General features: G+C 52.4%; 5 protein-coding genes across 5 annotated transcripts; 1 reads left to right on the top strand and 4 right to left on the bottom strand.

The window, feature by feature from the left end:
- Nucleotides 1-6,419: 6,419 nt before the first annotated feature.
- On the bottom strand, nt 6,420-47,271 carry Ptpn9 (protein tyrosine phosphatase non-receptor type 9). The gene is made up of 13 exons (XM_090321779.1): nt 47,089-47,271; nt 29,661-29,804; nt 27,459-27,548; nt 26,329-26,453; nt 23,338-23,443; nt 21,233-21,343; nt 19,190-19,518; nt 14,380-14,473; nt 12,418-12,484; nt 11,733-11,811; nt 9,844-9,994; nt 8,064-8,271; nt 6,420-7,263 (listed from the first exon to the last, which is right to left on the bottom strand). The coding sequence occupies exons 1-13, from the start codon at nt 47,149-47,151 to the stop codon at nt 7,049-7,051; spliced, it is 1,782 nt and encodes a 593-aa protein (XP_090177905.1). The 5' UTR covers nt 47,152-47,271; the 3' UTR covers nt 6,420-7,048.
- Nucleotides 47,272-51,129: 3,858 nt separating this feature from the next.
- On the bottom strand, nt 51,130-68,455 carry Snupn (snurportin 1). The gene is made up of 9 exons (XM_090321417.1): nt 68,358-68,455; nt 64,291-64,453; nt 62,710-62,857; nt 62,075-62,179; nt 61,794-61,890; nt 58,929-59,026; nt 55,828-55,905; nt 55,407-55,487; nt 51,130-51,700 (listed from the first exon to the last, which is right to left on the bottom strand). The coding sequence occupies exons 2-9, from the start codon at nt 64,446-64,448 to the stop codon at nt 51,377-51,379; spliced, it is 1,089 nt and encodes a 362-aa protein (XP_090177543.1). The 5' UTR covers nt 64,449-64,453; nt 68,358-68,455; the 3' UTR covers nt 51,130-51,376.
- A 4,114-nt stretch (nt 68,456-72,569) lies between these two features.
- Imp3 (IMP U3 small nucleolar ribonucleoprotein 3) lies at nt 72,570-73,867 on the bottom strand. The gene has a single exon (XM_090321571.1). The coding sequence runs from the start codon at nt 73,832-73,834 to the stop codon at nt 73,280-73,282; it is 555 nt and encodes a 184-aa protein (XP_090177697.1). The 5' UTR covers nt 73,835-73,867; the 3' UTR covers nt 72,570-73,279.
- A 5,333-nt stretch (nt 73,868-79,200) lies between these two features.
- On the top strand, nt 79,201-87,884 carry Snx33 (sorting nexin 33). The gene is made up of 2 exons (XM_090321491.1): nt 79,201-81,060; nt 86,871-87,884. Exons 1-2 carry the CDS (start codon nt 79,635-79,637, stop codon nt 87,122-87,124), a joined length of 1,680 nt encoding a protein of 559 aa, XP_090177617.1. The 5' UTR covers nt 79,201-79,634; the 3' UTR covers nt 87,125-87,884.
- A 5,709-nt stretch (nt 87,885-93,593) lies between these two features.
- Cspg4 (chondroitin sulfate proteoglycan 4) lies at nt 93,594-120,943 on the bottom strand. The gene is made up of 10 exons (XM_090321817.1): nt 120,772-120,943; nt 106,496-106,659; nt 102,405-105,959; nt 101,280-101,750; nt 100,156-100,332; nt 99,008-99,206; nt 98,779-98,913; nt 98,229-98,395; nt 97,181-97,364; nt 93,594-96,702 (listed from the first exon to the last, which is right to left on the bottom strand). The coding sequence occupies exons 1-10, from the start codon at nt 120,851-120,853 to the stop codon at nt 94,868-94,870; spliced, it is 6,969 nt and encodes a 2,322-aa protein (XP_090177943.1). The 5' UTR covers nt 120,854-120,943; the 3' UTR covers nt 93,594-94,867.
- Nucleotides 120,944-122,134: the final 1,191 nt, after the last annotated feature.

Genomic DNA, 122,134 nt, shown 5'->3' with positions numbered 1-122,134 from the left:
CTTCCGGGAGGAGGCGGTCGCGCGTGTCCGCAGGGGTCTGGAAGGCGAGCCAGGCGCCTGGAGGTACTCAGGAGGCTCCTAGTTCAACGCCGGCCCAGGAGACCCCTTCACTTCCATGTGAACCAGCAGCAATGCCAGAAGTGGAGCTGTGGCACCAGGGGTAGGGCTGCCTGCCTCCAGTGGGAAAAGCCCAGTAAGATGGCTGAAGACCTGAGTTCGAGCCCCAGTGCTGGGAGAAGAAAACAAGTGTTTCCAACGAAAAGCCAGAGAGGGAAACGTTAAAGGCCTTCAAATTTGCAGAGGGGAAGCTAAGGACTTAACAGATACCTGGAACTGCTTGAACTTGCACCCGAGGTCCCAGCCTGGCCACGGTGTACAGGCCCAGCGGTGTGGAGTGAGTTCTCAACATCCCAGCAAATAGGGAGGCGCTGAGAGTAAGGGAGATGAAGCCACAGAGGAGATGCTTTTGTTTGTTTTAATCAGTGTGGGTTTAGAGACTGTAGATGTACACCTTCATGGAGTAGAAGGTTGGGGAGAACTAAGTTTTGCTTCTTTCTTCCGATCATTCCATCTAGACTTTTCCCCACCTTCTGAGGCTCTCAAAGGGGAAGCTCTGAGTCAGAACCTCACCTGCTATTTATTAGGCAGTCACACAAAAGGCATTTGTGGGTTCAGTCCCTGTGCCCCCCCAACACACACCTGTGTTTGACAGAGCTGAGCCTACAGCCAGGGCCTGTGTGAGGAAGACACATGTTAGTGTGCCAACAGGTGGGGGTACACAGAATAAAGAGAACACCATCCTGAGGACAGTTTTGAACGCTGCTGCCAATCAGGGCACTGTCCCATATAACAAGAACTTGACCAACACCCAGGCAGTAGACAAGACAAGGTCCATGTAAGGGAAAAGGAAAGGAAAGGGTAACCTTACCTAAACAGAAATGTACTTATGGGGCTGGGAATTTGGCCTAGTGGTAAAGTGCTTGCCTAGCATGTACGATTTCTCGGTACCACATACATAGAAAAAGCCAGAAATGGTGCTGTGGCTCAAGTGGTAGAGCTCTATAGCCTTGAGAAAGCCCAAGAACAGTGCACTGGCCCTGAGTTCCAGCCCTAGAACTGGCAAAAAAATTTTTTTTTTAAAGGAAAGAAAAGAAAATGTTATTACCTGACTTCTAAAATGATAATCCCTTCTGAAAAAAAAACTTTAATAATGATAAAAAAAAAAACAGAACCTATGGCACACAGGAGACTAAGGTAGAAGAGTCATGAGTTTGAAGTCAGCCTGCATTACATAGCAAGACCCTATCTTGGAAAAGAGAGAGCCATGTTTGAGACTCAGAAGTAGGTAACTGATAAAGTATGGGCAAACCTTCCGCCATCTGGCTTAAGTTGACTTGGTAAATGGAGTTGTAACTAGGGATAGAAAGTCTATTCTCGGGTAGGGCAGTAGCCCTGAGCCACAGAGTTCAGGGACAGCGCATAGGCTGAGTTCAAGCCCCATGACCCACAAAAAAAAAAAAGTCTAGTTCTGAGCAGGGCTGAGATCTGAGGAGAGAAACGTGAAGCCAGTCTCGGTGGTGAAGTCTGTGAGAGTCTCCAGTAAACTACCTGAGTTCAAACCCCAGGACTGGCACCAACACATAACAAAATCTAGCTCTATGTTTGCGGCTGAGAGGGTGCAGGTAGGCAGAAGACTGGGTTTGGGAAGTCCAGTGGTGATCACACTTGGAGTGTGGGTTGTAGAAAGCAGGTGGGTTCTCTGAGGATGAAAATATTCAGGAATGGCTGTGGAGGGAGGTGAGGATAATGTGTGCCGTGAGAGGCCTTGCGTCACTGGGTTAAAGTTCACCGTTTCTAGTACGAAGACCAAATTTTCCTGAATCAGAACAGATTCGCTGATGTCTTGATCTCTGTCTCAGATCCACAGTCTATTAGCCCAGGGCTAGACCAGATCAGAAGTTAAGTGTGAATGGAGGCAGAGGGATAGGGTAGAAAGAAAGGACACTAGTCTGAAATGCTGGTCCAGCAGTTCCCATTTAACCCTTTATCTGTATGTGGCTCAGCCTCCACTGCCGTGGAAAAGGATAAGGTAACAACCTCAGGCCTGATGAATATTAAATATGATGAAATACCCTCTTGTAGCTGTGTACTGGTGGCTCACACCTATAATCCTAGCTCCTCAGGAGGCTGATATCTGAGGATCGTGGTTCAAAGACAACCTGGGCAGGAAAAGTCCTTGCGAATTTCTCCAGACAACTACTCAGAAAGAGCCAAAAGCTCAGGGACAATGCCCAGAACTTGAGCTCAAGACCTAAGCTTCACATACAAATTAATAACTAAATAAACTAGAAATTGTCTGACCTAGATGGCTCAAACCTGTCATCCCAGCTACTCAGGAGGCTGAGATCTGAAAATCTCGGTTCTAAACCAGCCTTGACAAGAAAGTCTGTGAGATTTGTCTCCAATGAACAATCAGACAACAGAAGCTGTGGTTCATCCAGGTAGGGCACTAGCCTTGAGCCAAAGAGCTCCAGGACAGCAGCACCCAGGCTCTGAATTCAAGCCCCACAACTGATAAAAAAAAATTAAACAAAAGCCACGCTAAACTCTCAAAATCTGTAAGGACCCATTCAAGTTTTGGCGATACCCAGGATTGTGGTGATTGAAAGGTGTTTAGGCTCTGTAGTGGGACAACTGCTATAAAATCCTCAGGACTGTTGGGGGGGAGCTCAGGCCCACCTAGGAGGTGGGGTCACACAGCCCTCCACCCCCAACAGCCTTTTGGGTCAAAGGGGAAACCCCAAGCTCTTAAGATAGAATCCTACTGTAACTATTTCCTAGCTGAATGGTTTTTGCCAATTGTTTATCTTCCCAGATTCTTTGCTTATCTGTAAAATAGCAACATTACCCACTTGAGTGAAGTGTGGCAAAATTTAAAACAAAGTATACCAAGCAATCAAGTCCTCAGACCCATTCTTCTTCCTCAAGGCCATCTGGCTTTATTCTGGGCCATTCAAATGAAGACTCCCCTAACGGACCAATGTGACTACAAGGAGAAACTCACCTTTCTAGCAAACCAGTTCATTTGGGTTGTGTATATTTCATTATTTCAATCTCTGAGCAGTCTTGTAAAGAATTTGTTTTGGCTTAAAGATTGCTGCTAAGCCAGATACCACTGGCTCACGCCTGTTATCCTAGCTACTCAGGAGGTTGAGATCTAAGGATCATGGTTTGAAGCCAGCCAGGGCAGGAAAGTCCATGAGAATCTTATCTGCAGTAAACTACCCAGAGGCCCAGAGACAATGCCTAGGCCCTGAATTCAAGCCCCAGAACTGACCCCCCCCCCCCAAAAAAAAAAAAGACTGCTGCTTTACTACTTCCTGCCATGAAATGCCTTTTTCTTGCTGGATATTAATTCACTCCCCAGGGCCCCTCCCAGTCTAAACTGGGAAAATAGATGTTATAACAGCACAGGCTCTGGTTTACCTTTATGTTTTCAAAGTGTTATCTTTTAGGGGCTGGGAGTTTGGCCTAGTGGTAGAGTGCTTGCCTAGCATGCATGAAGACCCAGGTTCAATTCCTTAGTACCACATACATAGAAAAGCCAGAAGTGGTGCTGTGGCTCAAGTGGTAGAGCACTAGCTTTGAGGAAAGTCCAAGGACAGTGCTCAGGCCCTGAGTTCAAGCTCCAGGACTTTGTGTGTATGCGTACCAGTCCTGAGGCTTGAACCCAGGGCCTGACGCTGTCTCTCAGCTCTTTTGTTCAAGGCTAGAGTTCTACCACTTGAGCTACAGCGTCCCTTCTAGCTCTGTGGTGGTTAACTGGACGTAAGAGTCTCACAGACTTTCCTGCCTGGGCTATCTTCAAACCACGATTCTCAGATCTCAGCCTCCTGAGTAGCTAGGATTTCAGGCATGAGCCACAAAAGCCTGGCTGCTGGGGAGAGAGGGGACCTCAGAGACTTTTCTATCCAGGCTAGCTTAAATTGAGATCCTCTAGATCTCAGCCTCCAGAGTAGATAGGATGCCCATTATGAGTCAGTAGCACCCAGCTGAAGGCTTGTCTTTTCTGTAGTCAATTACACCCCATGGCTGTCCACAAGTCTTGCTGTGATAATAACTATGGGGCAGGAACACTCTTAAATGAGAATATGGTTCCAGATGTGTCATGAGCTTCCACTGCTGACCGTGGTCTATGCAGTGAGCAAGGCCTAACAAATCAAAGACCTAAGTTTATTCTCTTTCTCCTAAGATACCCCTCCCACCTGCCCACAGGGAGCAAAAAGAAAGTGCAAACTTACAGACTGGTCTTAAGAGATTACGGAGAAGCCTTGACCTGCTTTCCTCTCAAACTGGGGACCAAATGAAAGAGCATTGGAGAAATGTAAGGTAGTACCATCTCAGAGACCAGCTGGGTACTTGTAGCTCATGCCTATAATCCCAACTGAGACATGCGAGGAGCTAGTTCAACTAAAGCGAGGGCTTGCTGATGGTTCCTTTGCAAGTTTCGCTCTGTTCCATAAGAATTTGCCTCTTGATCTAGCCTAGTGTTAACAGTGTTTACCTAGCATGTGCGAGGACCTGGAGTTGAATCCTTGGTACCACATACATAGAAAAAGCTGGAAGTGGTGCTGTGGCTCAAGTGCTAGAGCTCCAGCCTTGAGAAAGCCCAAGGATAGCGCTCAGGCCCAGAGTTCAAGACCTAGGACTGGGGGGAGAAAAAGTACACAGAACTGAAGCGAGGGCCGCACTTTCCTGAAGTGCCAAGAGGTTTCAGTGAGTTAATGGGCTCACCTTCACTAAGCTTGGCAGAAAAATAAACATTCAACTGCATTGGTCCTGTAGACACGGTGGACAGCTTCCTGGAAATAAAGGGTCTTAGCCAGGTGCCAGCGGCTCACGTCTGTCCTCCCAGCTACTCAGGAACCTGAGGTCTGAGGATCGAGATTCAAAGACAGCCTGGGGAGGAAAGTCCGTGAGACTTTTTTTTTTGCCAGACCTGGGGCTTGAACTCAGAGCCTGGGCACTGTCCTTGGACACTTTTTGCTCAAGGCTAGCATTCTGCCACTAGAGTCACAGCACCACTTCTGGCTTTTTCTGAGTATGTGGTACTGAGGAATTGAGCCCAGGGCTTCATGCACAGTAGGCAAGCACTTTACCACTAGGCTAGGCTCCCGGCCCCTCTGTGAGACTCTTATCTCCAACGAACCACCAGAAAACCAGAAGTGGCACTGTGGCTCAAAATGCAAACCCTATGAAAAACAAACAAAATAGTCTCAGACACGAAATCCTAAGGGATGTGGACTCTAGTGTTGGAATGCCTGCCTAGCATGACAAATACAGGTCCCCAGGTTCAAAGTCCAGTGCTGCCAGAAATAATAAGAGAGATTAAAGACTCCCCACATATCCCACACCAGCTCCTGGACCCCCTCCTCCTCCTCATCCCAACCCCAAACTGCTGAATTGATGAAGCTAAAAGGATTTGATCATGTCGGTATATTTATAGGTAAATACAAAGCCATATCACTGTAAGAGATTGATATTATAGGAACATTACAATTATTTTTGGAATCTGATTCAGTTCATTGGTGTTAAATACAAAACTGAAATGATTGTAAAAATAAAAATATACACAAAGATCTTATTACAGTATAAAAATTATGGAGGTTTGATCAGGTGCCAACCTCATCTTCAGGCATGGGAGTGGAGAAAGTTTTGGAAGTTTGCACGAATTGGGGTGGGAATGTAGAGTGTTGAGGAATTTGTTTGATTCCAGGTCTGGTTCATCAGGCTGGCTGGGCTGGGAAAACGCAAGGGCAGAAGGGGTGAGTCAAGAAGGACAGGCGATTATAAAATACCACCCCACTCTACAGGGGGCTACGCTTTTCAAACCCACCTGGTCTGAGGTCTTGAGTAAGGCAGGGAGAGATGGCATCTTAGTAGGCCCCTTTGCCTAAGGAAAGGAATCTTTCAGCAGCAAGGGCCAGGGGGTCCGTGCAGGGAGAATTCTTTCTCCCAGCCGCATGTCTCTCACATGCCTAGTACCGTACCGATTCATCTCCACCCAAAGCCCCTGCCCCACCATGGGGCAGCAAAAGGAAAGCTGGGGTGTGCAATCACAGTGCAAGTCGAGTCCCCAAATCAGGAAAAGGAAACAGAAAATCTGTTAGGTAAAGGGCAATCCATGCTAAGTTAAACCAGTGTCACCACAAATGACAAGTCTTGATCCCCACCAGCCAAGTGAGGAGTAAAGGAGGTCATTGATTAAGGAGAAGGAGAAGTGGATGTGTCCTCTTCTGCCATGTCCCCCTGCCCCCCTCTCTGATAACAGGAGCCATGACCCAACCCTGGCTAGTCCAGGGCCAGTCAGGAAGGGGTGCTGAAATACAACACGGAGCCCCAGGAATTTCTACAGAGTATATGTGTGTATATGTATTTATAGAATACGACCATATTATCACATACAATATATATTATATACACACGTACATATAGATCCATACACGGAAGTGTACATACGCGCACACGCACACATACACACAGGAGGACAGGAGAGGTGGGCACACATGCCCTCTGGAGAAACGTGCTTGGCACGCGGGCCAGGTGCTAGCATACATCACGTGGCCGAGCTCTCTGGTTGGGAAGGTGAGTGCTCACCAAGCCTCCTGGTGAAATCCTAGCGGAGGAAGAGAGTGGGAGAGAGGAAACCTCCAGAAGAATGGCACTGGGGAGGGGAGGGGAAGGGAGGGTCCTTCCCCACTTACCTCAGCCCCCTGGCAAAAAATCAATAGCCACAATTTGGTTTTAATAAGGCACAGTTCAATTGCTGGGAGTGACGAACACATCACCGCTGGCCCTTTTCTAGTGACCATTTTCACCACACTTCTCTAGCCAAAGGGCAAGGCTGCCCGGCATGCCCGCATGCGCCAGGAGACGCCAGGCGATTCTGTCCATGGCTTCGGTGGGACTGATGGCACCTCTAGGCTGGGCGGAGAGTCCAGGGTGGTTTAAGGAAGGCTGGCCAGCAGGTAGGAAGCGTGCGGGACAGTTACTGACCCTCCATAGTCAGCAGATTCTGGCCAGAGGGAACCATGCCCTCTTTCTCTGCAAACTCCAGGATGGCCTTGTAGCAGAAGTAATACTGCTCGGGGGTCTGGATGCTGAAGGCCCTCTGCGTGCGCATGCGCGACACTGTCTGGAACACATTTAGGGTGCCGAGTTCCTCCAGCTGGGCCAGGCAGATGTCCAGGGAGCAGAAGGTTCCTGCAGGAAGGAGGGCACCGTCACACCGCTGGCCCAGCTAGCGGCGTGGGTAACAAAGAGGACTTCCTGCTTCAATCCCAGACAGATAGCAACCACCCTGCCTCACTTTGCCCAGAGACATCACATCTTCTGCAGAGGCCTAAGACAAATGGATCCCGGTTTCCAGAATGAAGAACACAGCAGCTGGGCGGGGAGGGGGGGAGGGGAGAGCTGGGGAACAGAAGCCACAAGTGATGGGATGACAAGGTGAGAAAATCCCAGTTGGGGGAACACACAAAGGAACGACCCGCAAAGGGCTGAGTTTGACAAGTGTATACTTTCCTTTTTGTTGTTTGGTCATGGGGCTTGAACTCAGGGCCTGGGCGTTGTCCCTGAGCAATTTTGCTCAAAGCTAGGGCTCTACCACTTTAAACCACAGCACCACTTCTGATTTCTGAGTGGTTCATTGGAGATAAAAGTCTCATGGACTGGGGGGAGAGAAATGGGGACCAAGACATGAGAAAGGATATCAATGTATATGAAATAATGCACCTTCTATCTGGTGAATATAATGTAACCCTTCTATTAATTACAATAAAAAATATATGGGAAAAAAAAGTCTCAAGGACTTTTCTGCCTGGGCTAGCTTTGAACTGCAATTCTCAGATCTCAGCCTGCTGAGTGCTAGGATGACAGGCGTGAGCCTGGCAAAGATGATTCCCACCTGGGAATGAAAGGAGTGCTTTTTGTCCATCACAGATGCCCCGAAGAGCTCTGTGCCATCCTCTCTGGAGGCACCGGAGCTCCAGCAGGCTCATTACCTGTCCTGCCGATGCCCGCGCTGCAGTGGACCACAATGGGCGGCTCTGGGCCCTGGCCCTTGGTGCGTGCTCCCGAGCCGCTCACCGCCAGGCTCTGCTGGCTCCGTACCACACGGAGGAAGTTGATGAGGGAGGCTGCGGAGGACGGCACGCCGTAGTCGGGCCAGCTCAGGAACTGGAAGTGGGTCACTTGGCGTTTCTGCCGCTCCTTAGTGGAAGGAGGGAGGAATGGTCAGGGAGGTCACTGTGCTGGGAACTCAGGACCCCAACATTCCCATCTCCCCAGCTTTTCCCTTGAGTGTGGCCCAGGAGCAGAATTCTTAACATGCCCAAGGCTCAACCTCCAGCACTGAAAAGCATAGTGATCACAGATTCCTGATGCCGAAAGCCTCACTCTTACTATCTGATTGACTCTAAGCTGGACATCCTTATCTTGTTCCTAGAAAACCAGAAGCAACTTACATTACATCCTTCCCAAGACCCCACCTCTTCCTCTCTAGAGGGTTTTCTTTCTTTTTGTTGTTGTTGGTCATGGGGCTTGAACTCTGGGCCTGGGCTTTGTCCTTAAGCTCTTCAGCACTATACCCTTGAGCCACAGCTCCACCTTTGGTTTTTAGGTGGTTCATTGGAGATAAGAATCTCTTTGACTTTGGTGCCTGGAGTGGCTTTGAACTGTGATCCTCAGATCTCAGCTTCCTGGGCAGGTGGGAATACAGGTGTGAGCCACTTGGCTTTAGAGAGTTCTCTTTCTCCTCCTTCTTTCTTCTTACTCCCACCCCCCTCCTCTTGCGTCTTCTTGTCAGTCCTGGGGCTTGAGCTCAGGGCTTGAGCACTGTCCTTGGACTTTCTCAAGGCTAGCACTCTATCACTTGAGCCTCAGCACCACTTCCAGCTTTTTGCTACGTATGTGGGGTACCAAGGACTCGAACCCGGGTCTTCGTGCATGCTAGGCAAGCACTCTACCACTAGGCCAAACTCCCGGCCACTCCCTAAGTTGTTTTGCTAAAGGCTAGTGCTCTCCCATTCTAAGCCACTTCTAGTTTTCTGGTGGTTTATCGGAGATAAAAGTTTCAGAGACATTCCAACCTAGGCAGGCACTGAATCCTGATCCTCAGACCCCAGCCTCAGTAGGTGGCTTAGTATGTGCGAGCCACCACGCCCAGCTTTAACGATTACTCTTGAAGGCTCTTTCCTAGCTTCAAAAAGAAAACAGTCAGGCATAGGTGGTGCACTTTGTAATCCTAGCCACTTGGGAGGGTAAAGTTGGGAAGATGGAGATTCAAGGCCAACCTGGGGAAACAAGTTCAAGAAGTTGGATTTGGGGACTGCTAACTGGTAGAATGCCTGCTAATAAGCAAGCATGGGTAATGGAATTAAAACCCCAGGACCTTCTGGACTAACCGCTGGGCACAGTAGCATACACCTGTCATCTACAGCTATGTAGGAGACTGGTGGCAGAAGGACCACAGTACCAGACTAGCCAAGGCAGAAAAGTATGTGAAACTCCATCTCTACAGAAGAAGCTGAGTATAGTAGCAGGCACACATTCTCCCAACTACAGTAGGAAGCAAAAAACAGGGCATCACAGTCCAGTCACACACCTGGCCATCACCAAGTGAAGCCTTATCTCAACAATACCCACCGCGAGAAAGGGCTGGAAGGCTTAGTGGTACAACACTGTCCCTAGCAAGCATGAGATCCTGAGTTCAAATCCTAGTACTATCTTCCCTACACACTCTACCCCATACCCCAAAAGAAGACAAGAGAAGCCTGCAGTTACCTCTGTGTTGTGAATTTCTAGCGTTGTTTTCTTATAATGGTTCATGTTCTCCACGCCTAAATTAGTCACAGTGAGGAAGCCAAATCGGATCCGAGATTCCTTTTCTAAAGGCCAGTACTGGCCACATTTCCGCCGGCCACCTTCCTCAAAGCTGAATACAAACAGCAAATTTAGTCCTCATCGGTCTTCTACCAACGTGGGCCCTCTCTATGATCCCCCCACAATCTCCACGATCCCCCTACAATCTGCCCTGCCCCGGAGCGAGGGAAAGTGCCATCTGTACTATTTTTTTAATTTTTTTCTTTGTGTCAGTCCTGGGGCTTGAACTCAGGGCCTAGACACTGTCTGTGGGGCTTTCTCAAGACTAGCACTCTACTATTTGGGCCACAGCACCACTTCTAGCTTTTTCTGGAAGTGTATATGTATGCCATATTGAGGGATTGAACCCAGGATTTCATGTATGTTAGGCAAGCACTTTACCAATAGGTCATGCTCCCAGCCCCATCTGTACTATTTCATGGGACTTGAACTCTGGGCCTGGGGATTGTTCCTGAGCTCTTTAACTCAAGGCGACTGCCCTATTCCTTGAGATACAGCCCCACTTCTGGTTTTCTAGTGGTTAACTGTAGGTAAGAGTCTCAGGGACTTTAGTGCCCAGGCTGGCTTTGAACCTTGATCCTCAGATCTCAGCCTCCTGAGTAGCTAGGATGACAGGGGTGAGTCACTGCGCCTGGTTCATCTGTACTATTTCTAACTTGCACCCCCGACTCTTGGCAGAAAAGGAACGGAAGCCCCTCATGTACACGTGTCTAAGGCAGGCTTTAACAGGGCTCTCTCTCTGTCCTCATCCCACATGGTAGTTCTCACATACTGGGGCAAATAATGGCAAGAAAGAGAAAATACTATGGGCCAAGGCAGGGAGCCTTTGCTTTCCCCACCGCTTCTCCCGGAAGGCGCTGGGCTCCTGGAAGCTGGCAGGAGGTATGGAAAGACTGAGGTCCCTCTCAGCACTTTCTAGTGCCACGTACCCCAAAACCCAGGTGGCTCCAACTATGCCCGAGAGAGGGAACGGAGCTGACAAGCCTTCTGTTTTATCTGTCTGAAATAAGTTCTCATACTGATGAAATAGGGAAATCCTTCAATTTGGTAGATTTGAAGGCCAAGATTTCAAAAACAGTCCTCTATTTATTCAATCAGTCCGGTTTCCTGCCCGACTCCAATTACATTACATCTTTCTTTCTTTCTTTTTCTTTCCTTCTGTACTCCTTCAGGTGGACATATGAATAAGGAGGAAACAGCAAAAGTAGCTGAAAGTGGGGCACAAAGGGAAGCTGGTCACAGCCTCCCCCACACAGAGGATGGATTCATTTTTCCATATACACCACAGGACAGGAGCTCCAGATAGGCACTGAGCTGGCCCAATTACCAGACCCCCCCCCCCCCCAACGACAAAAAAAAAAAAAAAAAGACGAAAGAAATTCCTTCTGGAATCAGCCGTGCTTCAAGTCTGGATAGGGATGGGGGCCAGACAACCAAAGAGAATGAACTCATTGCAGATTAGTGCTGTGTACTCGTCTAACACACACTAGGTACCAGCTTCAACTGCCACACTGCAAAAAGGAAAAAGAGCTGGGTACAGTGGCTCATGCCTATAATTCTAGCTACTCAGGAGGCTGAGATCTGAGGATTGTGGTTCAAAGCCAGCCAAGGCATGATAGACCATGAGAATCTTATCTCTAATGAACCATCAGAAAACCGAAAGTGGCACTGTGGCTCAAGTGGTAGAGCATTGGCCTTGATCTGAAGAGCTCAGGGACAGCGCCCAGACCCAGAGTTCAAGCCCTACAACAGACCAAAAAAAAAAAAAAGAAATGACTACATCAACTCACCGTGTGGTCATGACAATCACCAAGACTTTTTGTTCCCATACCATGAGCCAGAAATCTCGGTAAGTGTTCTCCAAGGGGCCTGGAATAAAGAAGAGCCAGAAGTAATGCCTTCCTTCCTGAGCCTTTTCTGCCACTCTCTAAATACTAGCTCTAAACCACACACAGGAACTTTCTGAGCTTTGCCTTTTTTTGGGGGGGGAAGGAGGGTACACTTCTGGAGTTTGAACTCGGGGCTTAGGCACTGTCCTTGAGCTTATTTTTCTCAAGACTAGCACACTACCACTTGAGCCACAGCACCACTTTTGGCTCTTTCTGTGGTACCAAGGGATTCATGTATGCTAGGCAAGCACTCTACCACCAGGCCACACTCCAGGTCCTATTTTAATTTTTTTTTTTTTAATTATGCCACTTAGCTGGAAGTAGCTCCATAGAAGCAGTAGAATTCTTGCCTAGAATGTACAAAACTCTAGGTTCAATCATTAGTAATCAGGGGAGGCAAATATATCAACAAAATATTCCATCATACAAAGAATCATAGGTAGAGAGTATAAAATCAAGAGGATCTTTCTTTTTCCCCCTCTTTTTTAAAGGTCCAAAACTGGGACTCAAACTTGGTACCTGACGCTTTTGCTCACCGACTAACACTATCCACTGAGCCATGTCTCCAACTCTCAGGGAATCTTACCTTGTGTACCGATGTAAGCATTCTTCTGCTTATAGCCGTCCATGAAACTGGCATTGATGTAATCTGTCTAATGATAAAAAGGAGACATCATTATAGGTGCAAGAAGATACTATTTGGGTCAAAACATGATGTGCTGGTTTAGTACAACCCAAGGGAGAAATATTCATGTGAGATAGAAAATGAGGAGCAAATGTGCCAATTTCTGACATCCTTTCAACAATGGTGGTGGGACAAATGTTTCTTCCAGTATAATAAAACTCAAGCTGACCGCTTCTTCATACGATGCCTAACAATCATCTCAAAAGGAGTTTGAGCATGATTGACACATGTCCAACTGTAATCTCAGCATTATTATACACAATTGAACACCAGCCTGAGTTTGTCCCAAAAAAAAGCCAACTTAAAAATGGATCACAGACCCAATGGAAAGTCTTGAAACTCTTAAAATTCTGAGAAAAAAAGATAATGCCAAATCTATAAGACTTTAAATTATGCAAAGATGTTTAGATTTTTATTTTTGCCAGTACAGGGGCTTGAACTCAGGGTCTGGGCACAGTCCTTGAGCTTTCTCAAGACTAGAACTGTAGAACTGTACCACTTAGACCATACCACCACTTCTGGCTTTTTCTGTATATGTGGTACCCAGGAATTGAACACAGGGCTTCATGCATGCTAGGCAAGCACTCTACCACTAGGCTCCTGGCTCAAGACTGTTTAGATTTAACTTAAAAGGGAACAACAACACAAAACAACCAGATTATATAAATATTTAAAGCTTGTATGCTTCAAAGGACACCATCAAAACAGTTAAAATTTTCTGGGTACCGAGGATTTGAGCCTGTAATCCTAAGCTTTCAGGTGGCTAAGTTCTGAGAATCATAGTTGGAAGCCAGGATGAGCAGAAAAATAAGAGTGCTAGCCTTGAGCAGAAGGGCTCAGAGACAACACCCAGGCTATGTTCAAGCCCCACAATCAACAACAAAACAAAAAATAAAAGGGCTGGGAGTTTAGCCTACTGGTAGAGTGCTTGCCTAGCATGCATGAAGACCCAAGTTTGATTCCTCGGTACCACATACATACAAGAAAAAAGCCAGAAGTGATGCTGTGGCTCAAGTGGTAATACAGCCCTAGCCTTGAGAAAATCCAAGGACAGTGCTCAGGCCCTGAGTTCAAGCTCCAGGACTGGCAAAAAAAAAAAAACAAAACACAATCACAGCATTATTCATAAAACTAAAACCTGTACAATTAACTCAATGTCCTTCAAGTAATGAATGAATAAAATGTGGTATGTCTACACAATGGAATATTACTTGGCAAGAACAAGTAATGAGGGGTTGATGTTACAACATAAATGAACCATGAAAACATTCCTTGTGAAGTCAAAGAAGCCAGATACAAAAGGCTGCAAACTGTGTCAGTCCATTTATGAAATATGTAGCGTAGGGAGACTCACAAATAGAAATCGTGCTTCCAGAGGTTTAGCGCGCTGGAGCTGGTAGCTCACCCCTGTAGTCCTAGCTAATTGGGAGGCTGAGATCTGGGGATGTGGTTTGGAGCCAGTAGGAGGGCAGGAAAGTCCAGGAGACTCTTCCCTCTAATTGATCACCAAAATGCTGGAAGTGGAGAAGTAGCTCAAGTAGTAGAGCCCTTGGCCTTGAGTATAAAAAGCACCAGTGCCCAGACCTGAGGTTAAGCCCAATAACTGACAAGAAGGGAGGAGGATGGAAGGAAGGAAGGAATTAGGGTAGAGGAAGACAGGGAATGATTGTCAGGGGATGATTTCCTTCCTACTTCGTTCTTGAGTTGGGCTCTGAGGGTCTGGCCTGCAGTTGCAGACTGCTCTCTGTGGCACAGGATGGAGCCTAACCATCTCTCTTGGGCTGGTTGTGCAGATCGGGCTATGAAGACGACTAGTGTTGAGTTTTGCTCTGAAGGTTTAAGGAACTGCCACTGGCTGACTACCTGAGTGAGGCCACTTCGTTTGGTCAGCTTCACCCTGGTCTGGTCCAGGCAGGGGACGTCCCCGTATCGGTTCTTCTCTAGGTTCCCTGGAGACCTAGGGATTTAAGTGAGAATAGAGAAAATGGAAGGACAGAATACACATACAGGATACAAAGTCTAAGATTGCAAAACTTCATGTCCCACGCGCGGGAGTGGCCTTGGTTGTTTTTCACTCTCTACTCTACACAAGTCCACAATATTTCCCTTTTTCCCCTTAACTTGTCTGCAGGGACTGAGTCCAGGGCCCTAGGATGCTAAGCACAACTCTCCCACTGTGCTAACCTCTCGTCCCTCATTTAACATTTTCCATTATATTAATTATAGAAAGAAGGCATTCTCCTTCAAAAGAAAGCCGAAATCGAAAGGCATTAAGACAGAAGCATTACCGTTAAATAGTAAGGGGCTATACAAGTCAGGTACAGTGGCTCCTGTCTGTGATTCTAGCTCCTCAGGAGGCTGAGATCGGAGGATCTCCATTTGAATCCAGCTGGGGCAGACAAATCCTGGAGATTCTGATTTCCAATTAACCAGCAAAAAGCTGGAAGTGGAGCTGTGGCCCAAGTGATGAAGTACTAAGCACAAAAACCTCAGGGACAGCACCCAGACCCAGAGTTCAAGCCCCTCAGCACTGGCACAAAAGTAATAAAATGAAAAAAACAAACAAACAAACCCAAAAACGTACAAAGGTGGAAGCATCCTTCATTATAATGGAAAAAAGCTAGACAGCTTTGGAGAATATATTATAAAAAGTTGTAATTGAATGCCCAGTGCAGTGGCTCACGCCTGTCATCCTAGCTACTCAGGAGGCTGAGATCTGAGGACTGCCATTCAAAGCCAGCCCGGGCACTAAAGACCCTAAAGACCGAGAGACTCTTATCTCCAATTAATCACTAGGAATTGGGCGGTGGTGCTGTGGCTTAAGGGGTAGGGCAGTAGTAGCTTTGAGCTGAAGAGTAGTTCAGAGACAGCACCCAGGCCCAGAGTTCAAGTCTCATGACTGACAAAAAAAAAAGTTGCAATTGTTAGGAATAAATGGTCTAAAGAGGGCTCAAAGAGTTTTGGAGATTTAATCTTCTAGAAAATGTCTAAGGGGTTGTGATCAGCATGGTAAAAATATGGCCAGCAACAGCCATCCTGACCAGGCCCCAGACAGAAGAGACAGGCATGTAAGGCAATGAGGCAGCGGGAGTTAAAGGGACGACAGCACCAAATACACAGCAAATACAAGACCCACAGAGCATGCCTTTCTGAAAAACACTACTCAAAATAAATCTCCTAAGTTGCAACCCCACTGAAACAAGATAAAGGAGCTAACTAGTCAGTACGAAGTCCAAAAGCAACAGGGGAGAAATCAGGGAATCTATTTTGGTAGAAAAAGCAGATGGAAGGATTTTGATTGATTTGGCCAAAGTCAAAAGGCATGAAAACAGAAAGGAGTCTACAGAGAGCGAGGCAGCCTCCCGAGCCAGGAGCCTGCAAGCCTACCGTCTGGCGAGACCAAGAATCTGGAGGATCACTGTCCGTCCAGCCTGAGCAGAAAGGTTTGCTAAACTCCATTGTTTGTTTTTTTTCAGACCTGGTGCCTGAATATTGAGCTCAGGGCCTGAGCACTGTCGGTGGGCTTTCTCAAGGCTAGAGCTCTACCACTTGAGTCACAGCACCACTTCCAGTTTTTTTCTATGTATGTGGTACCGAAGAATTGAACCTGGGTCATTGTGCATGCCAGGCAAGTACTCTACCACTAGGTCAAACTCCCAGCCCTTAGAGTAGTCTTAACAAGCTAGCTATTTGATCATTTTAATTTGAAGCTCATCTGTGCAAACAGAATTTTGAAGCATTTTTTAAGACCCCATTCCTCAGTGCAAAATAAGAACCAAAGACTTCAAGATAATTAAGAAATGCCCCCCAAAACAAAAGGTACTAATTCAAATACACACACACACACACACACACACACACACACACACACACACACACACACACACGAAAGCCAAGAAAAGAAAATGACTTAAAAAAAAATCTTGTAGATGTTTTGAAAGACACAATTAGGGCTGGGAATGTGGCAAAGAAAGGAAGAAAGAAAGAAAGAAAGAGAAAGAGAGAGAGAGAGAGAGAGAGAGAGAGAGGAGGGAGGGAAGGAAAGAGAAAGGAAGGAAGGAAAGAAGGGAGGGAGAGAAAGAGAAACAGAGAAAGAAAACCTTTTGAAAATTATAAAATATACCCAAGACTTGGGATGTACTTTAATGGTACATTCTAGCATGCTGAGATGGAGGGTTCGAACCCAAGTAGGTGGAGGTAGAAGACACAAGAACAAGAATGGAAAGATTAAATAAATTTCCAAGAATATAAAACAAAACACAAAGTGTGAGAAAAAACTAAGAAGTAAGAAATTTATTCTACAGCAGGGGTCCAGTGACTCATGCCTGTAATCCTAGCTACTCAGGAAGCTAAGGTTTTAAAGAGATCATAGTTCAAAGCCAGCCTGGGCAGGAAAGTCTGTGAGACTCTTATCTCCACTTAACCACCCTAAAAAGCAGAAGTGAAGCTGTGGATCAAGTGGTAGAACCCTAGCCTTGAGCATAAAAGCTCAGGGAAAGCCGAGCGCAAGCCCTAGGAATGGAACAAACAAGCAGACAAAAGAACAGATTTAAGATCCTCATGTAATACCTAAAATTTGCAATTATTACAGCAAAGAATAAAGGAAACAGTAAGACACAATGGCATAGACAGAAACTCCATCAACTCAGCAAATTAGAGCAAGGGTTAACAAATGTGATTGTATGGAACTAAAAATAAAACACTTTCACACAACAAAGGAAACAGTCACTGGACTGAAAAGATAGGCAACAGAATGTGAGAAGATCTGAAACTACTACGGGAAAGAACAGGAAAAACACTAGATCTTTTTGGCATAGGCAGTAACTTTCTGACTGGCACAAAAAGAGCACAGCACAAAAGCAAGTGGATCCCATGGAGCTGAGTTCTACACAGCAAAGGGAAACAGTCACAAAGTTGAGAAGCCTCGAATGAGACAATGGGAGAAAAATCTTTGACAAAGAATATTCAGATGCTGGATGGGAATGTGGCCTAGTGGTAGAGTGCTTGCCCAGCATGCATGAAGCCCTGGGATCCATTCCTTACTACTACATACACAGAAAAAGCCAGAAGTGGTGCTGTGGCTCAAGTGGTAGAGTGTTAACTTTGAACAAAAGATGCTCGGGGAAAGTGGCTAGGCCTGCTGGGTGGAGGGGAGAGGGGAGGGGGCAATATCCAGATGCTATATGGAGGACGAAAATTTTAAAAATTAAAGGAAGCAAGGGATGACATTGTCCAAAAGAGAAATGTACTCATTACCTGAATGCTGAAATGGTAACCTCTCCATACCACACCAAAATAATAAAAATAAAATCATATTAAAAACAAAACAAGACAGGTGCTGGTAGCTCATGGCTGTCACCCTAGCTACTCAGAAAGCAGAGATCTGAGGACTACCTTGCGAAGCAGGAAAGTCTGTGAGACTTTTTTTTTTTTGGCCAGTCCTGGGGCTTGAACTCCAATTAACTACCCAAAAAGCTGAAAGTGGAACTGGGGCTCAAGTGGTGGGGCATTAGCTTTGAGCAAAAAGAAATGTCAGGGAGGGTGCCCAAGCTCTGAGTTCAACCCCCAAAACCAATATAAACAAAACATCAACAAAGGAACAGATACTCTCCTCAAACAAGAAAACTTTTTTTTTTTGGTGGGTCATGGGGCTTGAACTCTGGGCCTGGGCGCTGTCCCTGAGCTCTTCAGCTCAAGGCTATCACCCTATCCCTAGAGCCACACAGCCCCACTTCTAATTTTCTAGGGATTAATTGGATAAGAATCTCACGTCCTTCAGTGCTCTGGCTGGCTTTGAATGGCAAACCTCAGATATCAGCCACCACAGTAGCTAGGATTCCAGGTGTGAGCCACCAAGCCTGGCTGAAAACATTAAAAAAAAAAAAAATGGTTGTGGGGCTTAAACTCAGGACCTGGGTGCTATTCCTGAGCTCTATCGCTCAGGCTAGTGCTCTATCATTTTTTTTTAATTTATTTTTCCAGTCGTGGGGCTTGAACTCAGGGCCTGAACACTATCCTTGGGCGTTCTCGAGGCTAGTGCTCTTCCACTAAAGCCACAGTACCACTTTCGGCTTTTTTTTAATGTACGTAGTACAGAGGAATGGAACTTGGGTCTTCGTGCAAGCTAAGCAAGCACTCTACCACTAGACCAAACTTCTGGCCCTAGTGCTCTATCGTTCTGAGCTTCAGATCCTCTTCCAGTTTTCTGATGGTTCACTGGAGATAAAGAGTCTCAGGAACTTCCCTGCTGGGCTGGCTTTGAACCTCTCAGCCTCCTGAGAGGCTAGGGTGACAGATGACTCGTGATCCACCAGTCCCCAGCTAAGAAAACATTCTGAGAGAAACAGAGCAAGGTGGTAAGATAACTGACTTATGCTTTTGCCAACCACAGTTGTCATGAGCCAGATATAAACTAGCGGAGGGTGTGGGGGTAGGGTTTAGAAGGAAAACCCCCAAAGGGAAAGTTCTGACAAGGCACACTCATTTTACAATCCTGCCCCTGGATTCTTCCCGCCTCTCATGATGTTGCATTTCCCCTCCACTGTAAGCTTGAACCTAGGCCCTTGGGTCCGAGGAACTCGTGCACTGCGGTCCAGAGCATGCACGTCCCAGGGCGCCAGCCAGCCGTTCTGGGAGCTGCCGCGTGGAGGCCACACCCAGCTCCCCAACTTACATGGAACAGTGGAAGGTTCCCACGGGGTGCTCGCGCCGGATGTCCTCGTACTCCTCGTATATGCCGCGCTTCTGCCGGGTGTTGACGTACTGCACCAGCTCCTGGATGGTCATAGCGTGGGGGCCGGGCACATGCACGGAGTCCAGGTCGCAGGAGGGAGGTTGGGAGAACAGGATGATCTCGTCCAGGGGGTCAGGGTGGCCGTTCACCTGGGGCAGGAACTGGAAATTCCAATTGGCCAGGTCAATCTTGACGTATCCCCCCAGATTTTCTGGAAGACATTCCCTGGGCAGGTGCTGGGTCACCTCAGATGTCTTCAGTATCTGAATCTGGAAGGCAGAAAGACTCCAGTGAGATGTGGAGGAAGGGGGGAGTTGACCAACAGCACACAGCTCCCAATCTCTAGGTTTACATTTGCTCAAGATCCTGCTAGATTTGCAAAACTATTAAACTATTAGCTGGCCCTCCATTTGTCCAGGATGCCAGGACTGGGGATTTCTCCAAGTTTGAATTCAGCTAGAAGCTTGGTGGCTCACTCCCATCATCCCAACTAATAAGGAGGCTGAGATCTGAGGATCGCGGTTCCAAGCCAGCCTGGGGAAGGAAAGTCCCCGAGATTCTGATCTCCAATGAACCCCAGAAAACCGGAAATGGTGCTGTGGCTCAAAGTGGTAGAGCACTAACGTTGAGTGAAAGAGCTCAGGGACAGCACCCAGGCTCCGAGTTCAAACCTCACAACTGACCAAAAAGCAAAAAAAAAACAAGGGGTTGAATGCTCAGAATATCTTTTACATCCACTCCTTGGGGTTCCCTCTGAAAGGACAGTCACAGTGCCCCAAGGCTTGGTACCATGTAAGTAACCCAGGACCATGCATGACAGTATTCTTGACTACTAAGAGTGGCAAAGTTGGTAGTGGTTATTGTGGTTAACCCCACAAAAGCCTGTGAGCTTATATTTCACTCTCAGCTTGTACACAAGGATCAAGCTAGTCTAGCTGGCTCTTCTTCCAATCAGTGTGGACTAGACAGAAATGGTGCTCTTCCGAAAAGCTTGTCTGCCTTGCTCATGCCTCTTCTTGGAAGGTCCTCCTCTCCCCCTGTGCCTCATCTGTCCTCTGAAGCCCTTTCTGAGCACCTGGGGCAGAATTTTCCTCAGTTTCCCTGTGTGTTCTCTCAGGACCCTGTGTTCCTGAGGCGGGTGCAGGGTTCACTGGGAGTTGAATTCTCACTGCTTTTGAGCTATGCATGTGTGTTTGATTCCTCTGATTTAAATGTAAGTACATGTCTGGGGTTGTGCTGCATACCTATAACAGAACTGGCAGTAACAATAATTATTCTTTGAAGAAGCATCTTTCTGGCTGGGATGTAGCTTAGTGGCAAAGTGTCTACCTTAGGAAATGCAAGCTCCTGGGTTCAATCCCCAGTACCAAAAAAGAAAAGACGAAAGAACTAAACAAATCACAAGTTAAAAGAATCATCATCACTCCCACTCTGTCTCACTAGGCAATTAAGAAGCTTCCACAGCACAGATATGTTGACTTTAGCTTCCTTGATCCATGGCCTAAGTTACTTCATTATTCATCCCATTTTATAATTCATTTTCAATATTTATCTTATTTTATAATTCACAATTTAAATTGCTGACATAAAAAAAAAACCTTGAATTTAGCTATATTTACATTGTTCACGAGGATTTTTTAGTCATGGGGCTTGAACTCAGGTGCTGTCCCTGAGCTCCTCTGATCAAAGGTAGGGCTCTACCACTTTAAGCCACAGTGCCATGTTGGGTTTTCTGATGGTTCACTGGAGATCAGTCACACAGACTTTCCTGCCAGGGCTAGCTTTGAACCGTGATCTTCAGTTCTCGTCTCCTGAGTAGCTGGGATGACAGGCGTGAGCCACCAGCACCCAACTTAAAAAAAAATTTTTTTTAAGGTAGAAAACTAATTAGTGGGATTTCTACCCACTAATTACTGGGTAGAAAACTAATTAGTGGGAAGGTACTTATCTATCTCCAAATAAGCAAAGGCAAGCCTGCCTTACCCTCTCCCGGACTTTGTCCTTCAGGAGCAGGCTGATGATGGAGTAGGGAACGCGGAACCATATGGGAGCTCCCACAATCAGTACCTTCTTCAAGCGAGCTGGAAATGCCCCCTGTGGAGAAAAGAAACCAGGCTTTAAGGACACAGGTACCGATTCAAGTCCAAAGGTTAGCTTCCCTTCACTTTTCCTTCTCACCCAGCAGGGAACTCTACAGCCTAATTCACCTTTTACCTCCTTAGCTAGAGGAACAGTGGCTGAAAGGAATAACTGAGAGGGTGATTTACCTCTGCAAAGGAATGCTAGACAGGTGCCAGCGGCTCACGTCTGTCACTCTCACTGCTCAGGAGGCTGAGATCTGAGAATCGAGGTTTGAAGCCAGCCCAGGCAGAAAAGTCTGTGAGTCTGCTATCTCCAATTAACTACTAAAAAGCCTTGAGCAAAAAAGATCAGGGGCAATGCCCAGGCACTGGGTTCAAGCCTCGGGATTGGGGGAGAAAAAAAAGAATATTTAAAGAAGCAAAATTTAGGGAACAACTGAAGTAGCTATTTTTTTCTTCTGTACCAGTCCTGGGCTTGAACTCAGGACCTGGGAACTTTCCCGGAGGTTTAGTGCTGTTATTTTGAGTCACAGCTCCACTTCCGACTTTTTGATGGTTCACTGGAGATAATAAAGAGTTTCTCAGACTTTTTTGCCCAAGCTGGCTTTGAACTGCCATCCTCAGATCTCAGCCTCCTGAGTAGCTGGGATAACAGGCGTGAGCCACCAGAGCGGGGCTTGAAGGAGCTATTAACAGAAGAGTAAACATGAGTAAACTGTTTTCATCAATGGAGAAGGAATGAATCATTCAATCCGCCAATAAGAAAGAATGAATCAGAGCTACATACCACAACATGAATTTTAATAATAAAGATGAGTGAAAAAATAGTCACAGGAAACAATGTGCAACGTAATCTCCTATTTCTATCATTTCTGTTGTAGAGCAAATGTACACTTCCAAAAAGACTACTTTTGTGAAATGTCTTTGCTTTATAAATACATATACACATATACACTAGTCTGTCTATCTACCCTTGTTCTCAATTTTGAAATCTGAATAACTTGGAAAACCTCTTGTACGTTTTGGCTCAACAATTCATTAGGATGCAAAATATGACATGAAATAGCACAGTCTATTTGATGGCTTTTATTCTTCCCCTTGCATTGAGCGCTAGGAAAACTGACATGTGCTATCAAACCAAGTAAAAAGCACTTCTAAATCTCACTTATGGGATATGGGATACAGATTATGTTATATACACACACACACTTATGCACATAATACTACATATATAAAGTTTATATACATTCCTTTGTACTAAGTTGACATGTAAAACATATTTCAGATTAGTCTAAGACCAAAAAAAAAGTCTGTCCAGAAGCATAGCCTAGTGGTAGAGTGTTCACCTGGCATGCATGAAGCCCTGGGTTCAATTCCTTAGTACCACATACACAGAAAAAGCTGGAAGTGGTGCTATGGCTCAAGTGGTAGAGCTCTAGCCTTGAGAAAACCCAAGGACAGTACTCAGGCCCTGAGTTCAAGCCCCAGGACTGGAAATAAAAAAATGAAAAAGTCTGAAAAGTCACTGGCAAGGTGACACGGTTCCCAGATGCCACACTTATGCCTTCACTAACTACTCTTCTGTGAGACTCCAGGAAAGGAACATTTCATTTTTATGACTAGAATTTGCTCGTGCCTTTTGACTTTTAGTTCTTCTCACTTCATTCTCAGCACCATTTCTTGGGCTGAGAACATGGCCTAGTGGTAGAGTGCTTGCCTGGCATGCAGAAAGCCCTGGGTTCAGTAGCACATACCAGAAATAGAGCTGTGGCTCATATGGTAGATCTCTAGCCTACAGCAAAAGAAGCTCAGGGTTGAGTTCGAGCCCCAGGACTGGTAAAACAAACACCATTTCTTGTTCTTATGAAGCAGGAATTAGTCATTATTCATAGGTACCTTTCAATTAAACAAAATGTCCAAACTTAACATAATTCCTAAATGTCTTTCCACATAATAAAAAGAAAACCCTCACCACTAAAAAGAGGAAAAGCCCTCCCACAGCCTTACCTTCAGCAGGTTTAGGACTTTCTTGCCAAGATCCAGCTCAAAGTTGGCATAATTAGAACCACACATGTCATAGATAAATACCAATCCATTCCTTTGAGTTTCAAAGCTGTAAACCAATCATTAAACAAAAACATTTGTTCAGTGCAAATGTCTTTATTCAACACAAGCCCAACAGTTACTGGCTTTTGATTTGCACACCAAGAAGATCTTCATCAATATGGTGTGACTAGAATACATATAGGCACCTTTTTTTCACATGCATTTAGAACTGAGAAAACACATTTCTGAAGTCAGAGGGGTTTGAGTTTGTTTGTCCATCCTGGGGCCTGACCTCTGGGCCTAGATGAGCTTTTTTTTTTTCCCCCCGCCAGTTCTGGGCTTAAGCTCAGGGCCTAAGCACTGTCCTTGGATTTTTCTCAAGGCTAGAGCTCTACCACTTGAGCCTCAGCACCACTTCCGGCTTTTTGTATGTGGTACCAAGGAATCGAACCTGGGTCTTTGTGCATGCTAGGCAAGCACTCTACCACTCAAAGCTAGCACTCTACCACTTGAGTCACAGCTGCACATCTGAATTCTTCATGATTAATTAAGAGGTAAGACTCATAATGGACCTTCTTGCCCAGGCTGGCTTTGAATAGTGACTCTCCAATCTCAGCCTTCTAGGATTGCAGGTGTGAGTACCTGGTACCTGGCTAAGTCAGGGTTTTGGTGCTCATTTTCTGATTTACCTCTGAGAAGCATTTTGTCCCTTGACTCCTTTAAGAAAACCCAAGAAAGAAGCCCACACATGAAAAAAAAAAAAATCTCTAATTTTAACGCATATGCCAGGTTTCCCATCAGACTTTGTTTCTAATAATCCCACAATGTCTTACATTAGTCCTAAACAATAATTAGTACTTTTTCGTGATCCTATGGTTTTCTTAGATCAAAGGTACTGTCAAAGCATGTGGCACAATTAGTGAGCAGACTAGCCAGTCTAGAGAATTTCCGTTTCTCCATGTACTCATCTAAGGCCAATTTTTAAAATTACAGGTTTTCTTCTCAAAGGCCCCAGCTTGTGCTAACGAGTTGAAACAGAAGTCAGTGACAGGAAAGAGAATTTAAAAAAAAAAAAAAAAACAAGCAGCAGAGATTGGCTTTGTATTCTTCCTAAATCAAACTGCTATCCTGTGAAAACATAGGGGTAAGTATACATATAGAAAGAGTCTCCCTTTTCTTAGTACAGAATGAGGTATATAAAGATGGCAGCCTGCCTCTATACTAAGCTTGATTTCTGAATTATATATTACAAGGGACACAAAGACACTTCAAACTCTAAGTCAGGTGCTGATAGCTCCTGCCTATAATCCTAACTATTCGAAGAGGCTGAGATCTGAGGATTGCAGGTCAAAGCCAACCCAGGAGACCGTTTCTCCTATGAGCAGCAAAAAGCCAGAAATGTAGCTGTGGCTCAAGTGGTAGAGCACTAGACTTGAGCAAAAGAAACTCAGGGACAGAGCTCAGGCGTTGAGTGCAAGCTCTAGGTCTGACACAAAAGAACACAGTCATTTGTGTGAAGAGAACCCAGAGCAGGGGTGATACATGAGGGGCCAATCGATGAAGCAAGACTGAAGAAAATAGATGACAGCCAAATGACTATTTACGACAGCATTCTCTTCCCATCACAAAGATTGGGAAATTTGCTATTATAACATCATGTTAAAAAGGAAGTCAACATGTTAGGGATATATATATATATATATATATATTTATATATATATATACATATATATTCTAAGCAAAGTCCCAGTGTGGCATGCCTGTAATCCTAACTACTAAAGAAGCTGTGATCTGCAAGATCATGGTTTGCAAAAAGCCTGGCATAAAAGTTTGAGACTCCATCTTTAATTGACCAACAAAAAGCCAGGTGCAAGTGTGGCTCAAGCAGGAAAGTACCAGCTGAGAGTGAGAAAGCCAAGCAAAAGGCCCTAGTGTAAGTAACCCTTAGTATTGGTGCATGCATGCACATGTACACACACACACACACACCTCTATTATTTGTCTGTTAAGGTAAATGGCATCAAAGTGCCATGCATAATTTTTTCAGTGGAGAAGCCAGTGCTGAGGGATCAAACCCAGAGCCTAGGTGAATACTCTATCACTCAGCCAACATTCACAGCCAAGGTAGTATTGGTAATAACTGTTATGAAAGTCAGAGTCATAATTTTATTTACGACAGGCTGGAGTGTAAAGGAGGCAGTGATGAAAATGGAGCCCTGACACAAAGGCAAGGCGTGGTAAAGAGGAAGGGAAAGGGAGGATTATTTTGGACTTCCAGTCTCAGGGGAAAGTATTTCCCTTGAAAGGCTCACACCTGGTTCATACACATGATGAGACACCACTGAGGTTCTTATCCAGGGATGGACATTATAAAAAAAAATAAAGTTGTAATTCTATTTATGTATTATGCTGCATAGCCTTCCTGTGGGATCCCAAACTCACACAGCAAAGAGCAAGATTTGGTCCCTGCCACACATCTGGCCAGGCTTACACGACACCTGGCCCAAACAGAAAGGGCTGGACTGTGTGTACCTCTGCCTGCCTGCCTGCCTGCCTGTGACACGATTTCTCACTATGCAGCCCAGTCTGGTTCTATACCCATGATCCTCCTGCCTCATCCACTAGGGAGCTAGTTCATCACCAGGCCCCGCCTACAGGTATGTGATAAAAGGGGAGAAAATACAAAACAAAAAACCAGAGCAAGTAATTCTCTCCCCACTCACTTCCAATAAGTACACTGATTTCTAAGAACTGGCTCTCTCATCTCCTGATTCCTGGAAATAGACCCACAGATCACACAACAGCTTGATGGTCACCAGGAAACAGACTACCCCTGCAAAATATGGACTGTTTTCTATTCACTGCGCTTGCCCAGGGCACAGCTCTGAGCCTGAAGACAAGCCTGCTGCACAGAAGCAAGTGTGAGACGGTCTGAGCTCTCTCAGCACTTACCTATCCACTGCTCTGTCTAGCAAGTAGAACAGAGCCTGCAGAACCACGTGCGGGACTGACTTGTGGGGATGATGCAGTCTGGCAGTGAAGAGAGCAATGGAAGCTCCAGTTGGGTCCCGAACATTCTAGAGCAAATGAAAGAAGAAACATCAGAAAACCAAACAGAGCATCCTCACCATCTCCCAAGTCTTACACCCTGGATTAGAAGTGTGCTGGCATAGGAAGAGAAGAGATGCTGGCAGTATGTCCCTGACTTGAATTGATTGCTAGGGAAAGGAAAAATATTCCAATCATCCCATGCGCCCGATTCTCTTGGCACCTCCTGGACCACATTGTGGTAAAGGAGAAAAAGAAAGTAACATTTTTTTTTTTGGGGGGGGAGAGGGTGTTTTAACTGCAAGTGATCAAAAGATGGTTTTACACTGGCTTCACAGCTCATATTCCAAGCAGGAAGGCAGAAGAAACCAGCAAGAGGATCACTACTGCTGTGTTGCTTTATATTATCATTATTTTATTATTATTATTATTTTGCCAGTCCTGCAGCTTGAACTCAGGGCCTGACCACTGTCCTTGGGCTTTCTCAAGGCTCTACCACTTGAGCCACAGCACCTCTCTGACTCTTTCTGTGTATGTGGTACTGAGGAACTGAACCCAGGGCTTCATGCATGCTAGGCAAGGACTCTACCACTAGGCCACGCTCTCGGCCCTATTATTATTATTATTATTATTTTTTAAGCCATTCATGTTTCTTCTTTTTTTTTTTTTTTTTTGGTTGGTCATGAGGCTTGAATTCTGGGCCTGGGACTGTCCCTGAGCCACAGCCCCACTTCTGATTTTCTGATGCTTAATTGGAGATAAGTGTGACATGGACTTTCATGCCCAGGGTGGCTTTGAACCATAGTCCTCCTCTTGAGTAGATAGGATGACAGTCATGAGCCACCAAGGAGCCCCCTTCAATTGTTTAACTAATGGTAATAATACCAGTAACATGTAACTATGAGCCATTCGATTGTTACTGGGCACATCCAGTCTACTCCTGACTGTGGGTAAGACACCAAAGGAGAAAATCCAAATAGGAGAACAGATAGGACAGGAAGTTGCGAAGCTCTAGGAGAGGGCTCCACACTCACTAAGATGGTGAACTTGCCGCTGAGGATCTCAGAACGGAGTGGCTCCTCGTGTGGCTTTAGCTTCACAATGCCTTCCTTCCTTCGAGTTTCCTGCAGAGGAAAGTGCAAGATGAATGTGAAATTCACGACACACCAAGGACAGCTTCACAGGACCACCACATCTCAGAGATATGGAAGAAGAGGCATTTACTGAGTTGTGAATCCCTCGCAACGTCCTTTCCCAACCAAATCCAGCTGTTACCAAAATTCCTGTCCACAGCCTAGCTCATCAGCCCTTAGCGAGACAGTGCTATCTATAAAGGATTCTAACCCTGAAAAATAACTAATATGTAACATTAAGATATTGGATCAAAATTCTTTTTTTTCCTGTACCAGTCCTGGGGCCTGAACTCAGGATCTAGGGTCCTTCATCTCTGCTTTAATCTCTTCTTTGCTCCCATTCTTCTCTCTCTTTCCCCAGTCCTGGGTCTTGAACTCAGGGCCTGGGCACTGTCCTTGAGCTTTCTCAAGACTAGCACTCTACCACTTGAGCCACTGCACCACTTCTGGCTTTTTCTGTGTATGTGGCACCAAGGAATTAAACCCAGGATTTTGTGCATGCTAAGCAAGCACTCTGCCTCTAGTCTATGCACCCAGCCCAACTCCCAATCTGACGCAGCTGTGTTTCTTTCTGTCTACCTCCTGGCATCTGCCACAGTCCTCTTGCTGTCTGATTCCTGCTCATGCTTCAGGTTTTCGTTACAAGTATTTCTTTACAGAACATTCCCTTGACCTGTCTAGTAAATAAATATGCTTCCCCAAGGCCCAGGGTTGCATCTCCATGAAGTGTCTGTAATGGTTGCTTTATTATCTGCTGAGTAAGTGCACAACACTGAATGAACTCTGGTCCTACGTTACCGCTAGTACTTGTCTTTCCATTCTTGTTGCTACTGTTGCTTACAGAGGTCCTAAACACCTTTTTCAGGGGCCAGGAGTGTGGCCTAGTGGTAGAGTGCTTGCCTAGCATGAAGTCCTGTTTTTGATTTCTTAGTACCACACACAAGGAAAAGCTGGAAGTGGTGCTGTGGCTCAGGTGACAGACTGCTAGCCTTGAGAAAGCTCAAGACAGGGTTGAGGCCCTGAGTTCAAGCCCTAGGACTAGTGCAAACAAACAAACAAAACAACAAAAAAAGTATAACTAGAGTAAAATCTCGTGTAGCTGTATTTGTAAAAGGTACTGATAAGACCTGGATCTAATATAACAAGTCTTTTTTTCCCCCCTGGTACTAAAAAAACTCTTCTTCTTGAATGACTCTAAACTCGGCATTTAAGAACAGGTTTCTATAAATCCCAACTATCCCGAAAACCTGTGGAGTGAATGGGCCAGATCGCTAGGGGATGAGAGAGAAAGTGAACACTCAGCAGCTGCAGGAAAGAGAATGATCCACCGTCCTGACAGCAGGACACAGTCAAGTGTTGGTACAGGTAGCCACCACCCTGTTCTGCCATCCAAGTGTCACAGGACAAGACGATCGACAGGGGGCCAGGAGTTTGGCCTACTTAGAGGTAGAGTGCTTGCCTAGTACGCACAAAGACCTGGGTTCGATTCCTCGGTACCACATGCATAGAAAAGCCAGAAATGGTGCCGTGGCTCAAGTGGTAGAACTCTAGCCTTGAGAAAACCCAATGACAGTGCTCAGGCCCTGAGTTAAAGCCTCAGGACTGGTTTAAAACAACAAAAAACAAACAAAAGAAAAAACCATGGCTCACTCCTGTCATCCTAAGGAGGCTGAGATCTGAGGACCTTGGTTCAAAACCAGCCTGGGTAGGAAAAGTCTGTGAGACTCTTACATTAGGCACTAAATAATGGGAAGTAGCACTGTGGCTCAAAGTGGTAGAGTACACAGGCTGGGAAGGTGGCTTAATGGTAAAGTGCTTGCCTTGAGCAAGCATAATTACAGAAAAATCCAAATGACACTGTGGCTCAAGTGGTAAGAGTACTAGCTTTGAGCCCAAACTCAGGGACAGGGCACAGGTTCTAAAAGTTCAAACCCCAAACAAACAACAACAACAAAAACCTTTAGGGACAGAAGTAGTATCAATTCACCATGGCTGGGCAGTCTCAAGCATTCATATTTCATAGCTAGAGAACATTGTGTGTATGAGAGAACACGAAAACTTTCCAAAGGACGCCCCCTCCCTGACCCACCCCACCCTACATACTCTGTACGAGTGGAACAGCTCCACAGCACGAAGCACGTCGAATTTCCTGGCCATGAGGAACTTGACGGCCACATTCCAAGACAGCGGAGACACGTTGTACTGGACTGTCCACTTGTTTATCTCTTCAAGAAACTGCTTGGTAGCCTAATTGAGAAGCCAATTAAGAAATAATTAGTAAATAAATAAAACAAGAAAAACAAAATGATCATTCTGGCAAAAGTATCATTGTTTCCCCAAGCCAGAATGAATACCAAGTTTGTGACATTTCCTACAGGTAATGAGAAAAGATGAGAGAGGGAGAGAGATCTAAAGTCAGATTTTGTTGTTGTTGTTTGTTTGCCAGTCCTGGGGTTTGAACTCAGAGCCTGAGCTCCTGTCCTTGGGCTTTCCTCCAGGCGAGAGCTCTACCACTTGAGTCACAGTGCTACTTCCCGATTTTTTCTAAGTATATGGTACCGAGGAATTGAACCAGGGTCTTTGTCCATGCTAGGCAAACTCCCAAGCCCTCGAACAATCTTAAATTGCACACAATGTAATGCATGGGGACGCATGAGCAGAGCCAGGGGGAGAGCATAGCTTTCCTGATGACATTTTCATTACTGGTCCCAAAGCAAAGCAAAGCAAAGCAAAGCAAAACAAAACAAAAACCCCTTTAGTTTTCAAGTGCAGTGTTTTAAGGGCCCTCAGAAGGACTGTTGCATAACGGTGTGGAACAGCCATCACAGCTCACTGCAAAACAATCAGCAAAGGGTTTGAACTTTGGAATTAACTGCACTACTTAATAGTAACAAACCAATCAGGAAGAGCTGAATAAAAAAAGCCAGCTGTTCTTTGTGCTGACTGACCCCCACAACATGTTTCTGGGCCTTATATGCCCCCCCAAACTGTACACCAGAGCTCCCCGAATCATCAGCAATTCCTAACCTCAAGATGGCAAGACACCTGTTTCTAGAACTCTTGCAAGCCCCAGGCCTCCTTATTATAACTAATTATAACTGATCTAGCCAAACTACCCTTCTATTTCTTTCCTTTAGAGCGATTTGAGATTTTTATGCATGCTTATTCTGAATTGCATGGCTCTCCTCTCTCTTCTGTCTAGAAACTTCTCCCAGTTATTAGTCTACATTGTGATCAACCTGCTAGAATTATGAATTTTATTTACCTATTTTTTATTTTTATTTTTGCCAGTCCTGGGGTTGGGCTCAGGGCCTGGGCACTGTCCTTGGGCTTTCAAGACTAGTGCTCTACCACTTGAGCCACAGCACCACTTCTGGTTTCTCTTCTACGTATGTGGTACCAAGGAATTGAACCCAGGTCTTCCTGCATGCTAGGCAAGCATTCTACCACTAGCACAAACTCCCGTCCCAGAATTCTGAATTTTAAACATGCTTCATTATCATTTGACCCACATTGATGATGCATTTATTCATATTAAGCACCTACTTATTAAGCCATTATCTATGCTTAAAAAAAAAGTATGTTGGGCTTTAGTGGCTCATACCTGTCATCTTAGCTACTCAGGAGGCTGAGCTCTGAGGATAGAGGTTGAAAGCCAGCCCAGGAGGAAATCCACGAGACTCTTATCTGCCATGAACTACCAAAAAGCCATAAATGGTGCTGTGGCTCAACATGGTAGAGCACTAACCTTGAGCACAAAAGCTCAGGGACAGTGCTGAGGCCCTGAGTTCAAGCCCCAGGACCAGCTCAAAACAAACAAAAAGTAGAATTAGTACAAAAACTAAGTTTGTGCTGGGAACACAGTTCAGTGACTGTTTGCTTGCTTAATATGGAAGACCCTGGGTCTGATTTTCAGCATGGCGAGTCGGAGAGGGGGAAAAACCAAACCAAATAAAACCACATTTGTTCCACAAGATGTAAGATTGACTTACTGAGTGACTATGGACAAGGAAACCATACTTATTTTTTTCAGTTGAAATAAGGGTGACAAGAGTAACGCAAGCCCAGCCTAGCCAATGCCAAGCATGCTGTCAATACATTACATTGGAACAGCTAACTGGACTTCCAGAGGTTCCCACCAGAGCACCTCATTCGCCCCTCATTCCTATACAATGACAACAGAACTTTGTACAGGTACAGCAGGGAGGAGTGAGGCGCCAGGCTGCATCTGAGTTCTAGAGCCTTCTAGAGCCTTCCACCGGAGGCACTGGGAAAGGAGCAAAGCAGCCATCCTAATCAGGCACAGCTGGTGAAAAGAGCCAAGAAACAGAAAAAAGCCAGATCACACTCAGCTGACAGCAGCCCAGGGGAAATGAGCCTGAGAAGGCAACCAGACGAACTTAAAAATGCTCCCCCACAAAACCCAAGACTGAGTAAGTGGCCAGCATGAGAATGAGGAAGGACAGAAAGGAAAAGAAGTGGGCACAGAACAAGCCTACAAATCCCACTAAGTAGGGGAGGGATGTCCCCAGGAAACGTGCAAACAGTATCTTTTTTTTCCAAATATGTTCTTTGAAATCCAATCCTGTAGTGAGCTCCACAGCTTAGCGGAATGTGTGATATTTCCAATAAAAATTAGGAAGAAATAAATCGACGTATAGGGTGCAAGGAGGTGATCTGAGCTTCTCAGACGCAAACTACCAAGATGACAGGCCAGGGTTCATAAGTAAATGATTAAGAAGAGAAGGAAGACGCATTGTACAGCTACAGCCCCCTGAGAGAAAGGCTCAGGGTCTCATTCACTCCCTTCCAAGTACATCTTGCTTTCCTTTTCAAAAATTTTTTTATTTTTTTAAAATAAACTCGCTAGCTCTAAGGTTCTTAATGTCCCGTAGCTCTCAAGAACTAGCCTTGAGCTGACCTCTGTCCCCCTGCTGGCCCAGGATGTTATTGTTGGCTTCAAGCATGGGAACAATCCTCCCTGCTGTGGCCAGGACAAGGCCTTGCTTGAAAAGTCCAGTGTACTGTAAACAGGGCTGTGGTATTTACATACGTCCTGTGGGCCCCACGCTTCTGGTGGATGAGATGAACGTGGAAAGAAGGAAGTCTCTAGGATCATTCCCGGTGCTCTGTCTGCTCACAATACACATCTAGCATAACCACCGAGCAGACACCCTTCCTCCCCAGCCCTGCTGGGTACCCAAAAAACAAGTCCTAGTGGGGCCGGGAGGACCACAAGTCCTAGTGGTAGAATGCCTGCCTGGCACACATGAAGACCCGGGTTCGATTCCTCGGTACCACATACATAGAAAAAAGCCAGAAGTGGTGGTGTGGCTCAAGTGGTAGAGCTCTAGCCTTGAGAAAGCCCAAGGACAGTGCTCAGGCCCTGAGTTCAAGCCCCAGGACTGGCAAAGTAATAAATAGGAGAGAGAGGGAGGGGGTGATACTGTTCAAAAGTCTAACTACTCAGGAGACTGAGATTTAGCATGGCTTACCTCCAATTAACTACCAAAAGAAACCAGAAGGGCCTGGGAATTTGGTCTAGTGGCAGAGTGTTTGCCTAGCATGAATAAAGCCCTGGATTCAATTCCTCACTACCACATACACAAATAAAAAAAAAAAGTCATTTGGTATAAAATAAAAACTATACTGTTGGTGGGGTGCTGGTGGCTTACGCCTGTCATCCTAGCTACTCAGGATGCTGAGCTCTGAGGATTGCAGTTCAAACCCAGCCCAGGCACTTAACTCTGTGAGACTCATCTCCAATGAACCACCAGAAAACTGGAAGTGGTGCTATGGCTCAACGCCATAGAGCACTAACCTCGAGCTGAAGAGCTCAGGGACAGCACCCAGGCCCAGAGTTCAAGCCCCATGACTGACAAAAATGAATAAATAATAAGTGTGTGTGTGTGTGTGTGTGTGTGTGTGTGTGTGTACACAGAAGAGAAGAGAACGTATGTGCATGCTCGCGCCCCTAGAATGAAGTTGTAGCTCAAACAGTAAAGCATTAGCCTTGAGCACAAAAGCCCTCAGGGACAGCGCTGAGGTCTTGAGCTCAAGCCCCAGGACGCACACACATACATATGTGCACAAATGGACACGCGCTGGGAAATGTTTGTCAGTTTAGTAGGCTACATTCTGAACACTAGCCTCTGGTGTAGAAACAATGGCACCACAGAGAATAACACCAAAAACTCCCAAGAGGATAACCACACAAAAGGTTTTAAAAAAAGGAAAAACAAAGTACTGGTACTGATATTTCACAGGCAGAATTGTAAACTAGGGCAGCCTGGGAGAATGAAGAGCCAAAACCATAAGAAACGTCTACTGACATAACCAGAAAACCCCTGTCCTGCAAGGAACTGGGTTTTCTTGCGCCTGGGGCCTTGCAGAAGTCTGGCAGGGTATGGGGTCAGGACACCCCCATATACCCGTAGGCCATTCCTGCGCTCTCACACTCCAAAGCACCAGGTCTGAACTTGGTGTTTCAGGCAGGCGCTCTACCACTCGAGTCACAATTCCAGCCAGTCTCTTGTTTTATTTCCTTTTTTGGCCTGGATTGATCTGGAACCCCTGGATCCTCCCCAGCTCAGCTACATCCTTGCTAGGGTTGCAGGCACGAGCCAGACCCCTCAGCTTTGAGCTCCAGTTCTGTCATCTGAAAAGCTAAGGCTGATGAAAATGAGTGAAGTCTCTGAATGGACAGTCTTTGAATGAATTTTTTTTTTGGTGGCTGTGGTGGGGTTTGAACCCGGGGTCTTGCACTTGCTCACAGGAGTCCCTGCCCTTGAGCTACAACCCCAGCTGATGCTCCTTCAGAGTTGATTCTGGTCATTCTACACTAAAATTTCTTCTAACAGAGGCAATTATATGACAATTATCACCAATTCAATCTCTCTAATCTATAAAAAGGAGAGGGAGAGGGGGAGGAGAGAGAGGGAGAAGCAGAGAGAGACAGACAGATATCACACCATGTAGCCCAAGCTAGCCTTGAATTGTAACCCTTGTTGCTCAGGGCTGGGACAAAAGCCTACATTTAAATGAGAAATCTCCAATATGCATTTATCTGTGAGAAAGAATTCTCCCAACAGGGAACACTCCTCCTTCTCTTTTGGAGCTTGGTGGCCATACAAAAGCATTTGTGGCTAAGAAGTATTTACAGGTCGGGCCTCCGTGTTTCAATCCTTTCTTCCTGGCTGGAGCTGGGGGTCAGCCAGGCCTGGGGAAGCCTCCATAGGCTTTTTCACAGCACAAGATCTTTTTCACAGAGCCCAGTGACTTGTCACTATAATAAAAGGAAAACTATTTTGTGCAGAACAAACCTCAGTTAAAAAAAAAAAATGCAGCCAGTCTCTGCACTGAAATATCTAAATAAGGAAAAGGACTAAACAAAAAAACCCTCACTAGTCCAACTTTTTACAACTTTGAAGGAGCATTTAATTCCCCATTATTCTATGACAGATACTTAGTAAACTGCTTTTCCTCTGGTCTGTTTTTCTATCTAAATTATTGCTGTTGTGTCTAGTAATCTCTCTTCCATATCCATCTGCTGAGAAAGAGAATCTAAGCAAACACACACAAGTTTAAGGCCCAGAAGAGCGGTTCACTGAATTTCCTTTAGCACTGTAATACTGTGCTATGTATAGAAAAGTGTCCTTCTAAATGAATATTAATTCTAAATGAATGTTAAGCTAATATTATTGCAAATGTTTTCTTTTTATTAGGAAAATACTGCTTTCCTTAAAACATGACTTAAAATTCCCTTTCCAGAGGGGTACAGGTGGCTCATGTCTGTAATCCTAACTCCTCAGGAAGCTGAGGTCTGACAAGGAAAGTCCAGGAGATTCCATTAACCACCAAAAGGCCAGAAGTGGAGCTGTGACAGATTGCCAGTCTTGAGTGGAAAAACAGCTAGGCCCTGACTTCAAGCTCCAGGGTACTAGGAAAAGAAAGGAAGGACGGACGGAGGGAGGAGGGGAGGGAAGGAGGAAAAAGAAAGAGGGCTGGGGTAGAGAGTTTGGCCTAGTAGTAGAGTGCTTGCCTAGCATGTACTAAGACCGGGGTTCAATTCCTTGGTACCACATTCAAGGAAAAAAAGCCGGAAGTGGTGCTGAGGCTCAAATGGTAGAGCTCTAGCCTTGAAAAAGCCCAAGGACAGTGCTCAGGCCCGAGTTCAAGCCCCAGGACTGGCAGAGAGAGAGAAAAGAAAAGAGGGCTGGAGATGTGGCTCAGTGGCAGAGTGCTTGCCTAGCATGCACAAAGCCCTAGGTTCGATCCCTCAGTACCACATAAACAGAAAAAGCCATAAGTGACGCTGGGGCTCAAGTGTAGAATGCTGCTTGAGTAAAAGAAGCTCAGGGACAGTGCCCAGGCTCTGAGTTTGAGCCTCACAAAGAAAAAAAAAAGTTAACACAGCTTCTCAAAAGTCTACTGTATCATACAACAGAAAACCATTCACCCATTAAGAGTAAAAGAAAACAAACAAACAAGAAAATCCCATGGGAAATGCCAAGGTAAAAATCACCAAGAAGAAAGAGCAACTATTGCCAGGCGTGGTGGCTCATGCCTGTGACCCTAGCTATCCAAGAGGGGGAGATCTGAGGATCGAGGGTCAAAGCCAGCCCCGGGCACTAAAGTCAGTGAGACTCTTATCTCTAATTAACCACTAGAAAACCAGAAGTGGAGCTGTGACTGGAGGGAAGGGCGGTAGCCTGGAGCTGAAGAGCTCAGGGACAGCACTCAGGCTCAGAGTTCAAGACCTGTGACCTACAAAAAAAAAAGCAACTATCAATGCTGCTGAAGAAATCAAATGGGGCTGGCTCTGAAATTCAGAACTCTGGCAAGCAGAGTGCAAGAACCAAAGAAGAAAGCTAACCACTATTAAAGGATTAACATCACACTGGGCGCAGAACAACAGGAAACCATGGCTGACCAAGTGTAGCTCCCCAGAAGATTTCAAAGCTTCAGGCAACACTGCAGGACCAAAGTGAAGGGCACCATTAACTCCCTGGTGTTAATAAGTTCCGCCAGCAGAAGCAAAGGCTCAGGGTTTCTCAGCAGTCCAGCAGCAGCCAAGTGTGGCACTTGCAGAAAATGGTCTATGCCTTTCCAGAAACAAGAATTCTGTCTCTCTCTGGATGATGGCCCCCCTTCCATTTACAAGGAAGTGTCAAAGCCAGGTACCAGTGGCTCACACCTGTCATCCTAGCTTCTCAGGAGGCTGAGATCTGAGGATCACAGTTCAAAGCCAGCCCAAGCAGAAAAGTCTGTGAGACTCTTATCTCCAATTAATCAGGAGAAAACTGGAAGTGGTGCTGTGGCTCAAGGTACAGGGCGGTAACCTTGAGCTGAAGAGCTCAGGGATAGCGCCCAGGCCCAGAGTTCAAGCCCCAGGATTGAGGAAAAGTGTCAACATGTGTTACAATGAAGAAGACATTTCAAAACCATGTATGGTGAGTGCTGGCCTGTAATCCCAACATGGGGGGGGGGGGGGGAAGCCAGGAGAATCATGGTAAAAATCATTTATAAAGCATTTAATATGTACCAAAGATGCAATCCTGGCCACTGAGGAGGCTGAGAACTGAGGACTGGGTTGAAAGTCAAATAGGGTAAAGAGCAAGGAAAGCTGACATTTTTGTTATTGAGCACTGTCCCTCAGCCTCTTTATGCTCAAGTACTGTGCTTTTTTTTTTTTTTTTGGTATAGTCTCTAGAACTTTTCTGCCCCAGATGGCTTTGAACCACAATCCTCAGATCTCAGTCTCCTGAACGGCTAAGATGACAGTAGGGCCAAACATGATTGTTTTTAAAACAAGTTTAACAATGCCAAGTGATATTTGTTAATAATCTTTATTCCAAAGCCCAAGTACAGATTTCTACTGCAAAGGGATAAAAAATTATGGGTGCTTTGATGAATGTGTCACCTTCTGTTGGACTTTCCACAGTCTATTCTTGGCACTGCAGGACATGGATCGCCCTCAATGCTGGCTAGAGGCATCTGTCTACAGATTGTAACATGGCTCCCTCTGCACCTTAACCACGCTCCAACAGAAGAGACAGAGAAAAATACTTCCACAAGGAAGTAAACAACTCTAGACGTCATAGGAGAAAAGTCTTGACTAGAGGTTAAGGGGTAAGAGAATATAACACAGCAGTGAAACACAAAAATCACCAGCAGCAACAAAAACTGGAGAAGAAACAGGAAGAAGAAACCATTAGCAACAGCAGCCACTGAGGTCCCCAGACGAGAAGGGCTTATGCCACTCTTTTTTTCTGCTGGTTAATGAGGGGAGTGAGTGAGCCACAGAACCAGAAGAAAACTGGAAAGTCATTCTGGAGGAGGGAAAACTATCTCCAAGCCGTGGAAGGTCCAGGCAGAGAAACACAAGGTCTATACACTACTTGGTGTTGTAAAAAACGATGGCTCAGAAGTCAGGAGAGAAAGAAGGGATGCAAATGGCTGTCAATAAATTGGGAGTTGGTCTCCCAAACAACGCCAGAATGTTCTTCTTCCATCCTATTCTGCCAGTCTGGCTTAACTTTGTTTACTCTGGGGAAGCCTAAATCACTCTATGCAGTTGTCTTGCTTTCCATCCAGGCATCGTCCACAGGGCACTGGCTTCCAGGAAATGAGGAGGAGACACTGGGCCACGTCGTTCATAGTCCTAACACACTCCATCCACAGCAGGGGGGTGCCTCGCACAATTCCCCCAGTAAGGGGGTGAGCCATGGCTCATGCCAGGTCCTGGCAGCTCAGACCAGTAATCCCAGCTACTCAGGAGGCTGAGATCTGAGGATCAGGGTTCAAAGGCAGCCTGGGCAGGAAAGTCCCTGAAACTCTTATCCCCGATTCACCATCAAGACAGCATTTCCTTTATGTTTTCCTCCAGCAGATTCGATACTTAAGCAATAATTTCTGATTCATTTTGTGTGGATTTTTAGAATTAGGGAAAATGATTTTCTTTTATTCTTTCTATACATGGATTTCTAGTCTATTCAAAGAAAAAAATTAATTTCAAGACCTCTTTTTTCTACAGTTTTTTAGTATCTTTTTTTAAATCAGATGTCTACAGCTGTGTGGGTTTTTTTCTCTTATCTTTCTATTCCAATGATGCCCATGGAGGTTAGATATTGTCTACTATTGTCACGGTGCTTTGTCACAATCAGTCTTCCGTTGTAGAATTTTACAACATACAGACATGATTCCCACCCATGAAAATCTGAGTAGATTTGTAAATATGTTAACAATGGGCAAATCTCATCCTAATCTTCGTTGCGTATGAGCTGAGCACCATGCATGCATATTGGTCCTGGGGCTTCAACTTAAGAGCCTGGGCACTGTCTCTGACCTCCTTTTGCTCAAGGCTAGCACTCTACTACTTGAGCCACAGCTCCACTTCAGCTTTTTGGTGGTTCATTGAAGGTAAGAGGCTCAAGGACTTTCCTATGCAGGCTGGCTTCAAACTAAGATCATCAGATCTCAGCCTCCTGAGTAGCTAGCTGAGCTACCAGCGCCCCGCTCTTAATTCCATTTTAAGACTAAGTAATATTCCATTGGTAAGCACATATCACCTTTTGTTTATTTGCTTATCTGCTGGTGAACACGTGGGCTGGGAATGTCTTGGCTACTAAGAATGTTGTGCTGAACATCGATGTACAACTACCTCCACAGAGACCATTTTCAGTGTGTGTGTGTGTATACTAGGGCTTGACCTTGCCTTCATGCCCTCCTTTGCCTTCTTTGCTCACAGCTGGCACTCAATCCCTTGAGCCATGGCTCTACTTGAATGGACAGTTACTTCTACTTGCTGACTAACTGGAAGAGCCTCCCTGACCATCCTGCCCAGGCTGGCTTTTAACCATCCTCAGTAGCTTAGGTTTACAGGTGTGAGCAATCATGAATGATTTTTTTTTTAAGGGGGGAGAGTGGCATGAGGGTTTACAATCACTGAGACTCCAACCCCCAACTACAAACTGTCCTTATCTACATATTGAAGCGTGAGTCACTTTTAGATCAGGTGACCTTTTCAAAGTTTTATTGGGGACTGGAGCTGTGCTTCAGAGCACAGCCTTTGCATGCACAAGGCTTCCCTTCAATCCCCAATACCACTGCACTAATCAAGTAATTGAACTTTTATTTGAAGAGTGCTGGTGGCTCATGCCTGTCATCCTAGCTACTCAGAAGGCTGAGACCTGAGGATCACAGTTCAAAGCCAGCCCAGGCAAAATGTCCATGAGACTCTTATCTCAAACTATAAAGAAAAAGCCTGAAGTGGCACTGGGGCTCAGGTGTTAGAGTGCTATCCTTGACCACACAGAGGCTCAGGGACAGCGCCCCAGGCCCAGAGTTCAAGCCCCAGGAATGGCAATAAATAAATAAATAGTCATTGTAGAGACTCTTGAAAGCCCTATATAATGATAGTTTAATAATGGTAGAGCCCTTGCCTAGAACTTCAATTCTCACTTCAGAACAATTTCATAACTGCAGTCATGGCAGTGCGTGCTTATAATCCCATGTATTCAAGAGGCATAGACAGTTCTAGGCCAGAAACTAACTAAAGGCAAGAGGACTGGAGCATGGCTCAAGTGATAGAGTACTTGCCTAGCAATTACAAGGCCCTAAACGCAAACCCTGTACTGAGGGATTAAAAACCTGATCCCAGCAGAGCCCTGGAGGCTCACATCTATAATCCCAGATCCTCAGGAGGCTGTGATCTGACGATCTTCGAAGCCAGCCCAGGCAGAAAAGTCTGTGAGACTCTATCTCCAAATAACCACCAAAAAAGCTAAGCTGGAGGTGTAGATCGAATGGTAAGAGTGCCAGCTGAACACATAAGCCAAATATCAGCTGAAGCAAACCTTAGTATCAGCAAAAATACATACATAATCCAAGACTCATATTCAGACATTTTAAGAGTAAAATTCTCACACCCAAATGATATTTTACTGAAATTGCTAACTAAAAAAAAAAATCAGCAACTGTGATAACGAAGATAATGAAACTTTGTCACCCTTTTCTGTTCTTTTTCCCTCTGAAATGTATCGATTTTTTCTTTTTGTGTAGTCCTGGGGCTGGAACTCAGGGCTTGGGTGGCAGTCCCTGAGCTTTTCTTGCTCAAGGCTAACACTCTACCACTTGAACCACTTGTGCCATTTCTGGCTTTTTGATTAATTGGAGGTCAGTCTCACGGGCTTTCCTGCCCGGGCGTATGCTCACTGGATCTCAGCCTCCTGAGTAGCTGGAATGATAGGCGTGAGATCCAGTGCCCTCTAGCAAGGCCTCTGATTAACATTGAATCATTTGATCTCTCTAGTCTGGTCACTTCCGGGGAGAGGGTTGACATTTAGCACAGGACCTGTGAGACTGTGGGAAAGGGGAAGTTCTCGGCCACAAGAAATGGGACGAAACCCCTGCCCTTGGGAAACGTGCCAAATTCCTCTGAAGTCTGCCGTCCAGCAGTGTAATTTTTAGCTTTACAAGATCCCATTAGGGCCAGGGGTGTTACTTAGTGACGCAACACTTGCGTTAGCATGTACTATGTTCAATTCCCAGCCCTGCCAAAAACCAAATGTTTCCGAAGACTCCACCATAAAAATACAAACCACATAGACTCAGAGGCCTGCTTCTTGAAAGTGACAGTGTATAAATATAAGATAACTTGCTGACATCCACTAAAACAAAACACTAAGTGGAGGTCCCAAGGGGTAAATTCTCCTTAGGATTAAAGGAAGACCAAAAGGTCACTATTGAAGGAGAAAGGGTAGGGAGGCGCTCCCCTGTGAATGTGCTAAAAGCACTGGATGCAGGGTTCTACAGGAATTTCCTTATTGATCCTTATCATGCTACAATCTCCAAATCACAGGCACCAGTGGCTCACGCCTGTCATCCTAGCTACTCAGAAGGCTGAGATGGGAGGACTGCAGTTGGAAGCCAGCCTGGGAACAGAGGAAGGAGGAATATAGGGGAGAGACAGCGACAAAGAAAAGGTGTGTCAGCTGTGAGCAAGAAAGCTGAAGTGGAAGCGCAAAGTCGTGAGTTCAAGTCTCAGCCCAGGTACCTTCGCATTTATGTGTGCACAAACACACACACATAGAGAGAGAGACACACACAGGCACAGATACATACACATATCAATACCAAAGCCTGTAAAATTAGCTACTATATAAACCCACTGAAAAATGGAGTAAATTGGTTAATTGCTTCATGGGAATTAACACAGTATAACAGAGGAAATGCGGGGGGAGGGAGGAGAACAGAGAACAGAAAATACAGAATAACCCCAAACCTGTGTGGAAATCACTGGCTAGCTATGAGGCCTTGAGCAATTTCCTTCTCTCCCTTTGAGTTTTCTTGCTGGCAAAATGAGGGGATTTAGTTCCATTCTTGAGAGGATTAAGTGGAGGAGAAAAGTCCAACACACAGTCTGACTCAAAACAGAAGTGCAGGAAACAGCTATTACTTGGTTATTATTCATGTAAACCCCTTAAAGGCAAATCCCCAATGCAGGCTCCAGTTACTGAGGAACTGAAAACATAAAGGCAAGAAATTGGGGCTGAGAGGCAGTTCAGAGGGAGATACTTGCCTAGCACATGTAAGGGCCCTGAATTTGAACCCTGGCACTGGGAAAAGAAAAAGCCAGAAACAAGTTACAAGAGAGGATTCGTAGTCATTCAACATGTCGAGTGGGGAAATGTGAAGTAATAAGGACCTTAGCTATCAAGCCAAGCGCCTGTCATCCTAGCTACTCAGGAGGCTGAGATCTGAGGACCCATGTTAGAAGCTGGCCTGGGCAGAAAAGTCTCTGTGAGACTCTTATTGCCAATTAACCCCTCAAAAGCTGAAAGTGGTGCTTTGTGCCACAAAGTGGTAGGGCAATATCCTTGAGCTGAAGAGCTCAGAGATGGCGCCCAATCCAGGAGTTAAGCCCCAAGACTGGCAAATAATAATGATAGCTGGGTGCTAAGGGCTTACACCTGTAACCCCAACTACGCAGGAGGCTAGGATCTGAGGATCCGAGTTCAAAAAGCAAACTCAGGAAAGATAAAACCCCAAGATTCAATTAGCCAGCAAAAAGCAGGAACTTGAGGTGTGGCTCAAATGAAATAGCTAAGGAGAATGTAAGGCCCCCAGTTCAAGTCCCTGGTACCAGCACAAAAATGAATGAGTCAATGAATGACTTTCAAAGGAAAGCAGCTTTGTGCAATACCTGTTAGCAGGGAGGGAACATGGGAAGAATGTTGGCTCCAGAAGCCAGGGTGCCTGGAGGAGAGAAGCAGTGTGAGATCAAGGCTCATGAGGGTGGAAGAATGCACAAGAGCCCCAGAGCAATGGAGGAGCCAGGGGGACAGAGCAGCAGTTTAACACTTGCCCTACCTGGGTTCAAACTCAGAACTACTGGGGAAGGGGGAGGGGCACGCCCTGAACTCAGGGTCTGAGCACTGTCCCTGACCTCTTTTGCTCAAGCTTAGTGTTCTACCGCTTGAGCCATACCTCCACTTCTAGCTTTTGGTGGTTCACTGGAGATATTCCGGTCTCAGCCTCCTGAGCAGCTGGAATGACAGGCGTGAATGAGCCATGGCGCCCTGCCCTTCAAGGATATTTTAAGTGCTTGTATCGGGAGCAGGTGAGCTAAGGGCGGTGTCACAGTCTGACTTTAGTTTCTGGAGCACAGATGGATCAGACAGGCAATTCCTCTTAGAGGCTGAAGGAAGCTGAACTACAGAGATAGGAAGACTGGGTAATATATTCAGGACAAAGGGACTGCAAAGTACTCCAGACTTCTCAATGGTATAAAAGGAGAATGCTATTCAGGGCTCACTCCTGTAACCCTAACTACCAGAGAGGCTGAGAACAGGATGATCAAGATTACATGTCAGTCTGAGCAAAAGGCTTGTGAGACCCCTCCCCCACCCACCCACTTCTTAATCCATGGCTGAGTGCAGTGTCTCTCAGCGCCATCACCTGTGATGCTGGAGATTGCGAGGGGAGGGTTTCAGCTCTAGGCCAGTGACAAGGCAAGTCCAGAAAATGGAGAAGGAATCTGGACTACCATTTCGAAAGTAGCCCAGAGACCCTATCTGAAAAATAACTAGCAAAAGGTAAGGCTGGGACTAGTGCTAGCCTAGCATGCACAAAACCCTGGGTTCGATTCCTCAGTATTACACAGAAGAAGCCGGAAGTGGGGCTATGACTCAGTGGTAAGAGCATCAGCATTGAGCGAAAGAGCTTATGGAAGAGCTCCAGGACCTGAGTTCAAGCCCCACAACTGACCCCCCAAAAAGTAGGGATGGGAGGCTCCGTTCAAATCCCACTGAGGGTGGGGGGAGAAAGAAGGGGAGGGGGGAGGGAAAGGGCTAGGAAAGAGAAAAGTGACACTATTCAGAAGGATCTACTCCAGAAACATCTGTAAGGAAGTTCACACATACCACAAAAGGACCTAAATTCATTTTTTTCTTTTGCCTGAAATTCTGGCAATCCCCTATTTGCTTATGAAATAAATGTCCAAAAGATTTTTTTTTTTGCTACTTTCAAATGGATTCACAAAAGTACAGAAAATTTCCAACTCTGAGATATTTCAAAAATTCTGCCACAAGCTTGGAAATAAACTCCAAGTTCTAAAATTGGTTTCAGCAATGAGCCAACATTACGGGATGAATGTGTCATTTCTCATGACAACGCCTCTGATAAGACTGATACCCATTTGCTGCTGTTTAAGTATTTAAAAGAAAATTTAAGTCAAGAACTCAAGCTGAGCAATGGTGGCTCACGCCTGCAATATTACTTAGGAGGCTGAGATCTAAGGATTGTGGTTCAAAGCCAGCCTGGGCAGCAAAGTCCCTGTGAGATTCTTTTCTCCAATTAACCACTCAAAACTGGAGGTGGCTCTATGGTTCAAGGGGTAGAGCACTAGTCTTGAGCACAGACAGGCTTAGGAACAGTGTCCAGGCCCTGAGTTCAAGCCCCACAACCGAATACTCACGTTAAATGAAATGAAACTAAAATATGAGACTAATTATTTCCATAATTTAAACTGCTTTTATTTTTATTATCTTTTTTGGGGGGGGTGGGTCATGGGGCTTGAACTCAGCCAGGGCGCTCTCCCTGAGCTCTTTAGCTCAAGGCTATGGCCCTACCCTTGAGCCAAGCCCCATGTCCCCTTTTCTAAAAGTTAACTGGAGATAAGAGTTTCAGGTTCAAAGCCCAGCTGGCTTCGATCCTCAGATCTCGGCCTCCTGAATATCTAGGATTACAGGCATGAGCCATCACGCCTGGCTATGTGGCTTTTATATTTGTGTCTCAGCATTTCTGAAATGCCTGTAGAAAATATAGACTTTTATTGGGGGGAGAAATAGCAAGAAAGAGAAAAAGAGGCAGGGGCCAGTGGCACATGCCTATAATCTTAGCTCTCAGGAAGCTGAGATCTGAGGACCACCGTTCAAAGCCAGTCAGGGCAGAAAAGTCTGTGAAACTCTCAACTAGAATTATTCACAGAAAAAAGCAGAAAATGTTGCAACAGCTCAAGTGGTAGAGAGCTAGCCTTGAGCAGAAAAGTTCAAGGACATCTTACAAGTCCAAAGTTCAAGCCCCAAGGGGGAGGGAAAGGGGAAGGGAGCTGATTAAAACTGGTGTTAGATTTTCAGCTTCTTCTAAGATTCAGACAACATACTTAGCTCTTACTATTATGTGCATAGACAGGAGACCTTGAGAGAAAAGACAAAAGTCCCTGCTTTAAAGGAGTTTACAATGTTAAGAGGGAGGAGGAGGGACAGGTAAATGACTCTGGAAGCTGAGGGTGTAGTCCATTGTGGAGTATTTGTGTAGCAAGCACCAGTGCTAGATGGATCCCATCCTCAGCACCCCAAAATATAAAGGGAGGGAACTGGGGGGAAAGCAAAGGAAGGGGTGACAAAAAAAGAGAAAGAAATATACTCACTACCTGACTTAGGAAAATGATAACCCCTCTGTTAATAATATATTTTTTGCCAGTCTTGGGCTTGAACTCAAGGCCTGGGCATTGTCCCTGAGCTTTCTCCAGGCTAGCGCTTTACTACCTGAGCCACAACACGACTTCTGGCCTTTTTAATGTGTATCTGCTGTCAAGGAATGGAACCCAGGGCTTCAGTGCATGCTAGGCAAGCATTCCCAGCCCACACACACACAGACAGACAGATAGAAAGATAGACAGACAGATAGGTAGACAGATAGGTAGACAGATAGACAGATGGGTAGACAGATAGGTAGGTAGGTAGGTAGATAGATAGGTGGGTGGATAGGTAGGTAGGTAGGTAGGTAGATAAGTAGGTAGGTAGATAAGTAGGTAGGTAGGTAGGTAGATAGGTGGGTGGATAGGTAGGTAGGTAGGTAGATAGGTAGGTAGATAGGTGGGTGGATAGGTAGGTAGGTAGGTAGGTAAGTAAGTAGGTAGGTAGGTAGGTAGGTAGGTAGGTAGATAAGTAGGTAGGTAGATAAGTAGGTAGGTAGGTAGGTAGATAGGTGGGTGGATAGGTAGCTAGGTAGGTAGATAGGTAGGTAGATAGGTGGGTGGGTGGGTAGGTAGGTAGGTAGGTAGGTAGGTAGGTAGGTAAGTAAGTAGGTAGGTAGGTAGGTAGGTAGGTAGATAAGTAGGTAGGTAGGTAAGTAGGTAGGTAGGTAGGTAGATAGGTAGGTAGATAGGTGGGTGGATAGGTAGGTAGGTAGATAGGTGGGTGGGTAGGTAGGTAGGTAGGTGGATAGGTAGGTGGATAGGTAGGTAGGTAGGTAGGTAGGTAGGTAGGTAGATAGGTGGGTGGATAGGTAGGTAGGTAGATAGGTGGGTGGATAGGTAGGTAGGTGGATAGGTAGGTGGATAGGTAGGTAGGTAGGTAGGTAGGTAGATAGGTGGGTGGGTAGGTAGGTAGGTAGATGGGTATAGAGATATCTGCATATGTATATTTTCAAGTCGATCTAGAGCAGGATGGCTGATGGAGCGAGGCGGGAGACAACTGAGGAGCTGCAGAAGTGTGCACAAAGTAGGAAAGGCAGGGAGGGAACGGAGAGCGAGCCGGCCTCCCCCCGCCCGGGCCTCGGCCTCTCCCCGCCAGCCTCTCCCCGCCCGGGCCTCGGCCTCTCCCGGGCCCCGGCCTCCCCCCGCCGGCCTCCCCCTCTCTGACGTGGTTCTTTGCTGTTGTTTCCCCCCCCTCCTCGACTCCCACCCCGACTCTCTCTCCCCGCCTTCCCCTCACGTCAGGGCGGCGTGCAGGCCCGGGTCGAGGTCCTCCCCACCCGAGGCAACAAAGGCTGGGGCCGGAGCGGCGCCCCGGGCCCCCCCCCCCCCCCCCCCCCGCCGCCCCGGCCGCCCCGGCCCGCCGCCCCTCCGCGGCGGGAACTCGGGGGCGACCCCGCCCCAGCCCCCGCCCCCTCGGGGAGCCTGAAGGTCAAGGGCCCTCGGGGACAATGGATGGAGCCGGGCGGGGGCGCGCGGGACCCCGGCGGCCGCCCCGGGCCTAGCCGCGGACACACCCACCGCCCGGCCCGGCCGCCCGGCCCCGCTCACCTGCTCCTCCTCCGGGGTCAGCTCCGCAGCCGCGTCCGGCCGGGGCGCGGCCGCCGGCTCCATCCCGCCCGCCCGCCCGCCGCGGCCTCGGCTTCCGCGTCCGCGCCCGGCGCCTCAGCAGCGGCCCGCGGCCGGCGCGCGCATGGCGGGGCCGGGCCGGCGCCCGCGGCGGCTCCGCACGAGAAGCGCCGGACGCCGCGGCCTCGCCCGCGCCGCCCCGCGGACGGGAGGTGGGGGAGGAGGAGGAGGAGGAGGAGGAGGAGGAGGAGGAGGAGGAGGAGGAGGAGGAGGAGGCGCCGGCCCCGAGGGGCGGAAAAACGCCGCGGAGGCCGCGGGCCGCGCCGCCCGGCTCCCCGCCCGCGTCCTCAGCAGCCGCGGCGGCCGGCGGGCAGCGCGCAGGGCCCGGCGGCGGCTCGGGCGCCCCGCTCCCGGCTCACGGCCCGCGCCGCGTCCGCCCCGGCGCCCCGCGGCTCCATTGACAAACCCGGCGGCGTCTCATTCACAAACGGGCGGGCGGCGCGCGGAGCCGGGCGGGGCGGGACGGAGGAGGGGGAGGAGCGGAGCCGGAAGAGGGGGGAGGGGAGGAGGGGGCGGAGTGCGCGGGAGGCGGCTCCGCCCCCGGAGCCCCCCGAGCCTGCAGACCTCACCCGTCCAGGGGCTCGCCTGGCCCGCGCGGGGACCCGAGCTTCGTCCCTCCGTGTCCCCCACACACGGACGAGGCCAGCCGCGAGCCTGTGGCTCAAGCGGTCGAGCTCCAGCCCTGGGGAAAGCCAAGGGCGGTGCCCGGGCCCTGCGCTCGCGAGGGCCCCGGTACTGCGGTGGCTCAGCGCCCGCCGCCCTGGCTGCTCGGGAGGCTGAGATCTGAGGATTGCCATGCGAAGCCAGCCCGGCACTAAAGAACTGGGGACCCCCCGGTTAGTCACCAGAAAAGTGGACGCGTCTCTGTGGCCCAAGGGGTAGGGCGGTAGTAGCCTTGCAATGAAATGCTCAGGGACAATGCCAGGGCTCAGGGACAATGCCAGGGTTCAGGGACAATGCCAGGGTTCAGGGACAATGCCAGGGTTCAGGTCCCACAACTGACAAAAAAAAAAAAAAAATAGGCTCAAAGAAGTGGAGCACCAACCTTGAGAAAAAGAAAAAGAGCTTGGCAATACTGCCCAGGCTTCTCGGTTCAAGCACACAATCCAAAAAAACCCCACCCCACCCCCCCAAAAAAACAACCTGGTTTTCTTAGGAGCAGAGCTGAGAGGCTGAGGAGTGAAGGGAATGGAAGTGAAATGCAAATTTTTTCTCTGGTTGATATTGTGTGTATTTTATTTCTATACCTACAGAAAAGCGCCAGTTGTATATGCACAACCCGATGACTTTCCTTAACACAGGTGTGTACCAACACCCAAATCAAGAAATACAGCATTCTAGGGTTAGGATGTGGTTCAAATGATTAATTGCCTGGCCTGGCAAACAACAAGGCCCTGTTAAAAAGAAGAAGAGAAGAGCGAGGCACTGATAGCCCAGGAGACTATAATCTGAATTTTGAGATTCAAAGCCAGCCCAGACAAAAAAAAAAAAGACTATGAGATTTCAATGGACCAGCAAAAAGCCAGAAGTGGAGCTGTGGCTCAAGTGGTAAAGCACCAGTCTTGAGGGATGGGGAGGAGCAATACATTATGCCCAACTTGAGGTATCACATCATGCCCTTGGCCCAGTTCCCATGCCCCTGAAATGTAACCATTTGCTTAGCTCTAACGGCACAGTTGTCCCTGTTTGAATTTTGTAGGTGGATATGTAATTTTTTTAGAAGTACTGAGGTTTGAAGTGGAGACCTTGCGTTTGCTCACTTACTATGCTGATACTCTACCTACTACTTCAGTCCTGTCTACTGCCACTTGTTTTTAGAAATAGAGTCCAGCAAACTTTCCTTCCACAGCTGCCCTTGAGTTGTCATCCTCTAGCCCTCAGCCTCCTGAGTTAGCTAGGGGACCCCACCAGCACCTGGCTAAAACATTATCATCATCATTACTATTTAAATAGTAACATGAACAAAACATACATATGGGAGTCAAACAACAAACCATTGGTTGGAGATGGGTGCTAACAGGATCTCATACCACTGTACTTTCACAGTTTTTGCCCATTGTTCTGCAGGATACCGGAAGTCAGTGATTTATCCAAAGTTGCGCAACTCATTAATTGGTATTAAGTTAGAACTTGAACCCGGGCGTACTACCTACGAGTCCAGGGAGGAGTTTTCACTAAGTGAACTAACAACAGAAAACTTGGAAATGTTTTCCCACACACAGCTGCGTGCGGGGGTGCACAGCTGTGCAAAGGAAACATTCTCCAGAACCACTGCTGATGGCATCTTATTATTACAATTTTTGGGAGTTCATCAGTAGAGAAAGGCAACCAAAATCAAATACAGGCCAGGCGCTGGTGGGACTCACGTCTGTAATCCTAAACTACTCCAGAGGCTGAGCTCTGAGCATCACAGTTCAAAGCCAGCCTGGGCACTAAAAAGTTCTGTGAGACTCTTATCTCCAATGAATCTGGAGAAAACCGGAAGTGTGCTGGGGCTTAAGGGGTAGGGCAGTCGCCTTGAGCTCAAAAGATCACAGGGACAAGTGCCCAGGCCCAGAGTTCAAGCCCCATGACTGACAAAAAAAAGGGGGGGGGGACTGCATGCCTTTGCCTTTTCCAACTTAAATCAACAAAACCAAGGCTGGTCCCATCACCATCTAAGATCAGTCAAACCTTAGGGCCTGTAGAACAGGTTGCGACTGCAACAGGGGGACTACAAGGTTGTAGTTCACAGATCAGAAGGGGTCTCACCCCTAAGCTGTTTCTTAGTGACCTCTCCCCAGGACACACCTAAAGCGTCTCAATTCTACTTGTATTGAGCCTATTTACTTGCTTGGGGTTTTGTGTTGGTATCCGTCCTGAGGCTTGAACTCAGGACCTGGGCACACTGTCCCTGAGCTTTTGTGTTCAAGGCTAGTACTGCTCTATCACTTGAACCAGAGCTCCACTTCCAGCTCTTTTCTGTCTGAGCTCGATGTAAAACCTTGAGCCTCAGATCTCTGCCTCCTGAGTAGCTGGGATTACAGTGTGCACCACTGGACCACTGTACTGTTTGATGCACTCTACATACTGGTGGTTGGTGGGGTTGTTTTCTTACTGGATGTGCCAGAGGTCTATGTCTTCCTCTGTAATGAGCTCTACATCTCATGGACTAAGAACCAGGTTTTGTCTGCTGGTAACTGAAGCATTTCTAGCAGAAATTTAATGCACCCCATTAGTATTTTATCTCTTGCAATGTCTAACCAAGAAAAAAAAAAATCACATCACACTTGTCTTCTGAGAAGAGGGAACATATCCAAATACCAAGAACTTCAGTTCCTGGTAGGACAGTTCCGAAAATGGTTTACCGACAGCAGCTGGTGGAAACTTCAGCAGAATGTGTGAGCACTAAAAGGGATGAAATGGGCCAAGACTTTAGAAGTCAGGGTTTAAGGACCCTGTGGGGGAAGGGGATAGGAAGAAAGCAGGAAGGTTCATGGCTGTAGAAAGTTTTAAAGAACAGGGGCGAGGGGGCCGGGAGTTTGGCCTAGTGGTGGAGTGCTTGCCTAGCATGCACAAAGGCCTGGGCTCCATTCCTCAGTACTACCTACTTAGAAAAAGCCGGAAGTGGTGCTGTGGCTCAAGTGGTAGAGCACCAGCTTTGAGAAAGCCCAAGGACAGTGCCCAGGCTCTTAGCTCAAGCCCCAGGACAGTCAAAAACAAATTAAAAAAAAAAAAAAGAACACTTAAAAAACCCAGTACAGGTGCTGTCATGCTAGCGACTTCAGGAAGCTATGATTTGAGGATCAAGGTTCAACCCTAGCCGGTGAGACAATCTCCAACCAACTAGCAAAATGTGTGTGTGGGGGGTAGAGCTGTAGCTCAAATGGTAGAGCACTAGCATTAAGTACAAAAGCTCAGGGACAGTACCTAGTCCCTGAGTCTAAGCCCCAGGACTGACACCAAAAAAGAGAAAAAAAAAATCAACACCTTCTTTTCTAAGAATTACCTATATTTACATTATCTCTGGGATACACTTGCTCACAGCAGCAGGAATCCATCTGACTTGCACCCAGTTCCTTCCCCAGCTGCTGGAGCCTGCATTTCACACAAAGAGGCTGTGTCCAACCACAGTCCCTGTCAGAACACTTGGTGTTCTCATTGTCCATGGCCCCTGTCTTCTTCCTGGGGTTCGGGCTCCATCCGTGACTCCTAAAGGAAGCTACGTTCTTTAGCTGTCCATGAGGCTGGCAGGGTGGTCAGGGCTCGGGGGGCACGTGTCCAGCTTGGGAGTGGATAGGTGTTCCAGTTCATAATGTCCGTTCTGCGGGGCCTGGGGTGCGGGCTTCTCCTTCGCGCCCTCCTTCTGGATCCTCTTGTGCTCAATAATCTGCTGGAGCTGGTGGCCGGCATATTCCGGCTTGGTGGTGAGTGGGCCAGCGGGCACAGCCACCCCGAGAACGTCTGATACCATGTAGGGGCGCAGCCAGCCCACCAAGGGGGTGCTTCCAGGGCTGTAGTGGGTCTGCTTGTGGTAGAAGAGAAGTCCATCGACCTATGGAGGGGAATCGGGGAGCACACAGTAACTTTTGAGGGTGTGGGGGACATATGATTCCAAGAGAGCCTGTGCACTCAGAGGCAGCTTTGACTCGACGGCTGTCTAGGCTACTGCCAGAGGAAAAGATGGTGGCTTCCCACCTGTTCAAGTTCTAAATAGATGGCCTGGTGACACAAGCTGCAACCCCAGCCCTAGGCGCTCAGAAGCCAAGGAAGGTAGATGTCAGGCTCCTGAGCAGCCCTGTTTTTCTGCTGGCATCATCCCAAACATTTAATACTTACTGTCCGGGGATACGGGTCAAGCCAGGCACCAGTGGTGCACGTCTGTAATCCTGACTACTCAGAGGCTGAGAGCTGTGATGCGAAGACAACCAGGAAAGGCTAAGTCGGTGAGATTCTTTATCTCCAGGTAACCACCTTGAGGTTCAATACCCAGTGCCCAACGTTTTAAACAACAATGGGAATTTGGCCTAGTGGTAGAGTGCATGCCTTGCATGCAGGTTTGATTCCTCAGTACCACATACACAGACAAAGCCAGAAGTGGTACTGTGGCTTAAGTGGAGGAGTTCTAGCCTTGAGAAAACCCAAGGACAGTGCTCAGGAACTGAGTTCAAAGCCAGGACTAGCAAAAAATAAAGAAATAAAGAAATAAGCGGTAGTATTGTAAAGAAACAAATGAATAAAAGCCATTGGGCCGGGAGTTTGGCCTAGTGGTGAATTCAAGGCCCAGGACTGGCAAAAAAAAAAAAAAAGCAATGCCCTGGAAAACTAAATTTTGCAAAATGATCCTTTCCTGTTTACATCCTACCCCTATTTCAACACCTTTTTTTTTTTTTGATACCACATATCACAGGCTATCTCTAACCCATCTTTTTACCCCATCTCTCCACATCATGTCTTCTCCACTTTTTTGGGCCAGTTCTGGGGCCAGGGCACTGTCCTTGGATACTTTTTGCTCAAGGCTAGTGCTCTGTCCCTTGAGCCACAGCGCCACTTCTGGCTTTTTCTGAAAGTGTGGTACCTGCGGCTTCATGCATGCTAGGTAAGCACTCTACCACTAGGCTACGCTCCCAGTCCTTCTTCTGCACTTTTTTGGGGAGATCATGGGACTTGAACTCTGGGCCTGGGTGCTATCCCTGAGCTCTTCAGCTCAAGGTTACCGCCCTACCCCTTAAGCCACAGCTCCATTTCTAGTTTTTTTCCTAGTGATTAATTGGAGATAAAGAGTCTCACATTCTTTAGTGTCCGGGCTGGCTTTCAACCTCAGATCATCAGATCTAAAACTCCTGAATAGCCAGGATTACAAGCATGAGCCACTGTGACTGGCTCTTTCCTACTTTTTAAAACAATTCTAGCTGGGTGCAATGGCTCATGCCTATAATCCTAGCTACTTAAGAGGTTGAGATGTGAGGATTGCAGTTCAAAGCCCAGGCACTAAAAAGTTCCTGAAACTCTTATCTCCAATTAAATGGGAAGTGGGGCTCTGGCTCAAGGGGTAAGGTGGTAGCCTTGATCGGAAGAGCTCAGGGACAGCTCCCGGGCCCTGAGTTCAAGTCCCACAACCGACAAAAAAAAATCTAACACTTTTTCTTTTTTTCTTTGCCAGTCCTGGGACTTGAACCTTGGGCACTGTCCCTGAGCTTCTTTTGCTCAAATCTAGCGCCAGAGTGCTATTTCCCACCTTTTCTGTGCATGTACTGAGGAATCCAACCTAGTGAGGGCTTCATTTCCAGCCCAATTTCAACACTTACATTTTTTTCCTTTTTTTTAAGCAATATTTATTTGAATCGTCTTTGTATGTACATGTGCACACGCATGCGTGCGCGCACACACACACACACAGACACTTTTTTTCTTCCTCCCAGTTTTGAGATATTTCTGGTGAAATCCAGGGCATGCACGTGCTGGTCTAGCATTCTATCACTGAACTACACTCCTCAATTCTTTCTTTAGTCTGAGACTGAGACTCAACTAAGTATCTAATGTTTCTCCAACCCCTCAATTTTTAAAAATTAGGGTTTTTTTTTTTTAAATTTTGTGCTACTATGGGGGCATAAACTCATGAACTGGGGGCTGTCTCTCAGCTTTTTGTCTCAAGTCTAGTGCTCTACAACTGGAACTACATCTCCATCTCTAGGGTTTTAATGAGAGAGTTTGGCTTTGAGCTGTGATCCTCGCATCTCAGCCTCCTGAGTAGGTAGGAAGATAGGCCCGAGCCACCACCCCTGGGCATCCTCTGCTTCCTGAGCCAACCCTGGCAGAATCAAGCAGAGACTCAGCCTGAGCCCAGGTCCTCTGCGTCCACATTCTAAGCTCTCTCCATCCCCAGCAGGGGTGGCTGAGTTCCCCTCATGGAAGGAAAGGCAGGGAGGGGACTGGACAGAGGCTGGTGAGGCACCTGACTGCAGAACGCAGGACCCAGGCTTCCTCAGCCATGGCTGGCTGCCCAATCACTCCCCTACATTGCCATATTCTGGGAAACGCATTTCTCAACGGGAAGAACGCCTCCGGGCCCACATTTTCTTTTCCATGATTCAGTGACTCATCTCTCAAGAGCATTTATTGCCACTAGGTAGAAGGGTTATAAATAAAGATAGGGTTCTTACCACCTTCTTAATTGACTCCCAGAAATGAAGCAAATTTGCCTTTGCCTTATCCTCATGCGGGAAACTCTGATCCCTTACAAAATTATATCCAGTCTCAAGAAGATACTGGCCGGTGACCAGGCAGAACTTGAAAGAGGATGAAGAAGAGAGGGGAACTGCAGGTTTGAAGGATGACAAAACAAACTGCCGGGGGCTGGGAGCTGGGGTGGAACTCACTGGAGGAGCGTTTGCCTCGCATGTGGAAGCCACAAAACAAAAGAAGCAGGGTGCTGGCGTGTACCAAACTTCCTACTTTACGAGGCTGACATCTGAAGATCACAGTTCAAAGCTGGCCCCAGCAGGAAAGCCTGTGAGACTGCTATCTCCAGTGAAGCACCAAACAGCTGTGGCGCTGTGGCTCAAGTAGTAGAACCCTAGCCTTGAGCACAAAGAGGCTCAGGGACAGCACCCAGGCCCTGAGTTCAAGCCCCAGGACTGGCATAAAAGAAAGAAAAACAGACAAGTACCTTGAACTGAGTGCTTCTGGAAACGGGAAAATTCCAGTGCTACAACAGTGCAAGCTCTTGGCAGAGCGAGATGAGCTGGCCACCCAGTCCCGTGCCATTCACCGCAGGCAGTGCCAATCCTGGGACTGCTGACTGATTTGGCCAAACCGAGGGATCAGAGGCTCAATGTTGCCTAGGACCTGTCATTCACCAGTGGCACTTTGTGCACCAGCTACAAGAGTCAAACAGGGGCCTATTCTGCTTGTAGCAGCAAGAAGCACACAAGGAAGACGAGGAATGAAAATAGTTGTCAGAAGCCAGTGGCTCACGCCTGTCATCCCAGCTACTCAGGAGGCTGAGATCTGAGGCTTGCAGTTTGCAGCCAGCCTGGGGAGGAAAGTCTGTGAGACTGGACTCTTTATCTCCAATAAACTACTCAGAAAAAAGCTGGAAGTGGTCCTGTGGCTCAAACGGTAGAGTGCTAGCCTTGAGCATAAACAGGCTCAGAACAGAACCCAGGCCCTGAGTTCAAATAAAAAGGCTGTGTAGGTATACCTAAGTCTCTCTGTATCCTGCAATCATGGGAAGAGGGTGACGACAGTAGTTTTATTACCTCAAATGGAAAGTCCATAGACAGCACTGTGCACAGGCTCTCAGGGGTACAAGGGAAATTCTTTAGTCCCACAAATTTAAACTGAAATAGAAATGAGAACATAAAAAGAGTTAGTACAAGCTGGGCATGGTGGCTCGTGACTGCCATCCTAGCTACTCGGGAAGCTAAGATATGAGAATTGTGGTCTTTAAGTCATTCCTTGACAAGAAAGTCTGTGAGAGGCATCTCCAATTACGCACTGGAAAGGCATGGCAGACTCGAGGGCTCACGCCGGTAATCCAGCCACTTAAGAGACTAAGGTCTGAGAATCTTGGTTTAAAGCAGGGGAGGAAAGTTTTCAAGACTTTATTACTACTCCCAATTGATAATCTTCAGGTGACAGAGATGCTAAATCAACCGCCACAGGAGAAGCAAGCCTTACGGGATTAAGTTTGGTCTTCTCGCCCAGTCCCTCTTCCTCTGGTAACTTGGAATGCATCCAGTAGAATCGAAAATCAGTCTGCCACAAAGGAAATAAAAAGAGAAGATATTACTCACCTCCAACTTCAATACGAATGGCTACCTGTTTTACAAAGACCCCAGTTCCTTTGTGTTCTCAACCCCTATTTCACTAAGAACTATAAGACCAGGAAGGCGTTCCTCACATCCCTCCAGTAAGTGTGGTGGAGTGGCACATGCCTGTAATTCCAGCACTCACGAGGTGGAGAGAGAAGCATCCCAAGCTTGAGGTGAAGACTGGGCCACAGAGCAAGTTCCAGACCCATCTCAGCGACACAGGGAGACCCCCCAACCCCCCCCTAAAACTAAAACAAAACACAAATCCCAGAGGAAAATGGGAGCTGCATTGGATTCTATTTCTGTTCTCGCATAGGCTCGGCTCTGCTCTGGGACGCGGTGAGTGATTCAGGCCTGTGACTCTCGGCCTCCATCTCTCGGAAGAGCATGGCTCGGCCACTTGTCTCACAGCGTTGATCCACGGAATCTGACCAGGTGACGAGCACGCAGTGCTCCACGGGGCAGACTCCAAAGGCTCGTGCTCACGTGAGGTGAAGATCCTCACCTCCTGTGAGACTGCTGGCCATCGGTGGGTGCAGATACTGGGCTTGAACTCACAGACTGAGCATTGTCCCTTAGGTTTTGTTTTGTTTTTTTCCCTCAAGGCCAGTACTCTAATACTTCAGGCACAGTTTGGAGATAAGAGCCTAGGGGACTTTCTTAGAGGACTGGCCTTCTAAGTAGATAGAATTATAGGCGTGAGTCACTGGAGACCATCTACTCTGTTTTTGTTTTTTATTTTTGCCAGTCCTGGGCCTTGAACTCAAGGCCTGAGCACTGTCCTTGGGCTTTCTCAAGCCTAGAGCTCTACTACTTGAGCCACAGCACTATTTCTGGCTTTTTTCTATGTATGTGGTACCAAAGAATCGAACCCGGGTCTTCGTGCATGCTAGTCAAGCACTTTACCTTGAGGCCAAACTCCCAGCTCCACTCTGTTTTATATGCTTGTTTGTTTTGTGTGTGTGTGTGTGTGTGTGTGTGTGTGTGTGTGTGTGTGTGTGTGTGTGCCAATCCTGGGGCTTGGACTCAGGGCCTAGATGCTGTCCCTGAGGTTTTCTTCACTCAAGGATGGCATTCTACCACTTGAACCACAGTTCTACTTATGATGGCTTTTTGGTGGTTAATTGGAGACAGAGTCTTGTAGACTTTCCTACTGGGATGGCTTTAAACCATAATCCTCAGGTTTCAGCCTCCTGAGTAGTTAGGATTACAAGCATGCAGTAGCAAAACCCACATCGCTCTTCTCTTCAACTTTTTCTTCCTTTTTTCCTCCCTTCTTCCTCTCTTCCTCCTCCTCTTCTTCCTTCTCCTGTCCTCTTTCTCACACGAGGAGCATGATGGGAAACTAGACAACTGTGCACAAAGAAGCCATCAGGAATGATGGGGGACTGTCTGCTAACTGCTCCTACGAGAGCTTACTCAGTAAACAGCATGGAGGAAGGTGTAAGAAGATACGAGGGAGAAGAGTTTTTCCTCCATCCGAAAGGCTTCCTAGAGCAAGTCTTGGAGACTTGGAGCTCTGCACGAGATCGAGGCTGCCCTGGCACCCACAGGGTCAGGGCCTGTGGGGGAAGGAGCCATTTGATGGTATCTCACATTGTCCCTTCACTTCCTGCTGCCCGCCATCGCCTCTCCTCATCCCACAATCTGCCCTGCCAGCAATCCTCCAGTTCCCTGGAGACAGGCAAGGGGACAAGGCAGCTGTGACAAAGCGCAGCCTACAGCTCCTGTTTCTCCCTTTCCATTGTCAAGAACTGCTTGTAGGGGCCGGGAGTTTGGCCTAGTGGTAGAGTGCTTGCCTAGCATGCACGAAGACCCGGGTTTGATTCCTTGGTACCACATACATAGAAAAAAGCTGGAAGTGGTGCTGAGGTTCAAGTGGTAGAGCTCTAGCCTTGAGAAAGTCCAAGGACAGGGCTCAGGCCCTGAGCTCAAGCCCAGGATTGGCAAAAAAAAAAAAAAAAAAGAACTGCTTATACTCCGACCAGGAGCTGAGGGTCAAGCCTGTACTCCTAGCTACTCAGGAATTTGAGATGGAAGGATCTTGGTTCAAGCCTGGCTCAGGAAAGAAAGCCTGTGGGCCTCTTATCTCTAGCTAAACATCCAAAATGCCAGAAATGGAGTTGTGGTAGGATGCTAGCCTTAAGCAAAAAAGTTTAGGGATCAGCCAGGTGCAGTGGCCCACGCCTGTAATCCTAGCTACTCAGGAGGCTGAGATCTGAGGATCGTGGTTCAAAGCCAGCCTGGGCACAAAAGACCACTCTTATCTCCAATTAATCATTAGAAAAGGGGAAGTGGTACTGTGGCTCCAGGGGGAGGATGGCAGCCTTGAGCTGAAGAGCTCAGAGCGACAGAGCCCAGGCCGACTTCAAGCCCTATGAACCCCCCCAATACACACACAAAGGTGAATATAATGTAACTCTTCTATTAATTACAATAAAAAAATATATGGGAAAAAAAATTCAGGGACAATGCTCACGTAATGAGTTCAAGCCCCAGCACCAGACCAACTTAAAAAACAAACAAGAAAAGCAACTGCTAGCGGCTGGGAGTTTGGCCTAGTGGTAGAGTGCTTGCGTAGCATGCACAAAGACCCAGGGTTCAATTCCTTCCCTCCACATACACAGAAAAAGCCAGAAATGGTGCTGTGGCTTAAGTGGTAGGGCTCTAGCCTTGAGAAAGCACAAGGACAGTGCTCAGGCCTTGAGTTCAAGCCCCAGGACTGGCAAAAACAACAACAACAACAACAACAACAAAAAACTGCTATACTTCCCTCAGCTCCATTTGTTTATCTTTAAAACTAAGCAAATTTGAACACTCTCGAAGATGCAGGGAACATTAGATCATGTTCACAATACATCACATCCTGGACACCCTAACAGGCTGGCTGCATACCAAATCCACAGGCAGGGACCATGTTCCCAAGAGAAGGCAGGATCAAGATAGGGAGGAAACAGCAGCCCTTACCTGGCAGTCATAAAACGGGTGTCCCCGCCAGCACATCACATCCAGAACATAGTATGTCTGCTTCACCTCACTATAGATACAATCCAGAATGGTGTAGTCTGTAGACAGAGACAGAAAGTTAGCACACGGCCCTCTTTCCAACAAGGGTTCCCTCAGCTGCAATCTAGGAGACCCTGTCTTCCAGGCTCCAAACCAAACAACCTTTAGGGCCTGCACCAAGGACTGAGGGTCCACCAGGGACAGAATTCTGCATGGCCTGGCGGCTTCAGGGTGACAACAAGCCGCCTACAACAATCGAGACAACTCTGGCCAAGTGGGAACTTAGAATCTCAACACCAATTTGAACACTGACTCATCTTACGGGAGCTCAAGCTTAATATTTAAGTTCAATGTTCTGTTGTAGTGGATAACTAATTTTCTTTTTTGTTGTTTCTGTGATAATACAGGGGCATGAACTCAGGGTCTGAGCACGGTCCTTTCTCAAGGCTAGAGCTCTACCACTTGAGCCACAACACCACTTCTGACCTTTTCTGTATACATGGTATCAAGGAATCGAACCTAGGGCTTCATGCATGCTAACGATGTACTCTACCACTAAGCCACATTCCTGTCCCTGGCCTCAAACTCTTGAGCTCAGATCATTTCCTGACTCACAGGCCTCCCCACTGGCTGCACTAGAGGTGCATGCTACCACAGCTGGCTTAGAATTACCCTACGAGTTCTTACCACAGGCACTGGATGATATTCTCTTTTAAAAGTGGAGAGAATATGACCATGGAGGAAGCCATGAAGAGGGGAATTACAATGTGAGATACAGAAAGAGGAAAGTGGAGCAGCAGGCCATGCTTTCAGGGAAGAATGCCACATGGTTAAAGCCAGCCAGGTGGCTCATGCTTGTAATCCTAGCTGTTCAGGAGGCTGACATCTGAGGATCAAGGTTCAAAGTGAGTCCTAGAACAAAAGAACTGAGACTCTTATCTCCAATTAACTTCTAGAAAACAGAAGTGGGGCTTGGTTCAAGGGTAGGGTAGTAGTCTTGAACTAAAGAGCTCTGGGACAAGGCCCAGGCCTGAGTTCAAGCCCCATGACCCACCCCCCTCCCCCCAAAAAAATAGTTAAGGGAAAAGGCAAGGAGAAAAAAAAAAAACCATAGTTAAGGGCAGAGGCGAGGAGAAAATGCAGGCCCATATTTGTACTTCAGTAAATGGCAGACTAGACACACACAGGGATGAGAAAACAGGCCTGCTGAACAGAGGAAACATGGAGAGAGAAGGGAAGAATGTGGATGAGGGGCTGAGCCTGCTGGTGAAAAGTAATGAAAATGAGTAGAGCTAGACACTGGTAACTCCCGCCTCTCATCATAGCTGAGATCTGAGGAATAGGGTTGAAGCCAGCCAGGGCAGCAAAGTTCCTGAGACCCATGTCTTTAATTTTTAACCAGCAAGAGCCAGAAGTGGAGCTAAGTCTCAGGCGACGGGGTGCCAGCCTTGAGTGAACAAATCTAAAGGACAGTGCCTACACCTTAAGTTCAAGCCCCTGTAGGGACAACAACAACACAGCCAATATAGCTGAATACTGGTGGCTCATGCCTGTCATTCTAGCTATTCAGGAGGTTGAGATCTGAGAATCCCAGGTCCCCATTTCAAAGCCAGCTCAGGCAGGAAAGTCTATGAGACTCTTATCTCCAGGTAACCATCAGAAAACCAGAACTGAAGCTGTGACTCAGGAAGTACAGTGCTAGCCTTGAGCGAACCGAGCTCAGGGACAGAGCCCAGGCTCTGGGTTCAAGCCCTACTACTGGAAACAAAAACCAACAATCAAAAACAAAAACAAAAAGCAGTGCCAGGCACTCTTGGCTCACACCTGTAATCCTAGCTGTTCTGGAAGATGGCAATTTAAAGCAAGCCTGGGCAGAAAAGACTGGGATACTCCATCTTCAATTAACCAGCAAAATGCTGGACTGGGGGTATGGCTCGGGTGGTAGAGCACCAGCCATGAATGAAAATGCAGAGAGCCCTAGCTCTGCCAATTCACAGCCAAGAACAACTTCAAAGGTATTTAATCTCTACACCCTTAGTTTGCTGAATGAAGCCAAGTGGGAGGGAGAAGCTGAGGTGAGGACAATGACAAAGGAGAAGGGGGAAATGGGCAGGGAAGTTCCAGCAGCAGCTGATGGCACTACTACACTTGGCATATGTTCGGATACCCTCACCCAAAACCCTGCATCTGTCACTTTGGAATGGAGGTGCCATGGCACATTCACCTGAATCTAGAGATTCATTGCTCAGCAGGCCTCACAGGCCTGCATTTATTTTCCAGCTGAGGAGTCCCCACCTTGATTTGCAGGACACCTTGAGACCCTGTCTCAAAAAATAAGCAACAGGCTGGGCACTGGTGGCTTACATCTGTAATCCCAGCTACTCAGGAGGCTGAGATCTGAGGATTGTGGCTCAAAGCCAGCCCGTGGAAGGAAAGTCTGAGACTCTTGGCTCCAATTCAATATCAAAAAAGCCGGAAATGGCACTGTGGTTCAAAGTGAGAGTGCTAGCCTTGAGAACAAAAGCTCAGGGACAGTGCCCAGAATTCGCATTCAAGCCCCAGGACCAGCACAAGAAAGCAAAAACAAAAACAAGTTGGTGAGTATCTGCTTAATCAAACGGGAGGCTGAAGGTTCAAACCCCAGTGCCAACAAAAACAAAAGCAAAAAACCACCACGCAACAGACAGTCTTATACTGATTATAAAACAGTAGCCTACACCCGGAATCCAGACACTGAGGAAACAAGATCAAGAGGTCATAGCCAATCTGCTCGTGGCAGTGAGACTCTTAGGTAAGGCAACTTCAGGTACCTTTGTCTTAATGTACCTTTTGCTGTAGTTGAGTTTCGTCTGTTGCCTCCTGGCAGGAGGGAAGAAAACCTGTTGACACAGTAGCCACTCTTAGTGTAGGCACTGGTGGAGCCCTGTGGGGAGAAAAAGCTACTGTTCTTATCAGACATCCACGGATCTCCTTACAATGGAGTTGCTGGCCCAGATATGGTGGACAGGAAAGGACTGGGGGGGGGGGGCCCAGGAGAATGGAGAAGAGAGAAAACACCTGGCCTCCAGTTAGCCCTGCAGGCTTGAGGGGTGGAGACAGCTACTCACCCTGGAGGCCACAATGAGGGCTCTTTTCCCCACGGGGCACACGACCACGATCCATTCCTGCCCCAGATCTGAAGGGACATCAATCAGCCACTCGGAGAGCATCAGCTGGAAACACAAACATGGAATTCAAGGCTATAGGAGCAGGGCTGGGAGTGTGGCCTAGTGGTAGAGCGCTTGCCTAGCATGCATGAAGCCCTGGGTTCAATTCCTCAGTATCACATACATAGAAAAAGCCTGTGGTTCAAAGGGTAGAGTGCTAGCTTGGAGCAAAAGAAGCTCAGGGACAGTGCCCAGATCCTGAATTCAAGTCCCAGGCCAAGCAACAACAACAACTACAAAACACACACACACACACACACGGGAGAGACAGAATACATCTGTTATAAGATCAGTAACTCAAGGGTTTCCTGCTTTGTGGCTGGCAGCCACTGGTTACAGCAGGCTCGTGGTTGCAAACCCACTATCCACAGACTTGATCAGGGATTTGACTCAGCCCAGCACCGAGCCACTCTCCCACTCACATACACATTCCCATTGCTTTGCCTTGCGATCCCCTCTCCTGTTCTAGGGGGCTTTGTGTAGGGGAAGGCACTGCCCTTGGGGTGCGGGGGAGGCCTCATCTCTGAAACACTCACTTGATTGGCATAGCGTTTCGGTAACTTCTTGCCAGTGTCGATGTCCATTTCTTCATCATCCTTCCTCTCTTCTTCTCCCTCGCTCTCCATCCCGGTCCAGTCATCTTCAGCCAATCTCCGGGCATGGTTCACATAATCCAGCCGCTTGCTGGAGATGACAACAGACATGAGCACACGGTCTTTATGTCTTCTAGCCGGATATCTCAGAATGTAACGAGCTGCATTTATTTCAAAGGCTACAAATTTGGGAAGAACTTGAGGGTTTTTTGGTTTGAATCTGGCCTAAACAGGAAAGTTCCTAAGATTATTTCCTATTAAGCACCCAAAAACTGTAAGTGGAGTTGCAATTCAAGTGGCGGAGTGCTGGTGTTGAGCATAAAAGCTCAGGGACAGTGGCCAGGCCCAGAGTTCAAGCTCCCTGACCCCCAGAAATAAGTAAATAAGTAAATAGTGATATATACAGATAGACTTCAAAGATTCTTCAAAGAATCTTTGCTTCAGGAAAGCAACTGGATGACTAAAAACCAGCGCTGGCTGGGCGCTGGTGGCTCACGCCTGTAATCCTAGCTACTCAGGTGGCTGAGATCTGAGGATCGAGGATCAAAGTCAACCCAGGCAATAAACGGACTACTTAGAAAGAGCTGGAAGTAGTACTGTGGCTCAAGTATTAGAAGTGCTAGTCTTGAGCATAAAGAAGATGAGGGACAGCACCTAGGCCCTGAGTTCAAACCCCAGGATAGGCAAAAAATAAGAAAATGTTAAAGAGAGTCTCAGACTCTCCTGCCAGGACTGGCTTTAAACCGTGATCCTCATCTCTCAGCCTCCTGAGTAGCTACGATTACAGGTGTGAGGCACCACAGCTGGCCAGAGAATGCAAGCTGTAAGCAAGCCAGGTGCTACAGAGAAGCACCACTGGTAAACACAACTAGTCCAGGCAAAATACAGCCTCTGAGGAAGACTGTTCCTTTTCTTCCAATCCCTAGTTCGTACATTTATGACCCAGAAGAAAAGCCGATGGTACGCTGAGAATAAAAAGCAGCCTGCTCTCCAAAGCAGCAGGGCCTCAAACACTCCCATCCTGCTCTTTCCCCTTTTGCTCATTTTGGCATTTAGACTGGAGAGTGTGGAAGACATTTCCTCTGATTCTCTGTGAATTATTTGTCTTGAACTCCCAAGGGCTCCGTAGTAACATTTGGGCTGCAGGCAGACGGGAAGACCACACGAGTAACCAGAATTCAGTGTCAGAGAGGCCACACATAAGCTACCCCAGGAATGTGCAGAGTCTAGGCGTGGCTTCCACTAAGTCCCTAAACTGCAAAGCTCAGAATTATTGCCAGGAAAGAAAAAAAAAAAGTAATGAGCTTTTGCTTTCAGACATCAGTCCTCCTTTCTTTGTCCTTTCCTACTAAGTCCTGGGGATACAGGCTTACCTCAGCTTTCACTCTCCATACCATGTAGAGAGCAAGATCAACCTACAAAGGGTCAACTTTAAAGGGGATTCCAGAGAAAGCTGCTCAGTCCCCTGAGAAGTTTACAGCTCCCAACCTGGAGAAAGAAGCCAAGGAGTTAAAGCCCCCTTACGATTTCTGCAGTTCCAGTAATTTGCGCCGCCGCTCACTCTGCTCCAAGGAACTGTACTTGGACTTGTACTGAGACAGGCGGGGGTGCGGGGCAGCTGTGCTGTTCAGATCTTGAGACACAGAAAAGGTACTAGCCAGGGCTTGACTCAGCTCTTCCATCTTGGCTATTAAAAAAAAAAAGAAGAAGAATTCATATCCCAAGTGCACAGGGGATTAGATGAAAATGATAACGACCTAAGAAACAAATCAACAAACGACATAAGCCAGGCACCAGGGATCACGTCGCCAATTCTAGCTACTCAGAAGGCTGACTTCTAACAAGCTTGGTTCAAAGCCAATGGGGGCAGACAAATCCAAGTGACTCTTGTTCCTAACTAACCAGTCAAAAGTTGAAAGTGGAGGCATGGCTCAAGCTGTAGAGTACCAGCTATGAGCGAAAACAGTGGAGTGAGAGTATGAAGCCTTGAGTTCACGCCCAGAACTGGCATAAAATAATGAAACAATATTATTTTCTACTGGTAGTTCCATGACTCCTTTGATAGTCAAACAAGCAATCACTAAGCAAATTCATTCATTCCATGATTGAAACCTTTCCCTTTGTTTAATTTTTGGTGCTAGTCCTGGGGCTTGAACTCAAGGCCTGGGTGCTGTCTCTGAGCTATTCTGCTTAAGACTAGTATTCTATTACATGAACCATACCTCCATTTCTAATTTGAGCTCTTCAGCTCAAGGCCAGCAATCTACCACCGTGAGCCACTGTGCCACGTCTAGTTTTCTGGTGTTTAATTGGAGATAAGAGTCTCACAAACGTTTGTGACCAGGCTGGCTTTAAACCAAGATCCTCAGATCTCAGCCTCCTGAGTAACTAGCATTATAGGCATGAGCCACCAGCACCCTGTCCAATTTCTAACTTTTTGGTGGTTAACTGGATAAGAGTCTCCTAGGTTTTCCTTCTCAGACTAGCTTTGAACTGTGATTATAAGATCTTAGCCTCCTGACTACAAGGATTACAAGGGTGAGTAACTGGCCCTTGGCTACTTTTCTGTTTCTGATTACCAGACTATCACTGACATCTGATGATAGACTCAGCTATCTAATTTTTTCCTATAGTACAGTTTAAAGAGCCATCACTCAATAATGAACATAACTCTCGGATTCAAATTTTAGCCAACTGACCATTCAATAGGGTTACAAAGACCAACTCAAACTAAGGAAGTTTTGTTGCAGGAGAAATACTAGAAGGAAGCCAGGCACCATGGCTCACACCTGTAATCCTAACTACTCAGGAGGCTGAGATCTGAGGATCGTGGTTCAAAGCCATCCTGGGCACTAAAGTCCCTGAGAATCTTATCTCCAATTAACTACCAGAAAATGAAAGTGGTGTTGTGGCTAAAGGGGTAGGGCAGTAGCCTTGAGCTGAAGAGCTCAGAGACAACACCCATACCCAGAGTTCAAGTCCCACAACAGACAAAAAAAAGAAATGAAAAAAAAAAAAAAGAATGCTAGGGCTTCTACAAGGAGACCAAAAAAAAAGCCAAAAGATCTCAAACTAGAGAGTTGCCATCTCATTTCACAGTTTTGATTCTGAGGCAGTGAGAATAAGAAAGGTTTCAAGGCTACCCGTATGAGACTCAGAAAAAAAGCTGAAAGGAGGAACGTTGCCAAGTATGGTGTGGTTATGGTGTGGTACATGAGGGAAACAGAGAGATGATAGACTACTGAGGAGAGAGATAAGGAATAGGAGTAGAGAGAGGCCTAATTTCAGCACATTCCATTCACTCCCGTGAACTAACGCATGAAATAGCACAGGAACTCATCAAAGGGTTGAGTTCTGCCTCGAACTGTAAGATACCATGAACACAGGGGAGAATCTTATCAGAGCTGGGCTGGGCCAACTTTTCTGGTGTAAATCAGAGGACATGAATCAATACTAAATTCCATGCCAGGCTAGGTCCCAGGACTTCCTAAGCACCAAAATCAACAGGTTCACTACAGACTCCATACCAAAAATACAACTCAACAGGCCTCTCCCTAGCCAGTGAGTATGCACGCATGCGCATCTGTGTCTGTATATATAAGTCTATACCAAGAGAGAAATAAAAATGAGTTGGGACTGTGGCTTAATGATAGAGGGCTTGCATAGCATGCCTGAGGCCCTAGGTTCGATTCCTTGGTACCACATACACAGAAAAAGCCAGAAGTAAAGGTATGGCTCAAGTGGTAGAGTGCTAGCCTTGAGCAAAAGAAGCTCAGGGACAGTGCCCAGGACATGAATTCAAGCCCCTGGATTGGGGAAAAATAAAAATAAAAATTATATGTGATGTAGCCTAAGATGGTCTTGAACTCAATCATCCTCCCTTGGCCTCTCAAGTGCTGAAAACGCAGGCCATGTATGGCTCCTCTGAACCACTTGTTTTTGTTGTTTTTTAGTTTTGTTTTTCTTTTATGGGGCTTGAACCTAAGGCCTCGGTGCTGTCCCTGTAGTTTATTCACCAAGGTTAGCTCTCTATCACTCTGAGCCACAATGCCACTTCTGGTTTTCTGATAGTTAACTAGAGGTAAAAGTCTCAGATTCTGGCCTGGGTTTGGCTTAGAACCTTGATCCTTAGATCTCAGTCACCTGAGTAGTTAGGACTACAGGTCTGAGCCACCAGAACCCAGCTGAACCACTTGTGTCAGTCCTGGCGCTTGAACTCAGAGCCTGAGCATTGTCCCTGGATTTTTTTTTTTTTTTTTTTTTTTTGCTCAAGGTTAGTCCTCTACTACTTGAGTCACAGCTCCACTTCCATCTTTTGGGTGGTTCATTGGAGATGTCTCATGGATTTTGCCTCTCAGGCTGCCTTTGAGCAGAGATCCTGAGATCTCGGCCTCCTGAGTAGCTAAGATTACAGGCTGGAGCCACCAGTGCCTGGCTTAGATTTTGCCCTTCTCACCCTTCAGGAAAGTGATCTTATGTTCCAAGCAGTGAATCAAAATTACTCCCTGGTAGGGTTGGGCACCCAGTGGTTCATGCTTGCTCTACCCAGGAGACTGAGATCTGAGGACAGTGCGGTTTGAAGCCAGTCCGGGGTGGAAAGTCCGGGAGACTCTTTATCTGCAATGAACTTTCAAAAAGCCCAAGTGAAGCTGTGACTCAAATGGTAGAACGCTATGGCCTTGAGTAAAAACAAAAAAGCTCAGATTATGAATTCCCACAGACTTCCTGCCTTTTTTGCATTTCACAACTTCCTTGAAAACTTTTAAAACACACCTTTTAGTAGGGAGCGATGGCTCACACCTGTAATTCTAGCTACTCAGGAGGCTGAGATCTGAGGATCATGGTTCAAAGCCAGCCCAGGCACTAAAGACTGTGAGACTCTTCTCTCCAATTAATCTCTAGAAGGAAGTAGGGCCGTAGCCTTGAGCTGAAGAGCTCAGGGACAGCACCCCGCCTCAAGAGTTCAAGCCCCATGACTCCCCCCTACACACACACAAAACCAAAGCAAAGCAAAAAGAAAACATCTTCTGTTCATTCAAGTAATGACTACATACATCTTTTATTAGGACCTATCATTCTGTAGCCTGTTGTTAGCTCCTGTTGGGTCCAGAACCACAAAATCCTTCAAGTGGATGCCCCGAGGCCCAGGCCTGGCTCCCGGGAGGGCTCCCCGGCCTGGACCCCAGTCCACTCCGGGTGGTGCTGTCCACCCCCGAGTCCAGATCTCAGCCGCAGGTGGCCGCACGCGCAGCCGTGCCCGGCACGCCAAGGTCGCCCCCTCTCCCTACCCAACCGGCCCGGCTCCAGCCCCTCCCCCCACCCCGGACCGCACCCGCCCCACCTGCCCCGCCCCGCCCCGCTCGCCCTAGCGACCGCGTCGCCCAGGCCTGGCATGGTCGCCCCCCCCCCACTCCGCCCCCGAACAACAGAATCGCCCCTCCGGGGACCGGAAATGAGCCACAGAGGCGGCTCCAGCCAGGTCCCGTGCCCCCCACAAGGGACGCCCTAGAGGCTACGGTACGGAGACGCCAAGAAGGAGTCAGAGCCCGTGCAAAGAGCCAGAAGAGATCACCCGGGAACTGCGGACTCACCGGACCGCGAAGGCTGCAGCACGCGCCGCCGCCGTCTCCGCCTCCAAGAACTGACCAATCAGCTGCCCCGGCAGCGCGTGGACCCGCCCCTCGGACCTCAAAGGCGTCAAGGGGCCTATAAGGGCGCGCTCAGCCCGAGTTCCGGCTCCACCCACCGCGGTGCCTGCTGGGAGTAGTGAGTCAGGCCCGACACCACTTCCGCCCTCAGTGGCTGGTGCTTTTCCGGTGGCCGAGGGCGGGACTTCCGGGCTCCTTGCGTCGGAGGGCTTTGCCGGGATCTTGTCACTTCTGCACCCCGGCTCGCCGGGGCTTTCGCCAGAGGAAGAAGCCAGGACGGCGTTAGAGCTTGGAGGCCGCCGGGCAGCCGGGATTGAGACCTCAGCCAGATCCTGTGTGGCCTCTGTGCAGACCCGAGACTCAGGGAAGAACGGAATGGCTGTTTGGTCGCGTGCCGACGGCGAGTAGCCTTCAGGTCACCAGGACGTTTTCTCCCTGTCAGTCTATTCAGATGACGTGAGTAACGTGAACGTCACCTCCTGAAGGACCCGGGAGCCCGGGGACCGGCCAGAGGCTCGCAGACCGCAGCCGGGAGCCTGGCCTAGTGGTTAAAGTGCTTGCCTGGCATGCACGAAGACCCGGGTTCGAGTCCTCGGCACCACACACACAGAAGCAGGCCAGAAGTGGTGCTGGGGCTCAAGGGTAGAGCTCTAGCCTTGAGAAAGCCCGAGGACAGTGCTCAGGCCCCAGGACTGGCAAATAAATAAAGACTTCCAGAGTAGATTATTATTATTATAGAACAGAACCTTTTTAAAAACGGATGACCAGAAAACTGTAGAAATGGCGCTGTGGTTCAAAGTGGTATTGAGATAGCTTTAAAGGAAAGTACTCCAGGGACATGGCTCAGGCCTTGAGTTCAAGTACCAGGACCCCCACCAAAAGAAGTTGGGTAAACGGAGGTGTGGCTTAAGTAGTAGAGCACCAGCCTTGAGTAAAAAAGCTAAGGGAGAGGGTGAGGCCCTGAGTGCAAGCTGCTACTCCATTACTATGGTGCATGCTTGTCCAGGAAGAAACAACTTATCTGAAAAAAAAAAAAAAAAAAAAAAAAAACAGCTGGAGAGTATCTCTAATCCCAGTTACTGAGGACACTGAGATCAGAGGACTGAAGTTCACAGCCACTTTTGAGTAGGCAGAGAAGGGGTTTCTGAAGAGCTAAAAAAGCGCCCCCATTCTGAAGCAGCAACTGTCTTGTTGTTTATGTAAACTGTGAGTGACCCAAAAGTGCACCTAAATTAAAGAAACAGAATTGTGGTGCCATTAAGTCCCAGGAACTGACCTGTCTGTGTTAAAATTAACCAGAACTCGTGTAAATTCAAGGGATGGCATTTGTTTTCCAAAGCAGAACTCGCGTGTAAATTCAAGAGATGGCATTTGTTTTCTAAAACCATAAAACTACCCTTAGACAGCTAATTAGGACTCTACTGGTATAGGAATCCCCCTTACCTCCAACTGCCCTGAACTGTCCCTAACCCCTACCTTATCTCATTCCAATAGCTGATTGCTGTGTTAATGTAAATCTGTAGTCTTTGCCTTTAAAAGCCCTGTAGAAAAGCTGTTCAGGGCTTCCTCCTGGGCTCCCGCTGTAGGGGAGTGTAGGACAGAGGCCCGGAGCTAGCCTGGCTGAATAAAGCCTTGCTTTTGCATTTCAGAACGTCTGACTCTCAGTGGTCTCTTGGTGGTCGTCCTGAGACTTGGGCATAACAGTTTCAACCCCAGATATAACCAGCAAAATGCTGAATTAGGAGACATGGCTCAACTGTTAGCCAGCCAAAAAAGCAAGCAGAACAAGAGCACAAGTCCCTAACTCCAAACCAGCAAAACAGCATAAAAACAACAACAACAACAACAAAAAAAAAAAACACAATAACAGGGCCAGGAGTTTGGCCTAGAGGTAGAGTGTTTGCCTAGCATGCATGAAGACATTTACCACATACATAGAAAAAAGCTGGAAGTGGTGCTGAGTTTCAAGTGGTAGAACTCTAGCCTTGAGAAAAGTCCAAGGACAGTGCTCAGGCCCTGAGCTCAAGCCCAGAACTGGCAAAAAAAGAAAAAAAAGAAAAACAACAATAACAGATATCCAAATCAGAATTAGGAACTTGGGGTTTATCTCTTAATGTATCCCCCTTATTGGCGATGAGTCTCACTGTCTTTCCTGCCCAGGCTGGCTTCAGGGCTTGACCCTCAGAGATCAGCATTCTCAGTGGCTAGGATTACAGGCATGAGCCACTAGCGTCTCTCAAGTTTTGAATGTTTCTAGCTTCTCGTTTGTTTATATGTCCTTAGTATTAGAGTTTTGAGAACTGTATTAGAGAGAAAATTAATGATGAAATATAAAGAAAAAGGAAACTCCTAGAGACTTAGGATAGATAATAAGATCTGAGGATTGAGCTGAGTATGGTGGCTCACACCTGTAATCCTAGCTACACAGGAGGCTGAGATCTTAGAATCATGGTACAAAGCCAGCCTGGGAACTAAAGAATGTGAGACTCTTATCTCCAATTAATCACTAGAAAATGGGAAGTGGGGCTGTGGTTCAAGGGGTAGGGCAGTCACCTTGGGCTGAAGAGCTCAGGGAAAACGCCCAGGCCCAGGGGTAGGGCGGTAGCCTTGAGCTGAAGAGCTCAGGGACAGTGCCCAGGCCCAGAGTTCAAGCTCCATAATACACACACACACACACACACTTTGGTTGAAAACCAAGCACTGGTAGTTCAACCAGTAATCCTGTTTTTCTTTTTTTTTCTTTTCGTTGGCCCTCTGGTTTGAACTCAGAATGGGTGCTCAAGGCTAGTGCTGTACCCCTTGGAACCACAGCTCCACTCCTGGTTTTTTGAGGAGTTAATTGGATTTAAGAATCTCATGGGAATTTTCCTGCCCAGGCTGGCTTGGAACTGTGACCCTCAGATCAGTCTCCTGGGTAGCTAGGATTACAAACATGAGCCACTATCACCTGGCTCTTTTTCTTTCCTTTCTTCCTTTCTTCCCTCTCTCTCTTTCTTTCTTTCTTTCTTTCTTTGAAATAGCAGTAAGCCTGCCCAGGAATTGAACAAGGCCTTGAACATGCTGTACAAACTGTACCATTAAGGTACATTTCCAGGTTTCTCAATCGCTTGTAGGAACATCTGTTTTTAGGAACATCCTGAGCCATTTCTAACCACTAGATGGCCAAACTACAGGGTGATTATTTCCTTAGGCAAGCAAATACTTCAGTCCTCTAATATGGTATTTCCTGGGGCTGGAATATCAACAGGAAATCCTGTGGAGAAGAACTCAGCCAAAACACTCATTCCCAGAAAAGGCCTGGAACACAGACAAATCTGCCCGGCCTTATTCAACATCATGCAGCCTCCATGTGAGGCTCCAGTTGTAGATCTGTTGGGTCACGGCGCTCAGCTCCCCAGCTAGAACCTGTACCTCCAAACCTATGTGAGACCAATTAAGAGCCTGGTGCTGGTGGCTCATAGTGGTAAACCCATCTACTCAGAAAGCTGAGTTCTGAGGACAGCAGTTCAAAGCCAGGCTGGGAAGGAAAGTGTGAGATTTTTTTCTCTAACCAGCAAAAAGCTGGATGTGGTGATGTGACTCAAGTGATAGACCACCAGCCTTGGGGATAAAAAACATGCTGTGGCATTGGAAGAAGGTTCGAGAAGATTTAGCTAGGATGATGGAGACTGTGGAACCATCCCTTGGGACAAGATTGTCCTTAAAAATGGTACAGGGGGCTGGGAGTCTGGCTAGTGGTAGAGTGCTTGCATAGCATGAAAAAGACCCGGGTTCAATTCCTCAGTACCACATACATAGAAAAAAGCCGGAGATGGTGCTGAGGTTCAAGTGGTAGAGCTCTAGCCTTGAAAAAGCCCAAGGACAGTGCTCAGGCCTTGAGCTCAAGCCCAGGACTGGCAAAAATAAAAAATAATAATAAAAAAAAATGGTACAGGATTCTCAAGGACCATGTCTCTGGGGGACTATGAAATCCATGGTAGAACTGGAACTTCACTACCAGTTTGGGAACTCCTTAGATCTTCTCCTCATTCTCCAACTCCCCTTGTTTTTAAATGTGCACATTAATACACTTAGATGCAAAAAAAAAAAAAAAAGTTAAGGGACAGCAGCCAGGCCTGCATTGCACACAAGGACAAAGCACACAACAAAATGCACTTCCAGAGAGTATGGGCCATTTATTGATATTGGGGAAAAAATAACTGCTTCATAAGAGGGAGAGGACCTTGAATATTAAACTCACACTTATTTTATGGAAACATCAACCGAAACTCTCCATCTGTACACAGTTGCATCCCCACAGGGATCAAGTATTCCAAAATTAACCCAAGCAGTCCTGAGTCAAGATGACAAAGGAGGGGGAGCGCAAGGTTTTTATTTATACCAATATTTTGCACCCAAGAGGTTAAAAAAAAATTCACCTTGCAGTACAAACTGCTTGCCAGTGTCTCCCAAAGGCGGGTCACTTAAATCTAATCGTCCACATTCTAAGAAAATCTCATGGGAAACGGAGACACTATTTCCTACCCCCAAGCACTTGAGGTCTGTGACTTGAAGCGCAGGAGCTGCGGTCCACTAACACACTCTGGAAGGCGCAGGCTCAGTGTCTCCAGCCTCAGTTTACCCGTCTGTCATCGGTAGACATGAGAGGGAAAAGCCCCACGACCTGCAAACACAGCATCGCGGACCCTCAGCGCCTCCGGCCTCAGTTTACCCATCTGTCAAGAGGCAGCTGTGGCGAGAGGCCCCACGATCGGTGAACACACTCTCGGGGAGGGCGGGCTCGGCGCCTCGGGCCTCAGTTTCCCCATCTGTCGGAAGCAGCAGCGGTGGGGGAATGGGGGTGGGGCACGAGGCCCGGAGGCCCGCTAGGCGTCCAGATCAAAGTCGTCGCGCTCCTCGTTGTACTCCAGCACGTGCCGCTTGATCTTGGACGAGTCGACCCAGGTGACAAAGTCCTCCATGCTGCGCGTGACGAGGAAGGCGGGGTCGGTGACCACCTCCGGGCCCACGCGGATGTGGCCCTGCTCCACGAAGGCCACGGCGGCCTGCAGGTGCTGGGCCATGCGCAGCTTGAGCAGCACGGTGGGCAGGCGGCGGCGGCAGAAGGCGGAGGCGGTGACGGCGTCGCAGAGCTGCAGCGAGCCGCGCGTGGGCACCAGGCCCAGCGCGTACAGCTTGTCCAGCAGCGCGGCCGACGCGCGTGCGCGGAACGGGTCGCGCTCCGGCAGGTCGCGCAGCCGCCGCGCCAGCTCGCGCACCGCGCGGCTCAGCTGGTTGTAGCGCGTGTACTCCTCGCGCCGCTGCAGCCCGTACCGCCGCAGCACGCGCAGCTCGTGCAGGTTGTGGTCGGTCACCTCCCAGTTCAGAAAGTCCACCTGCTTCAGCAGCTTCTGCTCGTGGAACTTGAGCTTCCGCACCATGATGGCGGCGGACGGCGGCTGGAGCGAGGAGACCGGAAGCTAAGATCCCGTTCTGAAGCTCGCGCGACTTCCGCCTCCCAATAGGCCGACGGGAGGGGGAGGGCGGAGGAGGTGGTCTCCCTGACAACTCCGGACCAATAACAGAGAGAGACTGGCGCGGCCACGCCCCTTCGGTTTCCTATTGGTCAGAAGTGGGACACGCCTCATCGGGGGTGTGGCGTCTCCTCTACTTCTGATTGGCGGAGCGAGGCGGAAGCGTTGGGGCCTGCGGAGGACTCGTGCTGTTGCCACTCTGCGCGGATTTTACTCGCTAAGAATATTTTTCTAGTGGCCTTCCTGGCTTTCCTCTCGGGTTTCTCCGCGCGTGCGTGTGTGCACGTGTGTGCCCGTCCGAGGGATTGGACTCGGAGCCTAAGCGCTGCCCCCGGGCTTTTTGCACTCACGGCTGGCGCTCCATCCCCGGAGCCACAGCTCCACTTTGGACTTTCTGGGGATTCCTTGGAGACGGAGCATCTCACGGGTTTTTGCTGTCCGGGCTGGTTTCGACCTGCGATCCTCAGATCTCAGCCTCCTGAGTAGCTATCGTCACAAGGTCTAACCCTTTTGACTGAGCCCGAGTGACTGGGCCCAATGGGATGGGCTTCTGGGCATGTTCACAGCTGGTAGCTTTGTCTCAGGCATTTGACGCCACCTAGCTTCTTCGCTGATCATTTTGTTTTGTATGTGTTCCGTTATCTTAAAAGGCATGGATTCCCCCCCCCCCCCCACCGCGCCGGGCCTGGGCTGTCCCTAAGCTCTCCAGTTCAAGGCTACTGCCCTGCCCCTGGAGCCACAGCACCACTTCCTGTTTTCTAATGGTTAATTGGAGATAAAGAGTCTCACGGTCTTTAGTGCCTGGGTCTACTCTGAACGGCAATCCTCAGATCTCAGTCTCTTGAGTAGCTAGAATGACAAATGTGAGCCACTGGGCCCAGCTATTATTATTATTATTTATTTTGCCAGTCCTGGGGCTTGAGCTCAGGGCCTGGGCAGTGTCCTTGGGCTTTCTCAAGATTAGCACTCTACCCTTAAGCCACAGACAGCATCGCTTCTGGCTTTTTCTATGTATGTGGTACTGAGGAATTGAACCTAGGGCTTTGTGCCTGCTATGGGAGCATTCTATCACTAGGCCAGGCTCCTGACCCAAGGTAGACATGTGATATGTGGAAAATATATGTGCCGTAAATTATGTATGATGAATAGTCATGAACTCATTAGCCACCATTATTTCATTTACCTATTCCAGCCACTCCTCCCCAGAGAGAAAGGTAATTTTGAGTTGTGTTGTTTACTGTTTCCTTTTGTTTAGAAATAGTTTTATCATTATACATGAGTCCCTAGATATACTGTGACACTATTTCATTCTCCTTTGGTGGTGCATGCATGAGGCCCCAGGTTGGATCCATAGCACTGAACAAGAAAAAGAAGGATTTTGAGGGCTGGAAATGTGGCTTAGTGGTAGAGTGCTTGCCTAACATGCATGAAGTCCTGCATTCAATTCCTTAGTAACACATACACAGGAAAAATCCAGAAGTGGTGCTGTGGCTCAAGTGGTAGAGTGCTATTCTGGACCAAAAGAATCCCAGGGACAATGCCCAGGCTGTGTGTTTCAAGCCAGGGACTGACAAGGAAAAAGAAAAAATGATCTAGAGATTATCCTGGTGATTCTCACTCACTTTGGGGGTGAGGTCTGAACTCAGGCCTCAAGATTTTTTTTTAACCAGTCCTGGGTCTTGTACTCAGGGCCTAAACACTGTCCTTGGGCTTTCTCAAGGCTAGAGCTTTACCACTTGAGCCACAGCACCACTGCTGGCTTTTTTCTACGTATGTGGTACTGAGGAATCGAACCTGGGTCTTCATGCATGCTAAGCAAGCACTCTATCACTTAGGCCAAACTCTCAGCCCCCTCAATATTTTTTTTAAATTTTAAAATTTTATGAACAGGGTGATGTGTAGAGGGGTTATGGTTATATTTGGAACGTAGTGAGTACATTCCTTCCTGAATATTGCTACACCTTCCCATGTTTTCTCCCACTTTCCCTCCTCCCATCCCCTCCCAAGTTGTAAAGCTCATTTCCAACATACTGGTTTGTTGTTGTTTGTTCTTTCTTTGTTGGCCATGCAACTTGAACTCTGGGCCTGGGCACTGTCCCTGAACTTTTCAGCTCAAGGCTACCGCTCTATAGTGCAACTTCTCAACATTGTTTATTGGCATCACTTTTACAGGGGATTTCATTTCGTATAATCTCGTGTGTGGGGGGGGTGCATGTGGCAGTCCTGAGGCCTGCATGCTGTCCCTCTTTATGCACTCAGGGCTGACACTCTACCTAAGCCACAACTCAACCTCCAGCTCGTTGGTGTTAATTAGAGATAATTGTCTCAGGGACTTTCCTGACCTGGCTGAATTTGAACTGCTATCCTCAGATTTCAGCCTCCCGAGTATCTAGGATTACAGGTGTGAGCCACCAGTATCTACCTTTAGTATAATCTCTCTCTCTCTCTTTCTCTTTCTCTCTCTCTCTCTCTCTCTCTCTCTCTCTCTCTCTCTCTCTCTCTCTCTCTCTCTCTCCTTCTTTCCCTTCCTCCTTCCCTTTCTCCCTCCCTTCCTTCCTCCCTCTCTCCCAAGTCATGGGGCTTGAACCCAGGGCCTAGGCACTGTCCCTGAGCTGTTTTATGCTCAAGGCTAGTGTTCTACCACTTGAGCCACAGCACCACTTCCAGCCTTTTCTGTTCATATGGTACTGAGGAATTGGACCTAGGACTTCATGCATGCTAGGCAAGCACTCTATCACTAGGCCATATTCCCATCTCCTTTAGTACAATCTCTTGAGACAAGTAGCCATGGAGCTGTTACCCTCCTAGATCTGAAGAAGGCCTCTGGAAAGGAGGAAGTAGAAGATAGAAGTTCTAGAAATCCCTTATGGGTTGAAAGGCAAGAAGTTCTCAAGAATCTAGAAAGGAAGGTGATCCAGGAAAGCTTGAAAACAGAATCAAGGCCTGGGTGTGCATGGTTCACATCTGTTATCCTAGCTACTCAGGAGACTGACATCTGAGGGTCAAGGTTCAAAGCCAGCCTGGTAACAAGTCCCAAGACTCTTATCTCCAAGGAACCACCAGAAAATTGGAAGTGGCACTGTGGCTTAAAGTGGTAGAACACTAGCCTTAAGATAAAAAGCTTAGAGACAGGCCAGGAGTTTGGCCTAGTGGTAGAGTGCTTGCCTAGCATGCACGAAGACCCGGGTTCGATTCCTCGGTACCACATACATAGCAAAAAGCCAGAAGTGGTGCTGTGGCTCAAGTGGTAGAGCCCTAGCCTTGAGAAAATCCAGGGACAGTGCTCAGGCCCTGAGCCCAAGCTCAGGACTGACCAAAAAAAAAAAAAAAAAAAGTTTAGGGACAGCGCCAAAGCCCAGAGCCCAAGCCCCATGACCAACCAAAAAATAAAATAAAATAGCTTAGGAACATCACCCAGGCCCTGAGTTCAAGCCCTAGGGTGGGCGGCGGCGGCAGGGGGGGGGGGATGTGTTTAGAGCTCCTGTTGGGGGAAAAAAAAAAATCTAGTTTGATCTGTCTGTAAACTTAGGATTGAAGTGTTTGGGCACCAGTTAAAGACCATCAGGATGTTGGGTGGAGATCCCTGGGTGTGGGGTGGGAGGACTGCACTGAGGCCCTGGCTGGTTGAGCAGAAATCTCATCAATACAGGGAAAGCATCTGGCATTCAGTTATGGCTAAGGAAGTAGTTGCTATTGGAAAGCCCAGCTGGAGGAAGGCTGTGTGCGCCCTCCATGAGGGGAAGGCAGGCCGGACGCAGGAGCCCAGGAGGGACTCGGGGAAGGGCATATTCTCACTGTGATTTTGCAGCTGCTCAGCTGAACTACCTGAAGGACCCAGACTGGCCTCTGGCAGGGAGCATGCTTTGCAGGTTCTTGTTAGCAGGCAGAGAGACAAGGTTTTGTTTTGTTTCTGCTGCTGATAACTAGGGCTTGAACTCCCAGCCTGGGCAAGAAATGTGTCCTTGCCAGGCGCCAGTGGCTCATGTCTGTCATCCTAGCTACTTAGGAGGCCAAGATCTGAGGATCACAGTGCAAAGCCAGCCCTGGTAGGCAAATTCATGAGACTCATCTTGAGTTAAGCCCCGGACAAGCCAGACGTGGAGTGTGGCTCAAGTGGTAGAGTGCCAGCCTGAACTGAAGAGCCAGGGATGCTGCTTAGGCCCCGAGTTCCAGCCCCAGGAAACTCAACACCCCAAACACCACCATTACCCTGACCACCAGAAGGGGTGAAGCCAGACCACCAGGGGACCCCAGAACGCCGGCCATGCGCCCGCCCTGTCCCCGGTCCTGGAGGCTTCCCAGGACAGGGGGGGTCACCCGGCTGGGGGCCTGGTGGGACCCCCACCCCCCGCACCCCAGGCCACACAGGGCGGATAGGCGCCTGGGAGACAGAACCCCGACCCCAGCGGGCGAGGCCACCGCGGTCCGGGGGACCAGAAGGGCACCCCGGGCCCTGCACCCCCTGCCTGGCTCCGGCCGCCCCCAGGATGTCGGGGACCCCGGGCCCTGCGCCCCCTCCCTCCGGCCGCCCCCAGGATGTCAGGGACCCCGGAGGCCAGGCCGGCTCCCCAGTCTCACCTCCTGGACTGAGCGAGGGCGCAGGCCAGAAGGTGGGGGACCCGGGATTGGGGGAGGGGGGGCCGCCGGGACCCTGGGAAGTACCGGGGAGTCCAGTGTCCTCCTCCCCTCCCCTTCCCCCTCCTTCCCCGTCCCCTCCCCCTCCCCAGACCCCCTCCCCGTCCCCTCCCCTGCTCTTCCCCTCCCCTGTCCCCCAATCTCCTCCCCCTCCCCGTCCTCCAGTCTCCTCCCCCTTCCCGTCCCCTCCCCCTCCCCTGCTCTTCCCCTCCCCGTCCCCTCCCGCCCCCCTCACCTTTCCCTCCCCCTCCCCTGCTCTTCCCCTCCCCGTCCTCTGTCCCCCTCCCCCAGTCTCCTCCCCCTGCTCTTCCCCTCCCTTCCCCTCCCCTTTCCCTCCCCCTGCCCTGCTCTTCCCCTCCCCGTCCTCTGTCCCCTCCCCCGTCCCCCAGTCTCCTCCCCGTCTCTGGCCCCTCCCCCTCCCGTCCGCCCCGCTCTCCTCCCCTCCCCTCCCTCCCCCCGGCCCTCCCCTCCTCCCGGAATCGGGGTTTTTGTTTTGGATCTGACTTCCCGCTGGCGGCGCCCGGGGCTGGCGCGGCGGAGCCGAGGTCGGGGCGCGCGCGGCGGCGGGGCGGGCGGGCGGCTGGGCTCGGCGGGCGGGCGCTGGGGGAGCGGGGGGCGGGGGAGAGGCGGGGGGAGGCGGGGAGACCACCGAGGCCGCCGGGCGTCCGGCCCCGGCCCGGCCCGGCCCCCGTCCGCCGCCCTCCCGGACGCCGCGAACCCGGGGATCACTCCAGAAAAACCCTAAGTAGCGGAAGGGGAGGAGGAGCGGGAGGGGAGGAGGAGGCGCGGGAGGGGGGGAGGAGGCGCAGGAGGAAGGCGCAGAGCTCCGGAGCTCCAGCCCCGAGCCCCCGCGCCCCCCGCGCCCCGGCGGGCGGCCCGGACGTGGCCGTCGTGGCCGGGGTTCTCGGGCCGGTGCCCGGCGTGGCCCGTGGGCTCCCCCGGCCCCCACGCCCGCCGCCCTCCGCCCCGCCGTCGGGGGTGAGCGTCCGGCGGCGCTGGCCCCCGGGGCCCCCAGCGCGGACGACCCCGGTCCCCGCCCGCGCCGCCAACCCGGCCTCCCAGCGCAGCAGCCATGGCCCTGCGCGGCCGGGCCCTGTACAACTTCCAGAGCGAAAACCAGGAGGAGATCAGCATCCAGCAGGAGGAGGAGCTGGTGGTCTTCAGCGAGAACTCCCTGGACGGCTGGCTGCAGGGGCAGAACAGCCGGGGCGAGACCGGGCTCTTCCCTGCCTCCTACGTGGAGCTCCTCCCGCCCGCCGGCCCCGCGGACCAGGCCTGCGGCGGCGGCGCCCCGGGCGCGCACGCGAGTCCCCGCGGCAGCCCCGGCGCCTTCCTCTCCCAGCCGGGCAGTTTCGAGGAGGACGACGACGACGACTGGGACGACTGGGACGATGGCTGCACCGTGGTGGAGGAGCCGCAGGCCGGCAGGCTGGGCACCAACGGCTTCCCCCCGCTCCACCTGTCCTACCCGGGCGCCTACCCCGGCCAGCACGTGGCCTTCCGGCCCAAGCCGCCCCTGGAGCGCCAGGACAGCCTGGCCTGTGCCAAGCGCGGCAGCGTGGTGGGGCGCAATCTGAACCGCTTCTCCTGCTTCGTGCGATCCGGGGTGGAGGCCTTTATCCTGGGGGACGTGCCCATGATGGCCAAAATCGCCGAGACGTACCCCATCGAGATGGGGCCTCGGGGTCCCCAGTGGAAGGCCAACCCGCACCCGTTCGCCTGCTCCGTGGAAGACCCGACCAGGCAGACCAAGTTCAAGGGCATCAAAAGCTACATCTCCTACAAGCTCACCCCTAGCCACGCCGCCTCGCCCGTCTACCGGCGCTACAAGCACTTCGACTGGCTCTACAACCGCCTGCTGCACAAGTTCACGGTCATCTGCGTGCCCCACCTGCCCGAGAAGCAGGCCACCGGCCGCTTCGAGGAAGACTTCATCGCCAAGCGGAAACGCAGGCTCATCCTCTGGATGGACCACATGACCAGTCACCCCGTGCTGGCCCAGTATGAGGGCTTCCAGCATTTCCTCAGCTGCCGGGACGACAAGCAGTGGAAGATGGGCAAACGCCGGGCCGAGAAGGACGAGATGGTGGGTGCCAGCTTTCTGCTCACTTTTCAGATCCCCACCGAGCATCAGGACCTCCAGGACGTGGAAGACCGAGTGGACATCTTCAAGGCCTTCAGCAAGAAGATGGACGACAGCGTCCTTCAGTTGAGCACTGTGGCCTCTGAGCTGGTACGCAAACACGTCGGGGGATTCCGGAAGGAGTTCCAGAAGCTGGGCAGTGCCTTCCAGGCCATCAGCCATGCCTTTCAAATGGACCCTCCCTTTAGCTCCGAGGCCCTCAATCACGCCATCTCTCACACGGGCCGGACCTACGAAGCTGTGGGTGAGATGTTCGCCGAACAACCCAAAAATGACCTCTTCCAGATGCTCGATACGCTGTCGCTCTACCAGGGCCTGCTGTCCAATTTTCCCGACATCATCCACCTGCAGAAAGGTGAGGTCGTGTGGATGGTGGGCGTTGCCTGCCCTCCTGGGCCCTGGGGCTGGGGTGGGTCGTTCGCTCACTGGACAGGTGTCTTTCTGGAGTCTAGGATCCTTCATTCTTGAGTGTGTGCCTGTGTGGGTGCATGCTTAACCTGGGTGCTGTCCCTGGGCTCGGACTCTACCACTTGAGCCACAGCACCACTTGACTTTTTTCTACGTGTGTGGTACGGAGGAATTGAACCTGGGTCTTTGTGCATGCTAGGCAAGCACTCTACCACAGGGTCAAACTCCTGGCCCCTGCTTTTTAACTTATTTTTTATTTTTTTGTCAGTTGAACTGAGAGCCTGGGTTCCATCTCTGAGCTCTTTTGCTCAAGGCTAGCGCTCTGCCACTTGAAAGCCACAGCTGCCCTTCCTGTTGTTTCCTTGGAGATTAGAGTCTTCTGGACTTTCCTGCATGGGTTGGCTTTGAACTACCATCCTCAGATCAACATCCAGGCTCAGGCCATGGGCTTTAGTTCTTATCAGTTCATTTATTTACTCGGTTTGTGGTTCCTTTACTCCCATCCTGCTCTGAGCCTCAAGGTGTCAGGACAGCTGGGTTCTGGAAGTACTGATGGAGGGGAGACCTTGGAGAAGCCTCGTGAATTCAGGGAATCAGAAAAGAGCACACACATACAGGCTGTCTCCCACCCACCCCCTGTCTCCCTTCACCACCCACCAGTGCGAGCGGGGACCTTATCTGTGTGGGAGGGTCTCTGCCCTCCTTTCACTGGTGTGGGAAGCTCTCGTCCACCGCCGGGTTGGTTGCAATGGGAGTCGGTAGCTCAGCTTGGGACTGCCCCTTCTGCCAGCTCCCCAAGGACACAGCCCAGATCCAGGCTGTGTTCAGTTCCCTTGGGCCTCATCGTGGGGGAGGGGCAGGGCAGCCTCTTCAGGGGGCTGAGTGGGATTACTGGGAAAATGATTCATCTCAGGTCACATGGAGCAGTAGTCTGGGCTGGGGTAGCCAAAAAAAAAAGTCTGGAGTGCTGCCCGTATGGCTTAGTCCCATCTTCCCTTCCCTGAATATTTATTTATCTATTTATTTAAATGACAGTCCTAGGGCTTGAACTCAGAGCCTGGGTGTAGTTCCTTAGCTTTTTCACTCAAATCTAGCACTCTACCACTGGAAGCCCCAGCTCTACTTCTGGGTTTTGGGTGGTTCATTGGAGGAGGTAAGTGTCTTCACAGACTTTTCCTTGCCCGGGCTGGCTTTGAACTGGGATCCTCAGATCTCAGCTTCCTGAGTAGCTCGGATGACAGACGTGAGCCATGCACCGCTGCCTGGCTTAAGGAATGAGGTAGGGTTGACTCTGCAGGTGGCTGGTGAGGGCTGAGGTCTAGAGAGAGGCGTGGTTCTCTCTGGGGCTGGGTGGTGACTTGGTTTGGGAAATGCAGGGGGCTGGTTTCTGGCTCCCAAGGCCCTGAGGTCAGGCCTGGCTGGGTGAGTTTTAATCTGGGTGGGGCCTCCAAGCCTCCCAGTGGTCTAAACATGCAGGACTCTTTACACTTTTCACGCCCTTCAACCACAGCAGAGTAACCAGGCTGCCCTTCTCACTGCCCAAACTTCCCCAATAGTTAGGCACCTGTGACATACACCTATCACTCTAGCTACTCAAAAGGCTGAGACTTGAGAGTCTGAGTTCAAAGCCAGTCCAGACAGGAAAGTTCCTGACACTGTTAATCTCCGGCTAACCAGCAAAAAGCCGGAGGTGGAGATGTGTAGCTCAAGTGGTAGAGCATTAGATTTGGGGGATAAAGCTAAGGGACAGTGCCTAGGCCTGGAGTTCAAGCCCTAGTACTTACACATACTCCCCTTTTCTCTGTTTGTCTCTCCTGTTCCTAGCCTGCTTTCCCCCTCACTTTCTCCTGCTTTCCTTCCTCCCTTCCTCCCTGCACCTCTCAGCTGTAGGATCTGAGTTCTAACTCGGGCCCCTCGGAAGTGCGTTTTCCTCTCTGGGCCTTGTTTCCTATCAGTGAAACAAGAGAAAGGGTGCTTGGGAGTGGAGCCAGGGCCCCAGCCTTTGAGGGTGGAGCTGTGGGAGGCCCAGAGCCCAGGATACATTAGATCTAGCCCTTGGGGGAAGGGGGCTGCCACGCAGGGCCGGGAAAGCTGGTTCAACCAGCTCCTTGGCCGGCCTGTTCCTGTGTGGGCAGCAGGAGGCGGGGCGTCTGCAGTAAACAGCTGTCCCCACGGGGGGCAGTAAGGCAACCCCATGCCCAGGGAGTCAGTCTGTGGTTCCCTCAGGGAGTGAAACCTGTCTGACCTGGCTTGGTTTTGTTTTGCTGGTCCTGCGGCTTGAACTCTAGGCCTGGGCGGCGGCGTCCCTGAGCTTTTGTGCTTGAGGCTGCCAGCGCCCTACCACTTGAGCCACACCTGCACTTCTGGTTTTCTGGTGGCTCAGTGGAGATAAGAGTCTCCCAAACTTCCATGCCCCGGCTGGCTTTGAACCTTGATCCTCAGATCTCAGTGGCTAGAATGACAGGTGTGAGCCACTGGCGCTTTGGCCGTTGGTGAGCTTTTCTTCTCAGTCTCCACATGGGTAAACCGGGATGTAGAGTCTGATTGATGCTAAGCTAAGGTCACTGGCTCAACCCCCGGAGCCCAATTCAGGGGTTCCTTAGAGGAATAATAACCAATAATTAACTCCTAAACTGGAGGCACTGGGGAGGGGGGTGTGTGGAAAGGGACCCTAGCAATAGTTTATCTTGAAAGCTAGGCCCTGGTGGCTCACACCTGGCAAGTCTGTGAATCTCCAGTTAAACCTGTAAAAAAAAAAAAAAAAAAGCTAGGAGTGGAGTTATGGTTTAAGGGGTGGAACACTAGCCTGGAGCTCGAAAGCTCAAGGCCCTGAGTTCAAGCCTTAGTAACACACACACACACACACACACACACACACACACACACACACGCTCATTATCCTGAGAAAATAAGGCCAGCTCTGGGACAAGACAGAATCTGTGCCCCCCACCCCTGCAACAGCCAGCATGGGGCAGGCATGGGGGTGCTGAGCTTGGCACCACCAGGCATTGGTGCCAGCTCACAGGCCAGTCACCCTGAGGTGACACCATAGCCCAGCACAGCTGGGGCCCAGGAGCCTCTGACTCTCCAGCCAGCCTGTTTCCAGCCAGATGGAGGATGGAGGGCCCCTGGGGATGGGGCAGCTGGGACTCAAGGGAAGAAGCTCCCAGGAGACCTGAGCCCAGAGCTGTAGCACCCACTCAGCTACGTCCTGGGTATACCCAGGGCAGGCTCAGGACCACAGAGTGTCCGGGGAGTGGTCCTGGGGTTTGAAGCTTGGCCAAGGCAGGGTAGCCAGTGGGCCCAGCTTCTGCCTGGAGCTGGGTAGTGTATTCAGTCTCCATGAGTTTTTCCTTTTTGTGCCAGTACTGGGGCTTGAACTCAGGGCCTGAGTGTGGTCTCTGAGCATTTTTGCTCAAGGGTAGTTGCTCTGCCACTTGAGCTGAGTAGTTAATTGAACATGAGAGTGTCACAGACTTTCTTGCCCAGGCTGGCTTTGAACCTCTCTATCCTTCGATCTCAGCCTCCTGAGTAGGTAAGGATTACAGAGGCACCTGTCATCCTCGCTGCTCATGAGTCTGAGATTTGAAGATCACAGTTCGAAGTTCGCTGGAAAGGCCAGGAGATTCTTCTCTCCAATGAACCATCCAGAAAGAGCTGGAAGTAGAACTGTGGCTCCAGTGGCTGTAAAGGAAGCTACAGCTGTGCTGCATGGCCCCTGACTCCAGGAAGGCTTTGGAGATGCCTTAGGCATCTCCTTCTCCCTGTCGCCCCTTGAAGAACCAGACACCTGTACTCACCCCCCTCCCCTGCCCAGCTGCCGCCTTGCCTTCATTGTCTTGTAGGCAAGTGTTTTAATTCAGAACAGAATGTCATCAGTACCCCATCTCCTCTGCTCCCCAGGGGGCCTGGACTTGCACCTGGAGGAGACACAGCTGGTGGAGTAGGATGGGGGGGGTGGGCAGGGCACAGGTGAGAGAGGAGGCTCTGCCATTGTAATAGAAGTGACACCCGAGCTAGGTCTTGCATTATGAATAAATGTTTCAGTCCGGGAGCTCTGAGATCACCGGGGCAGGCAGAGAGCCACAGGGTATAAAGGTCCGTTCCCAGAGCCCCCAGAAGTTATGGAGTACGGGCCTTTTTAGAGGAATGAGGCCAGGGCTAAAATACAACAAGGGGGGCCAGGAGTTTGGCCTAGTGGTAGAGTGCTTGCCTAGCATGCATGAAGACCTGGGTTCAATTCCTCGATACCATATATGTAGAAAAAAAAAAGCCAGAAATGATGCTGTGGCTCAAGTGGTAGAGCTCTAGCCTTGAGAAAGTCCAAGGACAGCGCTCAGGCCCTGAGCTCAAGCCCAGGACTGGCAAAAGAATAAAAATAAAAAAATACAATAGGAGCCAGAATGAGGTAGTTGCTAAAGCCTGGGGTAGGGAGGGAAGGCACCAGTGGTCACGCCTGTCCTCCCACTGCTCAGGAGACTGAGCTCTGAGAATCCAAGAAAGATCAGTGATACTCATCTCCAATTAACCACCAAAAAGCTGAAAGTAGAGCTGTGGCTCAAGTGGTTCAAGCAGTAGCTTTGACCCAGGCCCTGAGTTCAAACCCCAGGACTGATACCAAAAAAGGAGAGAGAGAGAGAGAAAGGGAGGGGGGAGATCTTCCAAGATGCTGGCCACTGGCTCACACCTCTCATCCGTCACTCAGGAGACTGAGATCTGAGGATCTCAATTAAAACCCAGCCAGGAAGGAATGTCCATGAGGCTTTTTTTTGTCAGTCCTGGGACTTGAACTCAGGGCCTGAGCACTGTCCTTGGATACCTTTTGCTCAAGGCTAGCACTCTGCCACTTGAGCCACAGCGGCACTTCTGGCTTTTTCTGTGTATGTGGTACTGAGGAATTGAACTTAGGGCTTCATGTGTGCTAAGCCAGCACTCTATCACCAAGCCACATTCCCAGCAACTCATCCCCATAAGATTTAATCTCTAATTAGCCACCAAAAACCCAGAAGTACAGCTGTGGCTCAAGTGACAGAACAATAACAATGCTCAAGAACAATAAATGCTCAAGAACAGAACCCAGGCTTACTTCAAGACCAGCACAGAAAAAAGAAAACAAAAACAAAACAAATCTAGCAGTACCTAGGCACTGAAAACTCACACTTGTCACTAGCTACTCAGGGGCTGAGATCCGAGGATCCGAGTTTGAAGCCAGCTTGCAGCAGAAAAGTCAATTAGACTCTTTTTTTTTTTTGCCTGTCTTGGGGCTTGAGCTCAGGGCCTGAGCACTGTCCTTGGATTTTCTCAAGGCTAGAGCTCTACACTTGAGCCTCAGCACCACTTCTGGCTTTTTCTATGTATGTGGTACCGAGGAATCGAACCTGGGTCTTCGTGCATGCTAGGCAAGCACTTTAACCACTAGGCCAAACTCCCGGCCCTTGCGATTAGACTCTTATCTCCAATTAACTAGCAAAATAAAATCCAGAAGTGGAGCTGGGGCTCAAGTGGTAGAGCGCCAGCCTTGAGTGGGAAATGCTAAAGGACCTTGCCCCAATATTTCACACACACACACACACACACACACACACACACACACACACACACACACACACACACACGGCAGGGCTGTGGGTGCCAGCAGCTGTCAGAGCCCGGGTTTGGGGGGCCCTGGGGGCGGGGGGGCCCTTGCCCTTGAAGGAGGCTCAGGACAGACCCCAGCCCTAACCTGCCCATCCTCTCCCCTCTGCTCTGCCCTGGCAGGCGCCTTCGCCAAGGTCAAAGAGAGCCAGCGCATGAGCGACGAGGGCCGCATGGCGCAGGACGAGGCCGACGGCATCCGCCGGCGCTGCCGCGTGGTGGGTTTTGCCTTGCAGGCTGAGATGAACCACTTCCACCAGCGCCGGGAACTCGACTTCAAGCACATGATGCAGAGCTACCTGCGCCAGCAAATCCTCTTCTACCAGCAGGTGGGCCAGCAGCTGGAGAAGACGCTGCGCATGTACGACCACCTCTGACCGAGGACCCCGGCCTCCTCCCCACCCAGGCCGGGCACTGCCGTCCACCCCACTCCCTCCAGGCCAGGAGGTCCCAGCATGGACCCGGCCTGCGGCCTCTTTACCTCCTGGCAGAAGGGGCATTGAAGGAATCCTGGGGATCCCCGGGGAAGTCCTTCCTCACACTACAGGGGTCCAGGCGGCCTCCAGGCCAAAGCCAAGACTGCTGGTCAGTCGCTCGGGGGCCATGCCGCTCCCGATCTATCCTGGACACTCATTCGGCTCCCACTCGCTTCCTGGTTCATTCCTGGACACTGAGGCCTGCCGTGGCTCTTTGGGGACCCCAGGTACCCAGGCTGGGATGGGCCAGTCCTGCAGGAGTCCAAAGTGGAGGACAGTGTCATATGAGGAAGATCCAAAGGGGGGCCATGGCATCCCGTGGGGTGCAAAGGCCTCGGGGGAGTGGACGGCATTCCAGCAGTGTCTTCAAGGACAGGGACTCTGTCAGACAGGGAGTGAGGAGGCCATGGGGGGACGGTACCCACACAGGCTCTTCTCTCCTTTACCTTTCTTTTCCTTTGTTTTTGGAGGGGGGGACCCAAGGCCAGGATTCGAACTCAGTACCTGACGATTTTGCTCATTGGCTCTTTACCAGCTGAGCACGCCTCTCTCCTCTTCACCTCCCCACCGCCTTTAAAAAAGCCCGTCTGGAAGATTCTAGACTACATGGCAGAGGGAAGGGCCCACGTGTGGCTCCTGTATCTTGGCTTTTCCTACCACCCTTACCCCTCTTCCCTTCAAGGGGTGGGGGTTGCAGGTCACCTCCTCTTCTAGGCTTCAACGCTGAGTCCCACTTCTGTTGGTTTGGCTACATTTGTTTTTGTTGTGGCTGGTCCTAGGGTGTGAACTCAGGCCCTGGGCGCTGTCCCTGAGCTTTTTCTGCTCAAGGCCAGTGCTCTACCACATTGAACCACAGCTCCACCTCTGGTTTTCTGGTGGTTCATTAAAGAGTCTCAAGGACTTTTCTGCCCCCTTTGGTTTTGAACCTCAGTCCTCCCATCTCAGCCTCTCTGAGTAGCTGAGATGACAGGCATGAAACATCGGCACCCCAGCTTGGCTAGGGGATTTCGTAGCATCCCTCCCTTTCTGGGTTCAAGGTGCTAAGATGAGCCACGGACCACAAGGCCCTGCGAAAAATGACCACCTTATCAAACCCACCTGACCAGGGATCCCTGTAACCTGGTCTTTTCATTCCTTTCTATTGCACAGTGAAAAAACTAAGGAGAAAGTGGGGGGGCCCTAGGTGCCCCCTGCCCTCCGCCAGCCTTACTGGGAGGCAGGCCCTGTCCCTGAGCAGGTGCCAGCCTCTTACCTATGTTTACGTCCCGGGGGGACTGACCTTTCACCTCTGTGCCCGGTGAGATCAGCTCTGCCCCTGGCTGCTTTCCCAGTCTTTTCTCTCTTTTCCCTTTCGTTCGTTCTTTCTTTTCTTGATAAAGCCTTTTACAATTACAATCGCAACAAGCATGGGTTCTGTGTGTCTTGTCTGGCTCTTGGAAGTGTTGTTAGGGTCCGGGGGGTAAGGGTGGTAAAGCGAAGGAGATGAGAAAGGGGAAGAGGCCTGTTCAGAGCAGCGCTCCCAGGCCAGGCAAAATGTCCTCAGAGAAACTTCTGGAATGAATTCCTCTGGCTCTGGATCAAAATTAGGTCAGATTTGGGACTCTCAGAGGAAATATTTTTCCCTTCCCTGCCCGCCTTTATTTTCCAAACCTTCCCAGGAGCTCCCCACCGGTAACCTCTTCTTGCCTTTGACCTCTTTGTAGCCTTCTGCAGAGACCAGGGGGCTGGGCTTTCTCTCTGAAGCAATCTGGAATATTCCCCCCTTCTCCCTTCCTCCCCCCACTTTTTTTAAAATGGTGCCAGTACTTGAACTCAGAGCCTGTGTTCTTGCTTAGCTTTCTATATGGCTCAAGGCTAGCACTCTTGTCACTAAGCCACAGTTCCACTTCTTAACTTTTTTTTTTTTGCCAGTCCTGGGCCTTGAACTCAGGGCCTGAGCACTGTCCTTGGATTTTTCTCAAGGCTAGAGCTCTAGCACTTGAGCCTCAGCACCACTTCTGGCTTTTTTCTGTGTATGTGGTACCAAGGAATCGAACCCGGGTCTTGCTAGGCAAACACTCTACCACTAGGCTACACTCCTGGCCCTCCACTTCTTAACTTTTTGCTGGTTCATTGGAGATGAGAGTCTCAAGTCTGGCTTTGAACCATGATCCTCAGGTCTCAGCCTCCTGAGTACCTGAGATGACAGACGTGAGCCCCCAGCTCAGAATGGAAAGACCTTTGCAGCCAGGTCTTGCCCGGCATCCGGAGATCTCTGGGTGGAAATGGAGGGGTCACGGCCCCCCACTCTCTGATTCCTGTGTGGGAATGTGGGGTTCCCTCCCAGCCGGGTGCTGGGGAGCTGGGGCAGTCTCAGTCACATGCCGGGCAGATGTTCCACGCTGAGCTGTCGCCAGTTTCCCCCTCATTTTGCTCAGAGGGAGTTGGAAAACAAGGCCTTTCTTTCTGTCCTGGGCTACTAGGATCTGGTGGGGCAGGGTGGGGGGCCCTCACCCCCAGTCTTGGCCCAGTTCTGGAGAAGGAGTCTGTGGGGTGACCTCGTGTCAGATCGGGAGGAGAAGTCTCAGATCTGTATCCTCTCCCCTCCTAGATGGGGAGGGCTGTGACCCAACAGAGAGAGAGAGGGAGAGAGACTGAGACTTGAACTCATGACCAAGGTGCTGGCTGGCCCTTACTTTTTTTTTTGGTCAAGGCTGGTGTTGTACTACTTGAGTCACAGCTCCACTTCCAACCTTTTGCTGATTCATTGGAGATGAGGATTACACAGACTTTCTGGCTTCGGCTGGCTTTGAACTGCGATCCTCAGATCTCAGCCTCTGGAGAGTTGCTAGGATGACAGGCGTGAGCCACCGTGCCCAGCCCTCAACTCCTTTTTAAAATTGTTTTTGGTGCCAATCTTGGGGCTTGAACTCAGGGCCTGGGCACTGTCCCTGGTTTTTTTTTTTTCACTCTAGGCTGGTGCTCTACCACTTGAGCCACAGCTCCATTTCTAGCTTTTGGCGGTTGATCAGAGATAAGAGCCTCGCAGGCTTTCCTGCCCAGGTTGTCTTGAAGCCACCATCCTTAGATCTCAGCTTCTTGAGGAGCTGGGATAATAGTCATGAGCCACCAGGGCCAGGCTTCTGCTCCTGGGCACTGAGGCCTGGTGATGGTTGGTTGTGCCTGGCTACGCCAGCTGGGGCCAGAGCCCCAGAGCTCACCTAGGCTCTGGCGTTGCCCACTCTGGACCAACTCTAGGTCCTAGGGACTTCCCGTGTCTGCCCTTGCCGTTGACCCCCAGAGGCCACGCGATCGGGACTCAGAATGTGGTGGGCAGGGCCTGGGTCTGGGCCGGAGGAACATTCCAGCATCATCCTTCCTTCCCGGCGAGCGTGTGGGGACTAGCTGCCTTGCCCTGCCCGCCCGCTGACTCAGGCTTGCGGGAGCCAAGCCCAGGAAGTTTCCCCACCCAGGCTGACAAGGTCCGAACCTGTCCCCAACACTGGGCTGCGGCCTTTTTCTGCCCTTGGTGGGGGGGTGAGCTAGTCCTGGCAGGGAAGTCCTGGGGAGTAGAGGGCAGGAATCTGAGTTTATCTCCCCCAGGCAGCTCAGAAAGGCTGATTGTGAAATCTAGCCCCAGAATTCAACAGACTTGAATACAATCCACCCCCCCCTTTTTTTTTTGAGTCAAAATTCCAGTGCAATCCAAGTCTGTTTAAAAAGCAATGTCTTACATAGCTGTGGCCAATTTGGTCTGCACACCAGCTCTGGCTTGGCATCTCCATTCCATTTCTCTCCCTCCTCTTCTTCCTCCTCCCTCCTCCCCCTTCCTCTTCCTCCTCTTCCTCCTTTCTTTTTCTCATACCAATACTATAACTTGGTCGCAGGGCCTGGGCACTGTCCCTTCGCTTTGTCCTCTCAAGGCTAGCGTTCTACCACTGGATCCACAGTGTCAACTTAGAGCTTTCTGGTCATTCGTTGGCAATAAGAGTCTTACAGACTTTCCTGCTCAGACTTTCCTGGCTCCAAGCTGCCGTCCTCAGATCTCAGCCTCTTGAGTAGCTACAGACACCAACACACCTAGAACAACATGGCCCAGAAAGTTCACAGCCAGGCTCACTGGCTTCCTAAGGACAGGGTTACCCTCTCAGCCTCAGTTTCCCCAACATCATTCCAGTGATGGTGACTCTGTTGCTATGAAGTTCAGGAGTGTGAGCTTTCTCTCTGCCCAGTGGCTGCTTCCTCCCCAGAGCCAGGCCGGGCCCACCCTGAGTCCACGCCAGCCTTTAGGATGTGCCAGGACTCGGGCAGAGGGCCAGGTGTGGATGGATGGTTTCTCCCACTGCCATGACGTCTGCTAACCTGCTAACATGCCCCAGCAGACAGACAGTAGCCCAGGGGCACTGAGTCAATGGTTCAAGGTTGGGTAGCTGCCCTAGGGCGGCTCAGGCTGTGTCTGCCTGGCTCCTTTCCCTGAGCCAAGTGTGAATCCTGCCGTCCCTCTTGGGCCAGGCTCCCTCTCCAAGGATGGGGCTGAGGCCTTGCCCTGCTGCAGAGTGGATGGAGGGGTGCTGAGAGCAGAGGAGAGGGAGGGAGCAGAGGGGAGATGGGAGCAGGAAGCAGGCACTGGGTGGAGATGGCTGTGCCTTCAGCTTCGCAGGTGGAAGGGCAGAGGGCTTGGCCCACAAATAGTACGGAGCAAATATTTGCCCCGTGATAATATGATTTTCTGTGTGTGTGTGTGTGTGTGTGTGTGTGTGGACTGTAGGTGTGCAAGCGTGTGCACTTGCATGCTTGGATACATGCTTCCTTCCTGGCATCTCGGGCCAGGACTGTGACTCACAAGGGGAGAATTTCCCTCTTCCTCAGCCAGGCATTGAGCAGGGAGGGAGGGAGGCCAGCCCTCTGGACACGCCTCTCCCCCTCCTTCCCCCTTTCCCCTCCCTCCTCTCTCCTTCATCCTCCCTCCTCCTTCTCCCTCTCCTCCCCCCCTTCCTGGCCTCATGTTGTCCTCACTGGCCGAGTGGCAGCTGAAGTCCTGGGCCTATAGCTCCCGCCTGTCATCCCAGCTCCTCGGGAGGCTGAGCTCTGAAGATCTCAGTTCAAAGCCAGCCTCGGGCATGAGGTCTGTGAGACTCTTACCTTCTATGAACTATTTAAAAAGCCACAAACAGAGCTGTGAGCTGTGGCACGAGTAGTAGAGCCCCAGCCTTGAGCCAAGAAAGCTCAAGGACATCCCCTCCGCCCCGCCTGAGTTCTAACTCCAGGACTGGAAAAGACCAATCTGCCAGGCTGTGGTTGAGCAGCAGGGTCCCTGGACATCAGCGCCCCCTCCCAGCACGCCCACAGCCCCCCCATCAGCAGGGCTGAGTGACGAATCAGAGGCTTGCAGTAGGGTCCAGGCCCCCCAGCTATGCCCATGGCTGCCTGTAGCCCAGGCCCTGTCTCACCATGGGCCACTGGGAATTCTTCACTGTTCTCTGGCTATTTAAAGTCACTGCCCTGGCCAGTGCCTGGCACTCACTGTCCCCTTGTCTCTCTGGAAAGCCACTCCGAAGAGGTGAACTGGTTGTATTCGTTCACCCTTCCTCCCTCCCTTTCTGCATCCCTGCCTTTGTCCCCCTGAAAAGAAAACCAAAAGTAAAGACACACAAACACCTCTGCCGACCATAACCACACACGAAAAAAGAGAGGGGTTGCTAGAAGCTGGTGGGTGTTAGGGTGCTGCACAGTCACATACACGTTCTAGGATTTGAACTCGGGGACCTGGGCACCGCTCCTGAGCACTTTGGCTCTGAGTCACAGCACCACTTTCAGGTTTCTGGTGGTAAATTGGGGATGCAGAGTCACAAGGGGTTTTCTGCTCGGGCTGGCTTTGAACTGTGATCCTCAGATCTCAGCTTCCTGATTAGCTGGGAGGACAGAAATGGGCCCCGGGGCTGGCAGAAGGCGGGTGCTGATTTCTGTGCTGTGTATGCAAAATTTATGTGGACCTGCGCCCCCCCCCCCCCAACACACACGGGATGTGCTGGTCTCACTGCATGGGAAACAGAGCGTCCGAAGAGCCTGGACAATGAATTTGTACAAGCCACACTCTCACACTTTGGGCCGGGTCGGGGTTTGAATGGCCAAGGACAGTGCTCAGGTCCTGAGTTCAAGCCCAGGACTGGCAAAAAAAAAAAAAAAAGTTCAGAAATGTAGAGTTGGGAACAATTCTTTTTTATTATTCCTGTGGAAATGGAACCCAGCCAATTCACCAGATCCACCTCAAAGACTAGCCCACCTGTCTGCCCAGGTGACAGCAGAGGCACTCCGGAAGGCTGAGGGCTTACCCAGCCCCCCTCCCCCCCCAGGGCCCAGGGCAGAGTGAAGCACAAATGACACAGAGCTGTTCAGAATCTCCAAAGCACTTTTTATCCACATTCCATGGAGCCGAGGGTCCCCAAATGCCTGTTTCCAGCCCCCACAGTGCACCTCCACATTCCCAGCCCAGTCTTCACCCCAAGGGGGTGGGAGGGGGGAGGCTGGGAGCAAATTCCCGTCAGCCCCTTTTCCATTGCACACCTTAAGGGGGTGCCACCGGCTGGCTCAGCTCAGTACCACGTCAGATAGCTTCTTTATAATCGTGTGTGTGTGTGTGTGTGTGTGTGTGTGTGTGTGTGTGTGTGTGTGTGTGGTGTGGAGCTTGAACTCAGTCCTTTAACTCTTTCCCTCAAGGCTAGCGCTCTGCACTTTGAGCCACAGCACACCTTCTGGTTTTCTGCGGGTTCATTAGAGGTACGAGTCTCACTGATTTTCATGCCGTGATTCTCAGATCTCAGCCTCCTCAGTAGCTCGGATCACACACAGGAGACACTGGTGCCTGGTTTATTATCACTGTTTTGGCATGTGTGTGTCTGTCCTGGGGTTTGAACTCAAGGGCTGGCGAGGCACTGTCCCTGAGCTATTTTATTCAAGACGAGTGCTCCACTTCTGGCTTTTCTGGTGCTTCACTGGCAATAAGTCTCACAGACTTTTCTGCCCGGGCTGGCTTTGAACTGCAATCCTCAGATCTCAGCCTCCTGAGTAGCTAGGCTGACAGGTGAGAGCTCACCTATGCCTGGCTAGAATCTCCTTTAAATAAATCATACCCAGAGTCACCCCCCACCCCTGTATCCCAAATATATTATTCTATGGCTTAGGCCTTCCCTTCCTCTGCACCCTAAAATACCAGAGGGGAGGGGTTTCCCCAGATCCCGTAGGGCAGACAAGGGGGTACCTGGGGTGGGGCGGCAAAGCCGGAACTCATTCCCTCTCCTGTGGCCCCCTCCCTGGGGTCCTCTCCTTGTCCTCTTGGTCAGGGTGTGGCGTGACTGACCCCGGGGCTGAGACCCAGGACCAGAGTTGCCACCTACTTAAGCGTCACCCCAGTTTTGACAGTCTGAGGCAGCACGGCGGGGGGGGGGTATGCTGAGTCTCAACTGGCTCCCTGCTTTGGTGCCCCCCCGTTCTCCAGCTCCAGTAGACCCCCCACGGGTGTCTCCACTGTGTCGGGGGGGGGCCTGCGGCTCTCCCTGCACCCCCTTGGCACCCCCAGGCCTCTTTTCTGTGTCTTCTTTCTGGGGTCCTCAGGGCAGGGACGCCGTGAGCTTGGGGTGCAGGCAGCTTGTGGGTCTGGGCCAGGCCTCACACCCAGTACTGGCCGTTCCTGAGGGCCGGGGTGGGTGTCCGGCAGAACTGGAGCAGTTCGGGGTCGGGGGGGCCCCCCGGGGGAGGCCCCTGGCCGGGCACGGAGGTGAGCGGGATGGCCTGGCCCGGCTCCACCTTGCGGAAGGTCTCGGTGTCACCGGCGAAGCCGTTGCGCGGCTTGGCGGCCGGGGTGTGCACGTGGTGCTTGCCCGTCTTGCTGCGCTTGCGGAGGTAGAAGAGCAGGGGCAGGACGAGCGCCAGCAGCAGCAGCACGAGACACACCGGGATGATGACGCTGAACATGTTGGCCTCCAGAAACCCCAGCAAGCCGCCCCTGGCTGTGCTGGGCCCCGGGCTGGCCGCCGCCGGGCCCGGCTCCCCCGTGGGGCTGCTCTTGGCCGGCTTTCCTGCCTCGGTCCTGGCAGCTTCGGGGACGCTGAGCAGGGTCACGCCGTACGACCGGGCTGCGTTGTAAGGCTCGGTGACAAAATCCACGGAGGCCACGGCAGGTGGGACACCCTGTGCCCACAGCTCCAGAGTGAGGCGGTCAGCTACTGGGCCGGGCGGGTGACCCTCCGGCCTGTCCAGCTCCAGGCCCAGCTTCCCCGCCTCCAGGTCTCGCTGAGTGAACCCTACGACCGGCTGCCTGTTTCTGGCTTCTGTCCGGGCCTGACTCGTGGGGACCACACGGCTGTGTCGGGGCCCCTGGAGGAGCCGGAAGTGGGGGACGCTGCCTGTGAGATTGGCCAGCTCGCTGGCGTCCACCACGGTGGGGTCCAGGCGCAGGGTGGCACCCTGGGGCCACGGCCCGCCCGTCCACACACGCAGAAGGGCCCGCACCGTGACGTTGACCGTGGCGGACGCGTTGGCACCCCGGGCCAGCGCCAGGACTCCGAAGCGATCGTGAGGCGAGGAGAAGTTGGTGAAGACAAAGATCACGTCCCCCTCGTCCACCTGGAGCTGGCTAAAGGCTGAGGCTGGCCGCCCCCCAACCAGGAGCTGTCCGTGGCGGGGCTCCTGGCTAAGGCGGTAGGCCACGTCTGGCTCGTGGCGGTCAGAAAACACCCGGAGCTGTTGCTGGCTCAGGGCGGAGCGCCCCAAAGCTTGGGGCACTTCCAGGGGTGCTTGGATCTGCACCTCGATGGCAGATGGCAAGACTTCCACAGCCACGGACACGGGCAGTGGGGGGCTGGCCCCGTCGGACACGCTCAGCTGAAGGACCCCGGCCACGCTGCTCCCGTTGGCTACAAAAGCCAGGCGGCCTCCGTCCACGTCGGCCTGCGTGAAGCGGGTCACGGGCCCTGGGGGCCCCCCGGCCAGGCTCAGGAAGCCATTGTGGGGTGCCCGTTGCACCTCATATTCGATCTCATCCGGGGTGGAGTCGGGGTCCACGACGCTCAGCTGTGTTCTGGAGAAGGGGGCTCGGGCACCGCGGGTGAGGCGGAGCGGGGCGGAGGCCTGGGGCTGGGGGGGCCGCTCGTTCACGTCCCGCACGGTGATGGTGAAGGCCTCCGAGGTCTGGGGCGCCGCCACCGAGACCCCCTCCGGCCCCCGGAGCTGGGCACGGAAGCGGAAGCCGTCCGGCTGGGTGCCCCCTCCACCGTGGGCATACGCCAGCTGCCCCGCGGCCAGCTGGGACTGCAGGAAGTGGGGTCTCCCTGCGTGGAGGGGCTCCTCGGACACCCACAGCTGGCCGCGCGTGGGAAACTGGGTCAGCTGGAAGACCACGTCGTGTTGGGGCCGCTGGGACGCCGGGACACTGGCCAGGAAGTTGGCAGCATCCAGGGAGTCTAGGGTGATGGCCGCTCGCTGGCCCTCGGGGACCCAGAGACCTGGGGGGTGACACAGGCTGTGAGGAGGTGCCATGCGCCCTGACCGGGGGGGGGGGTAGGGACACCCCAGGGAAGGACCCCCACACCAGGGACCCCCAACCTGTGTCTTGGGGGACCTGGGGAGACAAAAACTCTGTTCTGGGCCGGTGGCTCACGCCTGTCATCCTGGCCACTCAGGAGGCTGAGGGCTGAGGACCTCAGTTCAAAGCCAGCCGGGGCAGGAGAGTTCCTGAGACTCTGATCTCCAACGAACCACCAGAAAATGGGCAGTGGCGCTGTGGCTCAAGTGGCAGAGAGCCAGCCTTGAGTGAAAGAGCTCAGGGACAGTGCCCAGGCCCTGAGTTCAAGCCCCAGGACCGGCACAAAAATCTCTGGTTTCCCAGTAACTTTTAAGATTCTGGGGCTGAACACAGACGGTGGCCTTGGTCTTGGGGTCTCTCCCTGTGTCCTCCCCCCAGCGTCACAGTGTGTCCTTTACCTTTGTTTCTCCAGAGGCGGCTGGGGCGCTGGGGACAGGCGGCCTGGAAGGTCACGGTCACAGCTAAGGTGACGGCCAAATCTGGGGCAGGCGGCGAGGACAGAACAAGTTCAATGGTGTCCTGGGCTTCCCAGAAAGGCTCCGGGGACGCATGGTGCTCGTACAAAATACTCCCGGCGTAGACCTGAGGGAGACACCGCGGGGAGTGTGTGTGTGTGTGTGTGTGTGTGTGTGTGTGTGTGTGCGCATGTGCAAGACCTGGAGCTTGAACTCAGGGCCTGGGCACTGTCCTAGAGCTTCTTTTGCTCAAGGCCAGTGCTCTACCCCTTGGGCCACAGATTCAATGCCAGCCTTTTGGCGGCTCTTTGGAAGTAAGAGTCTCCGTCTTAAGGACTTTCCTTCCCTGGGCTGGCTTTGAACTATGATCCTCAGATCTCAGCCTCCAGAGCAGCCCTGAGTTGAGGACTGGCAAAAAGAAAGAAAGAAACAAATGGAGAAGAAGAGAAAAAGAGGACGTTTCGCTACAGCAAGTGTGGAGAGGAGCAGGACTTGGCAGAGAAGGTGAGCGGGGCGTGGAGGGGGAGGAGGGTGGGATGGCGGCTGCTTCTCAGTTGGGTAGGAGGAGGAATGCAGGCCTTTTGGGCATCAGGGACCCGAAATTCTGTGAAATCTCCGACAACTAATTTTAAAGCATCAAATGCGATACGTGGCCACACGCTGCACATCTGGGGGCCAGATGTGGCCAACAGGACAGACTGGGGCTCCGCCAGCAGGGAGCCAGGGGCTGGGCGGGTGGCAGAGCAGGAAGGGGCCCCAGGGCCATGGGGCCTGGTTCTGAAGCACCTATGGGTACACTGGGGGTGCATGGGTGGGGGGTCCCCAAATTGTTTGTACGTAGTAGTGTCCTCAGAGCAAGGACCCATCCCTTCGGCTCACCCAGCGTCCCAAGTCCCGCCTTGTCTGCTGCCCCTGGGTCTGGGCTGGCAAGGCCTGGACTCCAGCAGGCTCAGGGAGGCCCAGACTCATGGAGGCCGGCGGGAGTCCTTACCTCGGCCTGGGAGAAGGTCACCAGGGCCTCCCCCGAGCTGCCCCGTTGGGAGTGGAGAAGCCGGCCAAGCTGGGGGCCTCTCAGCACCCGGAAGAGCAGGTGTTGGGGGTCCGTGCCGGCACTGGAGCTGGCCCGCAGGCTCTGGCTGCTCAGAGGCTGGGCGGACTCTGTGAGCGGCAGATGGAGGGTTCGTTTCAGTTTACTTTATTATTTTTTTGGTGTCAGACCTGAGGCTTGAACTCAAGGCCTGGGCATCATCCCCTTAGCTTTTTGTGTATTTGTTTTTTTGTCTGTTGTGGGTCTTGAACTCACGGCCTGGGCGCTGTCCCTGAGCAATTCAGCTCAAGGCCGCAGAGCCGCTGGTGGTTCAAGGGAGGTAAGCGTCTCGTGGACTGCAGTGCCCAGGCTGGCCTCCCACTGTGACCCTCCTGCATAGCTGGGATGCCACGTGGGAGCCACTGGCCCTGGCTGGCAGTCAGGCTTTCCCAGGAGCCCAGCAGAGGCTGGTGGAAGTCCACCCTCAGCTCTACCCCGGGTACAGAGGACGCACCTGGGCACACGGTCAGCGTCCTGCTGCCATCCAAGGAAAGGTGCACCTGCTTCTGCGCCATCACCCGGAAGAAGTGTCCCGGGGAAGAGTGCACGCCGTCAGTGAGGACAAAGCCGAAGCCTCCATCCAGGGCCCCTGAGGACACGGCAGAGCTGGGTCCCCCCAGTTCCAGGTGGCCCCCGCCCTCGGGACGGCCCCCCTCCCCGCTCAGGCCGGCCCCGGCCCCCACCTCCGTGCGTGAACAGCACCAGGCCCCCATCCAGCTGCGCCTGGGTGAAGTGCTGGGCCTCGACGCCCGGCGCCGCCCGTAGCGCCACCCGGCCGTTGCTGGGCTGCTCGATGGTGTAGACCAGGTCGTCGGGGCCGGAGTCCATGTCCTCAGCCCTGAGGGCCTCAGGGGGAATGGGCACCGTGGCCCCCTCCCACATCTGGAGACGAAAGCCGGCTCAGCCCTATCACCCCCACCTCCCCTCCGCGCCCCGCTGCCCTCCAGGCCTGTGACAGCCTGGGCACCGCACCCCAGGGATGGCATTTACTTATTAATACATGTATGTCCCGTGCCAGGACTGGGCGGGAACTCAGGGGCTGCACACTCTTGTTTAGCTTCTCTTATCTTTCGGCTCAGAGTGGGTACTCTACCACTTGAGCCACCGCCGCACGTGGGGCTTTTTGCTTTTTCATTGGAGAGAATGAGTCTCACAGGGGTTTTTCTGTCTCCGCTGGCTTCCCACCAGGATCCTCAGATCTCAGCCTCTGGAGGAGCTGGGATGGCACCAGAGCTGGGCCCGGATATGGATTTCAAGTACTGAAGTGAAATGGGACCTGCTTGTAAGCAGGATGGGGCTCCCCCCAAATCTGTACCCCCAAATTTGTCCTCTAGCTTTTCTGTCCTCTTCCCTCCCTCCCACAGCCCCAGGAAGGCCAGGCTGGGCGTGAGGGAGCAAGCACAGACCTAGGGCACCCCCTGGTGGCAGCCACTCAGCACCCAGGCCGTGGTCTCGGGGAGCCTCCGGCCCTGCCCAGTGAGCGGCACAGCTCACATCCCCAAGCCAGCGCTTTTTCTGGAACTTTCCATAGCTCCTGCCCATGTGGCATCCACACGCAACAAGCTGGCATTCAAAGCCCAGCCCGTCAGCGCTGGTGCCACGCCGAGCTTGGTCAAGCCACATCTCTGCTTCCTGTTCCTTTCTATGACCCATGGAGGTTTAGCACTCTCAGGGACCCCACTTCCACCCTGGCAGAGTGGGGGTTCGGGAGCTCAGAGACCCCTGCATTTTCTTTCTGGAGGTGAGGTACGTGGGGACAGTGAAGGCTCAGCCTTAACCGGGCTGGGTGCGGTGGCACCGGCCTGAAGTCCCAGCCAGGTGGACAGCTCACCTGCAGGCCCCTGTTTGTGGTGAGGACGGGAGGCTGGTCGTTCACCGGCTGGACGGTGACGGCGAAGGCCGCGGGCGCGCTCTGGCGGTGGACGCCGGAGGCATTGGCCTGCAGCACGAAGCCGTCCACCAGCGTCTCACTTCCATCGTGCACGTAGCGAATCAGCTGTTCTTCCACCTGCGGCCAAGTCGGGGGGCTGTCAGCTTGGGGGGCCCCCAGAGCCAGCAGTCACCCTCCAGGCCCCACTGGTGGGTAGAAGAGGAAACTAACTTTCTTTTTTTTTCTTTCTTACTTCCTTTTTTTTGCCAGTCCTGGGGACTGAACTCAGGGCCTGAGCACTGTCCTTGGACTTTCTCAAGGCTAGAGCTCTACCACTTGAGCCTCAGCACCACTTCCGGCTTTTTTTCTATGTATGTGGCACCGACGAATTGAACCCGGGTCTTTGTGCATGTTAGGCAAGCACGCCACCACTAGGCCAAACTCCCAGGAAACTTGCTTTTCTGTGCCAGTCTTGGGGTTTGAACTCAGAGCCTGGTGGTCTCACGTGGCTCCCTGTAGCTCAAGGCTGACACCCTACCACGTGAGTCACAGCTTTACTTCCAGCTTTTTGCTGGTTCATTGGGAGATACAGAGAGTGACTCGTGAGCTGGGCGTGGTGGCTCACACCTGTAACCCTAGCTACTCGGGAGGCTGAGATCTGAGGATCATGGTTCACAGCCAGCCCAAGCACAAAGAGTCCATGAGACTCTTATCTCCAATGAACCACCAGAAGTTCAGAAGTGGCGCTGTAGCTGCAAGGGTAGGGTGGTAGCCTTGAGCTGAAGAGCTCAGGGACAGCGTCCAGCCTTAGAGTTCAAGCCCCATGACCAACACCAAAAGGGGGGAGGGTATCTCGTGGACTTTCCTCCCCCTCCCCGGGCTGGCTTCAATGCGTGATCCTCAGCTCTCAGCCTCCTGAGAGCCTGGGACTCAAGGTCTCCCGTTCCCATGGCTGGGAAGCAGGGGAGAAAGAACTGTGATGAAACATAAAGCAGAACGCGTCCAGACGTGGCCTTGCTCCTCGTGACCCCGTTCTGAGGGCCCTTGATGCCCCCCACTCGCCCCAGCGCCCCTCCCCGCCCTACCTCTCTCCAGGAGAAGCTGTGCATCGTCTCCTCTGGCCGCTGCCCCTCCCTCCGCAGGGCCCCGTGCCTGGGCGGTTCCAGCACGTGCAGGCGCAGGCCGGGCAGCGCGGGAGCGTGGGGGAGGCAGATCAGCGGGGGAGCCAGGGTGCGTGTGCCGCCCTCGGGGACGCTGAAGTTCTGGGCCTCCAGCAGTAAGACTTCAGGCAGCACCTCCACCTCCACCAGGACGCCCTCCAGGGGTGTGCCGAGGCCCGAGGCCACGTCCAGGGAGAAGGCGTCCTCGCCGGCCTCGGGGCCAGAGTGCACGTAGAAGAGCCGGCCTGCATCCACGTCCTCCTGGGAGAAGCTGCGCACGGGGTCCAGGCTGGAGGGCTCAGCTGCGTCGGGGCCCTGGGTCACCAGGCGGCCGGCAGCCGGGGGAGTCTTCACAGAGAACAGGATGTCTGCGGGGGACACTGCCTCCTGAGACACCTGGATGGTAGAGGGCAGGGGACACAAGCAGGCGAGGTCACAGCGACTGAGGGGACTCCACTCTGCGTCTGTTTTGGGGTGCGTGTGTGGGGTCAGTGGTGGGATTTGAACTCAGGGCCTGGGCTCTTTCACTCAAGGCTGGTGCCACCTCCGGTTTTCTCCAGGGTCAATGGAGATCAGAGCCTCACAGACTTTCCCGCCAGGGCTGGCTTTGAACCGGGAGCCTCAGAACTTAGCTTCCTGAGTGGTTGGGGTGACAGGCGTGGGCCTGGTGGCTGGCCACATCTCCGTTATCCTTCCCCAAACTACTGTGCATGCGACACCCAGACGGTCTCATCACACACACACACACACACACACACACACACACACACACACACACACACACACACACACACACAGAGGCCGTCACCGTCTCCTGCTATTACCACCAATGACCACGAGATGGCGCGCCTGCCCCAGGCTCCGGAGCCTGACTGAGCACCTGGAGACTGGAGACCCAGCGCGGCCACAGGCCTGGCCTGCCGTCGCTGTGTGAGCCTTGGGTTCCGGGAGAGGGACGGAGGGATGGATCCCAGCTCCTCAGGAGGCTGAGGTCTGAGGATCGGGGATCAAAGCCGGCCCCCGACCCCGCCGGGCACCCCGCTTCCTCACCTCCAGCTGCTCTTTCCCGATCTTCACTGCTTCTCCCCGGAAGGTGTAGATCTTCTGGTGCCTGGCCAGCCGCAGCGGGGCCAGCGGGCCGTCCAGGGCGATGGTCACCTGCAGGGTGGCGTCCGTGTGCACGGGGCCTGCTTCCACGGACAGCCCCACGGCATCCCGGGGAGTGAGGCTGCCGTTGTGGCTATAAAGAACCTTTCCCTCCAGCAGATCCTGCTGGGAGAAGGTGGTGGCTGGCTGGCCAGCCCGGAGCAGCTGTCCCCAGCGAGGGCCGGCCGTGACGCGGTAGTGGACCTCCTCTCCGCTGCGGATGTCCAAGTTGGTCTCCAGGTGGAACGCAGCCGTGTCGACGGTGCCTCGGCCGCCTTGCGGCACCGTGAGGCTGGAGCCGTTGGCCAGGCGGAGGTAGGGCTCGGAGGCCTGGACCTCCAGCATGGCGGTGGTTTGGTGCTGCCCGTCGGACACCTGCAGCTGGAGCCAGCCGTGGTCGGCCCCCGAGTGCACGAACAGGATCCGCCCGCGGCGCAGGTCCTCCTGCGTGAAGCGGTAGACGGGCCTGGCGGGGTCGTCCACGGCCACGATGCTGCCGAAGAGGACATCTTTGCGCGTGAGCACCAGCTGGGCGTCGCCGGTGCCCGAGTCGGCGTCACTGAAGGCCACGTCGTCCGTGGTCAGCAGGCGCCGGCCACCCCGGGCCACGTGGAACACCCGGTGGACCAGCTGCACGGGGGCGTGGTCGTTCACGGGCTGGATGGCCACACGGAGCACGCCGCGGACCTCCTCCCACGCCACGCCACCACCACCGCCGCCGCCGCTGCCACTGCTTTCACCCTGGCGCGTGGCCACGAAGGGGACGTCGTCCTCCGTGGTCTCGGAGTCGTCGTGCAGGTAGAGCAGGCGGCCCCGCAGCAGGTCGTCGTTGGTGAACGTGGTCACGGGGGTGGCCGCGTCCTGTGGCCCCTGCCACGCCAGCCTCCCGTGGCGGGGGCTCTCGATCACCTCGTACACGTAGTTGTCGCTGTTGTGGCTCTTGACGAAGAGGTGGCGGGCGGACAGGACGGCCCGGCCGCCCTCAGGCACCGACAGGAGGGTGTTGGTGAGCACGGGGGCGTCGGGGTCCCCCCCGACGCGGATGGGGAAGGTGTAGAGCGGGGAGAAGTGGGGCGGGGCCGTGACGCGGAACCGGAACGCGTCGTCCGTGGCCTGGGACACACGCACCGTGGCCTGGTAGGCCACGCGGCCGGCCTGCAGGTCGTCCTGGCCGAAGCTCTGGCCGTCGGCCAGCCTGGCGCCCCGGAGCTGGAGGTTGCCTTTCCTGGGCGCCTGCACCACGTGGTAGAGGAAGGGGCCGGGGCGCGGGGCGGCCGCCGCCTCCTCCTCCAGGGCGGCCTCCAGGTGTGCAGCGGTCAGCACCTCGGGCTGGGCGTCGCGCGTGTGCAGCGGCTCCAGGTGGCGCATCCACACGCGTGCCCGCTGCACGGCCACGGGGAAGGAGAGGTTCTGCAGCGTCTCCTGGCCCACCTGCACCTCCAGGGCTACGGCGTCCACGGCGTCCTGGCGGCGGAGCTCAGGGTCGGTGCTCAGGTAGCGCACGCGGCCCTGCTCCACATCGCGCTGGTGGAAGGCCTGCGTGGGCCACCACTCCGTGCCCTCGGCCCCGCCGGCGCCCCGCTTCTGCAGCTCCCCGAAGCGCGGGGCGGAGGCCACACGGAACAGCACGCTCACGTCCTGCCCCACCGCGTTCGTCTCCACCGACAGGTTGGCCGGCGTGATCGCGGCCATGGAGCCCTGGGCCAGCTGCAGGCCAGTGCTGCGGAGAACCCGGATGGCCGGCCGCACGGCCACGACCCGGAGCGTGGACGGGGCGCTGGCCAGATGGCCGTCGCTGACCCGGAAGGTCAGGTGGGGCGCGGGGCCGCTGCGGTGGACGTAGACGAGGTCGCCTCGCTCCAGATCGGGGCAGGAGAAGTGGGGGACGGGTTCCCCGGGCCGCTCGCGCCGCTCGACGGGGAGGCCGCCTCCAGCGCCGAGGATCTGGAAGGTGAGGCTCTCGCAGGGCGAGTCCGGGTCGTAGGCCTGGAAGATGTCGGGCCCCAGTGGCCTCTGGGTGTTTTCTAGGATGGTCATGAGGTTGCCGTGGGGAAAGATGACCCGGGGCGGGTCGTCCACCGGGGTCACCTCGACGGGGAGGACGTACGTCTGGCCCTTCCTCAGGCAGCTGGGCACGGGCGCCCGCGCCGTCACCGACACCTCGAGCACCAGCTGGTCGGCCGAGTCCTCCGAGCCGTCGTGGACCAGGCGGGCCTTGCGGTTGACCACGTCCAGCAGGGTGAACATCTTCCGGGCCTGGGCCCCGGGGATGTCCAGCTCCAGCTGCCCGTGGCGGGGTCCCCGGCTCACGCGGAACAGGACCTGGGATTTGCGCAGCTCCACCTCCTCCAGGTCCAGCGCGGGCTGCACGTGACGCCATTCCAGCCAGGCCGTGCCACCCTCGGCCACGGCCAGCGGGCTGAGGCTCAGCAGCCGGGTGAAGTTGGCGAAGGCCGGGGGCAGCCCTGGCTCCGGGACGCAGGGCTCGGGGAGCTCCACGGCCGGCCACGGCTCGGGGGCCAGCGTGGAGAAGGCGTCGTAGTGGCCGTAGGCGTCTTCTTCGTACTCATCGTCGCTTTGGCAGCCGGCCGCCATGTCGCGGGTCCAGTGGGCATCGCGGAGCCCCTGCCCGTGGCCGTTCACACGGAGATCCTCCACGCAGCCGCTCAGGGCGGCGCTGGGCGGTGCCAGGCCCAGGCGGTGGCCCTGGAGGAGCCCCTCGGCCTCTGCGTCCAGCCCCCCGAGCAGGAGGGGACCGCGGGGGTCCAGGTGACTGAGGGCCCCGCGATTGGACGTCCGCGTGGGGTACTGATCCACCGAGATCTCCAGCCGCTGGGCGTCCACGTGGATGCTGACCTCGTGGGGCTGCCCGTCGGCCACGGGCACGCTGTTGTGCAGGAGCACCGTGCCCTGGGCCTTCTCCACCACGGCACGCAGGTGACCCTCGAAGACGTCCACGTAGATGAAGTCGCCCGGCCGGCCTCCCGCCTGGAAGGCCAGGGGCGCCCGTGGGCTCTGCGTGGTGAGCGTGAAAGCCAGGCTGCCCTCGGGCCCGGTGTGCCACGCGGGGAAGGCAGCCAGCGACTGCGCCCCCGAGAACCCCAACGCCACGTCATCCCCCGCGGAGAACTCCTCTGCGCAGCCGTCCTGCACCCCCGGGCTCAGGGGCCGGAGGAGGGCGAGGCCATTGAGGCCAGCTCGGAGGAGGCAGCCCCGAAGAGGGCGGGCGGCGCCACGCAGGTAGGGCAGGCCAAGGTCCCCGGAACCCCCCACGAACACCCCATACACAGCGTCCAGGGGGGCTCCCGGGGCGGTGGCCGAGGTGTTCAACCCGTCCACGGAGAGCTCGGCCCAGCCGTCGGAGATGGAGAGCAGGACGGAGTGTGGGGTGCCGTCGGCCAGCGGCAGCTCTGCCGGACTCTGCAGCCTCAGAGCCTGCTGGCCCAGCACGAGGCTCACCTGGGGGACACGGGGAGAGTGGGGTGTGCGTGGGGGGGGGCGCCCTAGCTCCCACCTGTCTTTCCAGCTACTCAGGAGGCTGAGATCTGAGGATCACAGTTCAAAGCCAGCCTCTGGCAGGAAAAGTCTGTGAGACTCTCATTGCCAAGGAACCGCTTAAAAATTGGTCATGGAGCCGTGGCTCAAGTGGCAGAGTGGAAGCCTTGAGCAAAAGAAGTTCCGAGACAGTTTTCAGGCCCTGGTGTCAAGCCCTAGGAAGTGAGGAAGGAAGGAGGGGGGGAGGGAAGGAGGGAGGGAGAGAGAAAGGAAGGGAAGAAGGAAGGAGGGAGGGAGGGAGGGAGGGGGAAGGCCTCTGGTGCTGGCCGGGATGGACGAGCCATGGCGCAATGGCCCCGGGGGCTGGGGAGGCCATGGCCGCCCAGGATGGCAGGTGGAGGGCAGCTGAGGTGCAAGGCCACCCTGACCCAGGAGGAACGTGACCCACCCAGGGCCATGCTAGGCTAAGCAGGGGTTCTGATGCCGTCCCCGTGACTGACCTGCAGGCGTCCCGAGCGGAGCTGGAGCAGGAGGTGGTCAGCCTGGCCGGCGGCCAGGAGGAGGAGGCCCTCGGGCTGAGCTGTGGAGAACTGGAGTTCCAGGTGGATGCTGCCCAGGGCTGCGGCCAGGGGCACCTGCAGGTGGTTCTCACCGAAGAAGGAGGCTGCAGGAGGAGGCTGCGGTCAGAGCTGGGAGGGGACGGGAGCCAGGTGTGGCAGGGAGGGTGGCTGCCCTGTATTTCCCTGGTGGCTCTCCCGCCAGGGCCTCTGGGGACTCAGGGAGGTGTCAGGGTCTGTTCACTCCTGGCACCAAGTCTCAGCCTCATCTCCTGTCTAGTCCAGGCTTTGGCTGGGAAGGAAGAAGTCAGCCCCAGAAGTTTCTGGAAGTTTCCAGAGTTTTCTGGCCATTTCCAGCACGTGGGGCGTCCTTCTTGGAGGAGATGCCAGGTCTCACCTCTGTGGAGCCCCCCCCCCTTCTTTCCCAGCTGTCTGGGAAGGGGGTGTGGGGAGCGAAGGCTGGGAATGGAGGCCAGGCAGGACCCCCGTGTCCTCCTCTACCCTCCATGGCTTCCAGTTGAGGCCATTCCCAGTCTTTGGTGAGCAGTGAGATCCGGGCTGTCTCCACCCCAGGCCAAGCAGCCGAGACGAGAACCGGCCCGGCCTGGCGAGGTGTGAGCAGAGCCCGGGACTGGCACGGCGGCTGGGGCAGCAGGCCGGGCCAGGCTGCTCACAGTTGGTGCATGCCAAAGAACCTCATCCCCCTCCCCCTTTTTATGCCATCCTGGGGCTTGAACTCAGGGCCTCTTGCTCTTGCCTGGCTTTTTCTGTTCAAGGCCACCCCTCTACCACCTCCACCTCGGGCTTCACTGGAGATGAGAATCTCGGTCTTTATCTGCCCATGGCCTTGAATCGCCACCCTCCGACCTCCGCCTCCTGCAGAGCTAGGATGATAGGCGTGGGTGCTTTTGGCACCGCTTTGGGGGTGCACCTGCTTCTGTGTTATTGCTTCTGTCCAGGAGTCTCTAAAATGAACCTCTGTGGGTCTCCAAGCGGCTGCTCGCCCTCCCAGCCTCATGGGAGGCAGGTGTGGGGAGGATCGTGGTTTGAGGCCCGTGGTATGGACCCCCCCCCCCACGCCCTCCCTCCAGTCTTCCATCTCCAGGACCGCTCTTTACGGGTTGCCAAGCGTTGTGTTTTCAGGAATATTATAAGCCAGGTAAACGTGGCCCACAGTGGGGATTTTTCCATCTCTCCCTCCCCTCCTCCTCCCCGTTGACGTCCTGGGCTGTGCTGGAGTCCCGGGCTCAGGGCCAGGCAGGAACTGAGGTCCAGGGCTGGCCCTGACCACTGTACCACCTGTCCCAAAGAGAGTAGAGAGCGGGAGAGGCTGGACGTGCGCCGTGTGAATGGCTCCATTGAGGGGCCGCTTCCTGCGGGTGGGGCGGGGAAGGGCTCACACTGGCCGCCTTGTGTGAAGGGGAGGCAGGCCCCCCCCAACCCAGGCCTCTGGTGCTGGGCTGGCCGGAGCTATGGAAACTCTGACGGCAGCCCCCACCTCGGCTCTCAGCCTCCAGGCTGAGGAGAGAGAGAAGGAGAGAGAGAGACTGAGACAGAGAGAGAGACAGGGAGGGAGGGGGAGGCAGTTGGAGGGGCGGCTTCACATGAAGAGGGGGTACAGGGTACAGGATAAAGAAATCATGAGCTGTGCTAGGTGCCAGCAGCTCACGCCTGTCATCCCAGTTACTCAGGAGACGGATCTGAGGATCGCAGTTCGAAGCCAACCCAGGCAGGAAAATCCGTGAGACTCCCCTCTCCAATGAATCACCAGAAAATTGCCGTGGCTCAAAGAGCAAGAGTGCTAGCTTAAGCCCCTGAGCAGAGAGAGAGAGAGAGGAGAGAGAGAGAGAGAGAGAAGAGAGAGAGAGAGAGAGAGAGAGAGAGAGAGAGAGAGAGAGAGAGAGAGAGAGAGAGAGAGAGAGAGGAATTGGAGTCTGAACTGGGACCTTGTTTGATCCATGTCCTGGACTATTTTTTATATGGAATTATGGTTCTCTCTCTCTCTCTCTCTCTCTCTCTCTCTCTCTCTCTCTCTCTCTCTTTCTCTCTCTCTCTCTCTCTCTCTGCCTGCAGGAGCAGGCAGCTCATTGGGCCAGGAGCAGGGCTGCCTCTGAGTATCTTTCTGCAGCATAGACCGGTCTCCCTCCTGCCTGGCACTGGTGGCTCATCCCAGCTACTCAGGAGGATGAGATCTGAGGATCAGAGTTCAAAGCCAGTCCAGGCAGGAAGAACAGTGAGACTTTCTATCTCCAGTGAACCAGCGAAAAGCTGCAAGTGTTGCTCTGGCTCAAGTGGTAGAGCGTAAAAGCTCAGGGACAGCACTCAGGCTCTGAGTTCAAGTCCCAGGATCGGCACCAAGAAAAGAGGGTCCGAGGGTGGACGGCGTGGGCAGTGAGGAGGCAGAGGGTGAGAGGTCGGGGTGGAGAGTGCCCAGGCAGGCCCCGGGGGCCGAGGAGGAAAGCCACAGCCCGATGGGCTCCTGGGCCTGTGGTGCGAGTGTGGGTGGCTGCGGGTGTGTTGAGTTTGTGCAAGGCTGTGTGTGTGAGTGTGTGGGCCAGGAGCTGCCACACAGAGCGGCGATTGTGCCAGGCGCCTCCCCCCCGGGCACACGGATCCGTGAAAGAGGCCGAGTGTTCCCTGAAACGCCGGGGCCCGCGCCCCTCCGCAGATGCCCCGTGGGCAGTGCTCCCTGCTCCCGCCCTTCCTGCAGGCGCAGGGCCGCGGTGTGCCAGGCAGGGTGGCTCCCTCCTTCCTTGCCTCCTTCCCGACACCCAGCGCTCAGGGGGGCCGGCCTGGCATGCTGGCATCCTGCAGCCCAGCGGGCCCTTCCTCTGAGGCTTCACTCCTTTTTGTGGGGTTTTCTCGCCCCCTTCCTCCTATCTCTCCTGTTTGCTCATTGGTTTGTTCGTTCATTCATTCATTCATTCACTCCTTCAGTCCCCCACAACTATTTTCTCCTTCCTTCCTGTGGCGGGGACTGAACCCAGGCCTTGGTTGAACCCCAGTCTGTGTGTGTGTGTGTGTGTGTGTGCGTGCGTGCGCACTGGTGGTACTAGGCTTGAACTCAGAGCCTCATTCTCTCTCTCTCCCTCTCTCTTTCACCAGTCCTGGGCTTGAACTCAGGGCCTGAGCACTGTCCTTGGGCTTTCTCAAGGCTGGAGCTCTATCACCTGAGCCACAGCACCCCTTCTGGCTTTTCCTGTGTATGTGGTACTGAGGAATCGATCCCAGGTCCTCGTGCATGCTAGGCCAGCACTCTACCACTAGGCCACACTCCCGGCTCCCAGCCTCACCCCCTTGCTCAGCCTTTTCTGCTCTGGGCTAGTGCTTCACCACGTGAACCACGCCTCCAAGTTCTGCTAGTTAACTGGAAGTAAGTGTCTGGGATTTGTCTGTTGAGGCTGGCTTTGAACCTTGGTCCCTCCCGTCCATGCCCAGCCTGAGGCTTGCTCACACCGGGCGGGGCCCGGGCCTGCCCTGGGGCAGTATCCCCAGCCTGGGTACCTTTTCTAGGCAGGATGCCCCAGGCCCTGTCGGTGTTAACCGTGCCACCCAGCCATGCCTCAGTTTCCCCTCCTCTCCCCATCCTCAACTGTCCTGAACCTGGGAGTAGCTGTGTGGCACAGGGCAATCTGAAAGCTACCTGGGACCCCTCCACTCTTGGGGTACTGAACCCCCGTAGTTCTCTGCAGCTCAAATCTGAAGAGACAAGGAGGCTTGGGGGGGGGGGAGGAAGCATCAGATAGAACCTAAAACAGAGGTGCAGTTTTCCTCCCCACACCGCCCCATGCAGCCACGAACCCCCCTCACCTCCACCCCCCCCATCCCCAGGGCCTCTCTCTGCACAGCCCGCGTGCCCGCCACAGCCACGGGCGCCCGCCGTGGGCAGGCCAGCATTCCTGGGCGTTCCCTGCCGGGTGATCTGACTTTATAAGGGAGAAAGACTGAGCCGGAGACCCGGTAGCCTGGGTTGGGTCCTGGCGTGCAACTATGGGGGAGCAGAAGGGAGGTGTGGCGGGAAACGGGGAGTCTAGCTTCTCATTCATTGGTTCATTCATTCCTAGACGGCACCCGAACAGTGACAGGGATGAAAGGAAGCAGAGGCAGATGTGGAGATCTGGCGGGAAAGCCCGGCCAGGGGACGGCTGGCAAGCATGAGGTCCCTGGTTCAAACCCCAGCCCTGGCCCAAACGATCCCTGAGAGACAGAAAAGAATAACCATGACCCATGTGGCTCACGCCTGACATCCTGGCTACTCGGGAGGCTGAGGCTGAGGAGCCGAGGACGGAGGGGCAGGAGAGCCTGCGAGACCCTGCTCTCCAACGCAGCACCAAAAAGCCAGAAGTGGAGCTGTGGCTCAAGCGGTAGAGTGCCAAGCCTTGCGTGAAAAAGCCCAGGCCCTTTGTTCAAGCCCCAGGATCAGAGGATTCAGACCAAAGTTGTACAGGGAGAGAGGCAGGACCTGCTTCTGTAGGGCGGAGTGGGGAGGAGAGAGGAGGGGAGGGGAGGGCTGGACTCCCCAACCACAGCTCAGGGGGTTGGCACAAGCAGGCAGGGCGTGGGTGCCAGGGCTGGGCCCACCTGGGGGCTGGAGCAGGGCCTGGGGGGGCGAGCGAGGGGCCGGTGTCCCTGGCCTGGAGCCAGGCCTTCCCCGGAGCCCGGCTCCTCCCCTGGCTCTTCCCGGGGACTCCTCCACTGTTTGGGTTTCCCCGAGTTCTGCCCCCAAGCCAGGACATCTAAGAGGGGGTGCGGGTGGCCTGCCTGACCCCCAGGAGACAGCACCATGGCTCAAGGCTCTCTGCTAGCCAGCTGCCACACGCCTGTGGTCACTGCAGGATCCCTGGCTCTCCATGCACCCTGATTCCCCATGGCCAACTGCCCTGGCCCTGAATCACAAACCACATCTCAGACGCCCACTGGAACCAGCAAAAAGCCTGGATGGAGGCATGGCTCAAGTGGTAGAGCACTCACTGAGCAAGCAAAAACTCAAGAGCCTGAGTTCAAACCTCGGGGGAAGCGTAGGAACTGGGGGTACCTTCTGTCTGGTGGCCTCTCCTTTCTGGTCCCTGACAAAGTGGGGAGCAGGGTGGGTCCTGGCCCTGGGCCCTGGTCTCAGTTCTCAGGACCTTGAGTTACCAAGGAGAGGAGCTTTGCCAAATGAAGGGGTCCCCTCTGGGACCTACAGAGACAGACGGACGGATGGATGGAAGGACAGAAGGACAGGGCTGGCTCTCTGGGCTCCCAGCCACGGACATGTCTCAGCTTTGGTACCTTGTGGGGCGAAGGGGAGGTGGAGGGAAAGTGTGAGGTTCTGAGTGGGTGGGGTGTCCGCCCAGGCCGCAGGCGGGTGGGGGGTGGAAGGAACTAGAAGCTCAAAGACAGCTTTGTGGAGCCGGTGACTCCCCGGCCCTGGGCGGGAGGCGAGGCTCTGTGGTGGGGATGTTTTCCAAGAGGCTTTTCCCTGGTTTGTCATTTTCCTTTGGTTTGGGGAGGCGAGAGGACCTCGACATCCTCTGCACCCATTCCCCGCCCCCCCCAACTTTCCAGGCTGGGAAGAGAAAGGGGGGCTTGTTGTCCGGCCCCAAGCTGGGTCCCCATAAACCATTTCCTGTTTTACAGATGAGGAAACTGAGGATCAGGAGAGCACCTCATGTGCTAGGGGGCGGGATGGGGGGGAATGTTGATCCAGCATCGAGATTTTTTTTTGTCAGTCATGGGGCTTGAACTCTGGGCCTGGGCGCTGTCCCTGAGCTCTTCAGCTCAAGGCGACCGCCCTACCCTTTGAGCCACAGCGCCACTTCCCGTTTCCTAGTGGTTCACTGGAGATAAGAGTCTCATGGTGTTTAGTGTCCGGGCTGGCTTTGAACCGAGATCCTCAGATCTCAGCCTCCTGAGCAGCAGCGGGTGTCTGGCTAGCGGCTGGACGCAGCCTGAGCGGGAGGTGGAGGAGCGGAAGTGGAGGGCGGGCGGGAGGCCGGTGGCAGGCAGCCAGCTTCCCTCGCCTCCTCCTGGGGACGCCAAGACTTGCACATCTGCCTTGGCTCCAGGCTCCTGGCTTGCAGGGGCGCTGGGGGAGAGCTGGCTGCAGACTCCAGCTAGCGGCGGGGTGAGCAGGGCCCTCAGGGCTTGGCTGGGAAGGGAGCAGGGTATGGGGTGGGGGCTCTTGTCTGCAGGGTATCTTGGGGTTCCAGCAATGGGCCTTGTGGGGGGATCTCAGGACCCCAACCTGGCTGGCCTGGCTTGCAGCCAAGGAAGTGAAACACAGGGACGGGAGGGGGGAGTTTCCGGGGGCTTGAACTGGGGCTGCTGTCCCTGAGCTGGCGCCCTACCGCCTGAGCCACGCCTCCACCTCTGGCTTCTTGGTGGTTCATTGGAGGGAAGACTTGACTGCCCAGGCTGGCTTTGAACCTCGATCCTCAAATCTCAGCCTGCTGACTCCGATTCTGAGCAGCAGTCAGTCAACTGGGAGTTGCTGCCCCCTTCTACCTTTGCGGGGAGTCTTGGAGAGGATTCCCCATGGTCCCCAGACCCCCCCATAGCACCCACAGAAGGCATGGGGTGCTGGCCCTGCTCTCACTAGGATGCTCAACTCCCCTGAGACCCAGGCTTGGCCACTCAGCCCGGCCCAGCTGCACTCCCTGTGGCTCTGCCCGGCCCATTAGGGGTTACGAAGGCACTCAGCTGTGGTTTGGGGGTCTCCCCTGCCCCCTCCCGTTGACAATGCAGGTCTCGGGAGCAGCGGGGAGAAAGGGGTTGCTGGAGATCCAGGGTCAGTGCCATGGTCCCAGCTGACCGAGCTGAGATGGGTGGCCCCCCCGATCTTGCCTTGGGAGGGTCCCCAAGTACTGAAGGGGGCAGGGGGCAGCCTGGGCCAGGCCCTGCTTTTCTGAGCCTGTGGCGTCTGAGCCTCGTGGTTGTTTTGAAAGAAAATAGAGACTGGGGCTCCTATTTATAGCAGCAGACGCGGCTTTGAGGGGGTGCAGGCTCCGATCCTGGGGCCCAGTGGTTCCCAGGCCCGGCCCACGGCTGGGACAGGATGGTCCGGCCCAGAAGGGGCCTGGGTGGGGAGACCATGGAAAATTTCTCTTGGGGTTTGTCCTCTGCTCCAGAGTCCCATGTAGACATGGGTGAGGGGACCGGGAGCCCCGGGGGGCTGGGACCCTGAGAAAGGGTAAGTGGAGGGAAAGAACAGGACCAGACCCGGGGAGGCTGAGCTGGAGAGGCTGGAGGGGAAACGGGGAGCTGGAGGCTGGGAAAGGGGAGACTGGGGGGGAGACAGGGAGGGAGAACGAGGTGGGGGACAGAAGCAGCAAGGGAAGGCTGCAGTGGGGTTCTGTGTTCTGCCCATCTTTTTAGTTCTTTTCTTGGTGCTGGTACTGGGGCTTGAACTCAGGGCCTGGGTGCTGTCCACCGTCCCCGGCTTGTCCAGGAAAGACTTCCTGGTCCCCGAGACCTGGTCTAAATCCTGAGCTGGGAGCTGGGAGCACAAGGGGGCTAAGTGAGGCATTCTGGCGGCCTCACGCCCCTCACCCTGGCTGTCCAGGAGCCCAGGGCCTGAGACCTTCTGTTCTAGACCAGCTCCAGGACAGGCCAGGGCCAGGGGACTCGGGCAGAAGCAGGACCCTCGAGCACAGCCCGGCCATTGGCTTGAGGGAGCACGGAGGCCAGGCCTAAAGACACACCTGATCCCAGTCTCCACACCAGCTTCTCCCTGGACTTATTAGGGGCTGTGGAGAAGGCTTGTGTCATGGAGCTTTAGCCACAAGCAGTGACTCAGACAGTTAAATTAAAACACAGTGACTCAAAGGGCTCTGGAGGAGCTGGGTGGGTCTGGCAGGGACGGGAGGGGTGGTCTGGGTTTATTTTTGGCAGGGTGGGGCCGGGCCAGGGGGTAGAAGATGGGGATGGGGAGGGGAAGGAGTGGAACATACACCATTCTCCATCCTGGCGGAGGCCAGGCCCAGGGCCCACGTGGGACAGTGGCTTCCTAAAATGTCACCAGCCCATCTGGGCCTCGTCTGCCCTGCTTGTGCCTCCTGGATGAGGGGCCAGCCCCACAGAAGCAGCCTTTTGCTCTGTTTTCAAGAGCTCCCAGCCTCACGTTTCAGGCCTGTTAGAAGAGACTGCAGATCGCTGAGGATTAACAGCTCACACCTGTCCCCACTCAGGAGGCTGAGATGGGAGGACGGCGTTTTGAGGCCAATCCAAGCAGGAAGGGAGACTCAACTCCATGCAACCACCAAAAAGTTGAAAGTGGAGCTGTGGCTCCTTGAGCAGAAAAAGCTAAGGGACAGTGGCCAGGCCCTGCATTCGAGCTGCACTTACTTCACTCTGTATCCCAAGACACTCAAGATCTTACGCAGAGAGACCAGAGGGGGCCAGGAGGCTGCAGCGGGGCACACAGCAGGGTGGGCATGCCAGCTTCTCACACCCGGCCTCAGGCCTTGACGGCAGCTCCCTGTACTGAGGCCAGCAGGGACAGCCCCGCCCCCACATCTGGGTGCCCACCCTTGGGGGCTCAGCTGGGCTCCAGATGTGCAGCTACAAGAGCGTGGGCCCCAGATGTTTGGAGACAGGAACTCAGCCTGGTGCGTGGGTGCGGGGACCCCATTTGTCTCCCTCCAGGGGGGCTGGCTGTACCCAGTGGCTGAGGAGATGCTGTCTTCAGGGGTTCATACAGTGGGGACCCAAGATGGAGGTCAGTCCAGTGCCTAGAACGTTCTTTCCTTCCTCACTGGTCCCAGTCTGTGGCTGTCTCTAGAGACGGACTTCCCTTTAGCGTGTGTGTGTGTGTGTGTGTGTGTGTGTGTGAGAGAGAGAGAGAAAGAGAGAGAGAGAGAGAGAGAGAGAGAGAGAGAGAGAGAGAGAGAGAGAGAGAGAACGCAGGGCTTGTGCTCACTGTCTTGAGCTTTTCTTTATGTTCAAGCTTGGTGCCCCGCCACTTGAACCACAGCACCACATCTGTTTTTTTTTTTTTTTTTTTTGCCAGTCCTGGGCTTGAGCTCAGGGCTGAGCACTGTCCCTGGACTTTCTCAAGGCTAGAGCTCTACCACTTGAGCCTCAGCACCACTTCCAGCTTTTTTCTATGTCTGTGGTACCGAGGAATCGAACCCGGGTCTTCATGCATGCTAGGCAAGCACTTTAACCACTAGGCCAAACTCCCGGCCCGCGTCTGGTTTTTTCTGTTCAAATGGTGCTAAGGCATCAAACCCAGGGCTTCATGCATCCTAGGCAAGCACTCTACCCCTAGGCCATGCTCCCAGCCCAGTCACCCCCATTTTAATGAGAGAAAGCTAGGGCTCAGTCAGCCAGGTCTCTATACCAGGCCCTATGTGGTGGGACGGGGCAGGGCGGGTGTGTCACAAGTCCCTGCGCACTCTCCCTCCATGCTGGCAGAGGGGCACTCCCTTGGGGACAGGCTCCCTGGGGATCTGAGGGCTTGGAGGAAGGCAGGAAGCACAGATACTCCTGGAAGTGGTGGTGGTGGTGGGGTGTGTGTGTGTGTGTGTGTGTGTGTGTGTGTGTGTGTGTGTGTGCGCACACGCGCATGCGTGCCGGGAAGGCCGCCAGCCGGGCCCCAGCAGCTGTGTGGTGCGGGGTCTGTCGTGGGAATCAGCATCCTGGGCCCCAGCTATTTATAACCGCTCCCTCCTGAAGTGGGGGTGGGGGTGGGGTGCTGTGAGGTGGGAACGGAAGCCGGGCTCCCTCCCCAGTCCCTGCCGAGTCCCCAGAGAACAGGCTACCCAGCCAGGCCCCTGCCCTGTCTGGGAAAAGGGGGGGCTGTGCGTGCTGGGTGGAGGGGCTTCCCAAGTGGCTGGATGGGGACCTGGCCGGAGCCAGTGACACACTGGGGGGGAGTCAGGCCTCAGGTTGAGGACAGCCAGAGCGGGGACCAAGGGCTGGCCCAGGAGAGGGCGGGGCAGGCTGGCCCAGGCTCTGTGATTAGGATTTGGGGGCCTTTGGTCCCAGATACTCAGGAGGCTGAGACCCCAGGATTCTGGGCAGGAAAGTCTGTGGGACTCCTATCTCCAGTGAGCCACCAAAACCCAGGCGTGGAGCTGTGGCTAAAGCAGTAGAGCACCAGCTGTAGTGAAAAAGCTCAGAAACAGCACCCAGGCCCCGAGTTCAAACCCCAGTCCTGGCACACATGCCACACAAATATCACACACACACGCACACACGCACGGTTCCTGGGGGCTGTGGTTCTTATTTAAATTTTTTGTCTGATATTCGCTAACCTGTGCCCTCTGCTCATCAGTGGTCCCTCTACCACCTGAGTCTCACGTCCAACTCCCGTTGCTTATTATTATTATTATTACTACTATGATGATGATGATTATTTTGGGATGCTGTGGTAATCCTCACAGAGGGGGCCGGGAAGGAGGGCCAGTGGGTGCTTATCAGTACGCCCAGTTACCAGCTTCTTGCAGCGACAGACACACTGGCCCAGGAGGTAAGTTGAGGCACAAGAAGGATGACAACAGGCTGTAGGGACAGGCACCCAGGGAAGTGGCCAATCCCCACCTCTGGGCTACTCAGGGCTTCATTCCAGGAGGCACAGGAGAGATTGTGGGACATTAGCCAGGTAGCCCCCAAATCAATCTCTTGTTTTGTGCAGGTCCTGGGGAAATCAGGATTTTACTACTATCACTCAGCTTTTCTTTGGTCAAGCCCAATGCTCTGCCATCGGAGCCACACCTCTGGCTTTTTGGTGTTTAATTGCAGGCAGGAGTCTCACGGACACTTTCCTTCTCTGACCCTCAGATTTCAGCCTCTCCAGTAGCTGGGATAACAGGTGTGAGCCGCCTGCAGCATCCAGGCATTGAAAGCTGGACTGTTTGGGGCGCCCTCTCCCTGCTGGGCCCCCTTGTGGGTGGGGAGGCCTGGAAGGTGGGGTGTCCCTTGCCCCGTGTGGCCACAGAATGGCCCTAGGGTCCCTGTTTTTCCCTGAGTGCCTCTTTCCCCTAAGCCGGCGACGCCAGGCAGAAAACTGGATTCATCCTCAGATTCCCCACGTGACAGTAACACAGCCCGTCTGAAGGTGTTCGGGCACCAGTGCACACGCCTGTAATCTCAGATACTCAGGACCCTGAGAGCTGAGGATCTCCCTTCAAAAGCCGGCCCCCAGGGACAGGAAAATCTGTGAGACTCTTTCTCTCCAACTGACCACCGCAAAGCCAGGAGTGGAGCCGTGGTTCAAGTGGTGGGGTATCCAGCCCCAAAGCTTAGGGACAGCACCCAGGCGCTGAGTTCAAGCCCCAGGACTGGCACAAAAGAAAGAATTCCATCTGCCCTCTACCAGGTTCTAGCGTTGTGACAGGGGTGGGGATAACGGGCCAGCTGGAGTCAGCGGGTGAGGATGGAGGTGCTAGGAGTCAGCGGGGACAGAACCCGGACTAGGAAGGGAGCAGCCTCCTGGCTCCTGGCTCCAGGCACCACCCCACCCGGGCCTCCACGCCTCCCTCAGTGAGGCTGGGGAGGGGGCTGAGGCCATGGGGGGGCTTTGCCCAAGGCCTGTGGGTGGCCTGTGCCTGCCCCGCCTGTGTGTGCAGGCGAGAGGCTGAGGACGCCAGGCTGTCCCCCCCTCCCCCCCGGGCAGCACGCCCAGTTCCCAGACGGGGCCTCCAAGGCTCCCCGCACGTGTCCCCCGCCCCCCGCCCTCCCTGGCCAGCCGGGACCCACCTGGCATGGCCGCCCTCCCTCACGGGCCCTCACCCCACAGCACTAAAAGGCCCTCCTTGTCCTGGCTGGGCCAGCAGGCGTGAGCAGGGGCTCCATTCTACCTGGTTCTGGCACAGCTTTTCTAGAATCCGGCTCTCTCACCCCAAAGCGTTGGCCCTGCCCTCACGGCCCCCGCCCCCGGTGTGCGCAGGGCACAAAGGCTCTGCCTTTACCCCCAGTGCTCAAACGGCTGTGGCATCTACCTTGTTCCTTGCACCCAGTACCTTGTGGTTTGAGTTTTTTAACATCCTCTTATAAGTCTTCACTGTGCTTTTCAAGAAGTGTGCGTGCGTGTGTGTGTGTGTGTGTGTGTGTGTGTGTGTGTGTGTGTGTATGCACACACTCTGGGCCTAGGGCTTGAACTCAGACCTGGGTGCTGTCCCTGAGCTCTACCCCTTGAGCAACAGCTCCATGTCTGGCTTTTTTGCTGGTTCACTGGAGACCAGAGTCTCCGAGACTTTTCTGCCTGGGCTGGCTTTGAACTGTGATCCTCAGATCTCAACCTCCTGGGTGGCTGTGATGACAGGTGGGAGTCCCCAGGCTGCCCCCCCACCCCAAGTTAATATTATAAAACCCTTGGGCCTGCCACGCTCTCCTGGCCTGGAACCCGCCACCCGCACCAAAGCTCCAGCTTCTTTTGGCCATCTAAGTCTCAGTGACCCCAGCCCACTGGCATATCCCAGCCTGTGTTCAAAAACAACAAAAGCCTTCGGTGGGGTGTGTACATCCTTCTCCAGGCTCCCCAGGGAGCCTCCGGTGAAACCGAGGTCCCAGGCACACAGGCCACCGCCAGGCTTATTGGTTGAAATGGGGTCTTGCCCATGTCTGACCAGTGGCTGCCATGAGATGGCCGTTTCCCCAGATCTCTGCCTTTCTGCCAGCACTTTTCACCTTGGTGGGGCCTCAGCCGTCAGGAGCCATGGTTTGAGTTTTAACTTGCTTTATTTTTTTCTGCCTTCCAGAAAGAGCTCCCGAGTTCATTTTCACGTCTCTGCGCCCCGTTTTGGCTTCCCACCACACTGTACGGTGTGGGTGCTAAGAAAGCACTTGAGAATGTCTCCCAGCTGACACCCCAGGGGACCCACGGCTGGCCCCAAGGCCCAGGTCCTGGGGTCTTATGGGGTTCCTGCAGCAGAAGCCCAGAGCCTGGGGACCCCTTTCCTGGGCTCATTTCCTTTCTGGGTGTCTCATGGCACCCTCCTCTAGACCTGGCTTCCCCATCCCACCAAGGGGAGGGCGTGGCCGGCCCTGGCACTCAGGCCACCCCCTCACCCCCCAGCCTGGCTCTGGGGACCCATCCCACAGGATGTAGGCTGAACTGATTCATATATGTGGAGCAGTGGCTGATGCCCCAGGACCCAGATGTTTATGGCACCACCAGACCACCGGGTGGAATTCTGGAATGCAGTGCTGGTGCCAGGTGAGGGAGGAAGGACCCTGGTGCCAGGTGAGGGAGGAAGGACCCTGGTGCCAGGTGAGGGAGGAAGGACCGGTTCAGCACTTCTCAGAAGGCGAACTTAAGACACCTGGGCGCTGTCAGAGGGGCCCGGCTCTCGCTGGGGGACGGGTCGGGGTGGGGGGGGAAGGCAGGATCTCTGGAGAGAGAAGAGCGGGCAAAACCCCGGGCTCTCGCCCGTCACTCCAGCCAGGAGGCTGAGATCTGAGGATCCCGGGCACCAAGCCAGGATTCCCTGGCAGGGAAGATCCAGGAGCTTTTGATCTCCCCAAATCACCAAAGCGTTGGGAGTGGCACCGTGGCTCAAGTGGAGGAGCGCTAGCCTTGAGGCAAACAGCTAAGGGACGGCGCCCGGCCCTGAGTTCAAGCCCCAGGACTGCCATCGTCACCAGCGGACCCTGGCAGAGGGGAGGGAGGAGGAGGAGGAGATGGAGGGGCGGTGGGGAGGGTCTGGGGCAGAGAAAGCCCGGTGGGTCAGGGAGAGTGGTGGCCAGGCAGGGACCTTCTCCACTGTTTCCTTGTTCTGACCCCCAGCATTTGATGCCTTGGGGTCCCCTCTGTCACCTGGGGTCTCCTCTGTCACCGGGGGTCTCCTCTGTCACCTGGGGTCTCCTCTGTCATCTGAGGTCTCCTCTGTCACCTGGGGTCTCCTCTGTCATCTGAGGTCTCCTCTGTCACCTGGGGTCTCCTCTGTCACCTGGGGTCTCCTCTGTCACCTGGGGTCCCCTCTGTCACCTGGGGTCTTCTCTGTCACCTGAGGTCTCCTCTGTCACCTGGGGTCTCCTCTGTTACCTGAGGTCTCCTCTGTCACCTGGGGTCTCCTCTGTCACCTGGGGTCCCCGCTGTCACCTGGGGTCATAGCCGGGGCCTGGCGGGTCACTAACAGCCACTTGTGTCCTCGCCTGGAGCCTGGCCTAGGCATGGGGAGCCGAGGCACCCAGGCCTGGGGCAGGGTCAGAGCAGTGCAGCCGGGGCGGCGGGGTCCCCGGACCCCCCTCCTGACCCCCATGGACCCCCGATCCCCCCCACCCGCCCCACTCACCGGGCGCCGCGGGTCCGCACAGCAGGGCCAGGGTCAGCGCCAGCGCCGGGGCGGCGGGTGGGCCTGGCGGGCGGGGGCCCATGGCGGGCCGGCCGAGTCCTCCTCCTCCTCCTGCTCCTCCGTCCTCCTCCTCCTTCGTCCTCCTGCCGTCTGGCGGGCTCGGGCGCTGCGATCCTGGCCACTACTTAACCAGGGAGGCGGGCGGGGCCGCCCCACCCCTCCTTAAAGAGCCCGAGCAGCCCGCCCTCCTCCCCTCCCTCCTCCTCCTCCCCTCCCTCTCCTCCCCCTCTCCCCTTCCTCCCTCCTCCCTTTCCCCTCCTCCCCCTCCCCTTCCTCTCTCCTCCCCCTCCTCTCCTCCCTCTCCCCTTCCCCTTCCTCCCTCTCTTCCCTCCCCCTCCTCCTCCTCCCTCTCCCTCTCTTCCCCTCCTCCTCCCTGTCCCCCTTCCCCTTCCCTCCTTTCCTCCTCCCCCTCCTCTGCTTCTCCCTCCTCCCCACACCTCTGTATTCGCAGGTATGGGCTGGGGAGGAAGGGAGGAGGGAAGGGAGGGGGGATGGCTTTGGAAGTCTGCGGCAGGCCCTTGGCCTCTGTGGCCACCTGGACGCTGGCCAGCTTGACCCCTGACCCCAAAAGGCCCAGTCTACTTGGCCACCCAGCCTGGATTGGCCCACGTGGCAGAATCTCAACCCTGAGATGCCACTGGCCTCGAACTAATCCTGCAAGCCTGGGCGCCCATCATCCCAGCTACTCGGGAGGCTGAGACCTGAGGCTCACAGTTCACAGCCAGCCCTGGGCAGAAAAGTCCCCGAGACTCCAGCGAACCGTTAGGAAACTGGAAGCAGCGCTGTGGCTTAAGTGGTAGAGTGCCATTCAGGGGCAGTGTCTGGGGGACACACACCACAGGCCACACACACACACACACACACACACACACACACACCACACACACACACACACACACACACACACACACACCCGCACACAGGGTGGGCCGCCTGCTGGAATGGACAGATCTGGCTGGCTCTCCAGGCTCCCCAGTCCCCAGAGCACAGGACAGGCCCGGTGGGGTCAGAAGCCTGGGGTCAGCTCCCCACACACACCTCAGGCCTGGCTGTCAAGGCCACCCCGCCCGGCTCCCTCCTGGAAATCTGGCCCGGGATTTGCTTTCTACCTAACGGCTCTGAGCTGGGCCTTCCCTTCTTGGCTTCCACCCAGCAGAGAACTTCTGCCTCTTCCCAAACAGGAGTTGGAGAAAGAGCAGCCCCGGGTGTGTGTGTGTGTGTGTGTGTGTGTGTGTGTGTGTGTGTGTGTGTGTATGTGTGTGTGTGTGTGTGTGTGTGTGTGTGTGAAGTTTCCAGAACCTGA

Source organism: Megascapheus bottae, chromosome 30 (genome assembly GCF_031878675.1).
Source record: "Megascapheus bottae isolate mThoBot1 chromosome 30, mThoBot2.hap1, whole genome shotgun sequence".
Taxonomy (NCBI): domain Eukaryota; kingdom Metazoa; phylum Chordata; class Mammalia; order Rodentia; family Geomyidae; genus Megascapheus; species Megascapheus bottae.
This window is presented reverse-complemented; position numbering and strand designations above follow the sequence as displayed.

Bases quoted from the DNA above. Each gene is read 5' to 3' on its own strand.
- Cspg4 (XM_090321817.1), bottom strand. From the start codon at position 120,853: ATGGGCCCCCGCCCGCCAGGCCCACCCGCCGCCCCGGCGCTGGCGCTG. The intron at 99,207-100,155 runs GTGAGCTGTCCA...TTTCGTCTCCAG, and splicing joins CCACAAACAGGGGCCTGCAG to ATGTGGGAGGGGGCCACGGT. The intron at 98,396-98,778 runs GTGCGTCCTCTG...TGCCGCTCACAG, and splicing joins GACGCTGACCGTGTGCCCAG to AGTCCGCCCAGCCTCTGAGC.
- Ptpn9 (XM_090321779.1), bottom strand. From the start codon at position 47,151: ATGGAGCCGGCGGCCGCGCCCCGGCCGGACGCGGCTGCGGAGCTGACC. The intron at 29,805-47,088 runs GTGAGCGGGGCC...CTTCTCAATTAG, and splicing joins TGACCCCGGAGGAGGAGCAG to GCTACCAAGCAGTTTCTTGA. The intron at 8,272-9,843 runs GTAACTGCAGGC...CCTTCCACTAAG, and splicing joins TAGAAATTCACAACACAGAG to GAGCGGCAGAAACGCCAAGT.
- Snupn (XM_090321417.1), bottom strand. From the start codon at position 64,448: ATGGAAGAGCTGAGTCAAGCCCTGGCTAGTACCTTTTCTGTGTCTCAA. The intron at 55,488-55,827 runs GTAAGGCTTGCT...TTTCTATTTCAG, and splicing joins AGAAGACCAAACTTAATCCC to TTTAAATTTGTGGGACTAAA. The intron at 51,701-55,406 runs GTAATAAAACTA...TCCCCTCCATAG, and splicing joins CTATGGACTTTCCATTTGAG to GTCGATGGACTTCTCTTCTA.
- Imp3 (XM_090321571.1), bottom strand. From the start codon at position 73,834: ATGGTGCGGAAGCTCAAGTTCCACGAGCAGAAGCTGCTGAAGCAGGTG.
- Snx33 (XM_090321491.1), top strand. From the start codon at position 79,635: ATGGCCCTGCGCGGCCGGGCCCTGTACAACTTCCAGAGCGAAAACCAG. The intron at 81,061-86,870 runs GTGAGGTCGTGT...CTGCCCTGGCAG, and splicing joins CATCATCCACCTGCAGAAAG to GCGCCTTCGCCAAGGTCAAA.